Genomic DNA, 144,179 nt, shown 5'->3' with positions numbered 1-144,179 from the left:
GAAGGGGCGACAGCCAACTTAGAGTGTAATAGACCTCGGTGATGATCCCAGAGATGTACAGTACTAATACGTGGACTTATTGAGTAGGAGTTACATACTCATTCATTCACTATCCACTCGGGCTGGTGGTGCGCAACTAATCATTGTGTACCTTTGCAATGGCAAGTATTTCGGTTGGGGCGCGCAACTTATCTGAGATCAGGAGTCAACCTCATTGAGTCTGGCTATCCAAATTTAGGTATGGGACTGGTTTGGATAGAAGTCTCTTGTGATGGACCCCATAGCCTGTGATACTACGTACTATTATCCGGACTTCACACTCCAGTTTGGTCATTTTATTCGCACTGCATATTGCATTACATTCGCTACATATGAAATTTTTGGTTGTTACGTTTCTGCATTTATATGGCCTAGATACAACTGATGGTATTCGTGGACTAGTCAGGATTTGCATACTGCATTACATCCTCGACATCTGATATTTGCCTCTCTATGATTCCGCATTTGTATAGCCGATCTACATTGCATATTCTAATATTGTATGACTCGTGGACTTACCAATATATTTTTACTTACTCTGATATCATATGATTCATGATCTTGCTAGTATTTTCGATGTTGTATGATTATGACATTGTATTGTACACTTGGGACTTTCCTTGTACACATACTTTCACCACCCTCTAAGCTTTCTATTAGCTTATGCACGATAGATGCATGCAGGTGGCGTTAGTTTGTCGCAGCGTTGAGCTTGGACCATGCAGCAGACTTTTGGAGCTTTGATTTCAATATATGTATTTCCCTTTCAGCACTATATTCAACTATTTATATTAGTGGATATGTGATTGTTGAGGCATAAAAAAGAGAGAGAGAAAGAACAGCAGAAAATGCATTGTGCGCAAATCATTGTGCTCAAAAAGAGCATTGTGAGGAAATGATCATTGTGCGAAAGTGATCATTGTGCAGAAATGATCATTGTATGTAAGTGATCATTGTGTGAAAATGAGCATTGTGCAAAGATGATTATTACACATAGTGAAGTTCGCACAAAGGGGAGCGCACAGTGAAGTCCACACAAAGGGGAGCGCATAGTGAAGTCCATACAAAGGAATGTCGCACATTGTCTACGTGGTTTGTTCACACGTGTGAGAGGGCTATAAATACCCCATGACCCCTTTAATGGGGTCATTAGTAACCAATCAAGGAGAAGAAGAAAGTCTCGACAAGAGAGACGTAGAGTCCAAGTCCATTGTGCGAAACAGGTGTTGTTCAGTGCACAACATTGTTTGCGCACAATGCTATTGGCGCACAATAAAAGCAAGTGCACAACATCGTTTATGCACAACGCTATTTCCAAGCACACAAGGTGGGTGCACAATGCTGCTACCGAGCGCACAGCACGGCAGGCGCACAATGTTGCTGCTGAACACATAGTAGCCTAAATGCATGATCATACTTAGTGCATTGCAACAGTGCACAACAGTCTGCAATATATGATGCTTCCAACACATATTGTCTTAGCGCACGATCTCCTTATTTGTTTTCCATTACAAGTCATGAATATTTTGTTTTGGAATCAAAGGAGAAAAGGATGTAAAAGAACTTGGAGTAAAATAATGTGACTGTCTTCTTTATCTTCTTTTGTTTATCATTAAGTGAATGAAATCCCCAAATCAAATGCATTTGTTTCTTGTTCGAAACAAAATGGCAACTCTGCTAGGGACTATTCACTTAGTTGTTAACTTAAGAATTGTACGGAAGATAATCACAACTGATGGCGACTCTCAGTGGAAACATCCTACCTTTCATCTCCAAAATAGAATATAACTTGATTTAATTACTAATTTATATTGTTTTGCAATATGGAGGATTCAAGAGAAAAGATATTGCAACCAACCAACCAATCAATCAATGGCAATTGTTCAGAAGAACATAGTCTTCTACTTCATTGCGACGGGTTTCTTCGTAGAGTATGTTGAGAAAACGGCGTCAACCGCAGCTATTATAGTTATAATTGCTTCACCAATTGCACATCAAGAAAGAGATGACTAGATCGTCATCACTCGTAGAAAGACAAGGACCCGAAATATCACTATGACAGGAACAAATGCACCACTGAGAAGAGATAGGGGACCGATAATGCAAAATACAGTCAGGAAATATCCTGAACTTGCTCCACCGGCAATCTACCCTATGCAGGCAATGATTCCTCCAGCCGTACAAAATTTCCCTGCCTTGTCTATTAGGAGCTCCCGGTGGACAAGAGAGCATAAAAGAAAGGCTTTATTGATGAGTCTACTAGGATCCATATCACCAATCTCTATCTCTTCCTAATTGGCCAGTTACTCCAGAAATACATAAAGATCAATATTGCCTTATTGATGAGTCTGTCGGTGGATAAGAGAGCATAAAAGAAAGGCTTTATTGATGAGTCTCCTCTTTCGGTGACTCCTATCATGTCAATACACTCTCATTCGACATCTAATACTACCTCATCAGGGAATGGAGAGGCTGCCGTTCACATGGCCGGAATGACCCAAGGGTCTTCTCCAACTACAGAAGATTGAATCGCTGAACTGGCAGAGGCACGGAAAGTGCTAATGGAAGAATGCAGAAACCTCCGAGAGGCTGCCGTTCACATGGCTGGACTCTTGCGTATAATGTAGCCCAGATGGCGGCACCCCCGGCGACCGATAATGCGAATGAACGAGAACAACACCTCGAAGGGTTGCAGCCACCGAGGACCGAGTCACACGGATTTGCCCCCATAGTGAGAACCATGACTCAAGAGGAAGTACGACAAGTTGTTGAGGAAGCTGTAAGAGTGGAAGGGGAATGTGCAACGCCCTGAATTTTGAGGGTCGAGCAAAGCTCTACTCCCAAGATTCAGAATATCACTTATACATTATGGATGATGATATTCAGATTTCTTTTATTTTCATGAATTAAGCATGCATGGGATTATACTAAACAATACATCATACTCTGGATTTAATTAAGCAAAATGCAGAATTCTAAACATATTTCTATAAGTATGCAAATGTTTCACAAGGTTTCTTCTAGAGTATGAGTACATAACTGGGTTCAATATATACATGTATCATTCCAAAATGAACTAAATGCAGAAATGTAAATATGTCCAACTAAGCCCAGATATCCCAGTGACCCTTGCGCGATGGTATGTAGCCTAGATCAGCTTGCCCAAGAGTTAAAAGTAGGAGAATTCCTCCTCCTGATCCAAGAAGTCCTACGTCATTGCATAGACATCGTCTGTACCTGCATCCAAATCAACATCTGGTTGGTGTTTTAAAACACCATCCTAGAGTGGTAGTGAGTGATCAACTCAGTGGTTATCTAAGGCAAAAGTTACACATGTTATCAAGTCAATCAAAGCAGTAATGATAAAGAAGTCATATCAATCACTTCTTAACTACTCTTTTTAATGTAAGAATGGGGTGCAAGAATGATGCATGCCCTCACATCGAAGCTCCCTCACACGCGACTCCGATAGCCTATTTCGCATATGACAACACTTCCTCAAAACGGTGCAACTCCAACGCCTGCTTGACACATCCTAACTAATGCAGTGTGATGCATGGTCATGTTAGCCAAGTGACTAATTATGCTCATTCACAAAGCAAGTTTGGGAAGCCAGGGTACCTCCCTTTTTAATACTAACCCCAAATCGAACATTTGGCATTAGACAACCGCATGGTCCTACTCCTATGTTCTGGATTTATCTAGGTTCGTCACTTCTAGTTAAACACATACGATAGGCAAGTTGTAGGTTCGTCACTCCTAGTGAAACACATACGATAGGCAAGTTGCAAGAAGTTGTGCTCACGGTCACGGTCGTCACCCTACCGTAGGCTGACAGCACGAAAATGATGTCTCATACCACCATGCCTGGCTCATGAGTCTTAGTTGCTCATTGGTCACACGAGGAGGCTCGCCACCCCAGCGTAGGCCGACTGCACGAACACGGTGTCCCATACCACCATGCCCAGCTCATGAGTCTTAGTGGATCTTGGTACCATGGTTAAAGTGGATCTTTACAATGGTGATAGGTATCTTAGATTCAAGCAGACGCGTCCATACATGGTAAACACACCATAAGTCAATTGGTTCATTTGACAAGCTCGATTGGTACGGGCGCACGCTGACTTAATTGACAAGGAGCGCGTGCACACCCCTCGTGGCCTAGCCACTGTCTACAATCGTCGTGCGACTCGGATTCATTGAGTTTACCCAAGGTGGCAAGACTAATTCGACCACCCAACCAAGGACTTTTACCGTTTGCCTGAGCTACGTTTGTAGCCTCAATCCTACTCAAATACGGCTAACAACTACTTGTAATATTTATCCCAACATTCAACAAACAATCCATGTGGATTTCTCATGTGGGCATTTCATCGAACACATAAACCATGCTAATACTACATGCATTTATCAATTGACTTCATAGAGGAAAATATACATATGCATACCACATTGAAGAATCTTACCTTAGTACTCGTAGTAAATACAATTCATCAACAATTTCTCATTTAGATAATTTATCAAACACATAGACTACGTTAGTTACAACATGTGTTTTATCAATTCTTTATACAGAAAGATCTACATGCATATGACAATGATGAATCCCAGTTCAGCAATCATGGCAAGCACTAATCATTTTCAGTTGTTCATTTAAACATTTCTACAAACACATAGATTGCATCATTCACTTATTACAATTCACAGGTGTATTTCATACAGAAATCAATGCATTTAAGACAATACGGCAGCATAGATTGCATCATTTACTTATTGCAATTCACAGGTGTATTTCATATAGAAATTAATGCATTTAAGATAAGACGGCAGTATAGATTACATCATTTACTTATTACAATTCACAGGTGTATTTCATACAGAAATCAACACATTTAAGACAATACGGTAGCAATCAAAACAGACATAAATCATTAGCTATCATGAAAGCATTGATAAACTGCAACCTAAGTGTTTATAGTCCACACCTTTCGCTAGTATGCTCGACTTGGACATGGTCCAAATTCTACGTTCCCAAAAATGAAACGTTGGGCACCTAAACGATGAAACTAGTTAGCTAGGTTGACGTAGAACTATCAGGGAGTTCGAAATCGATATTAGGGTTGGTGTTTCTTACCCGAAATCATAGCCGAAAGAGGTTTGGTAGCGCAACGGGGCGGTGATTAGGCGCGTGGATTTGTGGTCTGCAGCGATCTCCCAAAATTTCTCCTCTATTTCCTCTTTTCTCCTCTTTTCTCTCCTCTCCTCCCCTTAGGGTTTGCAAAATTCGGATATGAGAGAGAGACGGTGAAATGAAGGCTATTTATAGCCTTAAACGTGATGCAAATGGCCTCATGGCCACTTTATACATAGTTTATACTCCATGGGCGGCTGTTTCTGACGAACAGGGCTTATAGGGAGGCCCACGACTCATCTACGTCATAGGGTATGCTCCCTAACAATGGATCCATTCCAGGACATGATTTCGGTGCGATCAGATAAGCTGATCGACTATGGAGAACTTATGTCAAATCAATGGTCATACGTATCCAATTGGGGCCACGGTTATACGGATATGTGAATGGAAATTTCCTTTCCCCATGGGTGAAGTTTGGTCACAAACTAACAGTCTGAATTCTTTAACTTAGTGTGAGAGTAAATGGTCCAATTCACTTAAGTTTCAGTTTATTTTCTAAAGATATTCACGTTTCTCACGCTCTTAACTCACGGCTCAAGTTGGACGTTTTTGGACACTATCTGGGCTTGATTCCCGGGATGGTTGTCAAGCCCAGCAGGATAAACATCTCCCTATAATTTCGTGGTCATCGGACCCTTGATGTGTGGTCTAGGTCCATTACCAAGTTTCAATGTACTCCCGAGAGCGACAAGCCCTTGGGATTTCTCCTAGGTCTTCAGGTGGCATTGAGCCCGCGGTACTCTTGATTCTCAGCCTTCCCATTTGTAAAAGTGGTGTCCCAAGATTAATCCATAGATTACTTAGCTAAATTCCATCTAAGTTTTATAACTGGACGCAGTCCTTGGGTTGTTTTACCTGAGGTTGTACTCGATCTTTGTATGGATTTTTCTGGGACGTTCCAATCTCCCGCCCTTAAAGAAAATTTCATCCCTAAAATTTGTACTTTTTCGTGCTCCTTGAGGATTTATGGGTAGTTTTTACGGACTCCGGCTTCCATTTCCCAAGTAGCCTCCTCCTCGGTGTGGTGTGTCCATAACACTTTCACGAGTGAGATGACCTTGCTGCGCAATACTTGCTCTTTCTTATCTGGAACATGCGTTGGTCGCAATACATAGGTAGCATCTTCCCTTAGTTGCGCTTGTTCCCACCTAATGATATGAGTAGGGTCAGAAACATACTTTTTCAGCATTGATACATGAAATACATTGTGCACGGCTGCGAGTAGTGTGGACAAGGCAAGACAGTATGCCACCACACCCACTTGGTCTAAAATCTAAAAAGGCCCAATGAACCTCGGTGTGAGTTTCTTCTTTCTACCAAAACGAAGTACTCCCTTCATTGGGAAAACTTTAAGAAATACATGGTCCCCAACTTTGAATTCCAACTGCCTCTGTCTCGTATCAGCGTAGCTCTTCTGCCTACTCTGGTTCGAAAAGAGTTGACTCCTGATATTATCGATCTTCTTTGAGGTTGCCTGAACCAGATCTGGGCCAACTAAACTCTTCTCGCCAACTTCCGCCCAACAATGCGGGGCTCGACATGGGCATCCATACAAGGCTTCATAAGGAGCCATGCCAATACTTGCTTGGAAACTGTTGTTATAAGTAAATTCGGCATAAGGGAGACAGTCATCCCAGCTGTCCTTGAAGTCAAGTACGCATGCTCGTAACATGTCCTCGAGTATTTGATTTACACGTTCCATCTGCCCATCGGTCTGAGAGTGAAACGCGGTACTAAATTTCAGCTTCACCCCCATCGCCTCTTGGATTTGAGTCCAGAAAATAGACGTGAATCATGTGTCTTGGTCTAACACAATCTCTAGAGGAACTCCATGCATTCTTACTATCTCTTTAATGTTTATCTTGGTTAGATCGTCTGCTGAATTAGAAACCCGAATCGGAAGGAAATGGGCCGATTTCGTCAACCGATCCACAATCACCCAAATGGAGTCATGACCTTTCCTCATTTTTAGTAACCTGAAAATGAAATCCATAGATATGAAATCCCACTTCCACTTGGAAATGGGCATGGGCTGAAGTAAACTAGGGGGTCGGCGGTGCTCGACCTTGACTTGCTGGCACGTGAGGCATCGCGACACAAAGTCTGCTATTTGGGCCTTCATGTTGTCCCACCAGTACGAACGCTTCATGTCCCGATACATTTTCATACTACCTGGATGCATCACCAATTTTGAATTGTGATCGGCCTCTAAAACTTCTCTCCTCAAGTCGTGAAGGTTCGGGATGCATAGGCGGCCACGATATCGCAAACCTCCATTTAAGCCAATCCTCCATTCTGATTCTTCACTGTCGCTTACACTTTCTCTCATCTTCAACAATAGCTCATCTTTTCTCTGAGCCATAATGATTCGGTCATCAATAAGTGGTTGCACATGGAAGTGTATGACGCTCTCGAATGGCTCCTCCACTGTCAGCCTCTTGTCGAAATCTCGTACAAACTCCACCATATTCCACTCTCCTACCATTAGTGGGGCTGTAAATTCTACAGTTTTCTTACGGCTCAACGCATCGGCCACAAGGTTGGCCATGCCAGGATGGTAGGAGACTTCAAACTTGAAGTCTTTCAATGTCTCCATCCAACGACGCTGCCTCATACTCAAGTCCCTTTGTGTAAAGATGTACTTGAGGCTCTTATGGTTGTAAAAGAGCTCGAACTCCTCACTGTAGAGGTAATGTCTCCAAAGCTTCAATGCGAAAATGACTGCCGCCAACTCCAAGTTGTGAGTGGGATAATTTTCTTCATGTTTCCTCAACTGTCATGAGGCATAGGCGATCACGCTATCCTTCTGCATAAGTACACACCCCAAACCGACGTGAGAGGCGTCGGTGTAAATAGTATATTTAACCCCTTACTCTATCAGCACTAATACGGGTGTAGAAGTTAGCTTGTCCTTTAATTCCTGAAAGGCTACCTCTACTTTATCATTCGAAGCAAATTTAAGATCTTTCTGAGTAAGTTCAGATAATGATCGAGCTATCTTGGAGAAATCTCTAATGAATCGGCGATAATAGTCGGTAAGTCCAAGGAAACTCCTCACTTCTGTGACTGAGTTGGGCTGCTCCCAGTCCTATACCGCGGTCACCTTGGCAAGGTCCACGGTGATTCCTTCCTTGAAAATTACGTGTCCAAAAAATTTGACTTCTTCCTTCTAGAAGTCACATTTTCGGTACTATGCAAACAACTGATTCTTCCTAAGAGTATCAAGAATTGCTCGTAGGTGTTCTTCGTGATCTTTCCGACTCTTCGAGTACATCAAAATGTCATCTATGAATATGATGATGAATCGGTAAAGATACGGCCGAAACACCCGGTTCATGAGATCCATGAATACGGTCGGTGCATTTGTAAGTCCAAACGGCATCACAAGGAATTCATAGTTGTCGAAGCTAGTCCTGAAAGTTGTTTTCTGCACGTCTTCATTCCTGACGTGCAATTGATAATACCCGGACTGTAGGTCTATCTTAGAAAATTATTGATCGCCCTTCAATTGGTCAAACAGATCATCTATCCTAGGCAGAGGATACTTGTTCTTTACTGTAACGTGATTCAGGTTGCGGTAGTCTATACACAACCACAGTGATCTATCCTTCATTTTTACAAACAACACAAGAGCTCCGCAAGGAGATACGCTCGGCTGTATAAAACCCAAGCCCAATAAATCATCAATTTGCTTCCTCAATTCCTCCATTTCAAACAAAGGCATGCGGTACGTCGGTAAGGAGACAGGTGTCGCACCTGGCGCAAGGTCGATGGTAAAATCGATCTCGCATTGAGGAGGTAGTCCAGGGATCATTTAGAATATGTCCGTGAAATCTTGGACCACTGGCATGTCCCCAAGTGACGGACCATTATAATTTTCTAACAGGAAAGCATAACAACTAATGCGGTAGGGCCAACTAACCTGCACTGGGAAGGTGAAGGTCGTGCCCTCGAGCCCATGGGACTGTCACCAATCTGGTTTCACAGTCAATCTCTACCTTTATTTCGGTGAGCCAATCCACACCGAGGATGACGTCGTAATGATATATCTTGGTTACAATCAGGTCAATGCACACCACTCTTCTCCCTAAGTCTATAGGACAACTCTTACAAAGCTTAGTGGCGTCAGAGAAGGTTCCTGCTGAAGCGATGACTCTCACCCCGATCATAGGGGTAGTGTCCAACCCTAATCGTTTGACTGTAGAGCATGCTACCATAAAAATAGTGGAGCCAGTGTCCACTAAAAGGAATATAGGTGTACCTTGAACGTGGGCAGTGACTTCAAATGCTTGTGGTACTATAATCGCCGATTCAGTTGCTTTGGCAGACAGTGCATGCATGCAAGCTTGTTGCAGGTGGTTAGGCGGCGTGTCATAGGTCGTTGTGGCGGCCTATTTCAGGATACAGGAGGTTGGTTGTATGATTGCGTTGTTTCCACAGATCTTAGAAGTGGGGCTGAAATACCATGCGGTGGCTGGCGGTTGACCCTTTAAGGTGGCGTATAGCTGTTATCCCTCATCTAAGTAAAGCAGAAGGGGTTAGTGTGGCCCGGTCTACTACAGTAGGTACACATAAGATCAGAACGCCTTTGCTGAGCTGGCGGAGCCATTGGTCTAAGGGGCGAGTTCATAGCCGGCCTCTTGTCGAGAAACAGTCAGGTTTGTAATTTGGGCCTAGGCCTCAGGCCCATTGGCAAGCGTGTTTGGGACACCCACTCACCATCCTACTCAGCTTGCAGGGACATGTTCACCAATTCAGCATATGTGGGAATGCTAGCACAACACATCTTGGTGCGGATGTCAACCTGCAACCCTTCCTATAATCGTCACATTCTCATCGGCTCATTAGCTAAAATCAGGGGAGCATATCTAGCTAGCTCCGTGAAGCAGTTCTCATACTCTGCTACCATCATTCCCCCTTGCCTGAGGTGGAGGAATTCGCCCTCTTTCTCATTGCGATAGGTGAGGGGAAAGTATTTATTGTGGAAGCGTACCTCGAACTCATCCCACGTCCACATAAACACCACAGGAACGGTTCGAAGGAAACTGTCCCACCACAAGCTAGCTTCCTTTTTGAACATGTATGTAATGGCCTTAACATCTTGGATATTCTACCCAACTAATACTCGGCCTCCTCGGGTCTATGGGTACCAACGAACGTAGGAGGACGGAGGCGTTGAAAACGTTCAAACAAGCCACTTATAGCCATTGTCCCAATAGCCTATACGTGTTGCATCGGCGGGGCCACGTTCATGTTCTGTGTAATATCCCCCACTAAAGTCGCTAGGACCTATTGTTGTTGTTGCATCAAGAGCATCATTTGCTCCAATCTATCAGGGGGAGGGGCTGTCTAGGGTATATGTGGCACCAACGAAGACGCACGGTTTTGACCTAGAACCGGTGGTGCACTTGGCGTTGGCCCATTTGTGGAGCTAATGGCCGGTTATGAATCCATCATTATCTCGTTACCTGGACCCAGACTAGGGCCTTGTTGGCTATCATTCGAAAAAGGGGCTCCGTCAACCAACTCGCTAGGTGAGAGACATGTCATGTTCCCAGTGGTTTTAGGAGGCATTCCCTATATACAACATAGGGTACAATATTCATAAAGTTAGGGTGACATCATCAGCTTTTCCCCAAACATTCCACACATTACTAAACAAAAGGAGCTTCATGCATTTCATTAAACAAAATTTGTCACAGTTATATATGATATGTCATTACATGTACTATAACAGAGAACACATGACAGCTGACTAACAAAAGACTTCAACATTTATCAACCTAGCATTTAAACTAAGCCTATCCAAGGCTATTACCAAAAAAAAAAGAAGCAACTACAAACTATACTACTAATCCTCCGATTTAGGCAAAGGCGGTGGTGATCCCTTATCCTGCATGTAGCAAAGGAAGGCTTTCAGGGTGCGGGACATCCTCTTAAACTTCTATTTCAGATAGGCCTGGTTTTCCTTGATCTTGGCCAGACGAGCGTCACAAGTGGCCTGTTCCTAGCGGTCACCACGAGCAATGGGAGGCTCCCAGTCGGAGTCCTGAGTCTCCCTTTCTTCTTCTTGTTCCTCTTCCTCACCTTCTTCCTCTTCTTCTGTCTCTTCCTCTATCTCATCCCCAAATTCCTCACATCTGGCTTAGCGTTGTCTAGGACCTATTTTTATGTTGTTGAGGGTGGTCTCATTGATGAAATGGATAGGGGCGAGATTGTGCATGTGGAGTCTAAATCCAAAACTGCGGGCAATCTTGCAAACCAGTCGGCCAAATGGGAGGGACGAATCCCCCCAAGTAGATTGTGCCACCTTCACTATCTGAGTCAAGGCAAGAGTGGGCAAGCACACTTTTTCTCCCTGTCTAACTCAGTATAGGAAATCCACCATAAACCTCGTGCATTCCGTGTGATTGCTCCATCTAGTATACACGTTGTACGTGCATATATGGTGGAGTAGGCGATAATCGTCAGTCATGTGCATTGTTCTGAGGCTGTTCTCCCACCTCCACTCAACGAGTTGGCTGCAAAGGAAGCGTGTGTGGCGATCTCTCTCCCATCTATCAGTGAGATGCGTCTCACTGGCACACATAATGTCGCGCTCAACTCCCATAATGCGGGCTATGATGTCCACATCGACCTTGGTTTCTGTTCTCCCCAATGGGAGGATAAACTGAAGAGGGTCAAGAGTTGGGTCCCTTATGTGTGCATAGAAGGCCCACAAGTGCCCTCACTAGCATGTATCTTTCCTTCAAATATGCGGCCCCATCCGTTCTCCAGGAGGTGGTCGATCACTAAATACATCCTGAACAATTTCTCATCCATGTGAGCTTCAAAAATAACCTTATGATTACGGAACTTACCAAGTCTAATGCCCACCGGTAGCGACCTCTATCGGGTTTGGGGGTCAAGGTCCCGTTTTGACCTCCGTTCGGCGCTTGCACTTACCTCGGCACTTATTTGCTTTTTGGATCGACTTGGACGACTTGGCCCGGCCTCGTCCGGGGCCGTTCGTTTCTTCCCCTTCTTCCCCATAAGGGAAAGGAGTGTGGAAATGGAGAAAATGGCGGCCACGATCTCAAAAAGGGCCATGGAGGTGGAAGGGGTATAGCAAGAAGGGATTTTTGAGAAGATGAGTGTTTTGGGAGCCCTAAGTGTTGGATTTATGCCCAAATGAGCAAAAAGGGAGAAATGAAAAAGATAATTTGGAAAGATAGAAGTGGAGGGGTGTGGATAGGAAAAGTAATGAAAAGATGGGATTCAAAGGCTTGGGAATGAGGATTTGAGAGTGAAAATGGGGTTTAGAGAGGCTTAAGAAGGGTATAGGGCTTAGAAATGGGAAGAAATGAGTAAGGGAGGAGAGGTGGGGTTGTATATGTGGACCTCCACATGTGGGAGGGGCCCACATGATCGGACCAGCGGCGTCGGAGTGCCCTGCTGGAACCAGCAGCGGTGCGCTCCTGCAGTCTGCTGGGTGTCCTGGCGGTGCGCCACCGATCGGGCGGTGCCGCCGCCCTCCCGTGGGGCTTCTGGCGGTGCGCCACCGACTGAGCGGTGCCGCCGCGTCCCTCTGGCTATTTTGGCAGTGCCCATCTCTCTCGGGTTAGGATTTTTAGTCTATGGGACCCCCTAGGCCCCACTGAACTCATTAGTTTGAGTTTTAAGTGGGTCGGGTCCACTTATCACGGTCTAAGGACATTTATTCACGTGACCTAGATTCATCTCAGGTTCGAAATTTGTCAACTAACAACTCAAATTCGTCGACTGACTGCCCAGAGGTGACTTAGGTCACTGCATATGATCTGAGTCCCTCAGTTATATGTCGTTGCCTAATTACATTACTTGGTCTCGTCTTTCAGTGAAACCTTGGGATTCTAGTGTCATCTCTAAATTTCATCGCCCACTTCCTAATTCAGAGTGCATCAGAGTATGTCATGTAAGCCTATTACACCAGGTCCAGCTTAATCCAATTATGCTCTGATACCAACTTGTAACACCCTGAATTTCGAGGGTCGAGCAAAGCTCTACTCCCAAGATTCAGAACATCACTTATGTATTATGGATGATGATATTCAGATTTCTTTCATTTTCATGAATTAAGAATGTATGGGATTATACTAAACAATACATCATACTCCGGATTTAATTAAGTTAAGAAAAATGCAGAATTCTAAACATGTCTGTATAAGTATGCAAATGTTTCACAAGGTTTCTTCCAGAGTATGAGTACATAAGTGGGTTCAGTATATACATGTATCATTTCAAAATGAACTAAATACGGAAATGAAAATATGTCCAACTAAGCCCAGATATACCAGTGACCCCTGGGTGACAGTATATAGCCTAGATCGGCCTACCCGAGAGTTGAAAGTAGGAGAATTCCTCCTCATCCAAGAAGCCTACTCCATTGCATAGAGGTCATCTGTACGTACATCTAAATCAACATCTTATTGGTGTTTTAAAACACCGTCCCAGAGTGGGAGTGAGTGATAAACTTAGTGGTTCTATAAGGTAAAAGTTACACATGTTATCAAGTCAATCAAAGTGGTAATGATAAAGCAGTCATAACAATCACTTCCTAACTATTCTTTTTAATGCAGGAATGGGGTGCAAGAAATGATGCATGCCCTCACATCGAAGCTCCCTCACACGCGACTTTGATAGCCTATTTCACATATGATAACACTTCCTCAAAACGGTGTAACTCCAATGCCTACTTGGCACATCCTAACTAATGTAGTGTGATGCATGGTCATGTTAGCCAAGTAATTAATTATGCTCATTCACACAGCAACTTTTGGAAGCCAAGGTACCTCCCTTTTTAATACTGACCCGAAATTGAACATTTAACATTGGACAATCGCAGTGGTCATACTCCTATGTTCTGGATCCATCTAGGTTTATCACTCCTAGTTAAACACATACGATATGCAAGTTGAAGGTTCATCACTCCTAGTCAAACACATACGATAAGCAAGTTGTAGAAGTTGTGCTCGCGGTCACTACGGGGAGGCTCATCACCCCAGTGTAGGTCGACAACATGAACATGGTGTCCCATACCACCATGCCTGGCTCACGAGTCTTAGTTGCTCATTAGTCACTACGGGGAGGCTCGTCACCCCAGTGTAGGCTGACAGCACGAACATGGTATCCCATACCACCAGGCCTGGCTCATGAGTCTTAGTGGATCTTGGTACTATGGTTAAAGTGGATCTTTACAATGGTGAGGGGTACCTTAGATTCAAGCAGACACGTCCATACATGGTAAACACACAATAGGTCAATCGGTTCATTAGGCAAGCTTGATTGGTATGGGCGCATGCTGACTTAATCAACATGGAGCATGTGAGCACCCCTCGTGGCCTAGCCACTATAGACAATTGTCGTGTTACTCAGATTCATTGAGTTTACCCAAGGTGGCAAGATTAATTCGGCCACCCAACCAAGGACTTTTACCGGTTGTCAGGGCTACGTTTGTAGCCTCAATCCTACTCAAATACGGCTAACAACTACTTGTAATATTTATCCCAGCATTCAACAAACAATCCATGTGGATTTCTCATGTGGGCATTTCATCGAAAAATAAACCATGCTAATACAACATGCATTTATCAATTATTTCATAGAGGAAAATATACATATGCATACCACATTAAAGAATCCTACCTTAATACTCGTAGTAAATTCAATTCATCAACAATTTATCATTTAGACAATTTATTAAACACAGACTACGTTAGTTACAACATGTGTTTTATCAATTCTTTATACAGAGAGATCTACATGCATATGACAATGATGAATCCTAGTTCAGCAATCATGGCAAGCACTAATCATTTCCAATTGTTCATTTAAACATTTCAATAAATACATAGATTGCATCATTCACTTATTACAATTCACAGGTGTATTTCATATAAAAATCAACGCATTTAAGACAATACGGCAGCATAGATTGCATCATTTACTTATTACAATTCACAGGTGTATTTCATACAGAAATCAACGCATTTAAGACAATACGGCAGTGTAAATTACATCATTTACTTATTACAATTCACAGGTGTATTTCATATAGAAATCAACGCATTTAAGACAATACTGCAGCAATCAAGACAGACATAAATCATTAGCTATCATGAAAGCATTGATAAACTGCAACTTAAGCGTTTATAGTCCGCACCTTTCGTTAGTATGCTCAACTCGGACTTAGTCCAAATTCTATGTCCCCAAAAATGAAACGTCGGGCACCTAAACGATGAAACTAGTTAGCTAGGTTGACGTAGAATTCAATATTAGGGTTCATATTTCTTACGCGAAATCGTAGTTGAAAGAGGTTTTGTAGTGCAACGGGGTGGTGATTAGGCGTGTGGATTCATGGGAGAAGATCCCTGCAGTGATCTCCCAAAATTTCTCCTCTCTTTCCTCTTTTCTCCTCTTTTCTCTCCTCACCTCCCCTTAGGGTTTACAGAATTCGGATATGATAGAGAGATGGTGAAATGAAGGTTATTTATAGCCTCAAACGTGATGCAAATGGCCTTAGGGCCGCTTTATACATGATTTGTACCCCATGGGCTGCTGTTTCTAACCAACAAGGCTCATAGGGAGGCCCACGACTCATCTACGTCATAGAGTATGCTCCCTGACAATGGATCCATGACAGGACATGATTTTGGTGTGATTTGATAAGCCGATCGATCGTGGAGAACCTGTGTCAGATCAACGATCATACGTGTCCAATCGGTGCCACAGTTATACATATATGTGTAGGAAAATTTCCTTTCCCCATGGGTGAAGTTTGGTCACAAACTAACGGTCTGAATTCTTTAACTTGGTGTGAGAGTGAATGGCCCAATTCACTTAAGTTTCAGTTCATTTTCTAAAGATATTCGCATTTCTCACACTCTTAACTCACGGCTCAAGCTGGCCATTTCTGAACACTGTTTGGGCTTGATTCCCGCAATGGTTGTCAAGCCCCACAGGACGGACATCTCCCTATAATTTCGCGGTCGGACCCTCAACGTGCGGTCTAGGTTCGTTACCGAGTTTCAATGTACTCTGGAGAGTGACAGGCCCTTGGGATTTCTCCTAGATCTTCAGGTGGCATTGAGCCTGTAGTACTCTTGATTTTAGGCCTTCCCATTTGTAAAAATGGTGGCCTAAGCTTAATCCATAGATTACTTAGCTAAATTCCATATAAGTTATATAACTAGATGTAATCCTTGGGTTGTTCTACCTGAGTTGTACTCGATCTTTGTATGGATTTTTTTGAGACGTTATAGAACATGAGAATGTTGGTTGGTTCAGATATTAGACACCATATCCATGGGAAGTAGAGGATGTCCCGTTCCCAGTTAACTTCATGCACCCGAATTTTCAAAAGTTTAATGGACAAGGGTCACCAGAGGAGCATTTGATGCACTTTATTACTAGCATGGGGAATTTCTCCACGATATCGCAGTATTGCCTACGTTTGTTTGGATCATCCTTGATAAGTAAAGCGTTTTGATGGTATTCTAGTTTAGCTCCAGGATCGATACGTACATGGGAGCAGATGAAGGATGCCTTTTTGTCAAACTTATTCTCTTCAGAACGCGATGTCAGCATTATAGAGTTGGCTTCAGTAAGGCAAAGAGAAGGGGAACCAATGGAGAAGTTTATAGATAGATGGAAGACAATGGGAGCCTCGTGCAGACAACTACCGGAAGAAAAAGAATAGGTCAAGATGTGTCTAAACTCCATGAAAACGGGAATTGCGTTTGGTCTCACTATCGTCGATATTAAGACTTTTCGTGACTTAGCTACCAAGGCTCATGCCCAAGAACTGATGACCTGAAAGATGCCAGTGTTTCACTATAAAACAGCCAGAAGGGGACCTACTAGGTTAATCGTAAATACCATGGATCATGATAAAAGAAGGCATGAAACATGGGACTCAGGAGAAAAAGGACGGAGCGGAAGGAAGGACCAAACCGTCCTAGAAGCAGGTTCACTCCAAAAAGGCCCAGATCGCTTAATTCTCATGAAGGATTTGCATTCGATAAAGAAGATGTTGTTCCTATGATGAACCAGTTGTTGAAAACCAGGACTATAGAATTACCCACATCCAAGTGCCCTGAAGATGCAGGTAGATCAAGAAAAAGAGATTTTTGTCGCTACCATCGTTTGGTAGGGCATCCAACAGAAAATTGTTATACATTAAAGTGCATAATATAAAGAATGATAAACATGAGCGAAATAGTGATCGGAAAAGAAAAAAAAGGGACGCAAAGGCAATGGTGAATGTGTTGATAGTTCAGGACAATGCTCACGAAAGAGCAGAGAAAGAAAGTTGCGAGATGACAAGGAAAGCCGCAGTAATTACGTTACGGTCGGGAAAAAGAATGGCAAGTCCCCCAAGGTAGAAAGTCAGAATGACGAGGACCAAGGTCATCAAGGATCAGCGTGATAGTGACAAGAAAGAAGGGAAAGATGAAACAGCAAAAGTGACTTACGACGTCGTCAATCATTTGAAGGGTATACTAGCTCAGTTAAGCATTTACGACATGTTAAAGTTATCAGAAGATTTCAGGCAAAGTCTGATTCAAGCACTATCCGACCACAATGTTCGAGAAACATTACTAGTGGAAATGGAAAATGAAGAACGCAAAGAGCGGGAAGACTATATGCCAATAGTTTCCTTCTCTGGTGATGATCTAGTTTGTGATATAGGACATAACAAGCCATTGATGGTATTAGGTCATATTCATGGCAAAGAAGGAAAAATAATTATGCTCGACAATGGGTTTATGGTAAACCTGTTACCCTTAACAATGTTGAAAAAAATTGGGTTATCATCGTTCCGATCTATGCCCTAGTGGAATAATGATACAGGGCTTTAATCAAGATGGGCAGCGCGCGCTCAGCAAAATTACGATGACATTGGAAATAGGAGATTTAACTACTGATGTTGTTTGTCACGTGATCAGTGTGGCTATAACATATAATCTTCTCTTGGGAAGATCGTGGATACATCAGTACGGTATTATACCTTCTGCTCTTCATCAATGCTTCAAATATTGTAAGGAGAGTACAAAGTGATGGCCGATGCAAGACCATACACAAAAGCGGAAGCCTTCTTCGTAGATGCCAGCTACTATGATGGATTTGCTAGAGGGGAAGAGAAAAAGAATGATGAAAGCAAACCCTTGAAAAATGCTCATGTGAAAACGATAAAAGGAGAATCCGAAAAGGCAGGATCATCTGAAACTTCAGAAGCAAAGAAGAAGTTCTATTTTGTGCCGAGACATTTGAGACAGCCAGGGCAACCACCATTAACGTTACTGTCGCCTGAACAATTGAAAATCCTGCAGTCAAACTATGCAGTACCATTGCCATATGCCCAAAGAAATAAGCCATTCTCGACTGTTCCAGGAAATTTTCGTGGGGAAGCCAATGCAAGATATCCAGAGCCGATTAAATTTTACGCCTCTTCGAAAGAAAAGATAAAGATGAGGATTGAGAATAATGTGTATCAAGGAGAGCTGACATCCTGTGATCTTAAGAAATACAGTCCGGCAAGCAGAAGAATGATGAAAATGATGGGTTTTGATAATGAAGAACCGACTGGTTTAAATCATGGGAAAGGAATTCAGGTCCCTATTGGAGTCAGTCAGAAGAAGAGAGAAAGATTTCAACGATTGGGGACAGAGTCTTCAGTAAATATGATCACAGTTGATCAACTATCAGAGGCAGATCCCAAAATAGCCAAACATCCTGAGACAGCTCCAAAGCAGATAGAAGATGGGGGGCATCCGACAATTGACAGTTTGCGAGAGGTAAATTTAGGCACAAATGAAGAGCCGAGAAATACATTCATAAGCACTGGTCTTCCTAAAGAGGAAGCTGAAGAGTATATTCGATTGTTGAAAGAAAATATAGATTTTTCGCCTGGACATATGCAAAAATGTCAGGTTTGGAACCTTCCATGGTCATGCATCGATTAAATATTTCCAAGGACCAAAAACCGATTAAGCAAGCGTAAAGGTGATTTCATCCAGATTTAGTCCCTCTGATAGAAGAAGAAGTGAACAAGTTGATCAAAGTCAGATTCATCAGAGATGTCAAATATCCCAAGTGGATATCGAATATTGTCCCAGTAAAAAAGAAAAGTGGACAAATCAGGGTGTGCGTAGATTTTAGGGATTCGAATGAGGCATGTCCAAAGGATGACTTTCCCCTCCCAATAACGGAACTGTTGATTAACAGTACGATGCAATACACTATCATGACTTTCATGGATTACTACGCTAGTTACAATCAAATTAGGATGGCTCCTGAGGATGAAGAAGCGACAACGTTCAAGACTTCATTAGGGATTTACTACTACAGGGTCGTTCGGTCTCAAGAATGTTGGGGCGACATATCAAAGGGCGATGCAAAGTATCTTTTAAGATATGATGTACAAACATGTTGAATGTTATGTCGATGACCTGGTGGTTAGGTCGGGTAATCATCAAGAACATCGCAAGCATTTAACATTGGTCTTCCGTCAACTCAGAAAGAAGCAGCTAAAGAGGAAAGTTAAGACCATCCAAGATATGCCACCCCCGAAAACATTAAAGGAACTGAAGAGCTTGCAGGGGAAACTAGCATATATTCGTCATTTTATTTCAAATCTGGCAGGAAAATGTTAGCCGTTTTTCCATTTGATGAAGAAAGGAACAAAATTTATGTGGGACAAAGCTTGTCAGAATGCATTTGATTCGATAAAAGAATTGCTGAGACAGCCTCCAGTATTAACAGCTTCTATAAAAGGTAAACCACTTATCTTGTATATATCTACGGCTGAAAATTCACTGGAAGCCTTGTTAGCACAGGTGAATGAAGATGGGAAAGAAACTTCTCTTTATTATCTGAGTCGAACTCTGATAGGTGCGGAATGTAACTACTCTCCAATTGAGAAAGAGTGTCTGGCAGTAATATTTGCAGTACAGAAATTGAGACATTATTGTCTCTCCCATGATATAACTCTGATCTCAAGAGTAGATCGGATAAAGTTTTTAATGACTAGGATGATGTTATCAGGAAGATTGGCCAAATGGATGTTGTTACTTTCGAAATATACAATTACCTATGAACCAGCGAAAGTAGTGAGGGGACAAGCAGTGGTGGATTTCTTGGCAGCACATCCCGTAATGGAAAGTGAGACAATTTGTGACGATTTTCCTGATGAGCAAGTAATGATGATTGAGACACAAGATCGATGGCAGATGTACTTCGATGGTGCCTCTCGAGCGTCAGAAGTGGGGGCAGGAGTTATTTTCATCACACCTCAGGGTGATTTATTACCCTATTCTTTCACATTGGGCACTGTCTGTACGAACAATGAAGTTGAATATCAAGCTCTCATCATTGGAATGGAAATAGCCCATGAGATGAAAATAAAGACGTTGCATATTTTTGGGGATTCCAAGCTGATTATAAATTAGCTAACGACTGAGTTTGAAATAATAAAGCAAGAACTCTTGCCGTACTGTCGAAAAGCCCAACAGTTACTAGAGCAATTCTGCCATGTTGAAATCAAGCATGTACCTCGATCTAAAAATGCAAGGGCAGATGCTCTGGCTTGTCTGGCAGCAGCCCTGTCCTATTCAAACCGAAGTCCGCTACAAGTGACAATAGAAGAAAGAAGATTCCTTCCCTCTCCTGAAGTTGTCAATGAATTCGTCGAAGCGCTTCCTATATCCTGTTTAGAAGTGAGAGCAAATGATTGGAGACAACCATTCATAGATTACCTCAAATATGATATCTTGCCAGAAGATCCAGCACAAAAACAGCAAATCAGACAGAGAGTAAGTAGGTTCATCATTTGTAGTGAAGTGCTCTACAGAAAATCTTACAATAGAATGCTACAACATTGTCTCGACGAACAAGAAGCAGGTCAAATGTTACGAGAAGCTCATTCTAGAGAATGTGGGGTACACCAGGCTGGATAAAATTTATTTCATCGGATACATAGAATGGGGTATTACTGGCCTACAATGTTCAAAGATGCGATAGCTTATGCAAAAAGGTGTCACGAATGTCAGATCCACGGAGATGTCATGCATGTTTCCCCTGAAGATCTCCATCAAACGGTCACTTCTTGGCCTTTCACCGCCTGGGGACTCTATGTTATAGGGCCCATAAATCCGCCTTCATCAAAGGAAAAACAATATATTCTAGCAGCAACAGACTACTTCTCCAAGTGGACAGAAGCAATCGCATTACGCAATGTTAAAGAGAAAGATGTGGTCAATTTCATTCGATATACGATAATATATCGTCACGGCATTCCAAAGAGGATTATTACCGATAATGGCACCCCCTTTAAGAACAGAGGTATGGAGAAGTTGTGTCAAAAGTTCAGTATCCACCATTCATTTTCAACACCTTACTATCCACTGGCAAATGGATTAACAGAGGCATTTAACAAAACTATTCTGAAAATACTGAAGAAGATGGTGACTGAAAATAAGCGCGACTAGGACGAAAGGTTACAAGAGGCATTATGGGCGTATAAGACTACTCACCGAATGGCAACAAGTGCAACACCATATTCATTGGTTTATGGCGTTGAGGTAGTCATTCCAATTGAAACGCAAGTAGCATTGCTCAGAGTAGCAGTGCATCAGTCAATTACAAATGATGAAAATGCAAAGATAAGGCTGAAAGAACTAGACCTACTCGATGAGACGTCTGGCAGCCCAGCAATGGTTACAGTTGTATCAGGCAAGAATATCGGCCACCTTTGATAAATGAGTGAAATATCGCTCTTTCAAGAGAGGGGATATGGTACTAATGTTGAAAAGACCAATAGTGGTGACCTGCAGAATAGGGGGCAAGTTCGAGCCTAAATGGGATGGGCCATACATTATAAAAGAAGTGTATACAAACGGAGCATACAGAGTAGTTGATCAAGATAGACAGGGTATTAGTATACTAGTCAATGCACGCTTCATCAAAAAGTATCATCCCTGAAGATGGTTCAAATTTTGATCCAGAAGATTATCGTCATAATGCTTCTATATCAAAAGGGTGTAGAGACAAGTGAAATCATGTTCATATATTCTTTGTCAGATGATTGAATAAAGGAGGAAGTCCAAATACATCGTCAAAGATTACATATTAGTGACTTCTTAAAAGAAAATAACCACCATTGTCGTCATCAAATAAGTTTCCCTGAAACTCGTCGAAATTGGTATCGTCACTAGGCCGATATATATATTATCATGAGCATAGCGCGAATATCGTGAACATTATCAGCAGTGGTGATATATCGATCAAGACACCTTTATTATTATGACAACGATGGCAACTTTATCATCATTTAAGATAGCCTAGCCAAGCCTATACAGCTAACTATGCATAAAGTCTATCTCCATCACCATTCAGGTAGCGGTGAGAAGCCAGTGGCCCTAAAAAGCCCATGAAGGCCATTGTATGCATACCCATGCGGGCAGCAGATGGAGCCAGTGACTGAAAGCCCTAAAGGGCCAAAAAGTCTTCAACGGCCAATCACGCCTAACACCCATGTCGTTTGTATAGCTTTCTGACAACGTCATGGGGAACGGATGAAATTGCCCTCTCGTGAATGGGTCCGACCTTGCAGACGAAGAAAATACATGTTGTAGTGTGCGCTCTTTGGCCATTGTTCATAGATAGGCCAACCATGCATAAGACCCCCTAGATTCTTAGCTTGATTTCAGTAGTAACTCATGAGGAAGGGCCTAAACCTACTCATTGATGGACTGACGGCCTTAGATTTGGTACCCCAAAGGTCACCTTGTGCACCCCGTGAACTCTAGAGAGTTACTGTGGCCAACCCTGTGTGTAAATCCAACTAAGTACACGGCGCCGGTAGCTTCACTGTGCCCCTCTGATGGATCGCGGTTTGTAAACTCACCAAGCTGTGAGAAGTTCAGTGAACTCATAAGAGTTACAGAGACTATCACGTGAGACCCGACTCCACTACTTAAGAGTCTAAAAAACTGTGTTGCTCCACTATTCAAGATCTTAAACTATGTGTGAAGCTAACTAACTAACTTTGAAATGAAACAATTCCGCACATTGAAATAAAATATCACGTAGGGTCACCATACTATGTATAGATATAAATAGTAGAAGTAACAAAACGTGAATATGAAAATATTGCATTAACATGATCCCAAAATCGATGATTGTATTATCAAGAATGAATTTTGCTCTGAATAAAACACTAGAAGTTGTTTATGTATTATAACGTAAAAGGAATATTAACATACAATGCCTACAAATCTTCAGATATGTTTAATATTTCTAAATAATGTTGCAACTCTTCTTTTAATTGAAATTGTGCCACATCAGTTGTGCGTTTAGCTTCAAGAATCATGCTGGCTTAATCAGGAACACCAGTCAGTTCTGATTCCAAAGAAGCAGTAGCTTCCCTATTCCTTGTTTGTTCAGTTTGTTCTGTATCAATTACTTGAATATTCGTTTCAAGCTCTTCTTCAATTTGATGAATAGTTAAATCTTCTGCTTCTTTCTGACTCTTAAGTGATAGAATCTCTCTCTCAAGAAGAGCAATTTGATTGTCAATAATCGCTTTACTTCTATCAGAAACTTTTAACTTCTCATGAAGAGATTGACTAATAGCATTGCAATTAGCAAGAACATCATCTAAACGAGAGAGTTTCTCCTTAAGTAATGTCAATTCCATCTGACTTCTTAGAATTTCAGGAGCAATGACTATACTCTACACTGCTTCTAAGTCTTTCGTGGAATCATAAAACTGAGACAAGGAGGCGTGAAGAGGCTGAACATCAACATGCGCCAGATGAGCCGAATGGGTGAGAACGACTAGAGCACTATCCAAAAAGGGCCACTGAGTTGGATCTTTAAAAGCACCGATGATAATGGAAATTGCGTTCTTGAAGAGTCGCAACATAAGAGGTGGCACCTTTTCTAAAGAGAGTTTATCAAAAGCTGCAGTTACCGAGTTAGACCCTTTAGATCCACTTGGAGTTGGCACGACTGAAACTGAAAGACAAGAAGAAGAGATTATAAGTTCAAAAGAAGATACATGTGTACATAATGATGATATAAAATAAGAAAAGAAAATATATACCCAGATTAGGGGTAATAGTAGAAGTAATTTGAACAGAATGGGTTGTGGGTGTTGTAGAGCTGGGGACTTCCGTAGTCATAATAGCATTAAAAGAAAGCTCCTGAGCCCCTACAGTACTCGAGTTAAGAGTAGTAGGAGTTGGGATGTCAATCGGATCAGAAAGAAATTCTAAACTTCGAGCTACCGGCTGGATAGAAGGACGCACAGTAGGGAACTTATCAGTCTGAATGGGGACATCAGATGTTGTAGGAACTATCGGCAATGCTTCTTCTATGCTGGGAAGAAGAAGTACATTCCCCATTGTTGCCTGAATATCAGATGATTGATCTTCTACATCTCTTAAAGTTGATATTTCGCGAGCAACCACGTCAGCAGTTTCCATGATACAGGGAGAATATGAGGCATCAAAAGAAAGAAAAATATTTGTACTAGGAGAATATTCTTCGTAATCAAGTTGCTCTTCATCTAGGGAGGTCACTAGAATCGGATGAGAGGCATCTGGATTAGTGATTGGAGCATCAAGAAGTGGAGACTCGACTCTAACATCATCTTCTTCTCCAATATCCACTTCAGCATCAGTATTTACATTCAAGGCATCTCCTTCATCAGTTAAGCTCATAAGAGAAGATGTATCATCGTTTGCAGTATTCGCTGAATATTCTGATGAGCTGTCTTCTTCCGATATGGTTTGTTTTCCCTTATAAGTGGTCTTCACAGGGAGAAGACGTGTACTTTGAGTAGGAGAAGGGACCTGTTGTGCTAAAACTTCAGGGGACAATGACTTAACACGGGAGCGAGTAATAGGAGATGTAGTAATAACAATCTGACGCGTGGCCGGATAAGTTATGGTTGTAGCATGATTTACTGTGGCTTCTGTGAGATCCACGACAGGGATAAATGTGGCGGTTGTATGTTCAATAGTCTGAGAGATTGTAGAAGTGATGGGCTTTATAGTAGGAGGAATGACGAGAGCAGGGTGTATAGGCTGATCTCCTCCTTCAGGAGTAGGGGAAGGAAGAATACCACATGTAGTTTCGAATTCATTACGAGGAGTGGCTAATCTTTCTCCCCATTTTATCAAGTCCAAAGGAGAACCAAAAGAAACCCATCGTTTTAGAGTGTTTAAAGGCTTTATTTCTCTAATGGGCTCTTCCACGGAAATTTTACAACGAAGTTGTCTTGGAACGACAGTCTGATCCTTCTCGTAAAAATATCAAATCCCTTGCATTGGCCTGTAATTCCTCGAGCGTGGAGGAGGAACCTAGATAGGCCGATCCACTAGAAAATAGTTGCGTACCAAGTAGTAATGATGCGCCCATCATCACATCTAGGTATATGAAGCCGTCACTCGATGATTACACCCTGGGAAAATAAATCGAGAGCCAAAATTTCTTGCTAAGAGTTGCTTCCATATTAAAGCCCGATTATAGGGGCTGACTCCATAGCTTCTCATTGTCTGTGTGACCTCCTCACTTACTTAGGGCATAGTTTGATCATACCCAAATTTTCTGGCAAATCGACTTGGATAGTAGGGTTCTCGCCAGAACTCTACTCCTTCTCGCGGGGGAAGACTGCAAGAATGAATACAAGGAAAGAAGGTTCTCTTAATAGGTTCCAAGTCATTATTATCCTCAACTTCTCTGTCTTTATCTTGGTAATCCAAGTAAAAAGGGAAGAAGTCGATAGATTCCATGTTGTCAATTTTATCCACTATCCATTCAATATCCCTTCTTTATCATCTTTCACTTTAAGAAATGCCACAGGGGTAAATGATTGGGATGGACATAAGCCTTCTCTGGGTCATTGTAAGTCTATGGGAAATAAATGTCATGCCATCCAGAGAAATAATGTCATGGAGTAAAAGAAGATGTAACTCCTAGTGCCGGGCTTGAGCAGTGCACCGCAGCATGACTAAAAGCTCTATATAACAAGCATAAGACAAGAAGGGCCAGAGAATATCTTTTTCTACCTTCCGCCATCGCGCCTGCTGCCACAAAAAAGGTTGGTCAAATAAAGTCTGAGCTTTTCGAGCTAGGAAGCACGACTAAGCTCAACCAATAAGCCAAGAATGCGGCTAATTCAGTTTCAGTGGTGAATTCAGTCGGGCCTCTTATCTTCTTGTGATTGGCTTCTAGTTCGACAAAATGGCTGCCAAGGAACCTGGGAAAAGGAAGGAGTGAGCAATTTATATCTATAGGTAAATATTGTCTGAAAAAGGAAGAAAGATGTTAAAACACTTACACCAAGTATCGAGAAAAATGCGTGAGCCATTGAAGAGGGGAAATCTTATGGACATCGGTAAAATAGGATGTTTCACAGAAAAGCTCGATGGTTGATGCTGTAATTTTGGGTACTCTGTTGGGAGCAATATAAGCAAATTCTTCATTCGAGGGAACGTATTCATCAAGGAAAGATTAAAAATAGGCAGGCCGGTCATCCTATATAGATCCCATAAGGTGATACTTACTTCCCCTACCGGAAGATGGAAAGAATTTGTAGTGGGAGACCAGTATTTCAGAAAGCCCTTATAAATCATCGTGTCCTTTTGAAAGAATTTTGAGGTGGCTTCTATAGCATAATATATAGTTTATGCCATAAGGACATCTTCATACTTCTTTAAGATTGCTTTCGCCCACGCACTGTAGTACGGATGATCATTCCAAAGACCCCATGTCCTAAATTCTTCCTTACCCCACAGGGAGTCACGACTATGAAAATGTTGTTGAATCATTTTGAAGTAATGAGTGAAGTATAAGGAATGAGGGTTGTAACATGGTGTGAGGAAGCTTATATATCTTATTTGCCAGGGCTTTTGGGTTAAGCCTTTCTCTGTGAGATAACCTTTGAGGATTTGAGGCTCTTTGATCACACAATTTGACATGTACAGAAGCCTGTTTTGTGTCATGTAGTCAGTTGGTTAGCTCTGAAGAATGGACCGGTGGCGTTGGAGTTGCAGAGGAAGAGCAATAGTTTCGTCTCTATAAGGGTTACAAAATTTAATTGCCTCGGCATTTAACTTGATTAAATCCTAGGCATTTTGGAAGCGCCTCCGATTGTGTTCTCGAATCTTTTCTTGAAAGGCTTCAGCTTTGCTCTTTTCTCTTGTTTGCTTTAATGTGGTCGGAGCAGGAGAAGCTTCTGCAATGGAAGTATGGGTATCGTCTGTGCGAAAATTGGCTGTGCATTTCAACCAATCATCCCAATTAGACTCTTGTCCTGAAGTAGGGGGTCCCTCTATTTCCCTCATCAGTACAGCCATGCGAATATGTTCAGATAGGCGTTGGAAACGATCGGCAAAGTCAATAATGACAGGAGTTGGCTCTTTGAAGAAGGAAGTGTAGTTTTCAGCAGATCAAGGTCTTTTCTGACTACGGGTCTCGGCTGATTGCAAGTCAGAAGGCCTAGTAGTACTTAGGGAGGCGAGAGGTCTTTTTGAGCTAGCCATCGGATACCTATACAAGAGTCAGTGAACAAACTAAAATCAGGAAGAGAAGTTCATTAAGTGAAAAGGGAAGTATAAAAGATTGCTAAGGAGGGGCAAATAAATTTAGAGTCCAAGTCTATATCGTGCACAAGGCAGTGAGCGCAGATGTTGTGTGCAAGGTAGGGTGCACAGATGTTGTGCGCAAGGCAGTGTGCGTAAAACATTATGCGCATGACAGTGTGCGTAGATGTTGTGCGCAAGACATTATGTGCTAAAATGATTGTGCACAAGTTCATTGTGCGTAATGTCATCGTGCACTACCTATCCTTGTACTAAAAACTAGTTGAGTGCAGAGAAGTATTGTGCGTGAAGTCCTGTTGTGTGAGATGGTTGTCGTGCAGCGCACAACGGTGTTGGTGTGAAGAATAACTTAACGCGGAAATAGTGTGCAACAAGTGGAAAATGAAGTAAGGAGTAAAAGTATTGTATTTATAGGAGAGGTTTGACCTGTTGTACAGTAAACGTTGTGCGGTAAATGTTGTGTGGAAAATGATGTGAGGAACATGTTGTGCATATTTCAGAGAGCGCACAACAGAGAAAATAATTGAGCGCCAAAGGGTTTAATGACACGCACAATAGAGGAAAGGAAAGCAAAAAATGGTTAGAATAATTATTTTTTTATTTTTTTATTTTTATTGATCCTACATAGTTTATTTTTGTAGATATAAAAATAAAAAATGCAGGATCAAGGGGGCATCTGTTAAGGCATAAAAAGAGAGAGAGAGAGAGAGAGAGAGAAAGGATAGCAAAAAATGCATTGTGTGCAAATCATTATGCTAAAAAAGAGCATTGTACAGATATGATCATTGTGCGGAAATGAGCATTGTGCGCAGATGATTGTTGCACACAATGAAGTCCGCACAAAGGGGAGCGCACAGTGAAGTCTGCATAAAGGGGAGCGCATAGTGAAGTCTGCACAAAGGAGTTCACACAGTGAAATCCACACAAAGGAATGTCGCACATTGCCTATGTGGGATGTTCACACGTGTGAGAGGGCTATAAATTCCCCATGACCCCTCTAATGGGGTCATTAGTAACCAATCAAGGAGAAGAAGAAAATCCCAACGAGAGAGAGGTAGAGTCCAAGTCCATTGTGCGAAACAGGTGTTGTGCAGCGCACAACACTGTTTGCGCACAACGCTATTGGTGCATAAAAAAAGTGTGCTCACAACATCGTTTGCACACAACGTTGTTGCCAAGCGCACAAGGTAGGCGCACAATGCTGCTACCGAGAGCATAACAAGGTGGGCACACAATGTTGTTGCTGAACACACAGTAGCCTAAATGCATGATCATACTTAGTGCATTGCAACAGTGCACAACAGTCTGTAATATATGATGCTTCCAGCACATATTGTCTTAGCGCACAACGTCTTTATTTATTTTCCATTACAAGTCATGAATATTTTGTTTTGGAATCAAAGGAGAAAAGGATGTAAAAGAACTTGGAATAAAATAATGTGACTGTCTTCTTTATCTTCTTTTGTTTATCATTAAGTGAATGAAATCCCCAAATCAAATGCATTTGTTTCTTGTTCAAAATAGTGATGATGATGTTGCCTTTGTGAATTGGGTAAACTTATGGTTATGCTTCTTACGAGATAAATGTACGTTGAAAAATCCTCCTTATAGGATCCCAGGATCGGAATCTGGCGTATCCGCGCTGGGAGCTGAGAATGAGGTACTACGGAGGCTATCGGCACCGGATTCGGCGATCGGGAATTTTATGAGCACGGTTTCTGAGTTTGGGGTGTGACAACACATCGCCTTGGAATCTGATTTGAGCAATATTTAAATAAATATGAATCATCCCAAAAGAATTTATGTACCTTGGTGTTTACATCCCCAAGTGTAGGGTCGTGATGTAGTAATAATCTCGGTGAGACTAAGGTTGAATCCACAGGGATTGAACTTATGTGTCTTCTGAATTTAATCAGAACTAGAACTTGATGAAGAACTAAAGCAAAAAATCTAAATTTAAATAAATAAATTTGAGTAATGAGTAAAGTATCAATTAAAAGTGGGAACTAGGGTGCTAAGGGTCCACTTGTAGCAACCGAGATGCTACCTTGTTTAATTCAAGAGATCCAACTAGAATAAGAGTCCTAACTTATCTAGTTGGAACAAGAGACAGTCAAATCTCTGAATTTCTCATTGATCTAGTCTCAATGGAGGAGAATTGTGGTGAATTGGAAGGGATTCTATCACCCAACCATGCCCAAGAGGCGATGGCAAATAATAGGATTTACCAAATCCACAATCTCAAATAGAAAAGAACATATTTAAAGCTATTGCAGATCTATTGTAATTCGAGTCACAACAAACCATTAAAAGCTAAAAATATTCCTTTGAATCATCTAGAACTCAATGAAATTCAAACATAAACATGAATCAAAGAAAAGTAAGCATCTCAATCACGCTACAAGCTTCACCTCTTAGCCCTAGCTAAGAGGTTTAGCCAACCATAGACATGATTGAACTAAAGTCTCTCAAAAAAAGCATAAAAACCAACTAAGGAAGAAGAAGAAAGCTCTTAGACGGTGGCTCCACCCTTTTACTTCACTCCTTGAACCCTAGAAGATGCCTAGGAACATCTTAGGGACTCCTATTTATAGTTGTGAATCCTCCTCTTACGCACTGACTTGGAATTTCTGCAAACCGCCTCAAATTACGCAATCTGTGTCGGTCCTTCGCAACAACTCTGGGTGATACTAAGGAAGAAGAAGAAAGCTCTTGGACGGTGGCTCCACCCTTTTACTTCACTCCTTGAACCCTAGAAGATGCATAGGAATGTCCTAGGGACTCCTATTTATAGTTGTGAATCCTCCTCTTACGCACTGACTTGGAATTTCTGCAAATCGCCTCAAATTATGCAATCCATGTCGGTCCTGCGCAACAACTCTACGTGATTTTTGTGGCACCGGAATTGGTTCAGTGGCACCAAAGTCGTATCTAAAAATTTTTACATCTAAAATTGTATTATGCAGAGTACTTAGGTGGCACCAGAATTGGCTTAGGTCGCACCGAAGATGCACCCTGAAGACCTGAGTCAACTTTATTTGAAAGTCATACCTTCGCGACTGCACCGTCGCCGCGATTCTAACGCCGCGTCTTATGCACCAATGCGATACCTAGGCTAACTGGGCCCGTGAATAATTCGAGTAAACACCACGCACAACAAATCCTGGAATATTCTAGATTGGGAGAGAGAAATCTCTACTCATACCTCTCTCATTCAAAAGTCAACAACAATCATACCTTCCATTCCATCCCTTCTTACACACCCATCCCTCCTCCTTACATCTCCCATCTTTCCAAAAGTCAACAACAATCATACCTTCCATCCCATCCCTTCTTACACACCCATCCTTCCCACCTTACATCCCCCATCTTTCACTCATTCCATTTCTTCTCCCTCCATTTCCCTAGCAACCAAGAGAAGAAAAATCCTAAGGAGAGAAAAAGAAGCCAAGTTCTAGACCTATTTTCATACCCCAAATCTCACCATCCAACCATCCAAACTTCATCATCCACCATTGAAAAGAGAGCTTAGGAGCTAAGGATTACAAGGAGCCAAGAAGAAGAGCTATAGGTGGGTGTTTATAGGATTAGATTGTAATTTTTAGTTATGGGCCAAGTGGGGCCTATTGGTTAACGGTATGGATCCCATTTGGGACCCAAGGTGTGACCAATGGCCCACCATGATACATATGTGTAATCTCTGATGGGGCCATTCTCCATGGACCTTACCATGATGTTTATTTAATATCCAACTTGTTAATGGTCATTTAGACCATGATTTTGTGGTGGGAATGGGACTCCCACCCTAATTTTTCTTGATTGAGGGCCCACATGAAATGGGACCCAACATGTTATATGTATTGTATTTACACTTCTAGGGGAGGTCATAGTGGCGGAGCTCCCCCACCACACGTATCACTCTCTCTCCCTTGTTGAAGGCCCACCTTGATGATGTATGATTTTATTTACACTATCCATCCAAGGGGACATCCAACCGTCCACCAAGTAGGGCCCATCTTGCTGCCCATATCGGGCCTGCATGGCCAGTCAGGTCATATAGGCCTGGTTAAAGGATAAACACAAATATTAGCTTGATTCAGGGTTGAGTGGCCCACCCATCCATGGACCTTTCCATGATGTATGTATTTCACCCCTGCTGTCCAGTAAGTGGACCGCCCTAATTGGCCAGGGATGGGCCTGCATGACCGGTCAGGCATGCAAGACCGTCTGGATGAAAGGAAAACACAAATACCAGTCCGATCTTTGGCAGGATGGCCCACCTTCATGGACCCCACCATGATGTGTATTCTATCCACACCATCCATCCAGAATTTTCATATCATTCCTGCCATGTGCCTGAGAATGATCAGATCCAACACTCAACAGACCATGCTGTAGGAATTAGTTGGGCTAGCATTACCATTAGGACCTCCTTCGTCCCACTGTGATGTTTCTGGGAGGCCAATGGATGGCCCACCTCCTGGATGACCCACATCTAGTGAGACCCACCAGGTATGTGTTTTAGTCCAGGTCATCCATTGGCTGGATGCCCTGTTGGGCCAGGACGCTGCTGGACTGACCGTCTACCAGCTGGCCATCATGATGCATGTGTTATATACACACACTGTCCATCTGGTGGGGCCCATCTGTAATGTGTAGGCCTACCATGAGGTGATGTATTTATCCAGGTCGTCCATTCGATGGACGTCTAGCAGGCCTCCAGGCTAGTGGGCTAGACGTCCAGCAATTGACCCACCTTCGTGTATGTATTTTATATTCATGTTATCCAGCATGTGGTGGGCCCTTTAGTGCCTTGTGGGGCCCCCTACACCATGTTGTATGTGCTTCACACTCTATCCATTCATTTTAGGGTCGTAGGCCCCATTGCCTTGAGAGGCCCACCCCAATTTTTAAGTTATACGCCCAATCGTGGGCTACTTTGTGAGGCCCACTATGATGTATGTGTTATATACATACTATTTGTCACACCCCAAACTTGGAAACCGGGCTCACAAAATTCCCGATTGCCGAATCTATTGCCGACAGCCTCCGCAGTACCCCATTCTCGGCTCCCAGCGTCCATACGCCAGATTCTTATCCTGAGATCCTAAAATGAGGATTTTCTAACATATATTTATCTCATAAGAAGCATAACCACAAGTTTACCCAAATCACAAAGGAAACATCATCATCACATATCCACTATTATGAACATTTAAATACAGTGCTGAAAGGGAATACATATATCGAAAATCAAAGCTCCAAAAGTCCAATGCACACTCCAAGCTCGATGCTGCTGCGACCTAACGCCACCTGTACGCATCTATCGTGTATAAACTTATAGAAAGCTTAGAGGGTGGTGGAAGTGTGTAAGCAAGGTAAGTGCCAAGTAAGCAATATCAGAGTAATCAGCGTAAGCGGAAATACTAACAAGCTCATAAATACCATCAGACTTATCCAAGCTATGTGATGTAAAAATATAATAAACTAATATTATATACTGAGGAAGCAATGTAGATCAGTTATGCAATGGGGAGACATAGTAAGTTAAATATCAGATACTGAGTCCACGAATATCGTCAACCTTAATTATTTTATGCAATACAGAAGCACAGTAAACCAAATGCTAAGTGTTGAGGACGCAATGCGATGCGAATGAAATGACCAAGCTGGAGTGTGAAGTCGGAATGATAGCACGTAGTATCGCAGGCTATGGGGTCCACCACAAGGGACTTCTATCCAAACCAGTCCCATACATAAATTTGGATAGTCAGACTCAATATGGTAAACTCCTGATCTCAGGTTAGTTGCGTGCCCCAACCGAAATCCTGGTCATTACGTAGGTACACGTAACAAATAGTTGCACACCAGTAGCCAGAGTGGATAGTGAAGAATGAATGAATATGCAACTCTTGCTAAATAAGTCCATATATCAGTACGGTTACTCTCTGGGAAATCACCGGGGTCAATTACACTCCAAACCAGATTGCTGTCCCCATCACACGCAACAAGGTGGGTGGAAGAGACCTCACTTTCCGCCTGCCAATATCGGGCCCGGCTCATCGATAGCGGACCCATTCCTCTAGCTGGTCAGACTTAGCCTAGCATTGCCCCCTCCTCTTTGGTAAGTAAGGTCGTACCCCCTTCCAACCGACCACAACACAGTGAGAGATGTGACCTAACGGTATATGGCCCTCATGCGCTCATGCATCCACTCGGTCTAGACGTTGGAGCAACCTCTGAAACCAAGTGGGTTCTGGGACTTTCACCCAAGGATATCTATAGCACCCCTTGTAGAACAGATTTTCGATGTCCCATCTGGCCCTCCAAGATATGCATGTGGAGGCTAGTGCCCGGATGTCGCTAAGGCGTACGGTAATCATAATCACATAATAAGAGATGCATGAGTCACACAGTCCAATCATGCATCAATCATGAGCATACCGTGCGCTCCTGTAGGACAACTCAACCTATCAGGGAGTCCCATGAACAACCTGCCCTATGACATAAGCAATGGCCAACTATATCAGATAACAAACATGCAGATGATGCGTATGGGCATGTATCATGATGCTATGCTGTCACGTACTCATAATCGGCATCGATAATTGACCTCGATAATCAGAATCGACCTCAACAAGCAGGATCGGCCTCGATAATCAAAATTGCTCTTGACAAACAAAATCGGCCTTAACAATCAGAATTGGCCTCGACAAACAGAATCGTCCTCGACAATCGGAATCGGCCACGACAATCAGAATCGGCCTCCACAATCAAAATTGGCCTTGATAATCAGAATCGGCCTCTACAATCAAAATCAGCCTCCATAATCAAAATCGGCCTAGACAATCGGAATCGACCTCGACAATCGAAATCGGCCTCGACAATCAAAATCGGCCACGACAAACGGAATTGGCCTTGACAATTGAAATCGGCTTAGACAATCGAAATCGGCCTCGACAATTGGAATCGGCCTTAATAAATGAATCGGCCTCAATAAATGGAATCGGCCTCGATAATCGAAATCGACCTCGATAAATGGAATCAGCCTCGATAATCAGAATCGGCCTCGACAATCGAAATCGGCCTAGACAATTGAAATCGGCCTCGACAAACGGAATCAACCTCGATAATTGAAATCGGCCTTGACAATCGGAATCGACCTAACAAATGGCCTAAGGAAAGGTCACAATGTGGACATTTAACTATCATCGCCCACCAATGTGGACATCTAAGTAACATTGCTCCCAAGGAGTGGCTCACATAAGGGATTCATACACAATGTACTGGCTACACATACATCACATTGGGCCTCATTTATGGGCCTCCCATATATCGCATTGGGCTTCATACAAGGGCCTCGAGAGTATAACAATGGGCCATGCCCATGGGCCTCGAATACATCACAATGGGCCTTCCCATGGGCCTTGAGTACATCACAATGGGCCACAACTCATGGGCTTCAAATACACAATAGGTGAGCCCTACACTTGGGCCTTATACACATTAAGTGGGCTATACTAATGGGCCGCACTAATGGGCCTCATACACATTAAGTGGGCTACATCAATGGGCTACACTAATGGGCCTCGTACACATCAAGTGGGCCTCATACACATCAAGTGGGCTACATCAATGGTCCACACTAATGGGCCATAAATACATCACATTTGGCCTCATATATGGGATACAAATACATTTCAATGGCCTCATGCCTGGGCCCTAATCACTTTTCATCGGGCGTCGTCAAATGGGCCACATGCACATCAAGGTAGGCCCCATGATCTAGACAATCTGGGTGACCCAGATGGCTAGACGGTTTGGATAAAACACGTACCTCAAGGTAGGCAACACGTCCAAGGGGCGGATGACGGACATATACAATACATGCATCAATGGTAGGCCCCACATGACACCATCCAGCGATGGACGGTGTAAACATAAAATACATATATCAAGGTGGGCTGCATCATATAAGATGGATGGCGTGGATAACAAATAATCATGGTGGAACCCATGACATTGTCTAATCATTGTCAATGTAAATCAGCACTATCCAAACATTGGACAACACCATCCAGATATGTGGACGATGTGGATGAAATAAATACATCATGGTGGTATCCATGGTCCTGTGGACGGAGCATAGATACAACACACCATCAAGGTGGATCCCATCGTCTCATGGATGGTATAAATGAATCACATACATTGTGCGGACCCACGGAACTTGTTGACGTCCTACACAGTAGGTGGGCTTCACCTTTTGGACGATATAGATGAAACACATACAGCTTATGGGACCCATAAAGCTGCTGATGTTAGATAGCTAGTAGACCCACAGAACTTACTGATGTCTGTCCAGCAGCTATCTATTGTTGGATGGACGGACTACACATATGCATGGAAGGTGGGTCCCACTGTCTTGTAATCTGGACGGGGCAGACATGGAATATATATCAAGGTGGGTCCCACGTGGGGCCCACCACACATGGTATGGTACATATATGTATATAAATAATATTATATTATAACACTCCAGCTACTCATCGCTGCAAACATCCTGGCCCTGGATGGCCTAGATATTAAACACGTACACCACGTGTTGCTATCACGGGTGGACGACGTGGATTCACACGTATGGAAAGGTGGGTTCTACGTCCATCAATTGGAATGCACGGATGAAACACATATTTCTGGTGGGGTCAACAACTGGATGGTGTGGAGAAAAACCCACATCATGGTGGTTCGCATCCCCACAGAGATGGATGGTGGGGATTAAAGTTGTTAGAGGTGGGGTCCCACGTCCAGTATACCTGGACAGATGGATCGATAAAACATATATAGCATGATGCGTCCAGCACCGTCCACGCTGGACGGTGTGGACAGCTCACACATGCCAAGCAGGCCCACCGTCTTGCCCTGGATAAAATGCATGCTTGGAAGGTTTTCCACCATCCCATCCTCTGGACAGTGTGGATGGAGTAGGTGCATCAGGTGGGCTCTGTCGTCCCAGATGGACGGATGGATGGAGTACATGCATCACATCAAGTGGGCTCCACCGTCCCAGCTGGACGGTTGGATGAAACACTTTCATCAGGTGGGTCTCACCATGATGGATGGCATGGACATAACACACACATCAGGTGGGCCACACATAAAAAAATAGAGAAGGAGAGAGAGATGGATCGATCGGTTATGGGAGGCACCCTGCCACTATGGGCCCTCCCTATACGATGCATACATTAAGATGGGTCCCACCATAAGTGGGCCCTCAAACCATTAAAATCATAAAAATGAATTCTTAGAAAACATCCACCTATGATCTTCTCCTCCTTCCGCCAAAGAATCCTAGAGCTCCAATGGACGAACTTCAACGATTGAGATGGACTTGGATGGTGGGATTGGGTGGTAAGAAGGTGGGCCACACCAACTTCTTCCTCTCCTTGGAAAAACCATGGACGGTGCTTGCTTGGGAGAAAATGAGAGAGATATGAGAGAGAGGTGATGTAAGGAGAGAGAGGGATGGGTGTGAGTAATGGAGTGATGGGGAGTGAATGATGGGTGATGGGTATGACTTGACATGTATGGGTGTGTAAGAGAGATAGTTGACTTTGGGGTTACTCTTGTACTTGACATGAGGTGATTAATGTGTAATTGATTGATGGGACATGTTGTAGAGATTCTCTTGGGATTGTAAACACGTGGTATTTTCTCGAACTGAACACGGGCTCACATCTCTTGGCCTGGGTATTACCTCGGCATGTGAGACGCGACATCGGAACCACGGCAAGGCGTGGTCACTAGGGTACAAGTCTCAGGTTGAGCCGATTCTAGAATATGGAATATGACTCAGGGTTGTGCACAAATGCTAATAACAGATCGCGGGTTGTTGAAATTTGATCGGGAGGACCGCGGAAGTGTATGGAATGGTACGTGCTAGGATACGGGCCTTACACTATTCCCCCATTGTTTTAGGGCAGTGGGCTACCTTGTGAGGCCCAACATGTGTGAGCGATGTGCGCATGCTATCCATCCATTTTCTAGATATTTGGAGGGTCGAGGGCCCCATCATGATTCAAATTCTTATTCTAAGAGACCCATCCTAGGAGGCAATGGTGGTTAAATGTCCACCGTTGTAAACCTCCCTAGGGCCCATTATTAATCCCACCTTCCATCTCCCCATATTGGGCTAACCTAAACCGTTGGATCCCCATCGATATTAGTGATACCCATTGGACTAACCCAAACCGTTGGGCCCCCATTGATGATGGTGCTTTCCACCATACCTTGTAGGAATTATCCAAACCTTGGAGCCCACCTTGTGTACAGATCGGGCCCCATAGGAAGGCCCAGTTTATTACATGATAAGAGAGGGTGAGGAAGCCCACTCATTGTACATAGTTTCACCCTCTCAACTCACTTGTTGTATAGTCATTAGACTCACCATTAGGCCCATTCTTGATATAAGTATGACACCTAAGCCATCCATTGTCAGTAGGAGAGTACATCATCACCCCTTATCGTAGATGGAAGAATATGCAGTATCAGGTTTGGTATAACTACTGTTTAGAGCCTATCTAGATGTTTGGGCTAGATGCACCATCCCTCTGTGGACCCCATCATGTATTTAGGCCGATTATTATTTATATCTGATAATCATGCTAGTGTACTGAGGTTAGTAGGACACACTAGAACATGCTTAATATTACATCATGATACATGCACATATGCATCATTTCTATGCCTGTTGTAAGGAATGATTGATTATAGAATTTGTCGTTGGGTTGAGTGTTTTTAGGAGACTCCTTGTGAGATGGAGTTGCCCCACATGATCATGTGGTATGCACAAGTTTGATGCATGACTAGATGGTATGACTCATGCATCTTGCATTTTATGTAACATGATCACTTCACACCCTAGAGATATCAGGATTGTTTCCTCCACAGGCATATCATGGATGGTTAGATTAGATACTGAAAATATTTGGTTCTAGCACTGTGGACGGTTAGGATGTCCTTAGGTGAAAGTCACAGAACCCTTTTGGTACTAGGAGATGCTCCAACGTTTAGATCAAGTGGATATATGAGCGCACGAGTGTCAAATACTAGTAGGCTTCGTCTCCCACTGTGTTGTGGTCGGTTGTGAAGGGGATGTGGCCTTATCCGCCCGAGTGAGGGGGTTGTAAGCTAGGTTGAGTCTGACCAGCTCATAAATGGGCCCACTATCGATGAGCTAGGTAGGTATTGGCATACTACTGGCCAGGCGGGTAGTGAAGTCTTTTCCACTCACTAGTTGTGTGGCTTGGGAGAAGGAAACCAGTATAGAGTGTACTAGAACCCAGTGATGTTCCAGAGATGAACTATATTGACATGTGGACTCGATGAGGACTGGCATGCTTGTGTTGCATCTTGCATTTGACATTTGGCTTTATAGGCCTTGCATCGCATAGCCTTGGTATGGTAGATAACATTCATGGACTTGCTAGTATTTCTGCTTACTCTAATATCGCATGCTTGGTACATGCATTGCGCATACACGTACACACCCTCTAAGCTTCGATTGTAAGCTTATGTACGACCGTTGCGTGCAGGTGACGCTAGGACGCAGCAGCGCTGAGGTGGGAGTGTGCAGCGATCTTTCTGGAGTTTCATTATACCTATATATTCCCTTTCCACATTGTACTTAAATGGCTTATTATAGTGGATACGTGGTGATGTTGTTTTGTGACTTGGTTATGCTTGTGTTTATGCTCGTTTACAAAAAAAAAATCATAATGAAAATCCTCTTTGTAGGATCCTAGGATCAGAATCTGGCATATGGGTGTTGGGAGCTGAGAATGGGGTACTACGGAGGTTGTTGGCACCGGATTCAGTGATCGAGAATTCTGTCAACCCGGTTTCCGAGTTTGGGCGTGACAGCTTAGGTGACAACGAAGTGTCCTATTTTTCTACTGTTTAACTTGTGCTTTTGCCAGTCTTTTCTCCATCCTTTGTACTTGGTTTCCTTGGATCTTTAGCATGAGAATTCTCCATTTTTAGTCTCTTAAGATCCCTCCTTTGCCTTGGTGATTCTTGAGCATTAAATCCATGCTTTTAGCATTCTTTTCAATCCAAGCTCTCAGATTCACCTTGCAACACACACATGTATAAAATCTAACATTAAGCATTATCATGTTCATAAAACCAAGATATAAATGGGGGATAATATGCAATATTTAACCCTTAACACAATCCCTAACTAGCATTTTGCTAGTCCTGAGCAAAGTATGTATGAAATAAACCCCAATGCTCAATGTCCAAAACCTCTTTAGGAAAACAATATTTTGTGCACTCAAGTATGAATGAGTAAAATTAAGGTGACAAATGAGATTTTGAAAACCTAGAGCTGAATCATATAAGCAATTTATCAAATGGATTCTTTATCAATCGAATCAAAGTATAAGTCTAGGTATTATGTTCTTCAATGTACTTGGTGAAAATCAACTTACTCCACATAAACATACTATCTTTTCATCCTGTTAGTCATGCTCATCACTTCAAGATTGATTTGAACTCAAGTACTGATTCTGAACTTATCCCCTTCTCATTGCTTTCCAGTTTTTGATTTTATATTGACAGTTATTTGTATTCATTTAGTCTTTTCAGTCTTTTCACTATACATGACCTTTTTGTCAATCTCCTATTTTTTAACTAGTTCTGTTCTTTGTTTAAGGTGGTTAAAATTCTCCTGACTTGATTCTCACCATCTATCAATGATTCACATACTAATAGTCAGAAATTCTAGCATTATTCACAGAAAATAAATTGAATGTGTGTCGTGATTTAGATTAACATGACATTCAAACATCCTCTTAATCAACTGAGCACAAGAACCGTAATTGATATATTATTTAAATGATCAAACTCCAACAATTCAAAATTCAATCTCTACCTTGTTATCATACTCAAAGCATTCTTAAATACACAATTCATAGCTTCTCAAATAAATTTCAACTTGAAACATTGCAAATTTTTAAAAAATTTACTCAAAACTAAGAAAACACTAATTAGTTTACCTAATCTGTAAAGGCCAAGCTTTAAGTCTTAGAGGGAGGGGGGGGGGGGGGGGTGAATAGGACTATGCCAAATAAAAAATAAATATGGAATAAAAAGATAGATAGCACAATTAAATAATAAAATAGCACAAGTAAATAGCAACCTCAAATGCACTAGCATGAGAGGTTGATACAAACTGAGTTCTAAGGACAACCTAAGACCAAAAACCAAAGGCTTATGGTAGGACAACCTTACTAGAATATTTGTAAGTATAAAAAACTCAAAACAATAAAGAGGTAAAGGAAATAAACTAAGTTATTACAACATTCACAACAAGTGCATAAAGTAAATTACAACATTCACACACATAAACAAATACAATCATCCACCACAACTCCAGGAATTATAGTGGTTCGTTTGTGTGTACAACAACTGTTAGCAAATAGCCACACAACTACTCCACTTCCAATATCCACACCCACGGGATATTGACTTTCACTATGAAATAAGGTTTTCCAAGGTTCACCTTAAAACCTTCACAATTTTTTCTTTCAAATGGGCTTCCATAATCACGAAAACCCTACAATGAGTTTTTCCTGGCTAAATCTCACAAACCAAAATTACAAAAAATTTAAATACTTATATGAAGATTCTGATGTAGCCCGGTAAAACCAATTCGATGTAGACATAGATATTCAATGTCCAATCTCACAAATGAAAGGGTTATAGATCTAAATGATTTTTAAATTAAATCAACCTGGGGCTAGCTTGATTTGATTTTGATCGCAAAAGGGTAAATCACAATTTCCTTTTTTAATACAATAGAGTTGAATAGAGATTACAAAATCAAATACAAAAAGCTATAAATAGAATCTAAAATTAATAAGTAATAGCTTCACAATTTGCAGGAATGTATCTCTCAGAGTGATGGCTTGATTAGGCTTGGAATGAATGAAAACTTTGAGATTCGTCCTCTATTTATAGATAAAAATTTTATTCCCTCGACTAGTCTAAGGGTAGGTTTGACTGGTAGAAGCAGCAACCAATTTTTAAATTTTCTGACGCGATAAGATAAACCCATTTCATGACTGGTCGAGTGGCTTGCTCGACTGGTCAAGCAATGCACTCGACTAGTCGAGTGGGACCAAATTAGCTTGCTAGACTTTGAGTCGAGCATTGCACGATTGGTCAAGACTATTCACTCGACTGGTTGAGCAGTGTCCACGACTGGTCGAGCCATAACAAAAAATTCTTAAAAATTCTCAACAAATCTGGTCGTGAAACTTCTTGGACTGGTCAAGCCAGCTCTTGGACTAGTCGAACAAAGGCTAGGACTAGTCGAAGGAAAGCCTATAAATATATACATTGACCCAAATTCAATATGCAATAAATATGACCTAACCTATGGTCAATCTAGGGTCATTCATACCTTGATTGTGAGTTTGAAACATCAAGACATCAATCGCTTTCGATTACTTAAAGTACATGAAGCTTGTCTTTGAAGTCTTAAACTTGAGCTAGACTTAAGGTAGTGATCTTGAACTTTAGTTGAGCTTTGAACTTCTATTCTTGTACTTGATCTTGTAGTCTTGAACATTGTCAACGTTCTTCAACTCGAATATGCAGAAAAGTTCGACGATGATGTGGATAGCATAAAAATGCATAAAGATGATCTTCCAACTTATCAAAACATGATAAAGATTGTAAATGGTTTGGCACAACAAAATTTGACAAATCCAAGTGCTGGATTTCCAATATAGTAACATAATCTCCCATCCCTAACCTCAAATCTACATTGTCCCTAATGTAAAAGGAATAAACATGTAATGCAATAGAGGAAATGAAAAGAGAAAGGAACTGATGGAAAGATAATACCTGGAGAAGGAATTTTAAAGCTTTTCCAATGATCGCAGTGTGAAGATGGGTTAGCACAAAAAAACTTAAACTGATAGTAAGAAAACGATCCTAAATAGCGAAAAGCAAACTATCCTAAATAGTAAAAAGTAAACTATCCTAAAACAACAGAAAAAATAAACATATCTACACTTTTGTCAGACTAGGAGGTCAATCTTGGTAAACAAGATCATTCAGATGTATGGACATGTCCTCCGAATCAAATTTCTCAATAAATGTCTTTAAACGATGTCCATTCACTTTGAAAGCATTGCCATTATTTGGATTCCGAATCTCGATGGCCCCATGAGGATAGACATTAGTAACAGTGAAAGGGCCGGTCCAACGAGATTGGAGTTTACCCAGAAAAAATGTAACCAAGAATTGTACAAATGGACTTTCTGACATATTGTGAATGATTTTCAAAGAATGTGCTAGTCATGAAACACCTTTATTCTGTCCTTGTAATTTCTTGAGATCTCATATGTATCGTTTTGGATTTCTTCAAGTTCATTTAACCGAAGTTTGCCTAGCGAATCGGCATTGTCCAAATTAAAGTTCATATTTTTAATAGCCCAGTAGGTTCTATGTTCCAACTCCATAGGTAAGTGGCAAGCCTTCCCATAGACAAGTCTAAAGTGAGACATTTCAATAGGGGTCTTAAATGCAGTACGGTAAGCCCACAAAGCATCGGTCAATCGGATTGACCAATCCTTGCGATCAGGGTTAACCGTCTTTTCCAAAATATGTTTAATTTTCCTATTGAAAATCTTAACTTGCCCACTCATTTGTGAATGGTATGGAGTTCTCACCTTATGAGAGATGTCATATTTCTTCATTAAGTTCGCAAATGGCCTATTACAGAAATGTGAACCTCCATCACTAATGATGGCTCAAGGCATTCTAAACCAAGAAAGGATGTTTTCTTCTAAGAATCTGATGACCATTCGATTGTTATTGTTCCGACACGGGATCGCTTTGACCCATTTAGTGACATAGTTACTACTAGCTAAATATATAAATTCCCAAAGCATTGGGGGAATGGTCCCATGAAATTGATGCCCCAGCAATCAAATGCTTCAATGATTAAAATGGGGTTTAAAGGCATCATATTTTGATGGGACAATGCTCTCAATTTCTGACAACACTCATAAGCTATGCAAAACTCATGAGTGTCCTTGAACATAGTTGGCCAATAAAAGCCGCACTACAGAATTTTAGTCGTGGTCTTTTTAGCAGAAAAGTGACCACCACAGACCTAAAAGTGATATAAGGATATGACACTTTAGTGCTCATTGTCTAGCACACATCTCCTTAAGATTTGGCCGGGGCAATATTTGAACAAGTACAAATCATCCCAGAAGAATTTGCGTACCACAGCGAAGAATTTTTTCTTATCTTGCGTAGTCCAATGTGTTGGCGTGAAACTTGTGCCAAAATAATTAGCAATATCAGCAAACCAAGATAAGTGGGACATTTTAAACAATTGTTCACCAAGGAACATGTCATTTTTAAGTGTCTTCTCAAGTGAATTAGGAAGATCATGTCTCGAAAGATGGTCAGCCACTACGTTCTATACTCCCTTTTTATCCTTTATCTCTAAATCATATTTTTAGAGTAGGATGATCCATCTTATTAAGCCGGGCTTAGCATCATTCTTAGAAAAAAGGTACTTGAGCACCGCATGATTAGTGTAAATGATGATCTTAGATCAAATCAAGTAAGTCCTAAATTTGTCCAAAGTGAATACTATGCCTAAGAGTTCCTTCTCTGTAATAGAGTAATTCACTTGGGCTGAATTTAGAGTTCGACTTGCATAATGAATTACGTAGGGCTTCTTTTCTTTTCTCTGGCCTAACACCGCCCCAATAACATAGTTAAATGCATCACACATAAGTTCCAAAGGAATGTTCCAATCAGGTGGTTGCATGATAGGTGCGGTAGTCAACATGCCCATGAGTTTAGAGAAAGCTTCTTGGCATTGCTCAGTCCACTCATATGGTACATCCTTTTGAAGTAGATTACATAAAGGATGAGAGAGGTGACGAAAGACCTTTATGAATCTTCTATAAAACCCAACATGTCCTAAGAAGGATCGCACGTCTCGTATGTTCTTGGGTAGAAGTAAGGTAGAGATAAGATCGATTTTAGCTTTATCTACCATAATTCCCTTGAATGTGATGATATGTCCAAGAACAATTCCCTTACGAACTAAGAAATGTCATTTCTCCGACTTAAGTACCAAATTCTTTTCCTCATATCGCTTCAGCACACATTTAAGATTCTCCAAACAATCGCTGAAGGATGGACCAAAGACAAAGAAGTCATCCATGAAGACTTCTAGATATTGCCCCACCATGTCAGAAAAAATATTCATCATACATCGCTGAAAAGTGGCGGGGGCATTATACAGTCCGAATACATCATTCGATAAGAAAATGTGCCAAAGAGGCATGTGAATGTGGTCTTTTTCTGATCTTCAAGGGCTATCTCTATCTGATTATAGCGCGAATATTGTTGAGGATCAAATATTGCATATTGGACCCCATTTATATCTTGCTTGTACGAACATGATACTATTTAATGTCCTATTTTACTCATGTTTATGTTGCAAGGTGGTTTCAAGAGCTTAGATTGGAAAAGCTGCTAAAAGCATGGATTTGACTCTCAAAGATCACCAAGGCAAAGAATGGATCTTAGGAGATAACGATTGAAGATTTCAAGGTCCCAAGATTCAAGAAAACCAAGTGGAGAAGGAACGAAGCCAAAAGAACAAGTGCATAATACACATTTACTGTGTCATCAAACACCATTCGATGAGATCGAACACAGGTCAATGACATCAAATTTATGAAGGAAAATTGAGTTGGCCACTGGACAAATTGAAGACATTTTTTGATGACTCGAGAACTTATTAAATGACTTGAAGCTTTACTCGATGACATCGAATTTTCTGTAGAATTTTGGCAAAACTCACTGGACATATTAGGAACCATTTTCGATTACTCGAAGCACTCCTCGATGATATCAAAGATCCGCTCGATGACATCGAAGGTCTCTTCGATGACATCAAATTTATTAATGAAATTGAATAAACTCTCAGGACTATTTTAGACACATTATCGATTCCTCGAACAATGCTCGATGACATTGAAGGCCTCTTCGATGACATTAAAGGTAGGTTTGATGACATAAAAGGTCGCAAGTCCAGATGAAGCTACAAAAGTGCAGAAAAATCACATGTAAAAGATTGTTTGATGTCATCGAATGGATCGCGCAAAGTTACGTAGAGTTACGCGGAGTGTGTAAATTTAAGGCAGTTTCTGGATTTTTCCAAAGAGGTGCGAAAGGAGGTGTTGCACCACTATATATAGGAGTCCCTAGGGCATCCCTGGGCATAATCTAGGGTTTGAGGAGTGGAGTAAAAGTGTGGTGAGTTGTCACTAAGCATTCTTCTTCGTCCTTAGTTTTTCATGCTTTCTTCTAGGATTTTTGTTCCAATCATGTCTATGGTTGGCTAAACCTCTTAGCTAGGGCTAAGAGGTGAAGCTTGTAGCATGATGAGATGTTCTCTATTACTTTGATTCATGTTTAAGTTGAACTCTCTTTGATTTAGTTTGATATTTAAGAAATACTTTCAATTTTTAGTGGTTTGTTGTGACTTAAATTACAATAGATCTGCGATAGCTTTGAGTATCTCTTTTCATGTTTTGAGATTGTGAAGTTAGTAAATCCTGTTATTCACCATCGTCCCTTGGGCATGGTTGGATGATGGAATCCCTTTTAATCTTCATGATTCTCTTATGTTTGGTTATGAGATAGGTATATCCTATTGTGAGCCATTGTCTCCTGGGCATGGTTTTGTGATAGAATCACTTCCAGTTCTCACAACTCTCATCCATTGAGAATTAGGTCAAAGGAAGTTCAGATTTGGTTTTAGTGAGATATCTTCCAATTAGATAAGATGGGACTCTGATTCCACTTGTGTCCTTGAATCAAGAATAGATCTCCCTAATCTCTACAAGTGGATCCTTGGAAACCCTAGTTCCCACCTTTAATTTCTCAAGTTTTTCATTAAATCTCTCACAATCATTTCCTTTATTTCCAAATTTAGAATTGTAACTTCTTCTAGTTCTACTTCTTGTTGCTTTTAGAATTACTCACGAGATTAGTCCCTATGGATTCAACCTCGGTCTCACCGAGATTATTACTGCATCGCGACCCTACACTTGGGGTTGTGAACAAGTTTTTGGCGCCGTTGTTGGGGATTAACTATTGCATTTTTCTAAGATTAACTGGTTTAAGAATTAGTTTAAGATTAGGGTTTTTCTATTTTTTATTTTTAGGATTAAAGTTTTTCTGAATTATTTTAGAAACTAACTTAGCTTTCTAATTCTAGGTTTAGAAACTTTCCTTTTCTGTTCTTAGAAACTTTCCTTTTTCTACTTTCTAATTCTAGAATAGAAACTTTCCTAATTTGTCTTTAGAAACTAACTTTTTAATTTTTTAAAAACTTTCTATTTTCTTTTTTGAGAAACTTTCCTTCTTTTTTTTTATTTTTAGAAACTAGGTTGCTTTCCTTATTTCCTTTATAGAAACTCACTTTCCTTTTTCTTTTGCAGGATCCTAACATATAACCTTCTAATTTGGTAACTTCTTTCCAATTCTCTCTTTCTATTTCTAGATCTTTATTTCCTTCTTCTTTCTTTTAGGTTTAAGTTGGAATCTGAAATTGAGGGCTGAGAGTGTTTCATGCCGAAGTGGGTTCGTGAAAACACTCAACGTCTTTTGAGTGAATGAGGATTGGTTGAGGAGTTATCTATCCATCACAAGATTAGACACCACTCGAGATCCTCAGACTTAATTGAGGTTATGGCTGTAAATCAACTGGTGAATCAGCTACAACCTCGAGTTGCAGAAGTCCAAGATGAGAATGAGGTATGCCATGAACCCCCGCTCGTACTTTACGAGATTATTTACAACCGACGGGAGTGAGCACGCCCTCATGTATGGTTCTTTTAAGAAACACAGGAAACATGGATATCAAGCCTAGAGTGATCCAACTCCTTTCAAAGTTTCTTGGACTTGAATTTGAAAGTCCATACCTGCACTTACAAGAGTTTGACGAGGTCATCACCACTTTATACTTTCTTAAGGTGTCTGAGGACACAGTCAGGCTGAAACTCTTTCCTTTCTCCTTGAAAGAGAAACCTAAGACATGGTTGCACTCACTATGTTCGCAATCATTGGCACATGGAATGACATGATGAAGTAGTTCATAAAAAAAATTCTTTCCATACCATAAGACGAACACCATCAGGAAGTCGAACATGAACTTTGCCCAAAAGGAAGATGAAACATTCTTCCAATGTTAGGAGCGGTTCAAGGATCTTATCAATTCATGCCCACAACATGGTTTTGAAACATGGTGCATAGCAGTTTTCTTCCATGATGGAATGACATCTTCCATGCACCAATTCATCGAGACGATGTGCAATGGGGAATTCATGAATAAAAATGTCAATGAGGTGTGGGATTACTGTGACAAACTCGGTGAAACCGCACAATCATGGGACATCTCCCCAAAATCTAGCACCACATTGTTGGAGCATAAAATTTAGTTGGGGAATTTGAAAGGAAGATTGAAGAATGAAATAAAAGCTTGAAAGAAAGAAAGAAGCCGAGTTACGCGAGTCAAAACGAGTTGCGTAGGAACCTGAGTTGCGAGGACCAGTGCAACTCATCATAGTTACACCGGCCCATGCTACTCTTTTCAGGGATGGCTGGATAGAAGATGTGAAGTGGAATCCACAGCTCGAAATTCGAGGGCCTACACGTGCGGAAGCCTATAAATACCCCCTACCCCCTCATTTGGAGAATTAAATTTCCAGAAGAGCAGTGCCTCTGACAGGTACTGGAGAGAGAGGAGGGAGAGAGTGAGAAGGTCGAGTCGTGCTACTCATAAGTTGCGTGGGTCCGCGCAACTCCTCTGCCCGCGCTACTCATGGAGGAGTTGCGCAGGCACTCTGTGGGGCAACAGTATATTGATTTTCATGAGTTTCCTGAGCTATTTTGAGTGTTTCAAAGGGGTTCTGGCATTTTCTTTATCATATTAAGGAAGGGATATGTATGCATGGAGAAAATCTGCACAACTCATCTCAGATGGAGATATGAATAACATGGGCCGGAATGCTGTCGAAATTCATATTTGAATCTAGTTAACACTTGTATTTCTATCATAAAAACTCTATCTTAGAATCAAAGGATTAAAAGGATGTAAATGAATTCAGAATGAATAAATTTGATGATATTCTCTCTATTCTTTCTTTTGTCATTATTAAGTAAGATAATCCCCCTGAATCAAATACTTTTGTTTCTTGTCGAAACAAAATGGCAGCAAGAAAAAATCTCGAACTCGCCACTCCAGCAATATACCCTGCAAAATCTTCATCCTTGTGGATGTCATGAGATTTCCTAGCCCTACCTGTTGTAAGTGCTCGATGGACGAAGAAACATAAGGGGCCCATGGAAAGTCTGCCAGTCTATGAATCGCCTCAGAGCATATCGCCTCAGGTGGTATCACAGTCGACCGAACTCTGTGGAAGCACTGAAGAAATAAATGGAACCCCTTTTTCAATAAGTCCTGTCACATTGGCATATTCTCACTCCACTCAAATGACTGCTTCGTCAGGGAATGGGGAAGCTACTATATGTATGGCCAGTATGAGTAAAGAGCCACCGCCTACCACTGAAGATCATATGTGTGAAATGGCCCAAGCACATAAAACGTTGATGGAAGATTGCAGAAACCTTCGAGAGGCCTTGACTACTCTCGCACATAATGTGGCCCAGATAATAGCACCTCCAATGATGTCTACTATGAATGAACGAGAACAAAAACCCGAAGGTTCTCAGCCGCCAAGAGCGGGATCGCACGGATCAGCCCCGGTGTTGACAATAATAACTTAAGAGGAAGTGCAATAAGTAGTCACAGAAGCTATTAGAGTGGAAAGGGAACGCGATAATGCAGGAAGATTTCTCTACCGAATGCCATAGCTAAGTGAGGTGGAAGATATACCTTTTCCTGCTAACTACAAGCATCCCAAGTTTCAAAAATTCAGCGAGAATGGATCTCTGGATGAACACTTGATTCATTTTATCACGTCTATGGGTAACTTCTCCACTATTCCTCAATATTGTTTGTGACTGTTCGGGTCTTCTCTCACAGGCAAGGCATTCCGATGGTATTCTGGTTTGGCACCCAAATCAGTACAAACTTAGGAACAGATGCAGGACGCATTCATGTCAAATTTCTTTTCGTCAGATCGTGATGTCAGCATTGCAGAGTTAACATCCGTAAGGAAAAGAGAGAATGAGCCCATGGAGAAATTTATCAGCAGATGGAAGACTTTAGGAGCATCATGCTAGCAAAAGAGAGAGAACAGGTAAAAATGTGTTTGAGCTCCAAGGAGACAGGAATTACATTTAGACTCACCAGTGCCAACATAAGAACTTTTCGAGATCTAGCGACCAAAGCACATGCATTGGAGCTGATGACTAAAAAGATGCCAACATTTCAGATCCGTACAAAAAAGAGAGGATCACATGGGGCAATTGTAAATGTTGTCAATCAAGAGAAAAAGAAAAACATTTATCGTGACAAGCAGGAAATGAGAAGAAGGGAAGATTCGGATCGATGAAGAGATTATAAAAATGATAAACGACCATGGTGGTATGATTCTCATAGGGAGTATGCTTTTGATAAAGAAGATATGTTGCCAATGATAGAACAACTACTAGCTGCTGGAACTATCAAGTTACCTGCACCGAGATATCCAGAAGAGGCTGAAATGACTAAAGAGAGAATTTGTTTTCATTATCATCGTTGTCTGAGGCATCATATGGAAGATTGTTTCACAGTAAAGAATATATTGTAGAGGATAATAAAATAAGGAGAAATAGTTCTGAAAATGGACGATGAACGACATAGAAAGGCAACCATAAATATGACGTATGCGATCGAATTGTCAAAATCTTCTATCAGAAAAGTTAGTCTGGAAGACCTAACTTCTACCTATCGTTAAAAGGATGAACTGGTAAAAGAATCTATTAAGCAAAAGAGACTTTTAGGGGCATCTGCATTCGAAGAAAATGACATGCTTTGGATATTGAAACGATTGTTAATAATGGATAAAATTGAGTTACCATGGCCCAAATATCCAAATGGAAAGAAATGAGTAAGAGAAATATACAAAACCATGATATGAAGCGTATTCATTGTGGGGATAAATTTGCATCAATGCACTTGATAAATACTAGGTTTGTCAATAGTACATCAACCCCGAAGGGGGGCAATTTTGGTTCCGAAGAGTATCGATCTGATACTTCCAAACTAGTAGGGGGTAAGATGGGTGAACAATAGAAAAGTTATAGAGGTCAGAACGATGTATTTCTCCCTGTATATGAATAAAAATGTAGATTTTCAGATATGTCAAGTTAAAGCGCCAATGGTTATTGCCAAACAAAAAGCGCCAATGGTTATCGTTGTGCCAATGGTTATTGCCAAATGAAAAGTGCTAATGGTTATCGTCGTGCCAATGGTTATCGCCAAATGAAAAGCGCCAATGACTACTGTCGAATCATCAAAACCCGTCATCACCATTGCCATATCGCCTACACGACACGAAGGCCATTTTATTATCCAAATTTATCGAAATTAATAGCATCGCCAAGATGATACACTATTCTAACTATGAAATTTTATTTTATATCATTGGCAAAGGGCGATATATCAATTTTGATTTATTACCTTTAGTAGGGCCTACGAAGCCAGTTGCATATGAATATCAATGAAATATGGTAATCTATCATCTATGGTAGTGGGATAAGCTTATAAAGCCAACCACGTATGAAATCCTATGACAACGATGGCGATCTATCATTTTCAGTAGCAGAGCTGAGCTGTAACACCTCAAAAAAATTCGTACAAATACCTAAGTACCACCTCAGGCAGAAATCCCTAAGGACCGTATCCTGTAGAAATTTAGACGAAAATTAATTAAGTACTAAACTGAATAATCAGTGGATTTAGCTTGAACCACCATTTACACAAATGGCAAGACCCAAACCCATCAAAATCGCTAACTTGACACTACTAGAAAACCTAGGAGAAATCCCATGAGCCTGTTGCTCTCGGGAATACATTGAAACTCCATCTCGGAACTGGACCGTACGTTGAAAGTCCGATGATCGTGAAACTATAAAATTATCTCCTTCCTACTAGGCTTGACAACCATCGCGGTAATCAAGCCCAGATGGTATCTAGAAATGCACAACTTGAGCCCTGAGTGAAGTATGTGAGAAACGCAAATATCTTTAGAAAACGTAATAAAACTTAAGTAAATTGGGCCATTCGCTCACACGCAAAATTGAAGATTTTAAACCGTTAGTTTCTGACCAAACTTCACCCATGAGAAAAGGAAATTTCACCGTTCATATCCGTATACTTGTGGCCCCAATTGAGTAAGTATGACCGTCGATCTGACATAGGTCCTCCACGGTTGATCAGCTAATCTGATCGCACTGAAATCATATCCTGGCATAGATCCATTGTTAGAGAATTTACCCTACGACGTATGTGAGTTCTGGACCTCCTTATGTGCCCTGTTTATCAAAAACAGTTGCCCTTTGGATATAACCTAAGTATACCATGGCCATGGGCCATTTACATCAGTTCTAGGCCTATGTAAAGCCCTTAAACCACCCCACCTCTCTCTCATACGAATTTCTCCAAACCCTAGGAGAGAGAAGAGAAAAGAAGAGAAAAGAGTAAGGAGAGAGGAGGAATCTTGGGAGATTGCTGCAGTGTTTCTCTCCCACTACTTCATGCCTCGAATCACCTTCCCATTTCACTACACCATCGATTTCAGCTACGATTTGGGTAAGAAACCCTAACCTTAATCTTGATTTAGAGATCCAAATAGAGTAATTGACAAGTTAGCTAACCGATTTCATTATTTAGGTACCCGACGTTCTGTTTTTGGAACGTAGGATTCGAACCGCATCTGAATCGAGTATTTTGACAAAAGGTGCGGACTATAAACATTTAGGTTATGGTTTCAATGCTTTCAATGTCAGCTACTAATTTATGTCTGACTTGATTGCTGCCATGTTGTCATAGATACGCTATTTTCGATATCTTTTACATGTATAAACTATGTTAAACAAATATGCATCCTATGTGTTTGTTGAAATATTTGAATGAGCATTTAAATGTAATTTGAGCTTGCCATGATTACTGATCTAGAGTTAATCATTGTCATATGTACGTTGATCTCCCCATATAAGGAATTGTTAATATATGTGTTGTAACTAACCTAGTCTATGTATTTGGTATAGTGTAGTCTAAGTGTTTGTTGAATTGTCTGAATGAGAAATTGTTGATGATTTGTACTTATTACAAGTATTAACTTAGGATTTTGTATTGCCTTACACATGTATAGTTCTTTCATGTAATCATCTTTGCCTGTATGCAAAATATGGATAAAATGCAAGTGCTTGGTAACGTGGTCAATGTGTTTGATAAAATGCTCAAATGAAGAATTTACTTGGATTGTTTGTTGAATTTTGAAATAATTATCACATGTGTTTACTTACTGCATATGAGTAAGATTGGGGCTACAGTGTAGCCCAGGCAATCAGTAATAGTCCATGTATAGGTGGCTGAATTAGTCTTGCCACATTGTGTAACTCGATAAATCCGAGTCACAAACAATTATCGATAGTGGCTAGGCCACAAGGGGTGCTTATGCACTCCATGCAGAATAAGTCAATATGTGCTCGTGCCAATCGAATTTGCCAAACAAACCGATTGGCCTATTGTGTGTTTACCCTGTACGGATATCACGGCTTGAATCTAAGATACCACTTACCATTGTAAAAGCCTGTTTCAACCATGGTACCTCGATCCGCTAAGACACATGAGTCGGGCATGGTGGTATGGGACACCGTGGTCGAGCTGTCGGCCTACGCTGGGGTGACGAGCCTCCCCGTAGTAACCAGTGAGCAACCCAAACTCGTGAGCCCGGCATGGTGGTATAGGACACTGTAAGCCCCATATCCTAGACTATACTGTTCCATAGACTTCCGCAGTCTTCCCGATCGAATTTCGGCAACCTCGACCCTTGACCGGTATTTACGTGCGACCCTAATTCATAGGCCGTCAACCCAAGTCGACTCAACCCAAGACTTGTACCATAGCAACCGCGCCATCGCCGTGGTTCCGATGCCGCGACTCGTGCACCAAGGCGATACCTTGGTTAGGAGATGTGGGCCAGCGTTCGGTGAGAGAAAAACGCCACGCGTACGAATTACGAGAGAATCTCTACGAGATGTCACATCAATCAATCAATCTCAACATGTCAAGTACACATCACCTTTCACCCATTCCCAAGCAACCACAAAAGTCAAAGAGTTCTTACAAGCCCATACCTTTCTTACACCAAAAATCTAAAAAGTCAAAAATCTCTTACACACCTATCACTCACCACATCCATCACTCCATCACCCATCACTGTCTCTCTCCCTTTACAAGTCTCTCTCTCTCATTTTCAAACTCATTCCCAAGCAAGAGAGACAAGCATTTCCAAGCAACAAGTGTGGCCCACCTTCCCACCCTCTCATCTCCCATCTCAATCATACAAACCTCATCTCCTCCATTGGAATCGAAGCTAAGGAGCTAAGGAAGCCAAGGGAGCAAGAAGATCAAGTGGTGGGTGCTTTGATAGAGTAGTTTTAATGTTTTTAAGATGGGCCAAGTGAGGCTAACTGACCAATGGTTTGGATCTCACTTGGGACCCTAAGATGTGGCCGATGGCCCACTTTGATCATCATGATCATTTCATGATGGGGCCATTCTCCATGGACCCCATTATGATGTTTATTTTTCTTGTATACCTAGGGTCATCTAGACCGTCTATTTTAGTGGAGAAGGGATCTCCACTGTTGGATTTTGATTTAATGGGCCCATGCGTAATGGGACCCACTTGATGTATGATTTAGTGCAAGGGAGGGCCCATAGTGTCAGGGTCCCTCCATCACACGTGTCCCACTCTCTATCCCTCTCTCCCCCTCTCTATTTCATTTTCTTTTATGAGATCATGATATGGTTGTGTAGCCCACTTGAATGGACCCCACCATAAGGCATGTGTTTGATCCAAGTGATCCATAGGTGGTGGCTCACTTATATGTGTTGTATCCACACCAACTGTGCATTGGTGGCCCACCTGAGCAAGACCCACCTTGAATGTGTGTGTTATGGCAAAGTCGTCCAGCGTCCAGAGACGCTGGATGTGAAGTGAACAAAATATAAGCTTGATTCATCAAGCTTTTGGGTGGACCACGAGTGTAGGCCCCACCTTGATGAATAGTTTTAATCCAAGTCGTCCATCTCATTCTCCAGATTATTTTAGGCATTGAGCTGAAAAATGGGGCCAATCTGACTATCAGGCGGACCATAGCATAGTAAACAGCGTATTTATCATTGAAACACCCTCCCATGTTTCTATACACCGAAATATGCTCAATATTGGGCTTATTTTGCTTGGCTTGAGCTATAGAGGGCCATTGGACGAAGTGGATTCTCAGACATGGGCCCCACATGTGAAAAACCGTGGGAAAATAAAAAAATAAATAAAAATAGATGCAGCAGCTGCGCTGCTGCTGTCAGAAGGCAGCAGGCGCTGCTTGCACACCAGCGAACGGGCGGACGGGCAGCAACCCACGGGCCCAGCCGTGGGCCCCACCATGATGTATATCTGTCATCCAACCCATTCATTGGGTGGGCCACTCCCTAAAGTGGACCCACCCCAAAGATCAACATGATTTGGAGCTCGGGTGGCCCGCATCATAGGAATCAGTGATGATGACCGTCTGCCATGGAAACCCTTTTTGGGTCCACAGAAGTTTTGGATCAAGATGGAACTTGTGTTTTTCCTTTCACTCAGGTCCGTGTGACCTTGTCAATAGGTTGGATGGCGGGGAAACATTATGGTGGGCCACACACGTGGAATCCACCATTGTTGTATGTGTTGCCACACCATCCACTGCTGTGGATGGTGGAACCTACCATGATGTATCCATTTTTTCACACCGTCCAGCGGACGGTGGAGCCCACGGTGATGTATGTGTTTTATTCACACTGTCCAATGACAGTGGGACCCACCAGGATGTGGGTGTTGCATCCAAACCGTCCATCCATTTTAGAAGCTCATTTCTTGGTTCGAAACTAAGAATGAGTCAGATCCAAGGTTTACCATCTACGTGGACAGTGACATCCACCATTCAAAACTTTTAAGGGCCACCTGTGATATATATATAAGGCCTATGTGTAGAGCCCACCTGTTGCATATTTATAGCCCATTTAGAAGGCCCATTGTGATGTATTAGGGCCCATGGATTGAGGCCCATCTTAATTTAATTGTGACCATCCATTGAAGCCCACCTTGGCATTTATAAGGCCCATGAGATGGGACTCATATTGATGTAATTGTGGCCATTGGTGTGGCCCATCTGATATATATATATATAAGGCCCATGTCACGAGGCCCATTTTGATGTATTCTAAGGCCCATGGGTCATGGCCCATTGCAATGTACTTAAGGCCCGTTGGTGAGGCCCATTAATACGGCCCATTTGACGAATATAAGGCCCATGTGATATGGCCCATTTGATATATTGAAGGCCCAATGGGATGTACCTAAGGTCCATTGCAATGTGTGATCCCAACATGGTTTATATAATGATGTTTACAACGGGCTATGCCTTGGGATTAATGTTGGTTTGACGTCCACATTGCAAGTATAGTGTTGGTTAAATGTCCACATTATGACTCTCCCTAAGGCTCATTGATAGGCCCGTACATGTAATGTGTAGGCCGTTTAAGCCCATCTTCGCTATGAACTGCATCCATTACCATATAACATGCTTAGTATAGTTCCATGATTCACGATCATACGCATCATATGTATGCATGATATGAGAAGTGACTGAGCATAGCATATGCCTTTGGGCAGATTGTTTATGGGTTCCCGGATAGGCAGTGCTGCCCTACATGAGCGTATGATACGCGCAGGACTGCTGCATGACTGGATAGTGTGATTCATGCATTTGCATTGTGTGATATTGTATTGTACGCCCTAGCGATATCAAGGTCGTAGCCTCTACAAGCGTATCGTGGTTGGCAGGATTGGATACTGAAAATCTTGTTCTACATGGGGTGCTATAGATATCCCTGGGTGAAAGTTCCTAGACTCTTATGGTACCAAGAAGTTGCTCCAACGTCTAGACCGAGTGGGTGCATGAGCGCCTAGTGCCGATTACCAGACGGTTGCGCTTTCCACTGTGTCGTGGTCGATTCGAAGGGGGTGTGGCCTTACCCACCCGAGAGGAGGGGGCAAAGCTAGGCTGAGTCTGACCAGCTCGAGGAATGGGTCCACTATTGACGAGCCGAGCCCGATATTGGCAGGTGGATAGTGAGGTCTTTTCCACTCACCTTATTGCACGCGATGGGGCAGCAATCTGGCTTGGAGTGTACTAGACCCCGGTCATATTCCAGAGTTGAGCTGTATTGATATGTGAACTTAGATGAGGATTCACATGCTTGAGTTGCATTCCACACCCCATGGCCTTGGTATGGCCAACATCATCCATGCCTCGCATTACATAGCCTTGGTACGGCTCATGGCATTCATGGATTCATCAGCATATTTCGCATTACTCTGATACTGCATAGTTACTACCTTACACATACACTTACACTACCCTCTAAGCTTTCAATAAGCTTATACATGACCGTTGCATGCAGGTAATATTGGAGCACAGCAGCGCTGAGGTAGGAACACTTCGTAGATCATCTTGGAGCTTTTTGTTTATTATTATTGTATTTCCCTTTATACTCATTGTACTTTTAAAGTTTTTTATCATAGTGAAAATGTGATGGAGTTTTTGGTTGTTGTTTGTGGGTTATGCCTTTGGTTATACTTATTACGAATCAAACTGATGTTGAAAATCCTCCTCGTAGTATCCCAGGATCGGAACTTGGAGAATGGGTGTCGTGAGCCAAGAATGGGGTTCTACGGAGGCTGTCGGCGCCGGATTCAGCGACAACCTTTTTGCGGTCCCAATGTGGGTTGGGGTGAACCATCTGATCTGGAACCCCTTTGAAAATATCGCTCTAGTTGGTAGGGCATTGGTGGAGTGACCTTGAGTATAAACTTTTGAATTTGCCTATCGACTGCTTTTCATTAGGGGTGATGCCCTACAACTTTCTTATCGTATGTGGTTAACTAGGATTAACGACCCTAGATGAATCCTTTATTTGGGTTAATGATATAAAAAGGAGGTACCTTAGCTTCCCGAATCTTTTGTATGAATGAGCCTAATTAAGTACCTGGCTAACATGACCATGCACCGCATTGCATGTGCTTTGGTGAGGAAGTTACACTTTAGGGAGTTTGTCATGTGCGAACTTAGTTGTCGGAGTCGCTTGTGAGGGAGCTTTATGTGAGGGCATGCATCATTCCTACACTCCATTCCTGCATTAACAAGAGTAGTTAGGAAATAATTGTTGTATTGCTTTATCATTACTACTTGATTGACTTGATAACATGTTAACCTTTGCCTTATAGTACCACTGAGTTGATCACTCACTCCCATCCTTGGACGATGTTTTAAAACACCAACTAGACTCTAGTTTAGATGCAGGTGATGATGAAGCCTATGCAGCGGAGTTGGACTTCATAGATGAAGAGGAAAAATTCTCCTACGTTCATCTCTCATGCAGGTCTATGTAGACCTCGTGCTGATTCAACGGGATTATAGGGACATATGGATTAGTTGGACACTTTACATTTTGATATTTTGTCAATTTTGGAACAATACATGTATATATTCAGCCCAGTAACATACTCATACTCTAAAGGTTGTGAAACACTTACCTGATCAAATATATATGTTTTAGTCTTCCGCTTGCTTAAATTAAGTTATCTCTAAAGTATGATGTGTCGTTCTAGTATAATCTCACTCATGTTTAACTCATTCATATGGACGAAATCTAAACATCATCATCTATATTGCATAAGTGTTGTACCGGATCTCGGGAGTGGAGCTTTGCTCGAACTTGAACTCTGGGGTGTTACAAGTTGGTATCAGTGCATGATTTGGATTAAACTGGACTTGGGTTATAGGTAACACGACGCACTCTGACTTAAGAAGAGGACGATGGAATTTAGAAACGATAGTAGGATCCTAAGTTTCACCGACAGGCTAGATTGACTACTTTAGAGTAGCCCGTACACATCCAAGATCATGTGGATTGATCTCATTCACTTTTAGGCTGTCAATCGATGGGTTTGAACCATAATCCAGTGAATCCTAAACTTGAAACAAGCCAAAAGGCACGAATATGCACTTGTTGGACTGAGAAAGTACATCTTACGAGCCCGGGGGCCCAAATCGTAAAATCCAGTGGGACCCAGGGGGTCCCCCGCATGTATACGGCACCCCGGGAGGGGGTGGCCACCACCCCAGGGCGGAGCCACTGCCAGACACCCCAGGGGGCGAGCGGCACCACCCACCTTCACCGCACGGGTTGCGGTGCACCGCCGACCGGCTAGACGTGTGGCACCCTCCCATGTGTGAGACCACCTACTTAGCCCCTCTCCTTGCCCCTTTGCTCATTCCACCCTTTTCTAACCCTCAAATACCCCCAAACCCTCTAAAAACTTCTTTTCTTCTCAAATATCCTCCTCCACACATTCAAATCTTTCATTTCTTCCACATCCTACACCCATCCACCACCATTCCCCTAAAACTATCTCTTACAAATCTCCATCTTCACTATTTTCACTTATTTAAGCACAAGAAAAGCCCTCTTTTGTATCTTATAATCTTCAAATCCTACAATCCACCTCATTCTCCAAACTTCTCCACTTCCATGGAACGCGTTGAGTTTTTCACCGCCATTTTCTCCATCTCATCGCTTCTTTCTCTCATGGGAAAGAAGAGAACGGCCCCGGATGAGGCCGGGCCAAGCCGTCCACGCCGTACTACAAAGAAGACGATCGCCAAATCAAGCGCAAGCGCCAAGCGGAGGTCGAATGAGACCTTAATCCCTGAATCCTGTTAGAAAGGTCTCTACCAGCGGGCGCCGAGCTTGGTAAGTTCCGCGATCGCAAAGTCGTATTTGAAGCACATGTCAATGAGAAGTTATTTGGACTGTATCCAGTTGTTGACTTTCTCCTGGAAAATGGGTGGGGTCCCATATTCGAGGGAAACACTCATGCAAGTGAAGGCACCATACGAGCCTTCTATACCCACATACAAAAACCCAATTCTAGAGCCTCTCCAATTTACTATTCCTTTAGGGAGGCAGGAAGCTATAGTAGATGTGGATGTGAAGGCTTGTATTATGAGAATTGAACGTGGTGTGGTCCATGTTAGTGAAACTCATCTCACTAGTGAGCGAGAGAGAAATCGCCGCACACGTTTCCTTTATGGCCAACTTGAGGAGTGAAGGCAAGAAAATAGACTCGCATCAACACGTATGACAACAGACTTCTGCCTGCTCCACCACATATGCACGTATAACGTGTATTTTAGGTGGAGTAACCGCACAGAATGCACTCACTTCATGGTAGACTTCTTGTATAGAGTTGGACAAAGGGAGAAAGTATGCCCGCCTACTCTCACCCTGTCTCAGATAATTAGGACCGCATGATCTACTCGGGGAGATGCCTCACTCCTTTTTGGTTGACTTATTTGTAAGATTGCCTACAACTTCAATTTCAGACTCCATATGGATAACGTCACCCCAATCCACTTCATCAGTGAAACCACACTCAACAATATGGGCATAGTCCCCAGGCAACACCAAGCAAGGCTTGATGAGTACGGGGACGAGATAGAAGAAGAAACTGAAGAAGAGGAAGAAGTGAAGAGGAGGTTGGTAATGAAGAAGAGGATAGCAATGAAGAAGAGGATGGTAGTGGAGAAGAGGAAGGGAGGGAGGAGGAAGAGCAGGAAGAAGAAGAGGAGGCCCAAGACTCAGATAGGGGACCTCCTAACCACCATGATCGGGCCACCTTAGAAGCCCGCATGGCTAAAATTGAAGAGAACTAGGCTCAGTTGAAGCAAAAGTTTGAAGAGAATCAGGCTTATCTGAAATAGAAATTCAAGAGAATATTGCGCACCTTGAAGTCCCTCTTGTGCTGTATGCAGGATAAGAGTGCGCCTCCACCTTTGCCTGAGTTGGAGGACTAGTCATGTGTTGTCATTGTCTTCTTCTTTTCTGTGTTTCTTGTCTTCTGTGTAATAGCCTTGGTTGGCTTAGTTGGATGGTATAGTGGTTAGTGTTAAAGTTTTTTGTTAAATTAGCTCACATGCATTCTCTGTCATAATTCATGTAATATTACATCTCATATATTGTGACAAATTTTGGCTAAATGAAATGCAGGAAACTTCTTTTGATTTGAAATGTGTAAAATGTTTGGAAAAAGTGGGTGGTATTATCCTAATCTTATACACGTTACACCCTATGTTGTATATAGGGAATGCCTCCGAAAACCACTCAGAATATGGCACATCTCACACTTGAAGGATGGATTAAAGGGGCACCTCCCCCAAGCGATAGTCATACGAACCCCGGCTTGGGGCCGAATATTGAGACAATACTAAATTTACAGCCGGCCACTGGCCCCACCAATGGGCCAACACCTAGTGCACCACCGGTTCTGGGATAGAACCATGCGTCCACCTCGATGCCACACATGCCTCAGGCGGCTTCTCCTCCTGATAAGTTACAGCAAATGATGCTCCTAATGCAGCAACAACAACAAGTTTTGGCTACGATTACGAAGGTTATTGCCCAAAACATGAAGTAGTCCTGCTTATGCCACCCATGCAGCTCACTGGAACGATGAATATAAGTAGCTTATTTGAGCGCTTTCAGCGCTTCTGCCCTCTCACTTTTGCAAGTACTCCTAGGCCCGAGGAAGCTGAGTACTGGCTGGATCGCATCTCTAAGATGTTGAAGCCGTTGTATTGTACTGAGGTAAAGCAAGTGGAGCTTATTACTTACATGTTCAAGAAGGAGGCTAGTCTCTGGTGGGATAGCATCCTACGAACCATCCCCACAGGCTATATGTGGACGTGAGATGCGTTCGAAACTCGTTTACATGAGAAGTACTTCTCCCTCACTTACTGTAATGAAAAGGAGGGTGAGTTTCTCCACCTCCGACAAGGAGGAATGACCGTGGCTGAATATGAGAACTGCTTCACGGAGCTGGCCAAATAGGTGGGACCCACCCCCACGTGTGGGGCCCTCCCTAATTTACGTGACCATCCAAGCCCTAGACGGCCTGGACGTCATGCATTTAATATATGTATTATATTATATATATTATATATATTATATAATTTATATCTTATATGTACAGTTACTATGGTGGGCCCTACGTGGGACCCACCTCTGTTTTGCCTCTGACTTGAGAAAGGAAAAGAAAAAGTATAAAAATAATAATAATAAAAATAAAAAGGCAGCTATGCTGCTTGTTTCAGCAGCCACTGCTGCTCTCTCTATCTCTCTCTCTACCTCCATCTCTCTATCTCTCTCTGTCTCACTCTCTTAACGTCTAGAGCCCTGTGGGGCCCACCATGATGCACGTGTGATCTGACGGTGGGACCCACACTAGATGTATGTGTTTCATTCCCCTTGGCATGGACCCCAACGATGTATGTGCTCTATTGACACCGTCCACTAATTAAACGGCGGGGCCCACTATGATGCATGTGTCGTATCCATGCCGTCCAACCATTTGTGAGATCATTTTACAACATGAAAAATAGTAGTGAGCCAGATCTAAAGTTCAAGTAGACCCCACCAGTTAAGTAGTGTACCGTGTCATCCACCATTCAAACCCCTAAGGGCCATGGTAATTTCCAATTGTTTTCATTTTATCTATCTCTATCGGACCTCAAACACATAAGGGTGGGCCCGATTTGATATACATATGGTCCATTTGACTCGGCCATTTAAATTGGCCCATTTGACTAGGCCCGATGCGATGTACTTGGGGCCCAGTTAGTTAGGCAGATATGATATACGAGGCCATTGTTGAGGCCCACCTTGATATGCATGAGGCCCATATGATTAGGCCCATCTTAATGTAGTTATGGCCCATCCATTGAGACCCACCTGATATGCATAAGGCCCATGGGTCGAGGCCCAATTGGATGTACACAAGTCCATTACAATGTGTAACTCTACCATGGTTTGAGTAATGATGTTTTTGATAGCCGTGCCTTAGGAGTAATGTTGGTTTGACGTCCACATTGCAAGTATAATGTTGGTTAAATGTCCACATTACAACTCTCCCTAGGGCCCATTATTTGGCCCGTACTCGTTGTGTGTAGGCCGTCTAGTCCATCTGCATTGTAAGGATAGTGCATTACTTTATAGCATGTTTAGTATAGTTCTATAATTCATGATTATATGCATCATATGTATGCTTGATATGAGAAGTGACTGATCATAGCATATGCCTTCGGGCAGATTGTTTAGGGGCTCCCAAATGAGCGGTGTTGCCCTACATGAGCACACGATACACGCAAGATTACTGCATGACCGGATAGTGTGATTCATGCATTCGCATTCTGTATGCCCTAGCGACATCAGGGCCGTAGCCTCCATAGGCATATCATGGTTGTCAGGATTGAATACCAAAAATCTTGTTCTACATGGGGTGCTATAGATATCCCTGGGTGAAAGTCCCTAAATCTTTATGGTACCAAGAGGTTGCTCTAACGTCTAGACCAAGTGGGTGCATGAGCGCCGAGTGCCGATTACCAGACGGTTGTGCTTTCCACTGTGTCGTGGTCGGTTTGAAGGGGGTGCGGCCTTACCCGCCCGAGAGGAGGGGGCAAAGCTAGGCTGAGTCTGACCAGCTCGAGGAATGGGTCCGCTATCAACAAGCCGAGCCCGATATTGGCAGGCGGATAGTGAGGTCTCTTCCACTCACCTTATTACGCACGATGGGGCAGTAATCTGGTTGGAGTGTACTAGACCCCGGTGATATTCCAGAGTTGAGCTGTATTGATATATGGACTGAGATGAGGATTCGCATGCTTGAGTTGCATTTCACACAGCATGGCCTTAGTATGGCCGACATCATTCATGTCTTGCACCGCATGGCCTCGGTACGGCTAATAGTATTTATGGATTCATCAGCATGTTCCGCATTACTCTGATACTATATAATTATACTACTACCTTGCGCATACACTTACACCAACCTCTAAGATTTCCATAAGCTTATGCACAACTATTGCGTGCAGGTGACGTTGGAGCACAGTAGCGCTGAGGCAAGAGCGCTTTGCAGATCATCTTGGAGCTTTTTATTTATTATCATTATATTTCCCTTTATGCTCATTGAACTTTTAAAGTTTTTGATCATAGTGGAAATGTGATGGAGTTTTTGGTTGTTGTTTATGGGTTATGCCTTTGGTTATGCTTATTACGAATCAAACTGATGTTGAAAATCCTCCTCATAGCATCCCAGGATTGGAACCTGGTAAATGGGCAATAGGAGCCGAGAATGGGGTTCTACGGAGGCTGTCGACGCCGGATTCGGTGATCGAGAATTTTGTAAGCCCGGTTTTCGAGTTTAGGGTGTAACAAAATATACTCCATTGATCCTAGCAAACGAGCCGATGAGAATGTGGCGATTTTTCAGAGGGTCTACGGCCTGATATCCGCATGAAGATGTGTTGCACTAGCATTCTCAACTATGGGGATCTAGTGAACATGTCCCTACGAACTGAGTAGGATGGTGAGAGAGTGTCATGGACATGTACGATAATGGGCCCGAGGCCTTGGCCTAAATTACCGAACCGACCATTTCTTGGCAAGAGGCCGTGAGTGAATTCGCCTCCCAGGCTAATGGCTCAACCAACCCAGCAAAGGTGATTTGATCTTTAGTGCGTCTATTATAATAAGACGGGCCATACCGAACTCTTTTGTTTTACCAAGATGAAGGACAATGAATTTATGTCGCCTCAGAAAAGCAACCGCCAGCCGCCACAAGTCATTTCAGGTCCACCTCTATGATCTGCACCACCAGCACAGCCATTCTACCGACCACCCGTACCTCAAAATAGGTCGCCTCAACGACCTATGGCAGCACAAGCAAATCTTCCCCAACAAGCTCGTGTACATGCACTTGCAGCTGAAGCATCTGAGTCAGCAACTACTGTACCGTTAGCCTTTGAAGTCACTGCCCTTTTTCAAGGTACACATGTATTTCTGTTGGTGGACACCAGGTCCACTATTTCTATGATAGCATACTCTACCATCAAGCGTTTAGGGCTGTGCACTACCCCTATGGTTGGAGTGAGAGTCATCGCAGCAACAGGAACTTTTACAGACGCCACTAAGCTTTGTAAGAGTTGCCCGATAGACTTAGGAAGCAGAGTGGTGTGCATTGACTTGTTAGTCACCACGATATTTCATTACGACGTCATCCTTGGCTTGGATTGTCTCACCAAAATGAAGGCAGAGATTGACTGTGAAACCAGACTGGTGACAGCCTGTGGGTCCGAGGGCACGTCCTTCACTTTTCCAGTTCAGGTCAGTTATCCTTATCGCATTCATTATTACGCTTCCTTGTTGGAGGATCACGATGGTCCATCACTTAGGGACACACAAGTAGTCCAAAATTTCATGGACCTGTTTAGAACGATCCATGGACTACCTCCTCAGCACGAGATCAACTTTACCATCGACCTTGTGCCTGACATGACACTTATTTCCTTACCGACATACCGCATGCCTCCATGTGAAATGGAGGAATTGAGAAAATAGATTGATGATTTGTTAGATTCGGGTTTTATACGACTGGGCGTATCTCCTTAGGGAGCACCTGTGTTGTTTGTAAAGAAAAAGGATGGATCACCATGGTTATGTATTGATTATAGCAAGTTAAATCACGTTATAGTGAAGAACAAGTATCCTCTGCCCAGGATAGACGACCTGTTTAAACAGTTGAAAGGAGTGTAATATTTCTCTAAGATAGACTTATAGTTAAGGAATCATCAGTTGCGCGTAAGGAATGAAGACGAGTAGAAGACAGCATTTAGAACCAGTTTTGGGCAATACAAATTCCTCATGATGTCAAATGCACCGGCTGTATTCATGGATCTCATGAACAGGGTATTTCGACCGTATTTGTACCGATTAGTCATTGTATTTATAGATGAAATTTTGATATACTCCATGTGAGGCCCGTATCCCAGACTGTACCATTTTATAGGCTTCTGCGGTCCTCCTGGTCAAATTTCGATGACCCGCGATTTGTATCGGTGTTTGTGCACGATCCTGAGTCGTGTCTCGTATATCAGACTCAGCTCGACTCGATACTTGTACCCTTACGACTGCACCATCGCCGCAGTTCCGATGTCGCGTCTCACATGTCGAGGCGATACCCAAGTAAGGAGATGTGGGCCCACATTCAGTTCGAGAAAAAATGTCAGGCAGTTGTAAAACCTAAGAGAGAGCTTTCAAATCAATCTCATCAATCACCACATCATGTCAAGTACAACACCATCCCCAAATTCAACTCTCTCTCTTACACACCCTTACATGTCAAGTGCACATCACTCATTCCATCACCCATCCCTCTCTCTCTCTCTCTCTCTTTACACCCATCCTCTCTCTCTCTCATTTCTCCATTTTTCAAGCAAGCAACCCAACTTCCATGAGAGCTACATGAGAGAGCTTTGTGTGGCCCACTTCCTAACTCCCATCTCCACCATCCAACCATCCAATGTCCATCATCCCCCATCAAGATCGAAGCCAATGAGTTTGTTGTTCCATCGGACCAAGAAGAAGGCCAATCGGTGGGTGAATCTTCATTATTTGTGGGTGATCTACCATTGATTTCTAATTTTAGGGCCCACTTGTTGTGGGACCCATCTTGATGTATGCACTATATAAGCGGGGCCCATAGTGGCGGGTCCCTCCATCTCACCATTTTTCTCTCTCTCTTTCTCTTTCTTTTATATGGATGGTGTGTGTGGGTGTGTGTGGCCCACCATGAAGTGAGTATTTCATCCATACCGTCCACCGAGTGGGCCCACCTGGCAGACCATTTGCACGAGTGTGATTGGAGGTAGGACATAAACATCAGCTTGATCAGTGGAGTGGCCCACTGGTGTGGACCCCACCATATATGTGTGTTACACGTGCATCGTCCAGGCACAAATATTTACTATCTAGATCGGTGGACCACACCATTTGGACCCACCCTGGTGGGCATAAAAATGCTATCATCCACCCAGCGTCCAGACTCTCTGAACGCTGGTGTTGGCTTGTTATATATATATATTATAATATATATATATATATATATATATAATATCATATATATCTATGGGCCCCACGTGGGACCCACCTTTTACAATGGTCTGGGAGCATTATGGTCATGTAATAACATTATAATATATTATATTATATTATATATGTATATATATAATATATAATATAATATAATATGGTATTTGCATTTTTGGTGGGCCACTCTCATGTGAGACCCACCGTATCTTTAGCAGCTAGGTAGCAACTGCTTTTAACGTCAGCTGCTGCTAACATGGGGAGTGTCCTCACCATCCAGGACTCACCATGATGTATGGTTTCATCCACACCATCCCTGATTGGGATGGTGGATTGCCACCCTGATGCATGAGTTGTATCCCTACCGTCCATCTATTATGTGGGGCCACCGTGACGTATGGGTTTTGTCACACACATCCAGTATGCTGATCGGGTGGGACCCACTGCATGATGGTTGTGCTACATCCAGTCGGCTATCCATTTGGCTAGCTCATCTCAAGTTTGAGACTGGAAATAAGACAGATCCAGTTATCAGGTGGACCACACCACAGAAAACAGTGGATTGAACGCCCACCATTGAAACCTCTTTTGGGTTTACAGAAGTTTTGAACCAATGCGATATTTGTTTTTCCTTTAAATTCAGGTCCTTATGACCTTATGAATAGACTGGATGGAAATAAATACTATGGTGGGGCCCACTGAGAATTTAACTGTGGAAATCATTATCACCACTGCCAATTGTGGTATGGTCCAGATGATCCTTGGGATATGATTCATTTTGTGATAATGCTCTAAAATGATCTCTAGCTATAAATGAATGGTGTGGTTGGTTTGGACCCATTCGACTTGGCCCATTTGATTTGGCCCATTTAATTCAGCTCATTTGTATTGGCCCATTGGTGTGGCCCGTTCATACAGCCCCCTTGTTGCATGAGGCCCATTTGATGTATTTCCTTCCCATTTGGTAAGGCCCATTGTGATGTATTTCTGGCCCATTTGGTGAGGCCCATTAGGATGTATTTTTGGCTCATTTGGTAAGGCCCAATATGATGTATTTAGGGCCCATTTGATGAGGCCTGATGTGATATATTTGAGGCCCATGAGTGAGGTCTGATGCGATGTATATGTGGCCCTTGAGTGAGGCCCGTTGTGATATATGTTAGGCCCTTGTGTGTGGCCATGGGCCCACTTTATGTTTGACTCTATGCGGGCCATTGCTTGGGAGCGATGTTGGTTGAATGTCCACATGGATGGGCAATGATGGTTAGATGTCCACATTGTAACCTTCCCTTAGGCCTTGTTAGACCCATTCTCACCGATTCCGATTTCGATTCCAATTCCGATTATCGAGGCCGATTATCGGTGCAGATTGTCGATACCGATTATGAGTATGTGACAGCATAGCATCATGTACATGCTCATACGCATAATCTACATGTTTAATATGAGATGTGGTTGACCGTTGCATATGTCATTGGGTAAGTTGTTATGAGACTCCCTGATGGGTGGAGATTATCTCACATGAGCCCGCAGTATGCACAGGATTGATGCATGACTGAATTGTATGACTCATGCATCTTGCATTGTGTTTTGTGATTACTGTACACCCTAACAACATCAGGGCCGTAGCCTCCACAGGCGTGTCGTGGATGGCAAGATGGGACACCAAAAATGTTTAGTTCGAGCATCTGGGCACTTTAGATGTCTGTGGGTGAAAGTCCCTAAACCTCCGTGGCTAGGAGACGCCCCAATGTCTAGACCAAGTGGATACATGAGAGCCTGAATGCCGCATACCAGTAGGTCATGTCTCCCACTATGTCGTGGTTGGTTTGGAGGGGGTGTGGCCTTATCTGCCCCAGTGAGGGGGCGGTAAGCTAGGTTGAGTTTGACCATCTCGTAAATGAGTCCGCTATTGACAAGTCGGGTAGGTATTGGCAGACTACTGGTTAGGCGAATAGTGTGGTCTCTTCCACTCGCTGGGCTGTGCAGCTATGCAGATGGCAGTCAGTGTGGAGTGTACTAGACTCCGGTGATGATCCAAGAGATGTACAGTACTGATATGTGAACTTATTGAGTAGGAGTTGCATACTCGTTCATTCATTCATTCACTATCCACTCAGGCTAGTGGTGCACAACTAATTGTTGTGTACCTTCATAATGGCAAGGATTTCGGTTGGGTGTGTGACTAACCTGAGATCTGGAGTCTACTACATTGAGTCTGGCTATCCAAATTTAGGTATGGGACTAGTTTGGATAAAAGTCCCTTGTAATGAACCCTGTAGTGTGATGCCCCGGTCACTGCTTTAATGTGGACGGGCGCGATGTGGGCGGGGCTGGATGCCTGGGCGAGCTACCGCGTTGGGCGAGCTACTGTTGTAGTTGACTGTGGCATAACTTGTCCCACATCAGAAGATTTGTCTGAAGTAATGGTGGTTATATGTGGAGTTGTCACCCTATAGTGTATGAGGCCTTTTAGGGACAACCCTGAAAACAAAACCGTGCGGGCTGTGCCCAGAGCGGACAATATTATACAGAGTGGGCGTGGGCTGCTATAAATGGTATCAGAGACGAGGACAACTTTTCCCTTGGTGGGGGATAATGTGACGCCTCGGTCACTACTTCAATGTGGGCGAGGCTGGATGCCTGGGCGAGCTACTGTTACAGTTGACTGTAGTGTAACTTGTCCCACATCGAAAGAGTTGTCTAAAGTAATGGTGGTTATATGTGGAGTTGTCACCCTATACTGTATGAGGCCTTTTGGGGGCAACCCTAGGAACAAAACCGTGCTGGCTGTGCCAAGAGCGGACAATATCATACATTGTGGGCATGGGCTGTTACACGTAACCTGCGATACTACGTACTATCATCCTAACTTCACACTCCAGCTTGGTCATTTCATTCGCATTGCATATTATATTTCATCCTCAGCACATAGTATTTGGCTTACTGTCTCTGCATTACATAGCTAATCTACATTGTTTCCTCAGTATATGATATTGGTTTATTATTTTTTGCATTGCATAGCCTGGATAAGCCTAATGGTATTTATGGGTCTATCAGCATGTTTTCCCATTACTCTCATATTGCATGATTTATGGTCTTGTCAGTATTTCTGCTTACTATTATTACTCTGATATTGCTTACTTAGCACTTACCTTGTGTACACACTTTCACCACCCACTAAGCTTTCTATAAGCTTATGCATGATAGATGCATGCAAGTGGTGTTAGGTTGTAGCAGCGTTGAGCTTGGAGCATGCAGTGGACCTTTGGAGCTTTAATTTTCAGTATATGTATTTTCCTTTCTGCATTGTATTCAAATGATTATATTAGTGGATATGTGATGATGATGTTGCCTTTATGATTTGGGTAAACTTATGGTTATGCTTCCTAACCAATGCAATATGGAAAATCCTCATAGGATCTAGGATCAGAATCTGGCGTATGGGCGTTGGGAGCTGAAAATGGGGTACTATGGAGGCTGTCAGCACTGGATTCGGCAAATCGAGAATTTTGTGAGCCTAATTTCCAGGTTAGGGACGTAACACTCCAAGAGTCGGAAGGATCACGAAGAACACCTATGAGCAGTCCTTGATACTCTTAGGCAGAACCAATTATTTGCACAGTACCGGAAATGTGATTCTAAAAGGAAGAAGTTAAGTTCTTAGGGCACGTGGTTTCCAAGGAAGGAATAGTCATGGACCTTGCCAAGGTAGCTGCGGTACAGGACTGAGAACAGCCCGGTTCAGTAACGGAAGTGAGGAGCTTCCTTGGACATGCCAGCTACTACCGTTGATTCATTAAGGACTTCTCTAAGATAGCTCGACCGTTGTCTCAACTCACTCAAAAAGATCTTAAGTTTGCATGGAATGAGAAAGCAGAAGCAGCCTTTCTAGAATTAAAGGACAAGTTGACGTCTGCTCCCGTGCTAGTACTGCTAGAGCAAGGGATCAAATATACTATATACATCGACGCCTCTCGAGTCGGTTTGGGATGTGTGCTTATGCAGAAAGATAAGGTGATCGCCTATGCCTCACGATAGTTGAGGAAACACGAAGAAAACTACCCCACTCACTGACCTAAAATTGGCGGCAGTCATCTTTGCATTAAAGCTTTGGAGACATTACCTCTATAGAGAGGAGTTCGAGCTCTTTTACGAGCATAAGAGCCTCAAGAACATTTTTACGTAGAGAGACATGAATATGAGGTAACAACGTTGGATGGAGACTTTGAAAGACTTCAAGTTTGAGGTCACTTACCATCCTGGGAAGGCTAACCTTATGGCCGACGCATTAAGCCACAAGAAGACTATAGAATTTGCAGCCCCACTGATGATAGAAGAGTGGAATATGGTGGAATTCGTGCGAGATTTCAAACAGAAGCTAACAGTGGAGGAACCATTCTAGAGCATCGCACACATTCACATACAACCACTTATTAATGACTGAATCATTGTGGCTCAGAAAGAAGATAAACTATTAGTGAAAATGAGAGAGCGAGCAAGTGATAGTGAAGAATCTGAATGGACAGTTGGCTCGGACTGAGGTTTACGATATCATGGCCGCCTATGCGTTCCGAATCTCCATGACTTGAGAAAGGAAGTCCTAGAAGCCACTCACAATTCAAAGATAGTGAAGCATCTAGGCAGTACGAAGATGTATCGGTACTGGTGAGACAACATAAAGGCCCATATAGCAGATTATGCATCCCATTGTCTTACATGCCAGCAAGTCAAGGCCAATCATCACCGACCCCTTGGTTTACTTCAGCCCATGCCCATAGTTGAGTGGGAGTGGGATTTCATATCTATGGATTTCATTTCCTTGTTACCCAAGACAAGAAAGGGGCATGACTCCATTTGGGTGATTGTGGATCAATTGACGAAATTAGCCCACTTCCTCTCAATTAAAATTTCTAATTCGACGGATGATCTAGCCAAGCTGTAATCAAGGAGATAGTACGGCTCCATAGAGTTCCTATGGAGATTGTGTCGGATCGAGACATGTAATTTACGTCTATTTTCTGGACTCGAATCCAAGAAGCAATGAGAGTGGAGCTGAAGTTTAGTACCGCGTTCTACCCACAGACCAATGGGCAGATAGAACGGGTGAATCAGATACTAGAAGATATGTTGCAAGTGTGTAAGTATAATTGGGATGACTATCTCCCCTATGTCGAGTTTTCTTATAATAATAGCTTCCAATCAAGCATTGACATGGCTCCTTATGAAGCCTTGTATGGATGCCCATGTCGAGCACCACGTTATTGGGCAGAAGTTAGCGAGAAGAGTTTGGTTGGCCTAGATTTAGTACAGGCGACCTCAGAGAAGATTGATATTATCAGGCGTCGACTTCTTGCATCCTAAAGTTGACAAAAATGTTACGCCTATACAAGACGACGACAGCTGGAATTCGATGTTGGGGACCATGTATTCCTAAGGTTTCCCCAATAAAGGGAGTCCTTTGATTTGGCAAGAAAGGAAAACTTACGCCGTGATTTATTGGTCCATTCCAGATACTAGATCGAGTAGGTGTGGTAGTGTACTGCCTTGCTTTACCCACACCACTCGCAGGCGTGCGCAACGTATTTCACGTATTGATGTTGAAGAAATATGTTCCTGACCCTACCCATATTATCAAATGGGAGCAAGTACAGTTAAGTGAAGACGCTACATATGTGCTGCGACCAACACGTGTTCTTAATAGGAAGGAACAAGTGCTACGTAACAAAGTGATCCCCCTTGTAAAGGTATTGTGGACTCAACACACTGAGGAATAGGCTACTTAAGAAAACGGAAGACGAATTCCATAAGAACTACCATCAGATCCTCGAGGATTACGAAAAGGTACTAATTTCGGGGAAGAAATTTTTCTTTAAGGGGGGTAGATTGTAAAACCTCGAAAAAATTCATACAAATACCTGAGTACCACCTCAGGAAGAAATCCCTAAGGACTGTATCCTGTAGAAATTTAGATAAAAATTAATTAAGTACTAAACTGAATAATAGGTGGATTTAACTCGAGCTACCATTTACACAAATGGCAAGACCCAAAACCCATCAAAATTGCTAACTCAACACTACTTGAAAACTTAGGAGAAATCCTATGAGCCAGTCGCTCTCGAGAATACATTGAAACTCCATATCGGACTTGGACTGCACGTCGAAATTCTGATGACCGCGAAACTATAAGATTATGTCCGTCCTACTGGGCTTGACAACCATCGCGAGAATCAAGCCCAGATGGTATCCAGAAACGAACAACTTGAGCCCTAAGTGAAGTATGTGAGAAATGCAAATATCTTTAAAAAATGTAATGAAACTTAAGTAAATTGGGCCATTCACTCACGCGTGAAATTGAAGATTTTGGATCGTCAGTTTCTGACCAAACTTCACCTATGATAAAAGGAAATTTCACTGCTCATATCCGTATACTTGTGGCCCCGATCGAGTAAGTACGACCGTCGATCTGACACAGGTCCTCCACGGTCGATCAGCTAATCCGATCGTACCGAAATCACATCCTGGCATAGATCCATTGTCAGAGAACTTATCCTACGACGTATGTGAGTTCTGGACCTCCCTATGTCCCCTGTTTGTCAAAAACAGTTGCCCTTTAGATATAACCTAAGTATACCATGGCCCCGGGGCCATTTGCATCAGTTTTGGGCCTATATAAAGCCCTTAAACTGCCCCACCTCTCTCTCATACGAATTTCTCCAAACCCTATGAGAGAGAAGAGAGAAAGGAAGAGAAAAGAGTAAGGAGAGGAGAAATCTTGGGAGATTGTTGCATTGTTTCTCTCCCACTACTCCATGCCTCGAATCACCTTCCCATTTCGCTATACCATCAGTTTCAGCTACGATTTGGATAACAAACCTAACTCTAATCTTGATTTAGAGATCCAAATAGAGTAATCGACAAGCTAGCTAATCGATTTCACTATGTAGGTACCTAACTTTCTGTTTTTTGGAACGTAGGATTCGAACTATGTTTAAATCGAGTATTCCGATGAAAGGTGCGGACTATAAACATTTAGGTTATGGTTTTCAATGCTTTCAATGTCAGCTAATGATTTATATCTGACTTAATTACTGTCATGTTGTAGTAGATACGTTGTTTTCGATATCTTTTACATGTATAAACTATGTTGAACAAATATGCATCCTATGTGTTTGTTGAAATGTTTGAATGAGCATTTGAATGTAATTTTAACTTGCCATGATTACTGATCTAGGGCTAATCATCATCATATGTACGTTGATCTCCCCGTATAAGGAATTGTTAATATATGTGTTGTAACTAACCTAGTCTATGTATTTGGTATAGTGTAGTCTAAGTGTTTGGTGAATTGTCTGAATGAGAAATTGTTGATGATTTGTACTTATTACAAGTATTAACTTAGGATTTTATATTACCTTACACATATGTATAGTTCTTTCATGTAATCATTTTTGCCTATATGCAAATATATGGATAAAATGCAAGTGCTTGGTAACGTGATCAATGTGTTTGATAAAATGCTCAAATGAAGAATTCACTTGGATTGTTTGTTGAATTCTGAAATGATTATCACATGTGTTTACTTACTGCATCTGAGTAAGATTGGGGCTACAGTGTAGCCCAGGCAATCGGTAACAATCCATGTATAGGTGGCCGAATTAGTCTTGCCACATTGGGTAACTCGACGAATCCGAGTCGCACGACGATTGTCGATAATGGCTAGGCCATAAGGGGTGCTTATGCGCTTCATGCCGAATAAGTTAACGTGTGCTCGTACCAATCGAACTTGCCAAACAAACCGATTGTCTTATTGTGTGTTTACCATATATGGACATCACTGCTTGAATCTAAGGTACCACTTACCATTGTAAAAGCTTGTTTCAACCATGGTACCTCGATCCACTAAGACTCATGAGCCGGGCATGGTGGTATGAGACACTGTGGTCGAGCTGTCGGCCTACGTTGGGGTGACGAGCCTCCCCGTAGTGACCAATGAGCAACCCAAACTTGTGAGCCGGGCATGGTGGTATGGGACACCATGTTCGAGCTATCGGCCTATGCCGAGGTGATTAGTCACCCCATAGTGACCGTGAGTATAAAATTTTGAATTTGCCTATCGACTGCTTTTCATTAGGGGTGATGCCCTAAAACTTGCCTATCGTATGTGGTTAACTAGGATTGACAACCCTAAATGGATCCTTCATTTGGCTTAATAATATAAAAAGGAGGTACCTTAGCTTCCCGGATCTGCTGTATGAATGAGCCTAATTAAGGACTTGGTTAACATGACCATGCAACGTCCTGCTACGCTATGACAGACGGGCAGGGACGTGGGTCCCAATTGTGCGCCCCACTGTGATGTGTGTTGAACATCACACCATGCATTTGATGGGGCCCCCTTAACAGGCGGGGCACCCCCTAAAATCAGCCGTATACATAACTCAGGTGGCCCACATCACAAGGAACAATGTTGGATTGAACGTCTACCATTGAAACCCATTTGGGGTTTTCACAGAAGCTTTGGATCATTAATAGACTGGATGGTAGATGAACGTTAAGGTGGACCCCACGTGGGACCCACCTATAATGGATTGGATTGGCATGTGTGTCACACACCAGCCATATGGCTGTGATGTGGCAAGTTATGTGGAGCCCACCTTGGCGACATGTGTGGGACCCTCCTTGATGTATGTATTGTATCCAAACCATCCATCCAATTGGCAAGCCCATCTTAGGCTTAAGACTAAAAATGAGGCAGATTTATTAGGTGGACCACACCATAGAAAATGGTGGAGAGATGAACGCTTACCATTGAAGTCCTTTTGGACCACAATAGTTTTAGATCAACTTGATATATGTTTTTCCTCCCAACCAGGTCTGTGTGACCTTATGATCAGATTGGATAGAAAATAAATGTTATGGTGGGCCTTGGGAATTTTAATGATGGAAATCATCATCACCACTGTTATTTGGAGTGCGGTCCAGTTGATCTTTCGATACGATTCATTCCTTTGGAAATGCTCTAGAATGATCTTTACATGGGTTATGGCCCATTACAATGAATATAAGGCCCATTGATTCGGCCCATTTGATCAGGCCCAATGTGATATATGATGCCCGTTGTTGAAGCCCACCTTGATGTGTACAAGGCCGTTGTTAAGGCCCACCTTGATGTGATATATGAGGCCCGTTGTTGAGGCCCACCTTGATGTATATGAGGCCCATGTTATACGACCCATTTAATGTATTTGAGGCCCATGGTTCAAGGCCCAATGGGATGTATATAAGGTCCATTGCAATATGTGATTCCACCATGGTTTGTGTAATGATATTTATGGCGGGCCATGCCTTAGGAGCAATGATAGTTTAACATCCACATTGTAAGAATAATGTTGGTTAAATGTCCGTATTATAACTCTCCCTAGGGCCCATTGATAGGCCCATACTTGTTGTGTGAAGGCCATCTAGGCCCATCTTCGTTGTGAGGATAGTTCATCACCTTATAACATGCTTAGTATAATCTCATGACTCATGCTCAGACGCATCATATGTATGTTTGATATGAGTAGTGACTGATCATAGCATATGTCATTGGGCAGACCATTCACGGGACTCCTTATGAGAAGGATTGCCCCACATTATCGCATAGTACACACAAGATTGTTGCATGACTGGACGGTGTGACTCATGCATCTCGCATATGTGTGACATGACCGTTGTACGCCCTAGCGACATAAGGGTCGTGGCCTCCACAAATACATCATAGGTGGCCAGATGGGACACTGAAATACTTGGTTCTAGCATTGTGGGCACTTAAGATGTCCTTGGGTGAAAGTCCCAGAACCTCCGAGGCCAGGAGACGCCCCAACGTCTAGACCGAGTGGAACATGAGCACCCAAGTGTCAAATACTAGTAAGCCGCGTCTCCCACTGTGTCGTGGTCGGTTGGGAGGGGATGTGGACTTATCCGCCCAAGTGAGGGGGATGTAAGCTAGGCTAAGTTTGACCAGCTCACAAATGGGTCCGCTATTGACGAGCAGGGTAGGAATTGGCAGACTACTGATCAGGCAAGTAGTGTGGTCTATTCCGCTCGCCGAGCTATCCGGCTAGGGAGGCGGCAGTTAGTGTGGAGTGTAATAGACCTTGGTGATTCCTCAGAGAGGAGCAGTACTGATATGTGAACTTGATATGAGGACTGACATGATACTATGACACCTCGTCACTATTGCACATGTGGGCGGGCGCACGTGGGCGGACACTGATGTGGCCGGGCTAAGGCCTGAGCGAGCTACCACACTGGACGAGCTACCAATGGTTGTCAAGCTACTGTGCTGGCAAGTTACTAGGCAGGAGTTACATACTCATTCATTCATCCATTCACTATCCACTAAGGCTGGTGGTGCGCAACTATTTATTATGTGTACCATCGCAATGACAAGGATTTCGGTTGGGGCGCGCGACTAACCTAAGATCAGGAGTTTATCACATTGTGTTTGACTATCTAAATTTAGGTATGGGACTGGTTTGGATAGAATTACCTTGTGATGGATCCCATGGCCTACGATACTATGTACTATCATCCCGACTTCACTCCAGCTTGGTCATTTCATTCGCATCACATATTGCATTTCATGTGTAGGCATATAGCAATTTGGGTTGCTATGTTTCTGCACTTATATGGCCTAGTCAGACTTAGTAGGATTTATATATTACATTGCATCCGCAAGATATGATATTTGGCTCATTATGATCTGCATTGCGTACCCAGATATCATATGACTCATAGACTTACCAGTATATTTCCGTTTACTCTGATATTGTATGATTCATGATCTTGTCAGTATTTCCGCTTATTCCGATCATGTATGATTTATGGGCATTATTGTATACTTGACACTTACCTTACACACACTTACAGCACCCTCTAAGGCTTTTATAAGCTTATGCACGATGGATGCGTGCAGGTGGCGTTAGGTTGCAGCAGCATTGAGCTTGGAGCATGCAGCGGTCTTCTGGAGCTTTGATTTTTGACATACGTATTTTCCTTTCAGCATTGTATTCAACCGTTTATATTAGTAGATATGTGATGATGATGTTTCTTTTTGTGATTTGGATATACTTGTGGTTATGCTTATTACGAGTTAAATGTAGATTGGAAAATCATCCTTGTAGGATCCCAGGATCGGAGTCTAGTGTATGGATGTTAGGAGCCGAGAATGGGGTACTACAGAGGTTGTCGACACTGGATTCAAAGATTCAGGATTCCTTTGAATTTGATTTTCAGATTTGGGGCCTGACAGATGATCACTTGAATACACATGTCTCAAGTTCAGATAATGATGAAGTACTTCTAATTGATAAACCAGATTTTTCATCAAGTGAAAATAACTCTGAACTGAGAACTGTTAAAGACCATCCAACTAATCAAATTCTTGAAAACCCTCTCACTGGTGTACGCACTCATAGACAACTAGAAGATGTGTGTAACTACTTGTGCTTTACATCCTAGATAGAACCGACTAACGTAAAAGAAGCTCTTACTAACGAAAACTGGATAGTTGCGATGCAAGAAGAGCTTAATCAATTTGTTAAAAATGATGTTTGGTACTTAGTTCCTAAGCCAAAAGATAAACATATTATCGGAACTAAGTGGATTTTTAAAAATAAGTCTGATGAACTTGGTAATGTAATTAAAAACAAGGCTAGACTGGTTATACAAGAGTACACTAAAATTGAAGGTATTGATTATGATGAAACCTTTGCCCCAGTAGCTCGTCTTGAATCAATCAGACTATTTATATCCATTGCTTACTATAGAAAGTTTAAAATATATCAAATGGATGTAAAGAGTATTTTTTTAAATTACGATTTGCATGAAGAAGTGTATATTGAACAACCAACGAGTTTTAAAGACCCTAAGAATACTGATCATGTCTATCGCCTAAAAAAGGCTCTCTACGGTTTAAAACAAGCTCCTAGGGTATGATATGAAAAGTTGACTAAGTTTTTACTAAGTCATAACTTTATAATGGGAAGTGTTGATAAGACTTTGTTTATAAAGAAACATAATGATCACATTTTAATAGTACAAATTTATGTTGATGATATTATTTATGGATCTACCTGTGCTAACATGACTGTTGAGTTTGCAAATCTTATGAAATCTAAGTTCGAAATAAGCATGGTTGGGGAATTGAATTATTTCCTAGTGTTGCAAGTTAGAAAGCAACTTGATGGTTTCTTTATTTCTCAAACTAAATATTCTCTGAACTTAGTTAAAAAGTTTGGATTTGAGAAAGGGAAAAATTTTAATACTCCTATGAGTACGACTCTAAAACTCTCAAAGGACTCTACAAGTAAGAAAGTGGATCATAAATTTTATCGTAGTATGATAGGTAGTTTGTTGTATTTAACTGCGAGTCGACCTGATATTGCATTTAGTGTAGGGATTTGCGCTAGATATCAATCTGACCCTAAAGAGTCACATTTAACTGCTGTTAAACAGATTATGCGATATGTCGCAAGTTCAGCTAATCTTGTTCTTTGGTATCCACATGATACTAGTGTTCGATTAGCTGATTACACTGATGCTGATTGGGTTGGTAACATTGATGACCAAAAGTCAACCAGTGGTGGTTGTTTCTATGTTGGGAACTATTTAGTTTCTTAACAAAGTTAGAAACAAAGTTATGTATCGCTTTCAACTGCTAAGGCTGAATACATTGCAGCAGGTAATGCATGTTCTCAGCTTGTATGAATGAAAAGAATGTTAAGTGATTACGGAATTGCACAGGACTCTTTGGGTTTATATTGTGATAATTCCAGTGCAATTAATATATCTAAAAATTCAATCCAGCATTCACGAACCAAGCACATTGACATTAGATATCACTACATTGGTGAGTTAGTGGAAGAAAAGACAATTACTTTGGAATACATTCCGACCGCATTTTCAAGAAACCGCTCGACAAAAGTAAGTTGTCTAAATTGAAATTTGATCTTGGTATGTGCAATTTGAATTAATTATTAATGCATTTCTATATTATAATGTATATGCTTGTTAGTTTGAATGTTTAATTTTTAAAATTTAATGATAAAGTGCTGATATGAGAAAAAAAAATTGAATAAATTAACAATAATTAAGATTAAAGAAAAAAATTAACAATGTTTAAGAAAAAAATAAGTAACAATGTTTAACAATAAAAATTAACAATGTTAAAAAAAAAAAAATTAACAATGTTTACGAAAAAAATAATTAACAATGTTCAACAATAAAAATTAACAATGTTTAAGAATTAAAAAATAATTAACAATAATTAATGATAATTAACAATAAAAATTAAAAATAATTAACAATAATTAACAATAAAAATTTGAATAGATTAACAATAATTAATAATGTTTAACTAAAAAAATAATTAACAATATTTAAGAAAAAAATTTAACAATGTTTAAGAAAAAAATAATTAACAATGTTTAACAATAAAAATTAACAATGTTTAAGAAAAAAATTAACCATGTTTAAGAAAAAAATAATTAAGAATGTTTAACAATAAAAATTAACAATGTTTAAGAATAAAAAAATAATTAACAATAATAATTAATAATAATTAACAATAAAAATTTGAATGGATTAACAATAATTAACAATGTTTAGTTTAACTTTTAAAAAATAATTAACAATGTTTAAGAAAAAAATAATTAACAATGTTTAACAATAAAAATTAAAAATGTTTAAGAAAAAAAATAAAAATAATGTGTAAGAAAAAAAATAATTAACAATGTTTAAGAAAAAAATAGTTGAGAAGCTTAGAAAAATAATTAACAATGTATTTAATGATGGATGTATGTTGACTGTATTAGTGCATAAAATATGGAATAGATTAAGCCAAAACACAGATATGATTCAGGGATAAGTGAATAAAGCAAGCGGAAGACTTATAGAAAAATATGTGTACAAGTGTAAATCCCCGAAATACATATACAAGCCAGATCGTATGAAAGTGTTATTTAACAAAATTATAAGTATCAAGTTACATCATTTAAATTTCCAAAAATAATCCCAGAGATCCCGCGCATCAGACCAAGGCTCGCTAGAACCCGTCTGAAAACTGCATATAAGAGAACGCAGCCTCATCATCATCCAGCTCCCGCTCTGCCTCAGAAGTCGCATCCACATCTGCAACATCAAAGTCTAAGACAGAGTCTGGTGGGTGTTTAACACCGCCCCAAAAACGTGGGAGTGAGTGATCAACTCAGTGGAACAATAAGGCACTGGTTAACATGTTATCAATTCAATCAAACAATAATGATAAAGCAGAATAATTAAATAAATCCTAAGTACTCTTGTTAATGCAAGGATGTATGCAATATGATGCGTGCCCTCACGCGTACACCCTCAACGTCTTCATCTTACGTTACGCATGACATCGCCTCAAAGTGCGCCACATCTACAAAGCACATGCAAATGCAGTGCATGGATATGATTACCAAGTTGTTATTAGTCCATTTCACACAGCTGAATTGGGAAGCTAAGATACATTCCTCATATCACCATCCAAACAGTGATCCATTCTAGGGTCGTCAATCCTAGTCATCTCATACGATCATATGTTTGAGGTCGTAGCAAAGGGCTCGTCACCAATCAATGCACGCCTTTCATGCCTTTACTACCACAATTCGGCTCGTCACCTCCTTGCGGTATCCAGGTATGCTCGAGGTCACTACAAAGGGCTCGTCACCAATCAATGTAGGCCGACAGCACGAATATAGTGTCCCATACCACCATAATCGGCTCACGAGTTTAGTTGCTCACTGGTCACTACGGGGAGGCTCGTCACCCCAGCGTAGGCCGACAGCTCAACCACGGTGTCCCATACCACCATGTCCGGCTCATGAGTCTTAGCGAATCAAGTACCATAATTAATAGGATTTCACTGGTAAGTTCGGTACCCTAGATTCAAGCAGTAGCGTCCATACATGGTGAACATACATCGGACAATCGGGTTACTTGACGAACTCGACTAGCACGAGCGCACGTTGAATTGAGCGACATAGAGTGCGCAAACACTCCACGTGGCCAAACCACTGCCGACAACTCTAATACGGCTCGAGTTCGTCTAATACGTCCTACGTGGTGAAAGCAACCTCAACCATGAATATAGAGTCGATTACCGATTTCCTGGACTAATGCATAGTCCCACACACCTTACACTACAACAGATATTAATATGGAATGTAAAACAGTAATGGAACAACAACTTAAATCATGGTACATAAGCACTTGAGGAATATCAACTTAACATAAATGTAAGCATAGGAATGCTTGAATTTAAATAACATGGAATGTAACTTGCATAAAGGAAATCATGCACATCAATAGGAGTGTTGAGAATCACTTCTCAACGCCCGCAATTAGTGTAATAAATTACACTTTAGATCATTCATGCATTTCTACAAACACTTAGCATACATGGAACAACATACATGACGTATGTTGAAATACATGCATTTAGACAATTCCTTTTACCAAGGAGTTGTCATACATGCATCTAGCATACATACATGACAAATAATCATGGCAAACATAAGTGCATATTTTATACGTATACGGTACTTTATAAATACACATAGAATACACAAATCTCAATATAGCACATGCATATCAGGAAAGCAACGTAAACACAACATTTGGCATGCAGAATCTCATCCATAACAAGAATAAATCATTCACTGGGATTGAAAGCCTTGAAAACCATAACCTATACACTTAAAGTCCGCACCTTAAGCAAGGAAAGAACACCGAACTGATTTAGACTAGTTGTCTTCGTCAACGGCGATAGGATACCCTAAAACAAAGATAGAAATGAGATACAACAACACCAAGACTAATCTAAGCTCTAACACAGATTAGGGTTAGGTTAACTTACCCCAAATTGAACTCAGAATCGTCAGAAGAACGATTCAAAGTGAAGGTTCAAAGATGAAGAAGAACAAGGAAGAATCCAAGATGATTCACCAACTTATCTCTCTCACTTTCTCTCTCTTTTCCACTCTCTTTCCAAGCTAGGGTTAGAGAAAATTCGTATGGAAAAGAGGGCTAGGGTTTAAGGACTATAAATAGGCCTCAGAATGATGGAAATAACCCTAGGGACAAGGTATACTTAGGTTATAACCAAAGCATGCCTTCCTCGATCCAACGAAGCACTTCTGGTGGGCCTATAACCACGAAAGGTCGGACTTAAGCTCCTTGACCATAGATCTAGGTCAAGCTGAGTTTTCATACCGACCGGCTCTTCAGATCAGCCGTGGCGGACCACACTCAATTCAACAGTCACGGAATCTCGATCAGGTCCACAAGCACTAGGATATGCCTGGGCCAACTATCCTGATCAGAGGGTGAAATTGGGTCAGAATCCAACGGTCAGATAGCTTAAAATCGTCGCGCAAGCGACACGACTCAGATTCCATAAAAACTTATTAAATTCCAACCGTTCTCACACTCTTCACTCCGAACTCAATCAAATCGACCCAGAACATCACATGGACTTGATTTTCGAGGTGATGGTCAAGCCCAACTCGGTGACCGCAACAGCCTAAGATCATCGTCATCAGACTTTCGACGCGCGGTCCATGTCCGATCCAGATCTTCCAAAAATTCCCCAGAACAACTGGATTAAGCGATGGATCCCAGATTTCAGAGTAACGTAGCGCTAACTAATCTACAAGTTTAGAGCCATGCAGATACAATTTAAAGTGATTGATGCGAATTTCACAAGCAATCGAGTATAGCGCTAATTACCCCAAAAACAACTACTTAAGGAAAGATTAGCACAAAAATTCCAAGGTCATTACATAATGTTTAAGAAAAAATAATTAACAATGTTTAACAAAAAAATTAGTTGAGAAGCTTAGAAAAATAATAAACAATGTTTAAGAAAAATTTAGATTTTGAAAAAAATAAAAAAAATTGTGATTTTATAAAAATCTAGATTTTGAAAAAGAAAAATTAAGAACTTTGAATAATGTTGATAATTTTGAAAAAAAAAATCGATAAAAAAATGATATTTTGAAAAAGAAAATTTTTAAAATTAAATAAAATGGTGAAAAAAGATAAATCCAAAGCTCCAGTGAACCCCAGCACAGAAAACAGTGGGGACAGTGACACCCACCATTAAAAACTTCTAAAGGCCACGAAAGTTTTAGATCAAGCTGATATTTGTGTTTTACCTTATTTCATGTCTTTTTTAACTTTTGAACAGGTTGGATTTCAAATAAAAACTATGATGGGCCTTAGGATAGTTTCAATGGTGGGAATCACTCTCTCCACTGTTTTCTATGGTGGGGTCCACTACATGTTTTTATCTGCCTCATTCTTTGGGTCATGCCCTAAAGTAATATCTCAAAATGGATGGACAGTGTGGATACAACACATACATCATAGTGGGGCCCAATATAGGATTATGAATGTTTTAAGGAAACCCTTCTCCACTACATTTAAGTGAGTTACTCATTACCCTTACCAGAGTAAACTCTATGGGGTCCGCCGTTATTTATTTATTTTATCCACTCCATTCATCCATGTTAACAGATAATTTGAGGTCTAAAGAACAAAAAGGAAGCATATCCAAAGCTCAAGCGGACCACAACACAGGAAATAGTGTGATTGAACCTCTACCATTTAAAATTTCTTGGAGGCCATAGAAGTTTTGGATCAAGCTGATGTTTGTGTTTTCTATTCATTCATATATTTTTGATATTATGAACAACCTTTAACCGTTTTTGGACTATCTAATCAGTTCAAATTGAAGAGTAAATAACTTCAGATGTTTAAATCAAAATTCACTCAAATTGTTGATCAATCTTGTTTGCCCAATATCTTTCTCATATATAGTATGATCGAGGCGAGTAACCGTTTTTGGATGTTGGTCGGTGCTCTATGGGTCCCACCATGATGTATGTGTTTCATCCATGCCGTCCATCCACTTTTACAAATCATATTAGGGCCTGATACCAAAAATGAGAGGGCTATAAATCTCAGGTGGACCACACCACATGAAAACAATAGTGATTGGATATCCACCATTAAAACCCTCCTAAGGCCCACTGTACTTTTTATTTGACATCCTATATGTTGATTAGGTCATACATTCCCAGATGAAGGGAAAAAAATATCAGATTAATCCATAACTTTATATGGCCCCTAAAAGGATTTTAATGGTCGACGCTCATTCAACATTGTTTCCTATAATGTGGTCCAGTTGAGACTGGGATATACTTCATTTTTTGTCTCATACCATAAAATGAAATGAAAAATAGGTGGATTGTAACGACCTTGGAATTTTCTGTGCTAATCTTTCCTTAAGTAGTTGTTTTGGGGTAATTAGCGCTTTACTCGATTGCTTGTGAAATCCGCATCAATCACTTTAAATTATATCTGCATGGCTCTAAACGTGTAGATTAGTGAGCGCTACGTTACTCTGAAACCTGGGATCCATCGCTAAATCCAGTTGTTCTGGGGAATTTTTGGAAGATCTGGATCGGACCTGGATCGCGCATCGAAAGTCCGATGGCGATGATCTTAGGCTGTTGCGGTCACCGAGTTGGGCTTGGTCATCTCCTCAAAAATCAAGTCCATGTGATGTTCTGGTTCGATTTGCTTGAGCTCGGAGTGAAGAGTGTGAGAACGGTTGGAATTTATTAAGCTTTTATTGAAATCTGAGTCGTGTCGCTTGCGCGACGATTTTAAGCTATCTGACCGTTGGATTCTGACCCAATTTCACCCTCTGATCAGGATAGTTGGCCCAGGCATATCCTAGTGCTTGTGGACCTGATCGAGTTTCCGTGACCGTTGAATTGAGTGTGGTCCGCCACGGCTGATCTGAAGAGCCGGTCGGTATGAAAACTCAGCTTGACCTAGATCCATGGTCAAGGAGCTTAAGTCCGACCTTTCGTGGTTATAGGCCCACCAGAAGTGCTTCGTTGGATCGAGAAAGGCATGCTTTGGTTATAACCTAAGTATACCTTGACCCTGGGGTTATTTTCATCAAGTAAAGGCCTATTTATAGTCCTTAAACCCTAGCTCTCTTTTCCATACGATTTTCTCTAACCCTAGCTTGGAAAGAGAGTGGAAAAGAGAGAGAAAGTGAGAGAGATAAGTTGGTGAATCATCTTGGATTCTTCCTTGTTCTTCTTCATCTTTGAATCTTCGCTTTGAATCGTTCTTCTGACGGTTCTGAGTTCTTTTTGGGTAAGTTAATCTAACCCTAACCTGTGTTAGAGCTTAGATTAGTCTTGGTGTTGTTGTATCTCATTTCTATCCTTGTTTTAGGGTATTCTAGCGCTGTTGACGAAGACAACTCGTCTAAATCAGTTCGGTGGTTCTTTCTTCGCTTAAGGTGCGGACTTTAAGTGTATAGGTTATGGTTTTCAAGGCTTTCAATCCTAGTTAGTGATTTATTCTTGTTATGGATGAGATTTCACATGCCAAATGTTGTGTTTACGTTGCTTTCCTGATATGCATGTGCTATATTGAGATTTGTGTATTCTATGTGTATTTATAAAGTACCGTATACGTATAAAATATGCATTGGTGTTTGCCATGATTATTTGTCATGTATGTATGCTAGACGCATGTAAGATAACTCCTTGGTAAAAGGAATTGTCTAAGTGCATGTATTCCAACATACGTCATATATGTTGATCCATGTATGCTAAGTGTTGGTAGAAATGCATGAATGATCTAAGTGTAACTGATTACACTAATTGTGGGCGTTGAGAAGTGATTCTCAATACTCCTATTGATGCGCATGATTTCCCTTATACAAGTTACTTTCCAAGTTATTTAAATTCAAGCATCTCCTATGCTTACATTTATGTTAAGTTGATATTCTTCAGATGTGTATGTACCATGATTTGAGTTGTTGTTCCATTACTGTTTTACATTCCATATTAGTATCTGTAGTAGCGTAAGGTGTTTGGGACAATGCATTAGTCCAGGAAATCGGTAATTGACCCTATGTTCGTGGTTGAGATTGCTTTCGCCACGTAGGGCGTATTAGACGAGCCCGAGCCGTATTAGAGTTGGCGGCAGTGGTTTGGCCACGCGGAGTGTTTGCGCACTCTATGTCGTTCAATTCAACGTGCACACGTGTTAGTCGAGTTCGTCAAGTAACCCGATTGTCCGATGTATGTTTACCATGTGTGGACGCTACTGTTTGAATCTAGGGTACCGAACTCACCAGTGAAATCCTATTAACTATGGTACTTGATCCACTAAGACTCATGAGCCGGACATGGTGGTATGGGACACCATGGTCGAGCTATCGGCCTACGCTGGGGTGACGAGCCTCCCCATAGTGACCAGTGAGCAACTAACCTCATGAGCCGATTATGGTGGTATGGGACACTATATTCGTGCTGTCGGCCTACATTGATTGGTGACGAGCCCTTTGTAGTGACCTCGAGCATACCTGGATATCGCAATGAGGTGACGAGCCAAACTGTGGTAGGAAGGGCATGAAAGGCGTGCATTGATTGGTGACGAACCCTTTGCTACGACCTCAAACATATGATCGTATGAGATGTCTAGGATTGACGACCTTAGTATGGATCACTGTTTGGATGGTGATATGAGGAAGGTATCTTAGCTTCCCAATCCTGCTGTGTGAAATGGACTAATAACAACTTGGTAATCATATCCATGCACCGCATTTGCATGTGCTTTGTAGATGTGGGGCACTTTGAGGCGATGTCATGCATAACGTAAGATAAAGACGCTGAGGGTGTACGCGTGAGGGCACGCATCATATTGCATTCATCCTTGCATTAACAAGAGTCCTTAGGATTTATTTAGTTGTTCTGCTTTATCATTACTGTTTGATTGAACTGATAACATGTTAACCAGTGCCTTATTGTTCCACTGAGTTGATCACTCACTCCCACGTTTCTGGGGCGGTGTTAAACACCCACCAGACTCTGTCTTAGGCCCTGATGTTGCAGATGTGGATGTGACGTCTGAGGCAGAGCGGGAGCTGGATGACGACGAGGCTGCCTTCTCCTATATGCAGTTTTCAGAAAGGTTCTAGCGAGCCTCGGTCTGATGCGCGGGATCTCTAGGATTATTTTTGGGATTAGAAATGATGTAACTTGATACTTATAATTTTGTTAAATAACACTTTTGTTCGACCTGGCTTGTATATGTACTTCAGGGATTTACACTTGTACACATATTTTCCTATAAGTCTTCCGCTTGTTTTATTTACTTATCCCTGAATCATATCTGTGTTTTGGCTTAATCTATTCCATGTTTTATGCACTAATACAGTCAACATACATCCTTCATTAAATATGTTGCATAAGTGATGTTTTGGAACTCGGGAGCTGAGTTATGCTCGACCCCCGAATTTCAGGGCGTTACATGGATGGTAAGGATGAAACACATACATCATGGTGGGGCCCACAGAGCACCGACCACGTGACCCATGACCTCATGGAGAGACTTAAAGTCTCTCTCGCTCTCTATCTTCTCTCACTCTCACTCTCGCTCCCTCTCTCACTCTCTTGCTCTCTGTCCTCTCTCTCTCTCTCTCAGATGGACGACGTGTACGAAGTGAACCATACCACAGGAAACAGTGGGAATAATGATTTCCACTATTGAAATCTTCCTATGGCCTACAGTGATTTTTATTTGTCATCCAACCTCTTCAATAGATCATGGATGAAGGGAAAACTAAAATATCAACTTGATCCAAAACTTCAGTGGCCTCCCAAATTTTTTTACTGATAGACTAAATGCAATCCCTAAGCGTACGAACCAGATCCAAACTCCAGCCGATCCAACACTATGATGTATGTGTTTAATTCATGCCGTCCATCTATTTTTAAAGATCATCTTATGGCATGAGACCAAAAATGAGGCATCTTCCAATCTGAAATGGACCACATTACAAGTAATAGTGTTGAATGAACGCAACCATTTAAAACATTTTGGGGGCCATAAAAGTTTTGGATAGAGATGATTTTTGTTTTTCCCCTTCATCTAGGCCTATATGACCTAATAAACAGATTGGATGCCAAATAAACGGTACAGTGGGCCTTACGAGGATTTAAATGATGGATATCCAATCACTATTATTTTCATGTGGTGTGGTCCACCAAATATTTATATACCTCTCATTTTTTGGCCCCACCATGATGTATGTTTTATATCCACACCTTCCATTAATTTGGAGAGATCATTTTAGGGCAATATCCAAAGAACGAGTTAAATCTAAAGCTCCAGTGGGCCCCAGCACAAAAAACAATGGGACAGTGACGCCCACCATTAAAAACTTCTAAAGGCAATAAAAGTTTTATATCATTGAATGGTGGACGTCCAACCATCCAACATATTCTCCTTTTGTGGTCCACCTGAGACTTAATTTGGGCTTAATTTCAGGGATTTATCCTAAAATGATGTGGAGAAATGGATGGACGACATGGATGAAACATATCCATCATGGTGGGGCCCATAGAGCCCTCCCATTTCCAAAGCTATTTTTTACCATTTTTCTCCTTTAAAAAAACTGCAAGTTTTGTACAGAATGTAAAATGGTGGTGACTCGTTTATGAAATTAGTGGAAATCATATAGAGTTATCCAGACCATTCAAATAATTCGTCTAGTTATAAATGTTTAATATTTTTAATTTTATTATTAATACATCTTAACTATCCAGAAAATGGTCCCTCTTGCATGTACGGTTGTTATCAAGTTATTTGTTATAAACAATGGTAAACTAACACTTGTTCAGATTTGAAACATTTATGTGATTTAGAAGAGGAATGCCAAAATGTTGAGCATCGTTTCCTATTTTCTCATTTTCATCGAGCGGGAGTTCAACCTTCCATCGAGCGCATCTTCAACCTTCAATTGGCAGTGGCCTCTTCCATCAAGCAGCGTCTTCAACCTTCCATTGAGCAGGTCATCTTCCATTGGCAGCGTCTTCAGCCTTCCATCGAGCAACGTAAGCTTCTCTTTTCCCATTCCCTCTCAGTCCTGCTTTTGTATGTTGAAGATGAAGAAGAACTATTTTTCTTGTTGGGTTTGTTCTGTTTGCTTTCTTGTTATTTCTATTGTTGGGTTTTCTTCTTCTTCTTAGTTCTCTCTTAATTTTTGGGATTTTTGAGATTATACAAGTTGATGCTGTTGGGTTTCGATGGGTGTTTGACTAATGCGGGATAATCTTTTCGAGCATCTTCTGCTATGGCAATGATTCTAATGGGTAGAAATGCAGAATGTCATTTTCTATGTATGTTGGATTGTGATTTGTAGTTGTCTATTTGTTATGCTATTTTGCGAAATACGATTATCAGTTTCAGACTGGAAATTGGTAATTTTATGCTGGATGGATTAGGACTTTTAACTGGCACGTCCTACTCGCAGCTGCACTCACGGGGCACCTTCCAATGTGTCACGTGTGTACGGAATCTGAATTGTTTATCGGTGGGCCACGACGTGCAGATGCTCTGGTCCAAAAATAGCGTCGGTCATTCTTCCATCATTGGGTGTCCATGCGTGTGTGATGGTAATGGATGGTTAGAAATGATTGTTGATGACCCACTTCCAACTTATAGGTGTGGATGGTTCTTGGGGTGGGTCCTGCCTGATGAATGGATTGGATCTTGCAGAGGTGAGCCATGTTGTCATATGAGCCAGCCAGAGCACCTGCAAGTCCAGATATATTCCTTTCTGGAGTAAAGAAGAAATATGAGCAACCTGTATAGATGATGTTTGAGGTCCCTTATGGATGACTTCGTTGATATCGGAATCAAGTTAATCAGGCTCATTTGAGTTCTTCTCAATATGTCTCTACTTCACTAATCTACAATCATCAATTTTGATTTTCTTGTTCTTAATTGTGCCTTGTAATCTTTTTTTTTTTCAATCAGCTATGATGATTGTGTGTGGGCGTGCATTCTTTAATCAACTATGTTCTTGGTGTCGTCTGATCCTCGGCACCTTATCCTTGACATGCGCGTTCTTTAATGAGCAATGTCCTTAGTGCTGTGTATGTATGTATGCACACATTCCATGGTGTCATCTGATCCTCGACATTGATGATTTTGTGTGTGTGCTTGCATGTGTGTAAGAGATGGCTTGCAAGCATTCTTGATGACTTAGACCAAAGAAATGTTTATGAGTACTTAAAAGGAATGGTGAATTGTCATAGGATGCATCTTTTTGATGTTGTTAAAAGGAATGGTGAATTGTCAAGATTGAGGATTTCACCTTGTCTTTCATTCCCCGTCCTTAAAAAAGGGCGCCCACTCTGCTTTTTCTTACTTTCTCCTTGATTTTTCCGTAAGACTTAGCTTTTCACACTTTTTTCATGGAGGAATTCAAAATAGCATGTAAAAGTGCTTATTGGGGTGAAATAGATTGTGTCTCGTCCACTTAAGTGTTGATTTCTTGAGTTTGCTAGAATCCTTCAATATCTAGGTCACTTGGTTTTGAGGATTTTTATGCACTTGAGCTCACATGGTCTTTCCTTCTCACTATGTCCATTACTTGTACCCAGTCTTTTAGACAGTGCAACCGCATTTAGTGAAAAAGCAATAAAAAAAATGGTGAAGTATAGGAAAAGAAAGACATTACAGGGCAAAGTTAGTGGGATTTGGGTGTGGGAGTGCAGAAGTGGCTATAACAAATGGCTAGCAGGTTTAAACACCAAAGAAGCAGAAACATACTTTTCACTTTGAACCAATATGCTTTTCAAGTGGCATTGAGAGATAATAGCATTAATGTTCCAAAGAACAATCAGGAATCTTATAGCTGGTAATTAATAACAGCTCGGACAATGGTCATTCTCTCCCTTCATCTCTGCATTTTTTTAAATGATTTATACTTTGTATTCAAACAACTGTCATATCTATTATGAAGAAAAGAATAAGAAAATCACCATTATGAAGGTTGTCTTAATGGTTATTTTCCATAAATTTCTTCTTTTTTAAAATTGATCTTTACATCCTAGTTGTTATAATACACTATGACTAACAATCCAAAAAAGAAAGACTATGATGGTTACTACTATTAGCTATTGCATTACATTCATAACATAACTAAACCTGTTCTTTAAAAAAAAGATGAGTTTTTGCATTCATTGATTTTTTTGCAGATTGATGCTTTGCACTCTGGTGGTCAGTGAATCTAATCCTTTCAAGCGCCCCCCCCCCCCTTTTTGTTTGGTTTTGAATTGATTTTGGAGGGTTTGGTAAATTGTCTTTAAGAGAAGGTAGTTAAATGTTAGCTATATGCTGAGGGGACTCTAAAATTTTTAGAGAGAATTATCATATACATGATTTGCAGATAGAATTATGGTCCCTTGACCATTAAGGTGGGCTACAACAAATGGATGATAACAGATCACTAAAATGTGGACCCTGCCTGTCTGGGATGTTGGCCAAAGGAAAACCCATTTACTTCAGCATATAGCTAACATTCAACGGGCATTCTTTGTTACGACCATCTTTGATTGGAGGAATTATATGATCCTTGACCTGAGGATATGCATGCTATCTCCAATTTTCATTTGTACAAGTGGGGTCCATGGTTAGTGCTCTAGACAACTAATCTGACGAACACCAAAGTGGGTGGACTGTGCCCACAATATCTCCTTGGTGGGACAGTCGTGACCCACTAATTGGTAGATGGTTGGTTAAGGAAAGAAATACATGGCTTTCAACATTCAAGAGTAAAAGAAGGGCAAGATATGTGATGGTTAGGACCATCAAAGCTTAGGTGATTTTTGGGACATGTTGAATGAAGAGGGGCTGATCATAGTCCAACTATTGGATCACTAACCATGGACCTCACTCATACAAACTGCCTTGAATCAATGATCTCTCTCTCTCTCTCTCACACATACACACACACACACACACACACACACACACACACATATATATATATATATGTTCTGACCAGAAAAAAAAAATTGCAACTCCACCCAAGCCAATTTGTTTTAAAAATTGCTAAAATTAGGACAAAACTTTGTGTTAATGATTGAGTTTTCCTTTCTTGCTAAAATAAATACCGATTCACAGCTCGATCACAACAGTTGAGCTCTAAGCCCACTATTTTGTGTGCCCGACATCCAGTCCCTAAATTAGGTATGCCTGAAACTTTAGGGCATAAGACAAAAATTCATCTCCATCCACAACTGAGTTGGGCCTAAACACAAGAAATAATGTAAGAGGGGACACCAACCATAGGTTATGTGTGTGGCCTGAATGGTGTGTATATTCTATCTAATTCGATCATCAAACTAGTCTAATTAGGATTAATAGATAATAATCCAAGACCACACATTGTTAACATTGAAGCAAGGCATGGAACTCTGAAGGACTTTGTTAGCCCTCTTGAGAGGCTATACATACTGGCCTTCTTAGATGGTATCCCTCTTGAGAAGCTATGCATGCCAATCATCGATCAAACCCAATCATTAAGTGATCAAGTCCGAAATTCACAAATACAAAATTTTGAGCTGAACTATGATGGAACTGTGAAGCATTTTGGACTCAATATCGAGAGTCTAATCAAAGGAGTTGCCTATGTAATTGCTATCCCAAGTATGCTTTTTTGCTTCTTCTCTTTTCAAAATCATCAAGTCATGTTGATGATATACAAGTTATGTTTCCTGAATGATGATGCCCTCCTTTATAGCAATTTTTATTTTATTTTTTTGGAATGGTTTTTGCTTCTTCTCTTTTCAAAATCATCAAGTCATGTTGATGATATACAAGTTATGTTTCCTGTATGATGATGCCCTCCTTTTATCATCCTTGCTATTTCTGCCATGTATAATTTTGAATGAATTGGGTCATTTCTTCTTTCGCAATTTGCACATTTTCTCTCATTGGTACGAAATTTCATGTAGTTCTTGTTGCAATATATGAGGAGAATGACAAACCTTCCTCTTCAACTGAGTAAGTTCTCCAATATGAATATTGAAATTTCAAGTCATGTAACTGCTTGTTCATTTTGAACCATGTGTAGCACTATCATGCATCTGATTATTGTTCAGATATTTTCTCATTTTCTAATTTAATGATGAAAGGAAAATATCTTTGTAAAGAAATCCCCAAAACATGTATTTTAAACTGTGATCAAGACTAGAAGTAAATCATGATTGCAATAGTGATTGCAATTGTGTTGGCTAGTAGCTGCTGATATTATCTCTCAATAGTGATATTATCTTTGTAAAGAAATCCCCAAAACATGTATTTTAAACTGCGATCAAGACTAGAAGTAAATCATGATTGCAATTGTGATTGCAATAGTCAGTCTGATATTATCTCTAAGTAATTTTCCAATGATATCCTGGGATCTGTATTGACTTGTATAAAAAACATGCTTTTTATGATTCTAAGGTGATTGTGGAGATCTACTGGATATTATAATCTCATTGAATAAGTTGGGTGTTTCTTAGAATTTTAGTACATGTAGGAAAATCCTGATTTGGGTTTTCCTACATGTATATCATGGTGGGCCCCATCGAACCCCTTTCCGGGCTGAGTTACACAACGCAATCTGCACCATCGTGACATTCATGTATGGATGTGGATTAACTTGTCTTGGGACTGTAATTGTGATGGTTGTACCTTTTATGGATCTAAATCTCTACCTTTCTTTGTTTTTCTTATGCTTATCTCTTTCTTATGTGATATATCCTATTAAAAATCCCTCAAGGCACAGATCTCCCAAAATAGAAGACTATTAATGACTTACACATGACTAATTGAAGCATATCTTGTCAAAAAGCTTTTGTCACCAAGCATTTAATGATAGGTTGTAACGACCTTGGAATTTTTGTGCTAATCTTTCCTTAAGTAGTTGTTTTGGGGTAATTAGCGCTTTACTCGATTGCTTGTGAAATTCGCATCAATCACTTTAAATTGTATCTGCATGGCTCTAAACGTGTAGATTAGTGAGCGCTACGTTACTCTGAAATCTGGGATCCATCGCTAAATCCAGTTGTTCTGAGGAATTTTTGGAAGATCTGGATCGGACCTAGACCGCGCGTCGAAAGTCCGATGGCGATGATCTTAGGCTGTTGCGGTCACTGAGTTGGGCTTGGTCTTCACCTCAAAAATCAAGTCGATCTGATGTTCTGGGTCGATTTGGTTGAGCTCGGAGTGAAGAGTGTGAGAACGGTTGGAATTTATTAAGCTTTTTATGAAATCTGAGTCGTGTCGCTTGCGCGACGATTTTAAGCATTCTGACCGTTGGATTCTAACCCAATTTCACCCTCTGATCAGGATGGTTGGCCCAGGCATATCCTAGTGCTTGTGGACCTGATCGAGATTCCGTGACCGTTGAATTGAGTGTGGTCCGCCACGGCTGATCTGAAGAGCCGGTCGGTACGAAAACTCAGCCTGACCTAGATCCATGGTCAGTGAGCTTAAGTCCGACCTTTCGTGGTTATAGGCCCACCAGAAGTGCTTCGTTGGATCGAGAAAGGCGTACTTTGGTTATAACCTAAGTATACCTTGGCCACGGGTTATTTCCATCATTTTAAGGCCTATATATAGTCCTTAAACCCTAGCTCTCATTTCCATACGAATTTTCTCTAACCCTAGCTTGGAAAGAGAGTGGAAAAGAGAGAGTTAGTGAGAGAGATTGGTTGGTGAATCACCTTGATTCTTCCTTGTTCTTCTTCACCTTTGAACCTTCACTTTGAATCGTTCCTTTGGCGATTTTGAGTTCTTTTGGGGTAAGTTAACCTAACCCTAACCTGTGTTAGAGCTTAGATTAGACTTGGTGTTGTTGTATCTCATTTCTATCCTTATTTTAGGGTATTCTAGCGCCGTTGACGAAGACTACTCGTCTAAATCAGTTCGGGGTTCTTTCTTTGCTTAAGGTGCGGACTTTAAGTGTATAGGTTATGGTTTTCAAGGCTTTCAATCCCGATTAGTGATTTATTCTTGTTATGGATGAGATTTCACATGTCAAATGTTATGTTTGCATTGCTTTCCGATATGCATGTGCTATATTGAGATTTGTGTATTCTAAGTGTATTTATAAAGTACCGTATACGTATAAAATACGCACTGGTGCTTGCCATGATTAGTGGTCATGTATGTATGCTAGATGCATGTATGACAACTCCTTGGAAGAAGGAATTGTCTAAGTGCACGTATTTCAACATGCGTCATGTATGTTGTTCCATGAATGCTAAGTGTTTGTAGGAATGCATGAATGATCTAAGTGTAACTGATTACACTAAATGCAGGCGTTGAGAAGTGGTTCTCAATACTTCTATGGATGCGCATGATTTCCTTTATGCATTTACATTCCAAGTTATTTAAATTCAAGCATTCCTATGCTTACATTTATGTTAAATTGATATTCTTCAGATGTGTATGCACCATGATTTGAGTGGTTGTTCCATTACTGTTTTACATTCCATATAAATATTTGTAGTAGTGTAGGATATTTGGGACTATGCCTTAGTCCAGGAGATCGGTAATTGACCCTATATTCGTGGTTGAGATTGCTTTCGCCACGTAGGACGTATTAGACGAACCCGAGCCGTATTAGAGTTGGCGGCAGTGGTTTGGCCACGCGGAGTGTTTGCGCACTCTATGTCGTTCAATTCAACGTGCGCTCGTGCTAGTCGAGTTCGTCAAATAACCCGATTGTCCAGTGTATGTTAACCATGTATGGACGCTACTGCTTGAATCTAGGGTACCGAACTTACCAGTGAAATCCTAATAACCATGGTACCTGATCCGCTAAGACTCATGAGCCGGACATGGTGGTATGGGACACCGTGGTCGAGCTGTCGGCCTACGCTGGGGTGACGAGCCTCCCCGTAGTGACCAGTGAGCAACTTAACTCGTGAGCCGATTATGGTGGTATGGGACACTATATTCGTGCTGTCGGCCTACATTGATTGGTGACGAGCCCTTTGTAGTGACCTCGAGCATACCTGGATACCGCAAGGAGGTGACGAGCCGATCTGTGGTAGTAAAGGCATGAAAGGCGTGCATTGATTGGTGACGAGCCCTTTGCTACGACCTCAACTATATGATCGTATGCGATATCTAGGATTGACGACCCTAGTATGGATCATTGTTTGGATGGTGACATGAGGAAGGTATCTTAGCTTCCCAATCCTGTTGTGTGAAATGGACTAATAACAACTTGGTAATCATAACCATGCACCGCATTTGCATGTGCTTTGTAGATGTGGCGCACTTTGAGGCGATGTCATGCGTAACGTAAGATGAAGACGCTGAGGGTGTACGCGTGAGGGCACGCATCATATTGCATTCATACCTGCATTAACAAGAGTACTTAGGATTTATTTCCTTGTCCTGCTTTATCATTACTGTTTGATTGAACTGATAACATGTTAACCAGTGCCTTATTGTTCCACTGAGTTGATCACTCACTCCCACGTTTCTGGGGCGGTGTTTCACACCCACCAGACTCTGTCTTAGGCCCTGATGTTGCAGATGTGGATGCGACGTCTGAGGCAGAGCGGGAGCTGGATGCGACGAGGCTGCTTTCTCCTATATGCAGTTTTGACGGGTTCTAGCGAGCCTCGGCATTGCGCGGGATCTATTGGATTACTATTTTGGGAACTGATATGATTTAACTTGTAGTTATAATTTTGATAAATAACACAATTACAAGATCTGGTTGTATATGTAATTCAGGGACTTACACTTGTACACATTTTTTACTATAAGTCTTCCGCTTTCATTATTCACTTATTCCTGAATCATATCTTCGTTTTTGCTTTATATATCCCCTTTTTTTGTGCTAATAAATTCAACATAAATCATTCATTAATTATGTTGCATAAGTGATTTTTTTGAACTCGGGAGCCGAGTTATGCTCGACCCCCGAATTTAAGGGCGTTACAAGTTGGTATCGAGCATGATCTGGATTAAACCGGACCTGGGTTATGGTCACACACCGCACGTTGTCGCCACTATAGTGTATTTGGGTGCGGGTCTATCATCGCTTTGTGTTTGTGCTCGTAGTTTCTATCGGCGAAAGTTTCTTGAAACCCTTTGCCGAGATCGAGTCTCTACTCTTACCTGTCACACACAGTGACCCGAAATCTTTCCTAGACCTTCTCTTAATGAGTGTAGATGGTCTATCTTCCCTTTTTCATCTTTAAACCTTCCGAAATCGCTGTTTGAATCAGATTTGCGAATGACCCGATAGGCTTCAAACTACACAAGGGGCCAATCGGGGCATTTTCTGTGGGACCTGTGGGGGAACCACATCATTTGGACCAATGATGACCAGGAGTACCTCGACAAATATGCGAGGCATCGCCGATATGTCCAGAGACCGGCGATGCCATCGCCGGTTCGGCGAGGGGTCGGCGGGCCAGGCGGGCCTGGCCGACGCGGGCCGATCATCCCTAGGCTCAATGTGGCCCACCCCTCCACGGTTTTCATTTTAAAACCCTTCCTTTCATCTATTTCCTTCACAACACCCACCTCCAAGCTTTCCTTTTCTTCCAAAACCTCTCCAAACTCTCTCAAATCTCTCCCAAATCTTCATTTTCCTTCCATTTTCGTGCAAACCCATCACCCCATTCTCAAATCTTCTATTCCATTGCTGATTTTTCCTCTCATTTGAGCCCTTTCATTCCCTTTTTGGCTCATAGTTGTGTGGAAGCTTCACCATCTTCCTATTTCTCTCTTTCTCTCATTTCTCATGGCCCTCTTTGAGATTGTGACGGCCATCTTTTCCATTTCTTCCCTTCTTTCCTTGATGGGGAAGAAGAGAGCGCCCGTGGATGAAGCCGGGCCGAGCCGCCCAACCCGTGCACGGAGGCCGAGAGGTGCCGCCGCTAGCACGTCCGCCACGCGCGAGTTCCAGACGAAGCGGGACCTCGATCCTCGAGCTCCTGTCAGTAGGACCTTGTTGGCGGAATTGTCGCATGGAGTCTATGAGGGGCGTAGAGTCCTGTTTGAGGCTCATGTTGACCCGCGGCTCTTTGGAGAGTTCTTTTTGTTGGAGCGCCTAGAAGGGGCCGGTTGGGGTCCCTTGTTCGAAGGCGAGTATCGCGCGAATGCTAGCACTGTTCGGGCCTTCTATGCCAACATTCTGGAGCCTTCGCTGGATCCTCTGCAGTTCAAGATTCCCTGCGGTAGCGGTCGAGTTGGAATTGTCAATGTTGCTTTGATATCCCGACTCTTGAAGGTGCCACTTGGGGAAGTGCATGCCAGCGAGAAGAATGTGGACAGTGTGCGCGAGAGGGATCGTCGCACCCGATCCTTGTGTGGTCGTGTGGTCGAATGGCAGCCGAATAGGAGTCTTCTGGCTTCTTTCATGACGGACGACTTCCGTTTACTTCACCACATCTTTACGTTCAATGTGTATCCTAGGTGGAGCAATCGCAGCGAGTGTACGCGCCTGATGGTGGATTTTCTATATCAGGTGGGGCAGGATGCGAAGTTGTGTGTGCCGACGTACGTCCTGCGTCAGATTATTCTCATCGCTCGTTCGAGTAGACGGACCGAGTCTCTTCCCTTTGGCCGCCTCATTTGCAAGATCGCACATGAGTTTGGCTATAGGCTTGGAGCTGAGAAGCCGGTCCCTGTTCGCCATATCAACTTGAGGACCCTTAAGCTGATGGAGGTTGGTTCTGGTCGGCTTGCCTCTGAGGGTGAGGCCGGGTCTGAGAGTGGTGATGATGAGAGTTATGCTGAAGGCGGTGCGGAGTCTGAGGAAGAAGCAGAGCAAGACGAGGAAGAGATTGAGGCACAGGATTCGAGTGATCGCTCTCCTCCTGTGGTGCCAGAGCAGGGCGCAGAGCAGGTTGCCAGAGATGCCCGTCTTACACGGCTTGAAGAAGGGCAAGCTGCTTTACGCCAGGAGATGGTTGATCTTCGAGGCTTGGTTAAGCACAAGTTTAAGAAGATGTCCCGGACTTTGAAGTCTATCCTGTGTTGCTTGCAGGATAAGGGTGCTCCGCCTCCATCTCCTGACTCCGACGAGTAGCATCGTCGTGGCCGTCTTTGCTTTGTTTGTGTTTTTCTTTCTGTGTGTAGCCATTGTTGGCTTGTAGTTGGAGTTGTTGTAGTGTTGTAGCTGTTGTGGTTGTAGTTGTTGTGGTTGTTTGAAGTGTTAGATGTTGTTGTTTTCATGCTTTCCTAGTCGTGATTCATGTATTGCTGCACTACTTGTATTGCGACGATTTTGGTTAATGGAATGCATGTTGTTTGTTTTTGGAGTTGTGCTGTGTTGTTGTTGTGTGGATGGATTATGTGACTTAGAATCTGACAGGTTGCATCCTTTGATTTAATGTAGGGATGCCTCCTAAGGGTTCAAAGACTTCGGCCCGTCTTTCTCTGATTGAGTCGCTTGCTGGGGTTCCTCCCTTGAGCGATAGCCAGTCAGATCTGCAGGCGGGTCCATCTCGGGCCGGTGTTGGGTCGACACCGATGGCTCCTTCAGTCACACCCTCGGTTCCTGGGCCGAGCCGTGCACCTTCATCTACTCCACCTGTGGATAGTTTTGAGCAGATGATGTTGTCGATGCAGCAGTAGCAGATTCAGCAGCAGCAGCAGCAGCAGGAGGAGTTCCTCTCTTCCATGGCTGGCATCTTTGCTCAGTCAGCGGGGGCGACTCCACCTGTTTCACCTATGCCTCCATCTGGGAGCGTCAGTGCTAGCGGCACATTCGAGCGATTCCAGCGCTTGCGACCTCCTACTTTTGCGGGTTCTCATAGACCCGAGGAGGCCGAATATTGGATAAACCGCATCTCTAAGATGCTGAGACCGCTGCACTGCTCTGAGGTCGAGCAGGTTGAGCTTGCCACCTTCATGTTTGAGAAGGAGGCCAGTCTGTGGTAGGACAGTGTGCTTCGCACTGTCGAGGAGGATTTTGTGTGGTCGTGGCAGGCGTTTGAGGCGTGCTTCCACGAGAAGTATTTCCTGATGCCGACATGAGAAGGAGAGTGAGTTCCTTCGCCTCCGCCAGGAGGGTTGTCGGTTATGGAGTATGAGAACCGTTCTGAGTTGGGGCGGTATGTTCCTTTGATCTGGGCGTCAACCGATGAGGATGCGGCGTTTTTCTGAGGGGAGGACTGAGATCCGATCGAAGATTTCCTTGGCAGCATTTCTTCATATGCGGAGCTAGTGAGCATGTCCTTGCGAGCGAAGCGGGACGGAGATAGAGCGTCCCGCATGCGAGCACCGATGCCTCCTAGGCCGAGACCGGATTTCCAAGGTGCACCTTTCCTTGGCAAGAGGCCGCGTGTTGATTCTCCTCCGAGGCGTTCGGCGCCGCCCGCTCAGCAGATGAGAGCTGATCTGAGATGTTCTTATTGTGGGAAGGTTGAGCACTTGGACCGTTTCGCTTTTCCCGTATGCGAGCGGTGGTTTTACTCCACCGCAGAGGGTTAGCGGTCCGATGCCTCCGTTATTTCTCCTCCTCCTCTTCGATCGGCGCTAGCTCATCCATCCTTCGGACCTGCAGTTCCAGGTTCAGGCCACCTCAGCCGCCCATGGTTCCTCCACCGAATCGTCAGCAGCAGCTCGTGTTCATGCGCTTTCAGCAGAGGCGATGTCTGACTTGGTGCCGAGGTCCTTTGAGGTGACAGCGCATATTGAAGGTATTCCGGTTTCTGTGTTAGTGGATACAGGGTCCACTACTTCTCTTATTTCTTATGCGGCGGTTAGGCGTTTGGGTTTGAGATCTGTTCCTATGCATGGAGTGACGCTTACTACCGCTACGGGGATGTCCTCTGCCTTGGGCAAGCGTTGTATGGATTGTTTGGTCGATCCTGGGAAGTGGATCGATCCGTGTTGATTTGCTAGTCGCACCGCTTTATCACTACGATGTTATTATGGGTATGGATTGGCTCACGAGGATGCGAGTTGAGATTGATTGTGAAGCGAGATCAGTGACGATCCAGGGCGAGATTGCTACTTTTCCAGTTCAGGTCAGTTACCCTCTTCGTATTGATTTTTATTCTTCTCTGTTGGAGAGTTCGGCCGAGTCGGCGTTGGTTATTACGCCGGTAGTTCAGGAGTTTGAAGATGTGTTTGAGTCGATTCCTGGATTACCTCCTCAGCGTGAGATTGATTTTGCTATCGATCTTATGCCTGGTGCGGCGCCCATTTCTTTACCCACCTATCGGATGCCTTCGAGTGAAATGGAGGAGTTGAGGAAGCAGATAGATGGTTTGCTAGAATTGGGTTTTATTCGGCCCAGTGTGTCTCCTTGGGGAGCACCTGTTCTGTTTGTGAAGAAGAAGGATGGTTCCTTGCGATTGTGTATTGATTATCGCAGTTGAACTTCTGGTAATCGTGAAGAATAAGTACCCCTTGCCGTGATTGATGATCTGTTTGATCGGTTGAAGGGGGCACGGTACTTTCGAAGGTTGATCTGCAGATCAGGGTATCATCGTTGCGCGTCAAGGATGGAGACGTGCAGAGACCGCTTTTAGGACCGGCTTCGGTCATTATGAGTTCCTTGTGATGTCGTTCGGTCGGGACGCACCGGCCGTGTTCATGGATCTCGATGAACAGGGTATTTCGACCATTCCTGGTTTCGATTCGTCATTGTATTTATTGATGACATCTTGATTTATTCGGCGAGCCGGGCGAGCAGAGGAGCACTTAAGAGCGGTTTTGGGTACTCTTAGGGAGCATCGGCTTTTCGCACAGTTCAAGAAGTGTGATTTCCGGAAAGAGGAAGTCAAGTTCTCGGGACATGTGGTGTCCAAGGAAGGTATAGCCGTCGACCTTGCCAAGGTAGGTGCAGTGCAGGACTGCAGCCTGGTTCGATTTTCGAGGTGAGGAGTTTTCTTGGCCTTGCAGGATATTATCGACGCTTTATTCAGGACTTCTCGAAGATTGCCAGACCGTTGTCGCAGCTGACACGGAAGGATTTGAAGTTTGCTTGGAGTGAGCAGGCGGAGTTAGCTTTTCAGAAGCTGAAGGACAAGTTGACGTCCGCCCCTGTGCTAGTATTGCCAGAGCAAGGGGTTAAGTATATTATCTATACTGATGCCTCTCACGTTGGCCTGGGTTGTGTCCTTATGCAGAAGGACAGGGTGATTGCTTATGCTTCGCGTAAGTTAAGGAAACACGAAGAGAATTACCCTACGCACGACCTGGAATTGGCAGCTGTCATCTTCGCATTAAAGCTTTGGAGACATTACCTCTATGGTGAGGAGTTTGAGCTCTTTTGCAACCACAAGAGCCTTAAGTATATTTTCACGCAGCGTGATTTGAATATGAGGCAGCGCAGATGGATGGAAACATTGAAGGACTTCAAGTTCGATGTTTCTTACCATCCTGGTAAGGCGAACCTTGTGGCAGATGCGTTGAGTCGCAAGAAGGCTTTGGAGTTTGCGGCTCCGCTAATGATAGCAGAGTGGGAGATGTTGGAGTTCGTGCACGATTTTGAGCAGAAGCTTACGGTGGTTGAGCCGTATGAGGTTATCGCACACATTCGTGTACAGCCCGTTATCGACGAGAGGATCGTTGCAGCTCAGGCAGATGATGAGCTTTTGGTGAAGATGAGGCAGCGGGTTGGTACAGATGAGAGCTCCGACTGGAGTGTTAGTTCTGATGGGGGCCTACGTTTTCGTGGCCGGTTATGTGTTCCTGACATCCCTGACTTGAGACGAGAGGTTCTCGAGTTAGCCCATAGTTCTAAGCTTGCGATGCATCCAGGTAGCACGAAGATGTATCAGGATATGAAGAGGTCTTATTGGTGGGACAATATGAAGGTCCAGATTGCTGAATTTGTTTCTCGTTGTCTCACGTGCCAGCAGGTCAAGGCAGAGCATCGCCGACCTCCTGGGCTGTTGCAGCCCATGCCCATAGCTGAATGGAAGTGGGATTTCATCTCTATGGATTTTATTTCTGGGTTGTCGAGGACGAGAAAGGGATTTGACTCTATTTGGGTGATCGTCGATCGATTAACGAAGTCGGCGCATTTCTTACCGATCGAGTCACTTACTCTGTAGACGAGTTGGCTAGGTTGTATATCAAGGAGATAGTGCGTCGACATGGATTCCCCTGGAGATTGTGTCCGATAGAGACACGCGTTTTACATCTATCTTCGGGACTCGTATCCAAGAAGCAATGGGTGTGAAACTAAAGTTCAAGACCGCGTTTCATCCGCAAACAGATGGGCGAGACGGAGCGCGTGAATCAAGTCCTGGAGGATATGTTGCGAGCGTGTGTTTTGGATTTCAAAGACAGTTGGGATGAGTGTCTTCAGTATGCCGAGTTCGCGTATAATAATAGTTTCCAGGCGAGTATCGGCATGGCTCCCTTCGAGGCGTTGGATGGTCGCCGTGCAGAGCACCACATTGTTGGGCGTAAATTGGTGAGCGTAGTTTGCTTGGCCCGAAGTTGGTGCAGGTGACTTGAGAGAAGGTTGACATCATTCGACGTCGACTTCTAGCAGCACAGAGCGAAGAGTTATGTCGATACGAGGCGTCGACCGCTTGAGTTCGTAGTGGGAGATCATGTTTTTCGAAGGTCTCTCCTATGAAGGGAGTTTTGCGGTTCGGTAAGAAGGGGAAGCTGACGCCGAGATTTATTGGTCCATTTCAAGTTCTGGATCGAGTGGGAGCGGTAGCATACCGCCTTGCTTTGCCCACACCTCTTGCGGGCGTGCATAACGTATTTCACGTTTCTATGCTGAAGAAGTACGTTCCTGATCCTTCGCATATTATCAGTTGGGAGCAAGTGCAGTTAAGTGAGGATGCCACTTATGTACTGCGACCGACGCGTATTCTGGATAGAAAGGAGCAAGTGCTGCGTAGCAAGGTTATCCCTCTCGTGAAGGTGCTATGGACGCATCATGGCGTAGAAGAGGCTACTTGGGAATCTGAAGCTGAGGTCAGGAAGACCTACCCTCTGATCCTCGAGGATTATACGAAGGTATGAATTTCGAGGACGAAATTTTCTTTAAGGGGGGTAGATTGTAACGACCTTGGAATTTTTGTGCTAATCTTTCCTTAAGTAGTTGTTTTGGGGTAATTAGCGCTTTACTCGATTGCTTGTGAAATTCGCATCAATCACTTTAAATTGTATCTGCATGGCTCTAAACGTGTAGATTAGTGAGCGCTATGTTACTCTAAATCCGGGATCCATCGCTAAATCCAGCTTGTTCGAGGAATTTTTGGAAGATCCTGGATCGGACTGACCGCGCCAAAAGTCCGATGGCGATGATCTTAGTATGGTCACCGAGTTGGGCTTGGTCTTCACCTCAAAATCAAGTCGATCCGATGTTCGGGTCGATTTGGTTGAGCTCGGAGTGAAGAGTGTGAGAACGGTTGGAATTTATTAAGCTTTTTATGAAATTGAGTCGTGTCGCTTGCGCGACGATTTTAAGCTATCTCACCGTGGATTTTGACTCAATTTCACCCTCCGATCAGGATGTGGCCCATGCATATCCTAGTGCTTGTGGACTCGATCGAGATTCCGTGACCGTTGAATTGAGTGTGGTCCGCCACTACTGATCTGAAGAGCCGATCAGGGCGTTACACTGACCTAGATCCATGGTCGTGAGCTTAAGTCCGACCTTTCGTGGTTATAGGCCCACCAAGTGCTTCGTTGGATCGAGAAAGGCGTACTTTGGTTATAACCTAAGTATACCTTGACCACTGGGTTATTTCCATCATTTTAAGGCCTATATATAGTCCTTAAACCCTAGCTCTCATTTCCATACGAATTTTCTCTAACCCTAGCTTGGAAAGAGAGTGGAAAAGAGAGAGTTAGTGAGAGAGATTGGTTGGTGAATCACCTTGATTCTTCCTTGTTCTTCTTCACCTTTGAACCTTCACTTTGAATCGTTCCTTTGGCGATTTTGAGTTCTTTTGGGGTAAGTTAACCTAACCCTAACCTGTGTTAGAGCTTAGACTAGACTTGGTGTTGTTGTATCTCATTTCTATCCTTATTTTAGGGTATTCTAGCGCCGTTGACGAAGACAACTCGTCTAAATCAGTTCGGCGGTTCTTTCTTTGCTTAAGGTGCGGACTTTAAGTGTATAGGTTATGGTTTTCAAGGCTTTCAATCCCAGTTAGTGATTTATTCTTGTTATGGATGAGATTTCACATGTCAAATGTTATGTTTGCATTGCTTTCCTGATATGCATGTGCTATATTGAGATTTGTGTATTCTAAGTGTATTTATAAAGTACCGTATACGTATAAAATACGCACTTGTGCTTGCCATGATTATTGGTCATGTATGTATGCTAGATGGATGTATGACAACTCCTTGGTAAAGGGAATTGTCTAAGTGCATGTATTCCAACATACGTCATGTATGTTATTCCTTGTATGCTAAGTGTTTGTAGAAATGCATGAATGACCTAAGTGTAACTGATTACACTAAATGTAGGCGTTGAGAAGTGGTTCTCAATACTTCTATGGATGCGCATGATTTCCTTTATGCATTTACATTCCAAGTTATTTAAATTCAAGCATTCCTATGCTTACATTTATGTTAAGTTGATATTCTTCAGATGTGTATGCACCATGATTTGAGTGGTTGTTCCATTACTGTTTTACATTCCATATAAATATCTGTAGTAGTGTAGGATATTTGGGACTATGCCTTAGTCCAGGAGATCGGTAATTGACCCTATATTCGTGGTTGAGATTGCTTTCGCCACGTAGGACGTATTAGACGAACCCGAGCCGTATTAGAGTTGGCGGCAGTGGTTTGGCCACGCGGAGTGTTTGCGCACTCCATGTCGTTCAATTCAACGTGTGCTCATGCTAGTCGAGTTCGTCAAATAACCCGATTGTCCAGTGTATGTTAACCATGTATGGACGCTACTGCTTGAATCTAGGGTACCGAACTTACCAGTGAAATCCTAATAACCATGGTACCTGATCCGCTAAGACTCATGAGCCGGACATGGTGGTATGGGACACCGTGGTCGAGCCGCCGGCCTACGCTGGGGTGACGAGCCTCCCGTAGTGACCAAAGTGAGCAACTTAACTCGTGAGCCGATTATGGTGGTATGGGACACTATATTCGTCTTTGTCGGCCTACATTTATTGGTGACGAGCCCTTTGTAGTGACCTCGAGCATACCTGGATACCGCAAGGAGGTGACGAGCCGATCTGTGGTAGTAAAGGCATGAAAGGCGTGCATTGATTGGTGACAAGCCCTTTGCTACGACCTCAACTATATGATCGTATGCGATATCTAGGATTGACGACCCTAGTATGGATCATTGTTTGGATGGTGACATGAGGAAGGTATCTTAGCTTCCCAATCCTGTTGTGTGAAATGGACTAATAACAACTTGGTAATCATAACCATGCACCGCATTTGCATGTGCTTTGTAGATGTGGCGCACTTTGAGGCGATGTCATGCGTAACGTAAGATGAAGACGCTGAGGGTGTACGCGTGAGGGCACGCATCATATTGCATTCATACCTGCATTAACAAGAGTACTTAGGATTTATTTCCTTATCCTGCTTTATCATTACTGTTTGATTGAACTGATAACATGTTAACCAGTGCCTTATTGTTCCACTGAGTTGATCACTCACTCCCACGTTTCTGGACGGTGTTTTAACCCCAGACTCTGTCTTAGGCCCCGATGTTGCAGATGTGGATGCGACGCCCGAGGCAGAGCAGCTGGATGACGACGAGGCCGCCTTCTCCTATATGCTTTGACGGGTTCTAGCGAGCCTCGGTCAGTGCGGGATCTATGGGATTACTATTTTGGGAACTGAAATGATGTAACTTGTACTTATAATTTTGATAAATAACACTTTTACACGATCTGGTTGTATATGTAATTCAGGGACTTACACTTGTACACATATTTTACTATAAGTCTTCCGCTTGCTTTATTCACTTATCCCTGAATCATATCTGCGTTTTGGCTTAATCTATCCCATGTTTATGTGCTAATACAGTCAACATACATCATTCATTAATTATGTTGTATAAGTGATGTTTTGGAACTCGGGAGCTGAGTTATGCTCGACCCCCGAATTTCAGGGCGTTACATAGGTAGTATAGATTATTTAAATATTAGTCTTGAGTCGTGTCCACTGCTGTTAAGCAAGTGGAGTTTGGACACAGACTCCATGTTGGCACAACTCAATGTCTCCATCCATAAATAATGCCTGTTTATGATTTGACCAACTTTTAAATATGTATGTCCTTTTGAACCTTCCCTGATTGCATAAGAAGTTGAACCATCTCTGTATGTTACACATAATTTGTCATCCACTAGTTTCTATAAATGATCCATGTTTTATGTAGTGACCTTCTCTTCAAATGTGATCTTTTCAGCAATTTCTAATGGTAAACTGATTTCATGAATCCCTTTATATGCATCCTTAGTAATCACACTACGAGAAGAGAACCCTGATCCCCAGTAGTTTGGTAATTTTGGAGTCCTTCTTTGTTAGGGTTTGGGCTGAAAGTACGAGTGCTGGAGCCGACGCTTTCAGAGTCTGAACTCATTCTTTTGAAAAATAAAAAAATAGGAATATTAGTAAATATGGATTTTCTTGTTAAGAAGAAAATGGAAGATGGATTGAAAAAACATAAAAGAGATTTGTTTTTCCTTCTTCTTCTTTTTTGCTTCAAGAGAGAGAGACGGAGAGGTGAGAGTGGGGAAATCGAGGGAAAGAGTGGGGGAATGAAGTGGCCGCGTGAGATTTGAAAATGGTGAGTGTAGTTTGGTTTGAAAGTGACGTTTCACATGCATGACGTGTGTGTCTATGAGAGGTGTCTACGTACGTAGATTAGCTAATGAACGCAACAGTAGCGAGTTTGCAATAGATTTTTGTTTGACGATTTCATCATTTGGGGTCCCACCAAGAGGCCCACGTGCATGTTGTTAGGTGTTCAAGTAGAGTTATCAGTGATTGTTTCAGACCTGACTATGGTATTTGTTCTGTTCATCTAAATTTAAATCCAGGAATCTGCTTTTTCCAAAAGAGAATTGTTGAAGTGATTTGCATGAGGAGAGATTGAGGTCAACAACACAAAGCTTCATTTATATATTTCTTCACAAAAGTGCATGTATTAGTAAAAGGGAAAATAAAATCACTTGAAGAAAGTATTCTCTAACCTTTGTAACCAAGCTTTAGATTCTTGTTTTAGATTATACTATGCCTTTTTTGGTTTGCATGCATGCCTCAGCTTCATATGATCATAAAATTTCATAGGTTGATCAATATATATGATGAAACCCTACTCTCTCACAACAATGTGAGAATAACAGCACTCCAGATATGCATATCCTTTATCTTTCTTGTATGTAGTTACATGTCGAATTTCTTCGTTCTTTGATTCAGTACACCTCCTTATAGGGAAACATTTAATAATGTGTACAGGTAAATTCATTCTCTCTTATTCCTTATATTGTTTCCCAGTTATATTTGTGTTGGTTTTAGAGTACAGGTAACAATAGAAAGTGTTGGTCGATTGTGGCTTATAGACAAAGGGATGAGTAACCAACAATACGAATATGGGAGGCCTTCCCCAAGTATCCAGATGCTTTTAGATATAATTATGTTATTTTTAAATGTATTAGCTTGAAATTGATGGAGCAGACCTGGATATGTGTCAGAGGTATCCGGATGTTGAGAGGGGGTCCCTGGAAGGTGGGAACCGCTATTATGACCATGATGAAGCTGTCCATTTCCTATGAATAACATTGGAGTGGCCTGGCCATTTGGATAGGCCATGCTTATGTATTTACTCGAAATTGATGGAGAAGACCTGGATGTGCGTCGGAGCTATCCGGATGTTGAGCGGGGGTCCCTGGAAGATAGGAACTGCTGTTATGACCATGATAAAGTTGTTCATTTCCTATGGACAGCATTGGAAGGGCCTGGCCAATTGGAGCAGGCCGTGTTTATATCTGTATTTGCAGGGACCACACCCTTAACCTATAACCTAAACCTATTCTCAAATCTCAAAACCTATAACTACGACCTAAACCTATAAATTATAACCTAAACTCAATTCCTTAAACATTAACCTACAACCTAACCTAAACTTATACTTATAACTTAAACCTATTCTCAAATCTCAAAACCTATAACCTAAACCTTAACCTAAACCAATAACCTATAACCTATAACCTATAACCTTAACCTATAACCCATTCTCAAATCCCAAAATCTATAACTATAACCTAAACCTTAACCAAAAACCTATAACCTAACCTAAACCTAAACCTATAACTTTAACCTAAACCTAAACCTATAACCTTAACCTTAACATATAACCTTAACCTAAACCTAAACCTATAACCTATAACCTAAACATAAACCTAAAACCTAATATATTCTCAAATCCCTAAACCTAAACCGACACCTAATCCTAATCTCAACTCCCTAACCTAAACCTAAACCTAAACTTAAACGCGATCCCGAACCCTAACCTGATTTCCTAAACCTAAACCATAACCTGTTCTCAATTCCCTAAACCTATAGCTTATAACCTAAACTGAAACCTAAACCTAAACCTAAACCTAAACCTAAACCTACACCTATAACCTATAACTTAAACCTAAACCTATAACCAAATGTATTCTCAAATCCCTAAACCTAAACCTACACCTAATCCTAATATCAACTCCCTAACCTAAACCAAAACCTAAACTTGAAAACCCAAGCCTAAACCCGATCCCGAACCTGAACCCGATTTCCTAAACCTAAACCTTAACCTATTCTCAATTCCCTAAACCTATAGCTTATAACCAAAACCGAAAGCTAAACCTAAACATATAACCTATAACCTAAACCTAAACCTAAACCTAAAACCTAATGTATTCTCAAATCCCTAAACCTAAACCTACACCTAATCCTAATCTCAACTCCCTAACCTAAACCTAAACCTAAACTTGAAAACCCAAACCTAAACCCGATCCCGAACCCGAACCCGATTTCCTAAACCTAAACCTTAGCCTATTCTCAATTCCCTAAACTAATAGCTTATAACTGAAACTTAAACCTAAACCTAAACCTATAACCTATAACCTAAACCTAAACCTAAAACCTAATGTATTCTCAAATGCCCAAACCTAAACCTACACCTAATCATAATCTCAACTCCCTAGCCTAAACCTAAACCTAAACTTGAAAACCCAAACTAAACCCGATCCCAAACCCGAACCCGAATTCCTAAACCTAAACCTCAACCTAGTCTCAATGACCTAAACCTATAGCTTATAACCTAAACCCAAACCTAAACCTAAACCCAAACCTATAACCTATAACCTAAATGTATTCTCAAATCCTTAAACCTAAACCTACACCTAATCCTAATCTCAACTCACTAACCTAAACCTAAAATTAAACTTGAAAACCCAAACCTAAACCCGATCCCAAACCCGAACCTGATTTCCTAAATCTAAACATTAACTTATCCTCAATTCCCTAAACCTATAGCTTATAACCTAAACCTAAACCTATAACCTTAACCTAAACCTAAAGCTATAACCTTAACCTTAACATATAACCATAACCTAAACCTAAACTTATAACCTATAACATAAACCTAAACCAAAAACCTAATGTATTCTGATATCCCTAAACCTAAACCTACACCTAATCCTAATCTCAACTCCCTAACCTAAACCTAAACCTAAACTTGAAAACCTAAACTTAAATGTGATCCCGAACCTGAACCCGATTTCCTAAACCTAAACTTTAATCTGTTCTCAATTCCCTAAACCTATAGCTTAAAACCTAAACCAAAACCTAAACCTAAACCTATAACCTATAACCTAAACCTAAACCTATAACCTAATGTATTCTCAAATCCCTAAACCTAAACCTACACCTAATCTAATCTCAACTCCCTAACCTAAACCTAAACCTAAATTTGAAAACCCAAACCTAAACCCGATCCTGAACCCGAACCCGATTTCCTAAACCTAAACCTTAACCTATTCTCAATTCCCTAAACCAATAGCTTATAACCAAAACCGAAACCTAAACCTAAACCTAAACCCAAACATATAACCTATAACCTAAACCTAAACCTAAACCTAAAACCTAATGTATTCTCAAATCCCTAAACCTAAACCTAAACCCAAACATATAACCTATAACCTAAACCTAAACCTAAACCTAAACCTAAAACCTAATGTATTCTCAAATCCCTAAACCTAAACCTATACATAATCCTAATCTCAACTCCCTAACCTAAACCTAAACCTAAACTTGAAAACCCAAACCTAAACCCGATCTCGAACCCGAACCTGATTTCCTAAACCTAAACCTTAACCTATTCTCAATTCCCTAAACCTATAGCTTATTACCGAAACCGAAACCTAAACCTAAACCTATAACCTATAACCTAAACCTAAACCTAAAACCTAATGTATTCTAAAATCCCTAAACCTAAACCTACACCTAATCCTAATCTCAACTCCCTAGCCTAAACCTAAACCTAAACTTGAAAACCCAAACTAAACCCAATTCCGAACCCAAACCCGATTTCCTAAACCTAAACCTTAACCTATTCTCAATTCCCTAAACCTATAGCTTATAACCTAAACTGAAACCTAAACATATATCTTAACCTAAACCTAAAACCAAACCTATAAACTATAACCTAAACCTAAACCTATAACCTAAATGTATTCTCAAATCCTTAAACCTAAACCTACACCTGATCCTAATCTCAACTCCCTAACCTAAACCTAAACTTAAACTTGAAAACCCAAACCTAAACCGGATCCCGAACCCGAACCCGATTTCCTAAACCTAAGCCTTAACCTATTCTCAATTCCCTAAACTTATAGCTTATAACCTAAACCGAAACTTAAACATATACCTTAACCTATACCTAAACCTAAACCTATAACCTATAACCTAAACCTAAACCGAAAACTTAAATGTATTCTCAAATCCTTAAACCTAAACCTACACCTAATCCTAATCTCAACTCCCTAACCTAAACCTAAATTTAATCTTGAAAACCCAAACCTAAACCCAATCACGAACCCGAACCCGATTTCCTAAATCTAAACATTAACCTATTCTCAATTCCCTAAACCTATAGCTTATAACCTAAACGTAAACCGAAACCTATACCTTAACCTAAACCTAAACCTAAACCTATAACCTATAACCTAAACCAAAACTAAAAACCTAAATGTATTCTCAAATCCCTAAACTTAAACCTACACATAATCCTAATCTCAACTCCCTAACCTAAACCTATACCTAAACTTGAAAACTCAAACCTAAACCTGATCCCGAACCCGAACCCGATTTCCTAAACCTAAACCTTAACCTATTCTAAATTCCCTAAACCTTAAACTATAACCTAACCTAAACCTAAACCTATAACCTGGACTTATAACCTAAACCTATAAGCTAAATATAAGCCTAAAACTTAAACCTAAATCTAAAATCGACATGTATTCTCAAATCATTAAACCTAAACCTACACCTAATCCTAATCTCAACTCCCTAACCTAAACTTAAACCTAAACTTGAAAACCCAAACCTAAACCCGATCTCGAACCCGAACCTGATTTCCTAAAACTAAACCTTAACCTATTCACAATTCCCTTCACCTATAGCTTATAACTAAACCTAAACCTATACCTTATAACCTAAACCTAAACCTAAAACCTAATGTATTCTCAAATCCTTAAACCTAAACCTACACCTAATCCAAATCTCAACTCCCTAAACTAAACCTAAAACTAAACTTGAAAACCCAAACATAAAGCCGATCCCGAACCTGAACCCGATTTCCTAAACCTAAACCTTAACCTATTCTCAATTCCCTAAACATATATCTTATAACCTAAAACGAAACCTAAACCTAAACCTAAACCTAAACCTATAACCTATAACCTAAACCTAAACCTAAACTTAAAACCTAATGTATTCTCAAATCCTTAAACCTAAACCTACACCTAATCCTAATCTCAACTACCTAACCTAAACCTAAACCTAAACTGGAAAACCCAAACCTAAACCTGATCCCGAACCTGAACCCGATTTCCTAAACCTAAACCTTAACCTATTCTCAATTTCCTAAACCTATAGCATATAACCTAAACCGAAACCTAAACCTTTACCTTAACCTAAACCTAAACCTAAACCTATAACCTATAACCTATAACCAAAACCTAAACATAAAACCTAAATGTATTCTTAAATCCCCAAACCTAAACCTACACCTAATCCTAATCACAACTCCCTAACCTAAACCTAAACCTAAACTTGAAAACCCAAACCTAAACCCTATCCCGATCCTGAACCCAATTTCCTAAACCTAAACCTTAACCTATTCTCAATTCCCTAAACCTATAGCTTATAACCTAAACCGAAACCTAAACTGATACCTTAACCTAAACCTAAAACTAAACCTATAACCTAAAACCTAAACCTAAACCTATCACCTAAATATATTCTCAAATCCTTAAACTTAAACCTACACCTAATCCTAATCTCAACTCCCTAACCTAAACCTAAACTTAAACTTGAGAACCCAAACATAAACCCGATCTCGAACCCAAACCTGATTTCCTAAATCTAAACATTAACCTATTCTTAATTCCCTAAACCTGTAGCTTATAAGCAAAACCTAAACTTAAATCTAAACCTATAACCTAAACCAAAACCTAAAACCTAAATGTATTCTCAAATCCCTAAACATAAACCAACACCTCCTAATCTCAACTCCCTAAGCTAAACTTAAACCTAAACTTGAAAACGCAAACCTAAACCCGATCCCGAACCCGAACCCGATTTCCTAAACCTAAACCTTAAACTATTCTAAATTCCCTAAACCTTAACCTATAACCTAACCGAAACCTAAACCTATAACCTGCACTTATAACCTAAACCAAAGCCTAAAACCTAAACCTAAACCTAAAACCGAAATGTATTCTCAAATCCTTAAACCTAAACCTACACCTAATCCTAATCTCAACTCCCTAACCTAAACTTAAAACTAAACTTGAAAACCCAAACTTAAACCCGATCTTTAACCTGAACCCGATTTCCTAAACCTAAACCTTAACCTATTCTTAATTCCATAAACCTATAACTTATAACCTAAACCTAAACCTGAACCAAAACCTATACCTTATAACCTAAACCTGAACGTAAAACCTAATGTATTCTCAAATCCCTAAACCTAAACCTACACCTAATCCTAATCTCAACTCCTTAACCTAAACCTAAACCTAAACTTGAAAACCCAAACCTAAACCCGATCCCAATCCCGAACCCGATTTCCTAAACCTAAACCTTAGCCTATTCTCAATTCCCTAAACCTATAGATTATAACCAAAACCTAAACTTAAACCTAAACCTATAACCTATAACCTAAACCTAAACCAAAAACCTAAATGTATTCTTAAATCCCTAAACCTAAACCTACACCTAATCCTAATCTCAACTCCCAAACCCAAACCTAAACCTAAACTTGAAAACCCAAACCAACACCCTATCCCAAACCCGAACACGATTTCCTAAACCTAAACCTTAACTTATTCTCAATTCCCTAAACCTATAGCTTTTAAACTAAACCTAAACCTAAACCTAAACCTAAAACCTAAAACCTATAACCTAAACCTAAAACCTAAATGTATTCTTAAATCCCCAAACCTAAACCTTCACCTAATCCTAATCTCAACTCCCTAACCTAAACCTAAACCTAAACTTGAAAACCCAAACCTAAATCCAATCCCGAACCCGAACCCGATTTCTTAAACCTAAACCTTAACCTATTCTCAATTCCCTAAACCTATAGCTTTTAACCTAAACCTAAACCTTAACCTAAACCTAAACATAAACCCAAAACCTAATGTATTCTCAAATCCCTAAACCTAAACCTACACCTAATCCTGATCTTAACTCCCTAACCTAAACCTAAACCTAAACTTGAAAACCCAAACCTAAACCCGATCCCGAACCCGAACCCAATTTCCTAAACATAAACCTTATATTATTCTCAATTCCCTAAACCTATAGCTTATAACCTAAACCTAAACCCATGACCTATGACCTAAACCTAAACCTAAAACCCAATGTATTCTCAAATCCCTAAACCTAAACCTACACCTAATCCTAATCTCAACTCCGTAACCTAAACCTAAACCTAAACTTGAAAACCCAAAAGTAAACCCGATCCTGAACCCGAACCCGATTTCCTAAACCTATACCTTAACCTATTCTCAATTCCCTAAACCTATAGCTTATAACCTAAACCTAAACTTAAACCCAAACATCAACCTAAACCTATAACCTATAACCTAAACTTAAACCTAAAACCTAAATGTATTCTAAAATCCCTAAACTTAAACCTACTATTAATCCTAATCTCAACTCACTAACCTAAACCTAAACTTGAAAACCCAAACCTAAACCCAATCTCGAACCCGAACCCGATTTCGTAAACCTAAACCTTAACCTATTCTCAATTCCCTAAACCTATAGCTTATAACCTAAACCCAAACCAAAACCTTAACCTATAACCTATAACCTAAACCTAAACCTAATACCTAATGTATTCTCAATCCCTAAACCTAAACCTACACCTAATCCTAATCTAAACTCCCTAACCTAAACCTAAACCTACACCTAATCATAATCTTAACTCCCTAATCTAAACCTAAACCTAAACTTGAAAACCCAAACCTAAACCCGATCCCGAAACCGAACCCGATTTCCTAAACATAAACCTTATCCTATTCTCAATTCCCTAAACCCATAGCTTATAAACTAAACCTAAACCTATGACCTATAACCTAAACCTAAACCTAAAACCCAATGTATTCTCAAATCCCTAAACCTAAACCTACACCTAATCCTAATCTCAACTCCCTAACCTAAACCTAAACCTAAACTTGAAAACCTAAACTTAAATGTGATCCCGAACCTGAACCCGATTTCCTAAACCTAAACTTTAATCTGTTCTCAATTCCCTAAACCTATAGCTTAAAACCTAAACCGAAACCTAAACCTAAACCTATAACCTATAACCTAAACCTAAACCTATAACCTAATGTATTCTCAAATCCCTAAACCTAAACCTACACCTAATCTAATCTCAACTCCCTAACCTAAACCTAAACCTAAATTTGAAAACCCAAACCTAAACCCGATCCTGAACCCGAACCCGATTTCCTAAACCTAAACCTTAACCTATTCTCAATTCCCAAAACCTATAGCTTATAACCTAAACCTAAACATTAACCTAAACCTATAACCTATAACCTAAACCTAAACCTAAAACCTAAATGTCTTCTTAAATCCCTAAACCTAAACCTACTTCTAATCTTAATCTCAACTCACTAACCTAAACCTAAACTTGAAAACACAAACCTAAACCTGATCTCGAACCCGAACCCGATTTCCTAAACCTAAACCTTAACCTATTCTCAATTCCCTAAACCTATAGCTTATAACCTAAACCCAAACCAAAACCTAAACCTATAACCTATAACCTAAACCTAAACCTAATACCTAATGTATTCTGAAATCCCTAAACCTAAACTTACACCTAATCCTAATCTCAACTCCCTAACCTAAACCTAAACCTGAACTTGAGAACCCAAACCTAAACCCGATCCTGAACCCAAACCCGATTTCCTAAACCTAAACCTTAACCTATTCTCAATTCCCTCAACCTATAGCTTATAACCTAAACCTAAACCTTAACCTAAACCTAAACCTAAACCTATAACCTATAACCTAAACCTAAACCTAAAACCTAAATGTATTCTCAAATCTCTAAACCTAAACCTACACCTAATCCTAATCTCAACTCCCTAACCTAAACTTAAACCTAAACTTCAAAACCCAAACCTAAACCCGATCCCGAACCCGAACCCAATTTCCTAAACCTAAACATTAACCTATTCTCAATTCCCTAAACCTATAGCTTATAACCTAAACCTAAACCTAAACTTAAACCTTAACGTACACCTCAACCTAAACCTATAACCTATAACTTATAACATAAACCTAAACCTAAAACCTAAATGTATTCACAAATCCCTAAACCTAAACCTACACCTAATCCTAATCTCAACTCCCTAACCTAAACCTAAACCTAAACTTGAAACCTGAACCCCAACCCGATTTCCTAAACCTTAACCTTAACCTATTCTCAATTCCCTAAACCATAACATATAACCTAACTTAAACCTAAACCTATAACCTGCACTTATAACCTAAACCTAAGCCTAAAACCTAAACCTAAACCTAAAACCGAAATGTATTCTGAAATCCTTAAACCTAAACCTGCACCTAATCCTAATCTCAACTCCCTAACCTAAACTTAAACCTAAACTTGAAATCCCAAACCTAAACCCGATCCCGAACCCGGACCTGATTTCCTAAACCTAAACCTTAACCTAAACCTATTCTCAATTCCATAAAGCTATAACCTATATACTATAACCTATAACTGTAACCTAAACCTTAACCTAAACCTATAACCTAAACCTAAACCTTAACCTAAACCTAAACCAAAACCTATAACCTAAACCTTAACCTATAACCTATAACCTATAACCTAAACTTATAACCTATAACCTAAAACCTAAACCTAAACCTAAACCTAAGCCTAAAACCTAAAACCTAAAACCTAAACCTAAACCTAAAACCTAAATGTATTCTCAAATCCCTAAACCTAGACCTACACCAAATCCTAATCTCAACTCCCTAACATAAACCTAAACCTAAACTTGAAAACCCAAACCTAAACCCAATCCCGAACCCGAACCCGATTGCTGTAATAATGTAGCCCAATCACATGGCAAGAAACAAGAATGTATCTCTTTTAACACATGCCCCTTTTTACAAAACTTTAATTTTTTTTATTGTTTCTATTAACTTGAATTGTAGCCCAATCATATGGCAACAAACAAGAATGTATCCCTTTTAACACATGCCCCTTTTTACAAAGCTTTAATTTTTGTTGTTGTTTCTATTAACTTGAATTGAAACACTTTTTTTTGCATTATTTGCTTGCATTAGTTTTATTTTAATGATCAGTTTTATTTTAAAAAAGTGCCCACTTTTTTGGAAGAAGTTTATGCAATTCTTCATGATTCTGAATTATAATGTTTTGTTGGTTTAATTTTTTTTTAGATGAAAGACACAAAAAGAAAATTGTTGCTGATTTTTTTCCTTTTTTCTATTTATGATGTTAAACTTATATGTATTTATGCATGGATGAATTTAATGTGGATAAGATTGTTTGTGTTTGGATGGATGTAGTTTATGTTTGGATGAATGTAGTTTATGTTGGATTTACGTAGTTTGGGTTTAGATGGATGTGAATGTGAATATGATGAAATATATTATATAACAGGTGTATATCAAGAAGAATACGATGAAATATATTGTAACAGGTGTATATTGACCCTCTCATATTTGAAAATGTGCTTTGAAGGCTCATAAGGGACGGTCCATGACAGTCCTTTTTAAGGACGGTCCATGGCCGTCCTTTGAAGGCTCATAAGAGACGGTCCATGACAGTCCTTTTTAAGGACAGTCCATGACCGTCCTTTTAAAGGACGGTCCATGGCCGTCCTTTGAAGGCTCATCAGAGATGGTCCATGACCGTCCTTTTAAAGGACGGTTCATGGCCGTCCTTTGAAGGCTCATCAGAGACGGTCTATGACAGTCCTTTTTAAGGACGGTCCATGACCGTCCTTTTTTCGTCAATAAGAATGATGGTTTTCGACCGTCCTTTAAGTAATATGACACATCAAAATTTAACGGCCCATGCGACGGTCCATGACCGTCCTTTTTGATCATTTGAGATGGTTTTGGACCGTCCTTTTTTCGTTGTTTTGGCGTAGTGGGGGAGTGCATCACCTCCTTTTGTACAGACTTAGAAAAATCTGAAAATCGCCTCAAGTTTACGTAGTCTACGTAAAACCTGCATAACCCTCGACTGGTCGAGGGCACCTTCGATTGGTTAAGGGTTTCCTTCGACTGGTCGAGGATGATGAGATTTTAGAGGATTTTGTCATTAGAGTTCGAGTTGAGGAATCTTCGACTAGTCGAGGGACTAGTCGAAGGAGGCAGATTTTTAGGGTTCCTTTTCTTCACTTCAAGTCTTCAATGTTCTTCATTCCTCACTTAGTTTTCTTGGATCTTTGGCATGTGAATTCTTCATTTTTGGTCTCATAAGATCCATCCTTGGCTTTGGTGATTCTTGAGCATTAAATCCATACTTTTAGCATCCTTTTAATCCAAGCTCTTAAATTCACCTTGCAACACACATGATTAAAATAGAACATTAAGCATTATCATGTTCATAAAACCAAGTAATATATGGGGGATAATATGCAATATTTGACCCTCAACCAGCATTTTGCTAGTACCGAGCAAAGTATGTGAAAAATATTTCGAGGACCACAGGACAATTTTTATATGCTCAAGTGGTTTTAAAAACAATCCAAATAATAGAGTTCCAAAATACATTAATGTTGAACACTATCCTCTCTTAAACTCTAGCATTCGGTAAACTTCATAATCAAGTTCAAAGCATTAATCCTCTAATTAGAACCATTCCAAACATTGAGTTCCATGGGTGCATAATGAAGTCTAGACTTATCACAATTAAAGGTTCAATTCTTAATTTTCATGATAAATTGATAATCAAAAGAGCATTTAAGACAACCAAAACTTGCCTTACAGTTCATCTTTTCATTCTTCCAACTTTTGATTTTTCCATCGATGGCTTTTATGCTATGTCAACCTTTTTAAAGATCTTTAATAGGTAACCAATTTCCACAACAACTATTTTTTTTAGCCGGGTGTTTATTTATTTTATTATGTATAAATTTTTTAAAATTCTTCTCATTGAACATGATGGACAAATTCCCCAAATTGTTTCCTTCCATGCTTAATAATCACCAAGTTAATAATTCAATATCGAACTGACACCTTAATGTGTAAGCTAGATGTGACATGTGAAATCATGACTCAATCAATGTTTAAAACTTTTAATCATGGATTAATAATTTGAATTTAACTGTGAAATCTAATAAGTATTGAACCCAAGAGTCATAAATCACCAACATGAAGTATCTTATACTTTAAAATCATGGATGAACTTCAAAATCACTCGGATTTACAAAATTGTCAGAAAAATTTTCACAATTTTTGCTCAAAGACTAAGAAAACACTGATTAGCTTGCCTAATCCACACCCCCAACCTAAAATCCACATTGTCCTCAATGTAAAAGATATAAGTATGTAATGCACATGAGACAATGAAAGTAAGGAGAAGTTATGGAAAGGTAGTATCTGAAGAAGGAATCTAGAGGCTTTTCCAAGGGTCTCAAAGTGAAGATGGGTAGTAAGAGGACTCAACAAATGATATACAAACTATCCTAAAATAGCAAAAACAAACTACCCTAGTCTTACGAAAGCAATAAACTAATCTTAAATTAGGAAAGCAAGGAAAAAGCTACTCAGTCATGCCGCAAGGTTCCTCCTCCAGCCAATGTCTTGATAAATTTCTTAATAAGTTTCTCTCATACAAAAGCCTTTTTGTAATAGGCTTAGATGCCCTAAAGCATGAATTTCTAGAGATATTTATGGACCTCAGCAAAAAAATTCCTTTTAATCTCCTGAGGTGTCCAAAGTATATATGACTCACCTGTGATAGAGAAAGTTTCAGAGTTAGTACACCATGGTGAATTAGAGACTACAAGTTGATAAAATTCAGAAAAATTCTCAGCAGATGATGTAGTCCCGACACATTCTGAAGTTTCAGACTCCGGTTTAATTTCCAGCTCCTCCTCCTTTAATGGTAAACATTTAAGACCTAGGGAAGAAGTGGCTTTAGAATAAAGGTTCTCTCGGTCAGTGACAACTACCAAGGTATTGTCTTGCGAGGCATCCACTATTTCTTTTATCATAGGATCGTTTGAATCTGTAAAGTGTGCTAAGCAATCGTTCAAAGAGTTGGGAAATTCAGTTGAGAGTGACTCATTTTCCACATTGAAGTTTGTGCTAATCTTCCCAAGGATTTCATTATCTCTGAAAGTGGATGGAAGCATGATCTCTTGCTCTTCATCATGGTGAGAATAAATTGTCACCAAATTTATCTTGTCTTCCCTTACATAGGTAGATTGAAAATCAACAGGCAAAGAATTGATGTGAAGACTTTGTTCATCGGTACTACTTAGTATAGGCATTGTATTGTCAAGGGTTGACAACTTAGATGGTGGCCTCAACTGAATGGTTTCAACTTACAGAGTCATATCGAGCAACTTATCCATCTCTCAAATCATATCATCATTTAATTCAGGGGAGTAGTCTAAACATATCTTACAAAAGTTGAAAGGGTTAATTGAAAGTAGTTTATCCTCCACATTTAAATTGGTCATGTCAGATGGGTAAAGTAGATCACTATTGTCGACAACTTCTTGAACCTCTTGATCATTGATATGGGCTAAACTTGAGATTGAATCCAAGGAGATTTGAATTGTACATTCATGATTGTCATCCCAATACTCATCATCTTCAAATTCAATGCAGCATACATGTGGAATATGATCGCTTTCCTCACATTCTATTCCAAGATTGGGTTGAGGTTCGAATAAACTAACCTCTTCCTCATCATTGGAACCAAGTGTGTCATGTAAGTGAAGTGTGTCAGTATTATTATATTTGAAAGACACCACATCTCTTGATCATTCCTTTGGACCATCATCGAGATCGACTCGTCGAAAAATTGAACCATATGCTCATTAACACAATCTAACTCTTCATCCTTAATTTCAGTATTCTCCATAATCGCATCACATGAACCCCACTATTGTATATATTTTATAAGTTCTTGAAATCTTTGGAGTGTGTTTTACTGGGTAAGCTCTAGAGTTTGTGTGGAATTCTGAAGTGAATTTTCTTAGATCGTTTCTTGTTAGATCTCAGAGGTATAAGACCTAAGAGAATTGTCACTATGATGCATTGTTGATTCAACTTCCCAATCTTGATGTTTCCACTGATCATAAGTAGGGAGTTGGGAATGAAGAATTTGATTGGGTTGAGGTTGGGATGAACTAGCCTCCATTAGCTTATCAAGGCACGATGTAAGCGCTTCTATCATTTTTTCTAATGCCAGCAAAATCATTTATGTAACCCTGAAGTGAATCCTCTTGGATCGTTTCTGGTTGGATTCAAAGGTAAAAGACCCAAAAGAATTGTCACTATGATGTATTGCTAGTTCATCTTCCCAACATTGATGTTTCCACTGATTATAGTCATATGGGTCATAGGTGGGAGAATCTGATGGTTGTTGGTACATATTATCACCCATAATATAATCTCTCATTGTTATTTTCTTATTTGATGAGTGATAATAATTCTCACTCCCATAGTTATGATAACCCCAACACTCAAGTACTTTTTTCTTAATTCATAGGGTGTAATTATTCTCCTGCATATGATAGCATAAGGACTTCTTAACTGGTGGAGCATTGTATTCCGTTTGGTTCTCAATGATATTTTTAGAAAAATTTTGAGACATAGGTTGTTTCCTATCATTATTATCATACTATAAGACCCTAACCGAGTGTGTGTGTGTGTGTATGCATTTCGTTCCTCTAGGTCCCGTGGTCCAACTGGTCGAATCTCGACGACCCACAACCTGTATATTTCATTTGTGATGCCCCTTGAGTTCGATCATGTGGACCCGATCCGGATCAATTTGAAACCTATACCATTGCGATCTTATCGTCGCCACAGTTCCAACGCCGCGTCTCATGCATGATTTCGACATGTACGTCTTCAGATATGGATCTCATTATTTTTTACCATCGATCATGCATGTGGGACCCACCTAGGCCCTTACACATTTCCCATGTGGGCCCCACCTAGTGCACCTCTTTCAATGCAAGCTACCCTCCATAATAACCTAGGCTAACCTAGACATGATTGTTTTTCTGTTTTAGAAAGCAATCATGAGATATCCTCTCTATCCCATGCAATTCACCCTTCACGAGCTAGCCCTCTCTCCCAAAACAATCATTCCACTCCTACAACCCCTCCTCCCTCTCTCTCTTATCTCATTCCTCTCCCTTTCCCTCTCTTACAAGGTGGGATGTCCACACCTTCTTCCTTTTTCCAACAATCCTTCTCTCTTCTCTCTCCCAATCCCACCCTCTAATCCTTATTACCACCATTAGAAACCTTCCTTTAGAGCTTGGGAGCTAGCCCTTGAAGTTTGGAGGAAGATCTTAAAGGTGGGTGATGTATATGGAGCTTCTTCCTTCTTTTCTTCTTACATTTATTTTTTAGAACATTTGGTAGTATGTAAGACCCACCAATCAATGTTGGATGTCCTACATCACTCCATGATGAGAGGCCAAAGGCCTATTTCATGCATACACGTTTCCATGGTGGGTCATTCTCCATGGACCCACCATGATGGATTTCTTTGATCTAGTATCTTGTTTGGTCATCTAGACCATAGCATGCATGTTAGGGATAGCATCAGCAACTTCTTTGGATTGTAAGAACACATGCACGCTTGATCTATGAAGGATGTATGTGTGATTTTAATGGTGGAGGATTCATAGTACCGGAATCCTCCGCTATTATCGTTGATCTCTCTCCCTCTCTCTCTCTCTCTACTTCTTTCTTCTATTTTTCTCCTGATGATTAGTGGCCCACTGATGTGCCACAAACACCCCAGACCCTCAGATTTTTGGGTCATCCAAGCCCACTAGGTTGGACGTCCCTGTGCATGTTGCATGCATGGGTTGGATGACCCTAAATGCTTGATTTTCTTGGAGATCTTTGATAGGGAATGGGTCTGGAATTTTTTTGGTCCATCTAGGTGGATCCCACTTGTATTATTTGAGCAATAATCCACTTGGATATTTTTCTATGGGCTGGAAATGGACAGCTTATGTTGCTATCCAAATTTCAGACCCATTGGATGTATGATTTTGGGCATTGTTTTAGGCCTATTTGTAAGGCTTTTCTCCCTGATTTCTTCTGGGGTTTTCTGAGGTGTGGACACCACCTTGATGTAGGATGGAGCCCACATCACCTATCCCTGATTTGAGACCCATGGAGTGGACCCAAGAGGGCTAGACTGTCCAAAATTTTCTGGACTGTCCAGCAGTCCTACATGCAAAAAATGGACTTATTCCACCTTGATTTTTGGGAAAGTGGACCACTCTAGTGGACGTCACTTGCTGTCCATATATGGGAGCATCAAATCCACCCATTTTCCCTTTGATTTGGCAGGTCTAAACCCACCCCATTAGGTGCAAAAGTTGGAGACAGCAGCATTTTTACAGCAGCAGATTTTTCAGATATACCTTGTTGTCCATAAATTGTATAAATTAATTAGCATGTATATTGGCCTCAAAACTTCTCTCCACTGTGGATCACCTTACTAGGACCCATCACACACGATTGGGGGCCATGTGGACCACTTGAAATTTTTTTTTTTTTGGGGGGGGGAGGGGACATCCCATGGTGGTTGACGTCCATCATGGGCTGGCCGTCCCACCCTCCTTAAGGCCAGTATGATGATGTGTTTCATCCATCTGTTCACCCATCTAGTGTGGCCCACTTGGACGTTGCCCACCCTTGGAGGGACGTCCATGATGGTTTGGGCAGCCGTTCAGGCCCATGGACTGCCCACCCCTAGTGGGACGCCCACTACAATGGGCTGTTGGGGGACCTTCAATCCAGCAACAAGGCTCACTTGATTTATGTGTTGTATAGCCACCCTCTATGTGGTGGGGCCCCCTGTGGATATTTCTGGACACCATGGGAGCTTTACTCTTTTAATTTCTCCAATTTCTGGACCTCAGCAGGCCCAGAAAGTTGGTGAGCTGAAAATCCAGCTTGTTGCCTTATAAAAGTACATTGTTTGGCTGAGATATTAAGAATGTGGGCCCCACCATATTGAGAGATTTGTGAGAATTTTCTGTGCCTTTATTTCTTAGAATTTTTGGGCTTAATTAGTGCCTTGTAAGGCCCATATCTATAATGATTTCGAGGGGCCTTGGTAGGCCAGATTTTTAGGACATCTTGCAGGCCCAAATGGGCTAGAATGTCCTAGTTAGGCCTGGTAGATTCATGGGCAGTTTCCACCATTGTATTGTGCTGGACTGGTGGGCTGGAATATAGAGGTAGTTGGGCCCTTCATTGCCCATTTAATTAACCGATTTTTGGGCTAATGTGTAAGACCCATTTAGGCCCAACTTGGACATGATTTTTACCTATATGTTTGGGCTTTTGGGTTGCCCACAAAGTCCAACATAATGCATGGGTTTTGGTGGTATTATCCTTGGGCCACAACCTCCTTTTTGGACCCATATTTTGACATGTTTTTGGGCCATGTATTACGCCTTTGGACCCATGTAATGTATGTAGGCCTTGGGCCACTTTATCGAGGCCCAACATATGATGTAAGTAGTGTACATATACCTGCCCATTTCTTTTTTATGATTGTGCTCAGCCCACGGGCCTTGTTTCTTGGTAGATTGTTATTGGCCAACCTCCTTGGGTCAAATGGTGGTTGAATGTCCACATTTGTGTACCCTTCTAGGCTTATGTTAGGCCAAGCTATGGCTATCTCCCCCCCACTAGGAGTTGTGTTCCTTATGTATATTGTTTAAGTCCTAGTTAGGAGAGGGTACTTCCCTACAGCATGGCATACTTGGTTATCTTCATGGCCCATTCCCATAATGCATCATTTGTGTGCTTGATATCATTGGTCATGGTTTATGCCATAGGGCAGATCGTATGGGACTCCCCTATTGATGGAGTGACCCTCATGAGTGCACTATATGTGTAGAGTTGATGCATGATTGATTGTTGTGATTCATGCATCCTTCATTGTATGGCATGGATATTATTGCCCTTGTATCATCAGGGTCGTAGCCTCCACAGAGATATTGTGGATGGTCATATGTGAACACCGAAAATGTTACCTGAGCATTTGGGGTGCATAGGATGTCCTTGGGTGAAAGCCACTAACTTCCACAATACCGAGGAGATGCCTCAACGCTGAGACCGAGTGGAAAACATGAGCACACGAGGGCCTTATACCGTTAGGCCGTGACTCTCACTGTTGCAAGGTCAGTTGAGATAGAGTTTAGCCTTACCCGCCTGAGTAAGGGGGCATAACTAGGCTAAGTTTGACCAGCTCGTGAAATGGGTCCGCTACCGTCGAGCCTTGCTGGTGATTGGCTATCCATATGTAGGTAGTGAGGTCTCCTACGCTCATTTGATTGTATGGGTCTTGCAAAGCGGCACTCATCCTAAAGTGCAGTTGACCCCAGTGGATTCCTTATGATGGAACTGTACATGATATGTGGATTAGGCACGAGGATTAGCATTACTTCGCATTGCATTACATCGGTTGTATAAGCCTTATATTGTATCGCCTTGGTATGGCGCCCAGCGCTCATGTATAGCATTACATGGCCTTGGTATGGCACCCAGTGGTCATGTATAGCATTGCATAGCCTTAGTATGGCACCTAGTGCTCATGTATAGCATTGCATAGCCTTGGTATGGCTTATTACATTCATATCTTAGCCTCAATATAACTAAAGGTGTTGGTATTATTCATTGGCTCCTCCTGCATCCTCCTTATTCTTCCGAGCACCGTTGTCACACACTTACATCGCCCTCAAAGCTTTCTATAAGCTTATGCACGATTAATGCGTGCAGGTGATTCTAGGTCGGCGACATAGCAGAGGAGCTGCGGATTGGTTTGGCGAGTGCTGTGGATCGGTTGTAGATCTTTTCTTCCTTCCTTTCTATATCATGTATTTCCTTTTTGAGCCATGTATCTATAAGGTTTTAATTCTTAGTGGATGTTGCAGTATGTTCCTTATTTATTTCTGAGATTTACTTGCTATGATCTTGGGTATGTTCGTTTGGATTGGAATTATGATATGGAAATCCTCCTTGTAAGATACCAGGATCGGAACCTGAGCCAGGAACCGAGAATGGGGTACTATGGAGGTTATTGCGGCCAAAACCAGCTATTAGATTCCTTATGGGTCCGGTCACCGAGTCTGGGGCGTGACAGGAGTTGGTATCAGAGTATAGCAAGTAACTTGGAATAACTTGGGATAACATTGCATATCTTCTGTGAGCTTAGGGCAAATAATATCCCGAGAGCCTTTCCTTTCATTTGAGCCTGTAGTATCTGATCATATGTGTCATCGTTCTTGTTCTTGTGCAAACGATGCCGCCTAGGTGTGGTGCCCGTGGTCGTGGTGCACGCGGTTGAGGTGTGAGAGGTAGAGGCACTCATGATACTCGGTCGACCTGAGCACACCCTTCTCCACCCATCGTGGACCCTAGTCCCGATCCTGTCCCTAAGGTCATGATTCTGCCCCCTGTGGCGCTTGTTCCCCCGCCCGAGCCAGTTGTTCCATTTTCTGAGGCTCCAGCTCCTTTAATCACACTCGTGCCTCCGCCTGAGGCTAGTATTGCCCCTGTTCATCCTACGATTTCAGTTGCGGTTGAACATTTTCAGCAGATGATGTAGGCCATCACTGCAGTCCTCCAGTCCCGTCAGCCTGCCGATGAGGTTCCTGCGCAGTCTGACTTGCCGTATGCGAGCGCGATATTCCGGAAGTTCCAACAGTATGATCCCCCAAGGTTCAGTGGTGAGCCTGACCCTGAAAGTGCCCTGGTTTGTTAATTAGCGTGAATGTTGGGTCAATCAGACTATAGAGCCTCATAAGAAGATCAATTCAAAGTGTCTGTCTCAACCGGATGTGTGTAAGCTCGCCACAGTAAATCTAAGCGTCACATCCCATATCCCAAAACACCAAGTAAATAAAACCCTTAAAACAAGTTAGAACTTTATAGGGTTTATAAGTGAGAAAACTTTTTCGAAAACAGAAAATCTCTAAGTTTTTCTTGCTTTGTCGATTTTATCGATACACGTCTCGATAGAATCGACCTGCTCTGTCGATGTCCTCGATGCTTACATGATATTATCGAAATGAGGACAAAAGTGTCCAGTAACCGCATATATCTCTGGACTGATTTATCGATATATCGATCTACCCATTGATATCATCGATATTTATATCTCGAGTCTATCAAAAGTGACTCGATAATATCAACAGACAGATCTCTGATGCCCCTATTTTTACTTAAGAAAATCACATGTGCATCGATATATCGAAGTTGTTCTCGATACCATTGAAGTTCAAATCTCGATGATATTGGAGGGCTCTCGATATTATTGATCATAGGCACCTAGTCTTCCAGCAAAATATTTCAGGATGTTTATCTATGATCGGGGGTCCCTTGATACAATCAATTTTCATATATTGAAGATATCAGTACAGTTTTGATGGCATCGAACAGGGACAGAAACTGTCTAGCAAGCTTAAACGAAAATCCTCTGGATTTATCGATGCATCGACACTCTATCAATATCATCGATATTCAAATTTTGATGATCTCGAAGGTCCCTCGATCATTCTTGCAAACCTGAAATATTTCAAAGCAAGTCTCTCTCATTTTCAAGTGCCGAGGAATCGATCCTAGTATCGATAATATAAGAGTTCGAAATCCGATGACATCGATGCTTATATCGATTCCCTCCACCAGCTGGCAAAAGGTTTCAAAAGTGTATGACATTTGAGTTTGGTTCATCGAGTGGCCAGTCGATGCTATCGAGAGTATACGCTCGATGATATCAACCCTACTCGATGATATCGAACTCTGTTATAAATGTGACCGTTTTTATATCCGTTGGAACCTTTTACCTATATAAGGAGAGCTTGTCTATTGTTGCTAGGAGAGAAAGAAGAGAGTGCTTTTTAGTGTTTTACCTTAGATCATATACCCAAAGCCCTTTCTCTCAAGGGAGTTCATCTTCCAATCCACCCTCATCATTGATATTCAATAGAGTGGATTGGGGAATGAACTTTCACATTAAAGGATCCTCCAGCTACTACCTTAATGGAAAATCATTAAGCTGGGATGCCTTGAATGCATAAATGATTGGAATCGCTCTATCTTCCTAATAGGAAAACATTTAGAGAGTAGGATTTCATCATAACCTTGAGCCAACCCGTCACCATATATTGGTACATCATTTAAGTTGTGGATCAAGGAAGCAGAAGACTCTTCATCAACAAAGGAGAAGATCTTCATCAACGAGCTGAATGGGACTCATCCACTTATTTGTAAGTAACTAGAGTCTAGAGGACCCTTTGATCATTCCTCTGTAGGATTGGGTCTAAGGTGTTTCTCACCCTTGCAAGTCCTCTAGGAGACCTCCGGGGGAGTGTACATGGTCGGTGCGTTGTGTGGAACCTTACTTTATGGAGAGTATAAACATCTGGTTGAAGGTGAACCTGTCTAAAACCTTAGGTTGGAGGTGAATCATGTGAAACCTCAGTCAGGGTCTTGTGGAAGATCGTTGGCCAGTGTGCCTAAAAGTGGGTGCGTCATGTTGACCCTTGCTCGTGAGAGCATAAACAGTCAACCTCAATGTAGGTTGTAAAGGTTGAAGGTGAAGCTGATTTAAAACCTTAGGTTTTGAGGTGAATCACTGTGAAACCTCCTTAGTAAAATCCGGTACACTCAAGGGTTGAGTGCGGTTACCACGAATGGAATAGACAAGTAGTCGGACCACTATAAAAATGATTGTGTTTGAGATTGCTATTCTTGTGTCTGTGTGATTTGCTTTAAATTTTTATATCTGAATATCTGTGATCACACCTCACACACTTACACAGTCATATCCATCATAAACTAGTTTGAATATTGTTTACATCTTAAATAGTTTGTGATTGGATCCTCTACCTAGCTTGGAAGCCAGTAGAGTTACTTTTGAGTAATCCTAATGTGTCTTTTGGTAGGATTAGTTTAATGGGATATTAAATAAATCATAAAACTTTAAAAAGTCCTATTCACCCCCCTCTAGGACATATTGACATATTCCTACTTCAACTAAAGCAGTCTTCACCGCAATTTTAATTGGTATCAGAGCGGTTCTCTTTAAGGGCTTCATCGCCTAGAGAGTGATCTTGACTGAAGTTGGGAATATAGCCAAAGGAGAGGGCTCATCGGTCACTAGACCTTCAGTGTTTGATGGATCAAATTATGCATACTGGAAGGCTAGGATGCACTACTTTTTGAGATCTTTGGATCATGATGTTTGAGATATAGTTGAAAGTGGATATGTGCCACCATCTAAACAAGTTGTACTTGACAGTGGCACAACCATCACAAAACTCAAACCGAAAAAAAAGTGGACGACGTTCGATAAAGAAAAATAGACTGCTGAAGCTAAAGCTATGAACGCCATCTACTATGCCGTGTCCCAAGATATATTCAATCAAATAAGTATGTGTGGGACATCCAAAGAAGCATGGGATCTATTGGAAACAACCCATGAAGGTACAAGCACTGTGAACAGATCTAAACTGCAACTCTTAACTTCACAGTTCGAAAGTCTTAGAATGGAAGAGCATGAGACCTATATGAAGTTTTTCACTAAGCTGAATATCATTTGTAACTCCATCGGTGGTTTGGGAGAAAAAGTTTTACTTCCTAAAATCTGTAGGAAAATACTGAGATCACTGCCGGAACGGTTTAATCCCAAAGTAACGACCATTGAAGAGTGTAGGAATATTGATGAAATGAAAGTAGAAGAACTGATAGGTTCCCTACAAACTTTTGAACTACACTTCAAATAAACCCAAAACTCCAAAAATATTGTCCTAAAAACTTCAAATAAAACAACAAATGAGGACAGTGGAAGTGAAAAGGATGATAAAGATGAGGAAGTGGCTTTGCTGGCACAACAATTTAGGAAATTCTTTCAAAAGAACCGTGGTCATCCCTCCAAAGGTAGAAAGGTGGACAACAAACCCTTTGCAGGAAATTTTGGTAGAAAGACCAAAGAACCACAATGCTATGCTTGTCAGAAGTATGGACACCTATCTACGGAATGTCTAAACAGAAAAACTAAGGGCAAAGCAATGACTGCCACATGGGATGATATAGAAGAGTCAAACTCAGAATCTAGTGACTCAGAGAGTGATGGAGACCAAAAATCCTTGAAAATTTTTATGGTCTCTATTACTCCAATCATCCCTGGTGAATCTGAGAACGAGATAGAATAGCAAGCCACTAAATCATTTCCGTTAGATAATGAGAAAACTGAAAAGGAAGAAGAAGAACAAAACAAGCTACAAGTGCTTACAGTCAACTTTATATCCATAGCATCAAAGTGGTTAAAAGACTTGGAATATCTGAGAACAAAAAGGAATTGCTGCAAAAAGAGTTGGATAAAACTCTAGAAATTAATACACATCTAATAAATGATTTATAGCAATATCACTCAGATAATGATAGACTTGAGAGAATTAACTCCTTCCTTAAATCTGCGTCCGAAAAACTAAACAAACAGGTTGAGCAATTAAAAGACAAAAATATGCTCCTTCAAAATGAAAATCATACACTCCTATTTAATTTAGAAGAGTCTAAGAAAATTGCCAAGCTAAACTGTAAGTTTTCCCAGAGTGGTGAGAAGTTAGAAAAACTTTTAGGTATAGGAAAATCTGGAAACAACAAAAATGGCTTGGGATATGACAAAGCTAGAACAAAAACTGGGTATGGAACACAAATACTTGAAAATTTTAATGCCTCCAATAGTAACATAGAAACTAATCAAGTAGTTGAATCAAATAAGAAAACTAAGTCTACTATAAGTAAGAATCCTGTCACAAAGTGGGTAATTAAAGAAAAGAAAAATTGTCTTGCTACTCATTCAAATCACTTAACAGGCAATGACTCTAAGTGGTACCTAGACAGTGGTTGCTCAAGACATGTCACAGGTGACAAGTCCCTTCTTTCAAACTATAAGAATCTTTATAATGGGATAGTCACCTACGAAGATGGAACCACCGCTAAGGTAATTGGACAGGGAATCATTAAGGGAATCCAGTTGCTCAAAAATGAGAATGCCTTTTACATAAAAGGATTAGCGCACAATCTCTTAAGTATTTCTCAAATTTGTGACGATAAGCATGTGGTTACATTCTGCAAGGAGAAATGCGAAATCCTGGACCTCTCAAGAAAATCAGTAATGAAGGGTTATCGCACAAATAACTACTGCTATGTCATCAAAGGAACGGGAAAGGATGATTCCTATGCCTAGAAATATTGAGCATAGGGAGAACAAGTCCAGATCATGCATAAAGATTTGGATATTTGATGAAATGATGCATCTTTTGATAAGCTTCTAATGATACATTTGAGGACTCTCTCCTCACCTTTTTTTGTATAAACATCTTAATGTTTATAATTCTGATTTGTACAATGATTGTACATAATTTTGTTGTATACTATTGAGTCATAAAAATATTAAAGAAATACATGAAAGATTGTCTGAATGCTGAAAATTAAAAACATCCACCTGTGAGATACCTCGATATATCGAGTGAACGTTTCGATTGCATCAATTGTTAGTTGATACCATCGACGATCTCTCAGAAGCTGAATCGTCGAGTCGGTTGGACTTCCCTCTGATCTTCATTAAAAAGAGCAATAGGGTACCCCGATGTCATCGAAATGATGTTCAATGATATCGACGGTTACTGATGAATTAAAGACGGACGATCGGAAAAAGAGACTCACTAGTTGATCTCAAAATGGGATTACACCTCTCAGAACAGTTTTTCTTTCAAAAAAACATGTCTAAAAATCTGGTTCTTCCACAACAACCTTTAATGAAGAGCAAGAAAGGAAAGAATGAAGCAACTGGCTCATCTCCTCTTTTCAACTTGAACCTTGTGGCAGAACGGTCAGTTCAGAGGAAGAGCATTACACCTTTTGGGATCATCAATCTCTTAGAACTGATTGGTTGGGGGAATATCATGAATCTTAGAGGAGGATTTCAGCATAATTTGGTGCATCCGTTCTTGAGTTTAATCTACGAGGTTGAAAATAATCCTCCAATTGTTTCAATTGTTGTCATAAATCGGTCCGAGCACATTACCCTTAGACTGATAAGCCGATTGATTGGGGTAGAGATCACAAGGATACCTGTCTCAGAACAAAATATGAATGGTCTTGGTGTATGGGGTGAAGTTACTCGGGCGCTGTGTGATGGTGCTACTATACCAAGAAATGTAAAGAATACACTTCATGTTAAATATCTCAATCTTGCATACAAAATTCTTCACAGCATTTTCAACACAAATGTCTATCCCTATGAAGTCTCTGGCAACACGCTTTCTCCATACATGTTAAATGTTTTGTATGATGTTCATCTCGGTATTCACATCTACCTACCCACTCTTATTCTATAACAATTGATTCGAGTATCTTCAGATGAATCCATCACTATCCTTCCATTCTCGTGTCTTGTGACCAAGCTATCATGACAATTTGGGCTGCCTCCTACTAACGATCTCCCACACCCACGTATTTGGTTTAATCAAGAAGACATTTGCAATATAGTTGCCAATGTGCCTCGTGGTGGAATCAATTCAAGCTCAGACAAATACTATTCTATTCACAGCCCCGTCTCTGACAAAAATATTCATGTTGTCATCAATCAAGACACTATACAAGATCTGCTTGATAGACAATCCTACATGATGAAAACAGCTGGATGAGTGTGAAGTCCATCTACTAGAGATCAAAACCATGCTGGCAACCCTGCAACATGATACACAACAAATTCTGAATGTCCTGCCAGCACTATAGAGGTTGTTGATTGTCTATAGAATGCCCAAAGCATCACAGACCTGGATTCTCACTGAAACGTTGAGGGCATTAATATCTTTTTGAATGCTTTTCGCTCATGCATAGGTGTGATGCATTACTATAGCTCAAATCCTTTTTGTATAAAAAACCTCTGAGTAAGGAAGACTTAGTCTTTTGATGGTTTTCTGTTTTACTACTGCCAACCTTGGGCAGTATCTTTTTTTTTTTGGATGCTGATGAATATAGCTGAATATAATTCTATTTTTACTGCCATTCTGATATATGTGATCCCCTGGTTTTATCTAGTTTCTGATATGGAGTGCATGTTTTTTTTAAAGATTATTTTACTATTTATATCAATGCTCTAATTGCTTTGATGTGCATCCATAGCTTCTGAGAATGATGTGTGCTTAAACTGATTTTACCTCTATACATCTATATCTGGGTGTTCTCCTACATGTCCTTAAAACTTCAGTCAATATCTACTATAATGCTATCTTTGTCAATGACTGACAAAAAGGGGGGAGAACAGTTCAAACACCCCGTCAAAATATGTATATCTACTTGAGTATGGTGTTACAGGTGTTAGGGGGAGCAGCTGCACCAAGCGAGGGGGAGTTTGCAGTAAGGGGGAGCAGATATTGGTTGTGTACATGGGTTCTCTAAAAATTGTAAAATTGTGTAAAATGTATGTGCACATAATTTAAGATGTGTTTGTCTAGATACTGTTCTAGGGTGTTTTGGTATTTTGTCACGTAATTGAAAGTTCCCTAGTTTGTCAATTAGCGTGAATGTTGGGTCAGTCAGACTACAGAGCCTCATAGGAAGATCAATTCAAAGCGTCTACCTCAATCGGATGTGTGTAAGCTTGCCATAGGTAAATTTAAGCCTCACATCCCATATCCCAAAACACTAGGTAAATAAAACTCTTAAAACAAGTTAGAACTTTATAGGGTTTATAAGTGAGAAAACTTTTTCGAAAACAGTAAATCTCTAAGTTTTTCTTGCTTTATCAATTTTATCGATACACATCTCGATAGGATCGACCTGCTCTATCGATGTCCTCGATGCTTAAACGATATCATCGAAATGATGACAAAAGTGTCCAGCAACCACATATATCTTTAGACTGATTTATCGATATATCGATCTACCCATCGATATCATCTATATTTATGTCACGAGTCTATCGAAAGTGAATCGATAATATCGACAGACAGATCTCCGGCGCCCGTACTTTTACTTAAGAAAATCACATGTGCATCGATATATCGAAGCCATACTCAATACCATTGAAGTTCAAATCTCGACGATATCGGAGGGCTCTCGATATTATTGATCATAGGCACCTAGTCTTCCAGCAAAATATTTCAGGATATTTATCTATGAACGGGGGTCCCTCGATAGAATCGATATTCAAATATCGATGATATCGGTATGGTTTTGATGACATCGAACAAGGATAGAAACTGTTCAGCAAGCTTAAATGAAAGTCCTTTGGATTTATTAATGCATCGACACTCTATCGATATCATCGATATTCAAATTTCAATGATCTCGAAGGTCCCTCGATCATTCTTGTAAACCTGAAATATTTTAAAGTAAGTCTCTCTCATTCTCCCATTTTCAAGTATCGAGGAATCAATCCTAGTCTCGATAATATTGAAGTTCGAAATTCGATGACATCAATACTTGTATCGATTCCCTCGACCAGCTAGCAAAAGGTTTCAAAAGCGTATGACATTTGAGTTTGGTTCATCAAGCGGCCAGTCGATGCTATCGAGCGTATACGCTCGATGATATCGAACTCTATCATAAATGTAACCATTTTTATATCCATTGGAACCTTTTGCCTATATAAAGAGAGCTTGTCTATTATTGCTGGGAGAGAAAGAAGAGAGTGTTTTTAAGTGTTTTACCTTAGATCATATACCCAAAGCCCTTTCTCTCAAGGGAGTTCATCTTTCAATCCACCCTCATCATTGATATTCAATAGAGTGGATTGGGGAATGAATTTCCGCATTCAAGGATCCTCCAGCTACTACCTTAATGGAAAATCATTAAGCTGGGATGCCTTGAATGCATAGATGATTGGAATCGCTCTATCTTCCTAATAGGAAAGCATTTTGAGAGTAGGATTCCATCATAACCTTGACCCAACTCGTCACCATATATTGGTACATCATTTGAGTTGCGGATCAAGGAAGCATAAGACTCTTCATCAACAAAGGAGGAGATCTTTATCAACGAGCTGAATGTGACTCATCCACTTATTTGTAAGTAACTAGAGTCTAGAGGACCCTTTGATCATTCCTCTGTAGGATTGGGTCTAAGGTGTTTCTCACCCTTGCAAGTTCTCTAGGAGGCCTACGGCGGGAGTGTACATGGTGGGTGCATTGTGTGGACCCTTGCTCTGTAAAGAGCATAAACATCCGGTTGAAGGTGAACCTGTCTAAAACCTTAGGTTAGAGGTGAACCATGTGAAACCTCAGTCAGGGTCTTGTGGAAGATCCTTGGCCAGTATGCCTAAAAGTGGGTGCATCGTGTTGACCCTTGCTCGTGAGAGCATAAACAGTCAACCTTAATGTAGGTCGTAAAAGTTGAAGGTGAACTTGATTTAAAACCTTAGGTTTGAGGTGAACCACTGTGAAACCTCCTTAGTGAAGTACACTCAAGGGTTCAGTGCGGTTACTGGGAGTGGAATAGACAAGTAGTCGAACCACTATAAAAATGACTGTGTTTGAGATTGCTATTCTTGTGTCTGTGTGATTTTCTTTAATATTTTCATATCTGAATATCTATGATCACACCTCACACACTTACATAGTCATATCCATCATAAACTAGTTTGAATATTGTTTACATCTTAAATAGTTTGTGATTGGATCCTCTACCTGGCTTGGAAGCCAGTAGAGTTACTTTTGAGTAATCCTAATGTGTGTTTTTTGGTAGGATTAGTGTAATGAGATATGAAATAAATCATATAACTTTAAAAAGTCCTATTCACCCCCCCCCCCCCCCCTCTAGGACATATTGACATATTCCTACTTCAACTAAAGCGGTCTTCACCGTAATTTCAAACCCTTCTACCGCCGAGTCATAGTATACTGAGATCACGAGGATATTCGATACTATGCAGTGTTTGGCTAATCAGAGAGTTTCATTAGCTTCTTTCCTTCTGTAAGGCGAGGCCCGTCATTGGTGCTCATCAGTGTCGAGGATGGTCGGGCCTTAGTTTGTTTGGACTTGAGAGGAATTTATGGTCCGTTTTAACTAGAAGTTCTTTCCTGAGCATGTTCAGGAGCAGAGGGTGATTGAGTTTGAGGCCCTAGTTCAAGGAGATATGATGGTGTCCCATTATAAGGCCCGTTTTGTAGCGCTTTCCCGATTCACCCCTTACCTCGTCGACGACGAGAAGAAGAGGGCTCACCGTTTTGTGAGCGACTTGCATCCCGCTCTTCGTAGCCGTGTGGTGAGACATTACTTGATGACATTTAATCAGGTCATCCATAGAGCATTGGTTTATGAGGAGGACTGGGCTTTGTCCTAGAGGAATTGAGATCAGAGTTCCGGCGGAGACCGGAAGAGGAGGGCACCATTCGGCAGTTCCCCACAGCACCGTCAGCAGAGGCTGATCTGAGTCTAGGCAGCCCATAGCTCATCCAACAACTTCATCATTAGCGCAGCCAGCCACTCCTTTCTCTGGACCATTTTTTGGTGTTCACTATGGATGTGGGCAGACAGGGCATCTGAGGCATGATTGCCCTCTCCCCTCACAATAGTAGAGGCCATCGCAGTTGCCTCCTCCCCATCCTCCTCAGCAGTAGCAGCATCAGCAGCGAGCACAACATCAGACTCTCATCCCTAAGCCTCCTCCTCAATAGCAGAGGCAGCCAGGTAGGCCTCCACAGCAGCAGCAGAGGCAGTAGCAGAGGGGACCGCTACCTCCCTCACAGTCCCTGGGTCGAGTGTATATCGTTGCTCAGTAGGTGCAGAGTCAGGATCCCCAGAATTCAGGTTGCTTCCTTTGCCACCTCAGGGCAGATTTTATTCCGCGCAGCAGGCGCAGGGCCAAGACCCACAGTCTTCTACCGGTGGAGTTGTCGAGGGTATTCTCCTTGTTTTTGCTTGTATTGCTCATGTTCTATTTGATTCTGGTGCTTCCCATTCCTTCGTGGTTAAGGAGTTTTACCGATCGACCAGTATTCTGTCGAAGTCCTCATCTGAGGCTTGGGCTATTTCAACTCCCTTGGGGAAGTCTGTTGTTTTGTGTCATCGTTGCCTTTCTTGCCCAGCCTTGGTTGGTGATATGTTCTTGCTCGCTGATTTATTAATGTTACCGATGGCGGAGTTCGATATTATCCTGGGTATGTACTGGCTTACTGAGTATCATGCTGTCTTGGACTGTGCCGCGAGGATAGTCACGTTTCATATTCCCGGCTTGCCAGTGTTCCAGTTCGTTGTCGAGCCCAGAGGGGAGCCATTATCTAGTTTGTTAGCTTGTATTACTGAGGAGTTTGTGGCAGGGTGTATTGAGTAACTGCCAGTAGTCTATGATTACCCGGATGTGTTCCAGGAGATCCTGGGTTTGCCGTCGCATCGGTAGATTGAGTTTTAGATTGATTTGGTGCCCTGTACCGCGCATATCTCGAAGGCCCCTTATCAGATGGCACCGATGGAGTTGTGGGAACTACAGGAGCAATTAGATGGGCTTCGGGAGTTGGGTTTTATTCGTCCCAACAGTTCACCGTGAGGAGCCCTGGTATTATTTGTAAAGAAGAAGGATGGCTCGTTGAGGCTCTGTGTGGATTACTGCGAGCTCAACAGGGTCACCATCAAGAGCAGATACCTGCTTCCCAGGATAGATGATTTGTTCGACTAATCGCGGGGTGCTCAGTTATTTTTCAAGATAGAATTGCACTCCGGTTACCATCAGATTTGGATCCGAGAGGAGGATATTTCGAAGACAGCATTCCGGATGCGATATGGTCACTTTGAGTTTCTGGTCATGTCGTTCGGACTGACCAATGCACCCACCGTGTTTATGCAGCTAATGAACGAGGTCTTTCAACCCTTCCTCGACTAGTTTGTTGTGGTGTTTATTGATGATATTCTGGTGTATTCGAGGACTCGGGAGGACCATGTGATGCACTTGCAGATTGTGCTTGAGACCCTCTGTGCCCACCAGCTGTATGCGAAGCTAGAGAAGTGCGAGTTTTGGTAGGAGGAGGTGAAGTTCCTCGGTCATGTGGTGATGAGGGAGGGTGTCGTTGTGGACCCCTCAAAGGTTGATGCAGTGCATCAGTGGGGCTAGCCCACGAACGCGTCCGAGATCCATAGCTTCCTTGGTCTAGCGGGATATTATCGACAATTCATCGAGAGTTTCTCCCGTATTGCAACACCGCTGACCTGGTTGACACGAAAGGGCACCGAGTTTGTCTGGAGTGACTCTTGCGAGGAGGCATTTATGGAGTTGAAGGATCGCCTCACATCTGCTCCTATCTTTACTCTTCCTGATAGGAATGACAGTTTTGTTGTGTTTACCGATGCCTCCAGGGTTAGCTTGGGTACTGTCCTGATGCAGCATGGGAAGCCTATGGCGTATGCCTCGTGCCAGCTCAAGGTCCACGAGTTGAACTACCTCACCCATGATTTGGAGCTAGCAGCAGTTGTCTTCGCACTAAAGGTGTGGAGGCATTATCTTTATGGGGTTAGGTTCGAGCTCTTCTCGAACCACAAGACCTTGAAGTATTTGTTCTCGCAGTCAGAGTTGAACATGCAACAGAGGTAATGGATGGAGCTGTTGAAAGATTATGACTTTGACCTTCAGTACAACGCAGGTAAGGCGAACGTGATGGCAAACACGCTCAGTCGTCAACCATGAGGCCTGATGGCACAGATGATGGTTCGAGAGTGGTAAATGCTCGAGGATGTTTCAAAGTTTGATTTTGAGTTCGGTCTGCAGTCTTCCATGGTTCAGCTTTCGATCTTGTCAATTCAACCCTCTTTGGTTGCTAGGGTGATCGAGGCTCAGTAGACGGATGAGTCACTTCAGGAGTACCGAGCAGAGGTAGCATCCATAGAGCATTCAGACTGGCAGTTTGTTTGACGGTGGATTACATTTCAGAGACCGATTATGTGTCCCGGACGTGTCAGAGTTACGTCGTGATCTGATTATCGAGGCACACCGATCGAGACTTACCATCCACCCGGGCTCCACAAAAATGTACAGAGATATGAGGAGGTAGTATTTTTGGTTGGGGATGAAACGTTAGATTGCTAGCTTCATGGCCAATTATGACACTTTCCAACGTGTTAAGGCCGATCACCAGAGACCCCCTGGTCCCTTGCATCCGTTGAGCGTTTCAGTTTGGAAGTGGGAATATGTGTCGACGAATTTTATCGCAGGTTTGCCAAGGACTCAGCGCGGTCTTGATACCATCTGGGATGTCGTTGATCGTCTGACGAAGTCAGCTCATTTCATTCCAATGTGTGCTTCATGTACTATGGACTAGCTTGCGAGGGTATTCATTGAGGAGATAGTGAGACTGCATGACATTCCGGTTTCGATCGCGTCTGACTGAGACCCCAGATTTACGTCTCAGTTTTAAAGGAGTTTTCAGCAGGCGATGAGGTCTACTTTGCATCTCGGCACCGCTTATCATCTGCAGATGGATGGGCAGACCGAAAGGGTCAACCAGATCCTTGAGGATATGCTTAGAACCTGTTTGATTGACTTTACGGGCAATTGGGATGAGCATTTGTGCCTTGCCGAGTTTACATACAACAACAGTTATCAGGCGACTATCAGCATGGCTCCTTTTAAGTCACTCTATGGTAGACCGTGCAGATTTTCTAGCTATTAGACCGAAGTTGGAGAGCGTCGTCTCCTAAGTCCTGAGCTTGTGTAGCAACGTTGGAGGTTGTGGATATTATCAGGCAGAAGATGCGCACAGCTCAGAGCCGAAGAGTTTTGCTGATCATCGGCGTTGACCCCTCGAGTTTACAGTTGGGGACATGGTATATCTCAAGGTCTCACCTATGAAGGGCGTGGTTCGATTTGGGGTGAAGGGCAAGTTTGCCCTGAGATTCATTGGACCTTTCGAGATTACCGAGCGCGTGGGCGCTGTGGCCTACAGGCTTACCTTACCTTCAGAGTTGTCCGCAATCCACGATGTGTTCCATGTATCTATGTTAAGGAAGTGTGGGTCGGTCATTATTCCAGTGATTGATTGGCAACCCCTTGAGGTCTGTGAGGATGCTTCCTACATTGAGCAGCCGATTCATATACGCAATCAGAAGGATTAAGTTCTCAGGACCAATGTCATTTCCCTGGTGAAGCTGCAGTGAGGTCATCATTTGGAGGTTGGGGCGTCTCGGGAACACGAGGCCGAGATTAGAGAGCATTATCCCCATTTATTTGATGATTAATTGATGTATGATGCTATTTTTGCCTTCTCTTTTGATTGATGATTGCTATTTATATGATCATGTTTGTACTTTTCTTTTGTCCTGGATTTGGCAATTTTGAGGAAGAAATTTCTTTGTTGGTGGGGAGAGCTGTAAGACCCGAACCGAGTGTGTGTGTGTGTGTATATTTTAGTCCTTTAGGTCCCGCAGTCCCTACCGGTCGAATCCTGATGACCCGCAACCTGTATATTTCATTTGTGATGCCCCTTGAGTTCGGTCATGTGGACCCGACCCGGATGGACTTGAAACCTATGCCATTGCAACCGTATCATCACCTCGGTTCCAACGTCATGTCTCATGTATGATTTTGATATGTACATCTTGAGATATGGATCCCACCATTTTTTGTCATCCATCATACATGTGGGACCCACCTAGGCCCTTACACGTTTTTCCATGTGGACCCCACCTAGTGCACCTCTTTCTAAGCAAGCTACCCTCTATAATGACCTAGCCTAGCCTAGCCATGATTATTTTTCTTTTTTATAAATCAATCATGATATGTCCTCTCAATCCCATGCAATTCACCCTTCCCAAGCTAGCCCCCTCTACCAAAACAATCATTACACTCCTACAACCGCTCCTCCCTCTCTTTCCTATCTCATTCCTCTCCTTTTCCCTCTCTTATAAGGTGGGACGTCCACACCTTCTTCCTTTTTTCAGCAATCCTTCTCTCTTCTCTCTCCCAATCCCACCCTCTAATCCTCATCACCACCATTAGAAGCCTTCCTTTGGAGCTTGGGAGCTAGCCCTTGAAGTTTGGAGGAAGATCTTGAAGGTGGGTGATGTATATGGAGCTTCTTCCTTCTTTTCTTCTTGCATTTCTTTTTTAAAACATTTGGTAGTATGTAGGACCCACCAAGCAATGGTGGAGGTCCTACAACACTCCATGATGAGAGACCAAAGGCCTATTTCATACATGCACATTTCCATGGTGGGTCATTCTCCATGGACCCACCATGATGGATTTCTTTAATCTAGGATCTTGTTTGGTCATCTAGACCATAGCATGCATGTTAGGGATAGCATCAACAACTTCTTTGGATTGTAAGATCATATGCATACATGATCTATGAAGGATGTATGTGTGATTTTAATGGTGGAGGATTCATAGTACCGGAATCCTCCGCTATGGTCGTTGATCTCTCTCCCTCTCTCTCTCTCTTTCTCTCTACTTCTTTCCTCTATTTTTCTCCTGATTATTAGTGGCCCACTGATGTGCCACAAACATCCCAGACCCTCAGATTTTTCAGTCATCCAGGCCCACTAGGTTGGACGTCCCTGTGCATGTTGCATGTATGGGTTGGATGACCCTAAATGCTTGATTTTCTTGGAGATCTTTGATAGGGAATGGGTCTGGAATTTTTGTAGTCCATCTAGGTGGACCTCACTTGTATTATTTGAGCATTAATCCCCTTAGATATTTTTCTATGTGCTAGAAATGGACAGCATATGCTGCTATCCAAATTTCAGACCCATTGGATGTATGATTTTGGGCATTGTTTTAGGCCTGTTTGCAAGGCTTTTCTCCCTAATTTCTTTTGGGGCTTTCTGAGGTGTGGACCCCACCTTGATGTAGGATGGAGCCCACACCACCTATCCCTAATTTGAGACCCATGGTGTGGACCCAAGAGGGCTGGACTGTCCAGCAATCCTACATGCAGAAAATGGACCTATTTCACCTTGATTTTTGGGAAAGTGGGCCACTCCAGTGGACCCCACTTGCTGTCCATATATGGGAGCATCAAATTCACTCATTTCCCCTTTGATTTGG

At 41.6% G+C, this 144,179-nt stretch overlaps 1 protein-coding gene and 1 non-coding gene across 2 annotated transcripts; one reads left to right on the top strand and one right to left on the bottom strand.

Annotated features, from left to right (window-relative positions):
- Positions 1–48,104: 48,104 nt before the first annotated feature.
- LOC131224460 (small nucleolar RNA R71) lies at positions 48,105–48,211 on the bottom strand. Its single transcript, XR_009160943.1, has one exon. It is a non-coding gene; the product is annotated as a small nucleolar RNA R71 (small nucleolar RNA).
- Positions 48,212–61,765: 13,554 nt separating this feature from the next.
- On the top strand, positions 61,766–138,485 carry LOC131224304 (uncharacterized). The gene is made up of 4 exons (XM_058219826.1): positions 61,766–61,900; positions 128,065–128,151; positions 128,739–128,885; positions 138,237–138,485. Exons 1-4 carry the CDS (start codon positions 61,766–61,768, stop codon positions 138,483–138,485), a joined length of 618 nt encoding a protein of 205 aa, XP_058075809.1.
- Positions 138,486–144,179: the final 5,694 nt, after the last annotated feature.

This window comes from Magnolia sinica, chromosome 13 (genome assembly GCF_029962835.1).
Source record: "Magnolia sinica isolate HGM2019 chromosome 13, MsV1, whole genome shotgun sequence".
NCBI lineage: Eukaryota > Viridiplantae > Streptophyta > Magnoliopsida > Magnoliales > Magnoliaceae > Magnolia > Magnolia sinica.
The sequence above is the reverse complement of the archived record's forward strand: the minus strand, read 5'-3'. Positions and strand labels throughout refer to the sequence as shown.

Bases quoted from the DNA above. Each gene is read 5' to 3' on its own strand.
- LOC131224304 (XM_058219826.1), top strand. From the start codon at position 61,766: ATGAATATAAGTAGCTTATTTGAGCGCTTTCAGCGCTTCTGCCCTCTC. The intron at 128,152-128,738 runs GTAAGATACCAG...CAGATGATGTAG, and splicing joins ATGATATGGAAATCCTCCTT to GCCATCACTGCAGTCCTCCA. The intron at 128,886-138,236 runs GTTTGTTAATTA...GAGCATGTTCAG, and splicing joins CTGACCCTGAAAGTGCCCTG to GAGCAGAGGGTGATTGAGTT.